This window comes from Phacochoerus africanus, chromosome 4 (genome assembly GCF_016906955.1).
Source record: "Phacochoerus africanus isolate WHEZ1 chromosome 4, ROS_Pafr_v1, whole genome shotgun sequence".
Classification (NCBI taxonomy): Eukaryota; Metazoa; Chordata; class Mammalia; order Artiodactyla; family Suidae; genus Phacochoerus; species Phacochoerus africanus.
In genome coordinates this window covers 60853399-60978188 of record NC_062547.1, presented here as the reverse complement: position 1 = coordinate 60978188, position 124790 = coordinate 60853399, and the positions used below count along the sequence as shown (strand labels likewise).

The window sequence follows — 124790 nt, the reverse complement described above, 5'->3', positions numbered from 1 at the left end:
GGATGAGCTCATTTCAAGATCCTTCCCTTAATTACATCTTGCAAAGACCATAGGTCCGTGTAAGTCCCATTCATAAGTCCCAGGCAGACATGTCTTTTGGAGGAGAAGCATTTAGCCCACTACAGGGGAGACCCTTGATCCTAAGATCACATCCTGACACACAGAACATCCATTAGCCTGAGATTGAAAAACCACATTCCTGGAGTTCCCGTTGTGGCTCAGCAGTAAAGAACCCAATGAGGATTCATGAGGACATGGATTCCATCCCTGACCTCGCTCAGTGAGTTAAGGACCCAATGTTGTTGTGAGCTGTGGTGTAAGTCACAGACATAGCTCAGATCCGACATTGCTGTGGCCATGGTGGAGGCCCGAAGCTGGAGCTGCGATTCGACCCTTAGCCTGGGAACTTCCATATGCCATGGGTACAGCCCTAAAGACAAACGAACAAACAGAAAACCACAGCCCTGATGCCGCAATTCTTGCTCCCCTCTGTGTCCCCAGAACCTGGTAAGGACCTGACGCATAGCCAACTGGAGGTGATTCTAGAGCAGTGAAGTGACTAGATCTAGGCTCCAGCCAGCTGGGGTGTAAGTTCTGGTCCTTCAGATTAGCGACTTAACCTCTCTCTGCCCCAGTTCTCTGACCTGTAAAGTAGAACTGATAATACCTGCTTGGAGAGGGCTGAATTGTGGCCCCCCAAAATATGTCTACCTGGGAACTTCTTTTCTTTTTAGGGCCACACCTGTGGCATCAGCAAGTTCCCAGGCTAGGGATTGAATCAGAGCTGCATCTGCCGCACTACACCACAGCCACAGCAACACCAGATCCAAGCCAAATTTGCAACCTATACCACGGCTCAGAGCAATGCCAGATCCTTAACCCACTGAGCAAGGACAGAGATCAAACCTGTGTCCTCCTGGATACTAGTCAGGTTCTTAACATGCTGAGCCACAACGGGAACTCCTAGGATGTCTAAATGACTGAATACCTGGTACACGGCTTTGTATGCTCTTAATATAAACTCACTTGGAGGAGAAAATGTGCTAATACTTCAAAGCATGAAGTAAGCGTTGGCTGTTGATTGAATGAGTGATGAAGCCTAAATGAGGAGGGGGGGTCAGTGCACCCCCAACCCCTGACCCCCAACCACCCCTCAGCCCACTGGCACCCCACCTCCCCAAGCCAGCAGGTCCTGTGTTCCTCTTAGCACACACACAGTCAGGCAGGCACTGGCCCAGCAAACCTCCTGGGCTGCAGCAGGCAATTGGAGCCGGACGCTATTTGTAAACTGAAACTCCAGCCTGTGGCTTTGGCCACCCACTTGTGAAACCAGCTGCTTCTGCTTCCTCCCCATAAGAAAGTGCCCCAGTGAGGCTGCTCGGGGGGAAGGGCAGGGAGCCTAGAGGGGGCCTCAGCGAGTGCCAGCACTGCTGTGCCTTGGTTTCCCCATCAGCAACTGAGCTGCACGGGAGTATGTGAGGGGAAGGGGATCACCGGCTCCAGGCTGCAGGGATTGGACTTGATGATGCTGAGTTAATGACCTTCACCTCTCTGAGCCTCCGTTTCTTCACCTGTGAACTAGTGAGAAATGCACCGCCACCAGAGTGACGGCATGCTCTCATGTCTTTCCTTTGGGAGACACAAATCAAGTCCTACCACCACCTTGAGACCCTCCCAGGGTGCCCTATTGTTTTGTTGTTGTTGTTGTTTTCTTTGCTTTGATTTGTTTTGTTTTGTTTTACCATGCCGGCAGGGCAGCATGTGGATGTTCCTGGGCCAGGGATCAAACCTGCCCACAGCAAGAGTGACAACGCCGGATTCCTAACTCGCTGAGCCACCAGGGAGCTCCTGCCCCATTTTTTTCCAATTCATGTGATTCCTTTATTTTTGTATTAAAATTTTTTTTTACATTTTTTACTATAGTTGATTTATGCCCCCATTTTAAAAAATTATTATAGTTGATTTACAATGTTCTGTCAATTTCTGCTATACAGCAAGATGACCCGGTTATACATGTGTATACATTCTTTTTCTCATATCTTCTTCCATCATGGTCTATCACAAGAGATTTTTTTTTTTTTTTTGGTCTTTTTAGGTCCACACATGTAGCATATGGAGGTTCCCAGCCTAGGGGTCTAATCAGAGCTGTAGCTGCCGGCCTACGCCACAGCCACAGCAACACCAGATCCGAGCCGCTTCTGCAACCTACTCCACAGGTCATAGCAACGCTAGATCCTTAACCCATTGAGCGAGGCCACAGATCAAACCCACATCCTCATGGATACTAGTCCGCTTCATTACCGTGAGCCACAATGCAGACTCCTGGACCCACTGTTTTGTTTTTTTTTCTTTTTGTCTTTTTTTGCTATTTCTTGGGCCGCTCCCACGGCATATGGAGGTTCCCAGGCTAGGGGTCAAATCGGAGCTGTAGCTGCCGGCCTACGCCACAGCCACAGCAACACCAGATCCGAGCCACTTCTGCAATCTACTCCACAGCTCACAGCAACGCCGGATCGTTAACCCACTGAGCAAGGGCAGGGACCGAACCCGCAACCTCATGGTTCCTAGTCGGATTCGTTAACCACTGCGTCACGACAGGAACTCATTTTTTTTTTTTTTTGGACCCACTGTTTTTTAATAACACTTTCTCTGTGGCCCTTGAGGCCCCACAAGGCCCCACTTCCCTCCCCCCATTATCTCTGTCCACTGCTCCCTGCAAACAAGCTCATTCCCAAGTCAGAGCCTTGGTCTCTGCTTGTAATCTTCTCACCCATCCCCTTCCCCTCTCTCCCTCCCCACATTCAGGCCTGGGGCCCAATGCCATCTCTTCCAGGAAGCCCTCCATGGTTACCTGATCTGGAAAGACCCTCCCTCTGCCACATCAGGTGTTGTGTTCCACTTTATCCGTACTGTCCATCTTCCATCCTGATGAGGCCCACAAGGGCAGGGATGTCTCAGATTGTCCCTAGCTGTGTCCCCAGCCACCAGCCCTGGGCCTGGCACACAGGATGCATCTGATAAATGACTCTGACTTGGAGTGTGGTTGTTTGTAAGCATACCTTGTTGACACTACCGAAAACAAAAGCTTGGCTCCTGATGGTAAGGGAGGAAGGAAGAGCACGTGGGTGGGAATGGTATTTGAGCTGAGAGTGAAGGAGGTGGGGGAACATCTGGGTGTCTCAGGGAAGACGGTGCCAGGCAGAGGCGCAGCCTGTGCCAAGTCCCTGAGGCAGGAGAGTGTCTGACTCCTCCACTTGGAGGAGGTTGATTCAGCCTGAGTGTGGTAAGAGGGGAAAGGAAGCAGGAGCAGCAATGCCGCCAGGGCTTTGACCCCAAGGGAGATGGGAGCCATAGAGGGTTCTGGAGAGAGGGAGGATGAGTCTGACTCTGGCCACCTCACAGGGATGAACCTGTGAGGGCAGAAGTGAGGAGGCCAGGACCACACAGGGGGCTGGTCCCAGGGATCAAAGATGGGGCAGGACAAGGTGGTGAGAAGGGCAGGATGTGGGAACAGAGCAGTTTCACTGATGGAAGGATGAGGGGTAAAGAGGGTCAAGGATGCCTGTTTGGGAATTCCTGTCATGGCTCAGCAGAAACGAATCTGACCGGTAATCATGAGAACGCAGGTTCGATCCCTGGCCTTTCTCAGTGGGTTAAGGATCTGGCATTACTATGAGCTGTGGTATAGGTTGCAGACAAGGCTCAGGTTTGGCATTGCTGTGGCTGTGTCATAAGCCGGCAGTTGCAGCTCCAATTCAACCCCTAGCCTGGGAACCTCCATATGCCGCAGGTGCAGCCCTAAAAAGACCAAAAAAAAAAAAAAAGATGCCTACTTGGTCCCATTTCTCAGAGGGAGAACTGAAGCTCTGGAAGCAGAGGGATCTAAGAAGCTGAAAGCATCAGTAGGATTTTAGGAGGTGGCCAGGGTCTGGGAGGGAGACTTGCTGGGGGGCCCCCACCCCTGGGATCCCCAGGGTGGTCAGTTTCCTTCTGAGGCAACTATCCTTCTTCCATGTCTCTTTCTGATGTTACCTCTATTGTTTCAATCCTAGTCAGAGGGAGGAGGCTCACCATTTACAGCTGAACTCACAGTTGAAGTCCTGACCCAGCTTCGCACAGATTTATTTATTTACTCCCTGCCACAACCCTGACACAAGAGCACCATCCTTGTGTTATAGACGGGGAGACTGAGGCTCCAAGAGGCGAAGTGGCCATCCAGGTCCATGAGTGGCAGAGGCATGATGTGAACCTAAACTTGGGGCTCCAGAGCCTGGTCCCAGGACAGCACTCTGCCTGGGTGGGGGTGGTGAGTGAACGTACATCATGGAATGTATTATTCAGTTCCCAGCTTCAGATGTGGGCTCCAGTGGGAGCCCTGGGAGTGTGCTAAGAATTCCACTTTAAGAGTTCCCATTGTGGCTCAGCAGTAACAAACCTGACTTGTATCCATAAGGACTTGGGTTTGATCCCTGGCCTCGCTGGGATCGAGTGGGTTAAGGATCCAGCGTTGTTGTGAGCTGTGGTGTAGGTCACAGATATGGCTTGGATCCGGCATTGCTGTGGCTGTGGTATAGGCTGGCAGCCATAGCTCGGATTCGACCCCTTGCCTGGGAATTTCCATATGCCACAGATGTGGCCCTAAAATAAAGGCAAAAAAAAAAAGCAAAGGAGGGACCCTCAGCCTGAGAAGCCTAGCGGCTCCCTCCCTGCCCCCGCCACCACACCATGATGAAAGCTAGGGAGGGATGGGACACTGTGGGGCTTCCTGACCCCAGAATCTCCTGGGCCTGAAACATTACCTCAGACCCCACCCACTGGTCGCCATTTCCAGCTGGCACTAGGTAGCTGCCCATGCCACTGGGACACGGCCTGGGCCACCCGCCAGACCTGCCACTGGGAAACCAGCTCTGGGAGTGGGGGTTACACCCAGCCGTCTGAGTGGAACCCTTACAATGACCATTTACAAGGTAGGCTCTTGGCAGCTGCAGACTGGAGGGCAACCTGAGGGCCACAGAGCCTGGTGGCTGGACCAGGGTAACCAGTGATAGCACCTGAGCTGGGAGATCTGGATGGGACTCTTAATTGTGGTGGGAAGGGATCCCTGTGTCTCAGAGACTGTGGGTTTTCAGCTGCTTGGCTTTTGGGGGTTAGAGAGGGGGGTTTTATGCTGTTTGGGTTTTCTAGGCAGCAAGCGAGGGCCCCAGGCTGCCTGGACTGTAACCCTGAGGCCATACCACAGTGGGGGCAGCTGGGGGGAGATTAAGGTCTGGGCTTAAGACATTGGCCAGGCCTAGGCTGATTAGCCCCTAGTCTGGAAGAATCTGCAGCAGAGTTGATGGAGAGACAAAGGCTATAAGAGCTAGAGACAGGGAGAGAGAAGAGACAGAAAAGGAAGGGAGGAGTTCCCATGATGGCACAATGGAAACGAATCTGACCGGGAATCATGAGGTTGCGGGTTCCATCCCTGGCTTCGCTCAGTGGGTTAAGGATGTGGCATTGCCGTGAGCTGTGGTGTAGGTCGAAGATGTGGCTTGCATCCTGCATTGCTGTGGCTGTGGCCTGGGCTGGCAGATATAGCTCTGATTCGATCCCCTAGCCTGGGAACCTCCATATGCTGAGGGTGGGGCCCTAAAAAGCAAGAAAGAAAAAAAAAAAGAAAAAAGAAAAAGAAAAGAAAAGGAAGGGAGAAACACAGGAGAGCTGAAGAGACAGAGGGAGGGAGGGGGCAGTCAGGGAGACACGGCCCCAGCCACACCCCATGCCCCACCCCAACCACCCACCACCCACAAACCCCAGCAAATCCTGGGAAGCTGGGGCTGCAAGAACAGCCTGAAGAACAAAAGTCTTGCACCCTGGACATATGGAAGTTCCCAGGCTAGGGATCCGAATCGGAGCTACCGCCAGCCTACACCACAGCCAGAGCCACGCGGGATCCCAGCCGCATCTGCGACCCACAACACAGCTCACGGCAACGCAGGATCTTTAACCCACTGAACGAGGCCAGGAATTGAGCCAGGAAGGCTCCCTAAGGTAGGGGCCTTAGGGAGGTTACTAAGGTTACTACCCACTCCCGTTCCACCGATGGGGAAACTGAGGCTGGACAGCCCCAGGCTCCGCAGCTTAGGCAGAGGCAGAGCCAGGGTCAGGGCAGAGCCAGGGTCAGGGCAGGTCAGGGTCTGGAAGACGTTTGTCCACTACTGTGCAACACTCCATCCCTCCAGTCCCCAAGCTCAAGGCACATCTCAGGCTGGCTGAAGAGAAACCCGTCCCTCGTCCGTCCCCTCCTCCAGTGCCCGCTCTCCTCGCCCCACCCCGACCCCATCCCAGCCCGCCCCCCTGCAGAGTGTTTTTCTTCTCTCCTCCTGGGTGTTTTTAGCTTCGGGCAGGAACCGCCTAGCCGGCAAGCGGTTCCCGCCGGGCAGGGTCGCCCCAGGGCAGGGACTGGAGCCAGGAGCCGCTCCGGGTCCAGTGGAGAGAAAGGAGGCGGGGCCTCCAGCCTCGCCTCCAACACGAAGAACCTGCAGGTTCGCTCCGCCTCCCTCCGTATCTTGGCTTCTTCACCTGGAAAGGGGGCCCTGCGCGGTCGCGGGTCCCCACGCGTGGCCCTGGGGGACGCGACGGTCGGTGTGGGCAAGGGGAGGATGCCTCCGGGCGGGGTTTCCCTCGTCTCTGCCAAAGTTCCGAGCTGCTCCGCTATTAAACATTGATGGAAGCTGCAGGAGACGCCTCCCAGTGAGGAGACCAGGGCGAACGCAAATGCTTCAACCCCCAGCTCGCGGGGGGTGGGGAGGTCAGGGCGCTGGGGCAGAGGGTGGGAGTGGCGCAGGAGGATGGGGAGAGGTGTCTGCAAGAGGGGGCATCAAAGACAGGGAGACTGCTTAGATATGACACCAGAAACACAAGCAAGCAAAGGAAAATGCATCAATTGGACACCATTAAATTCAAAATTTTTCTTTGATGAAGGAAGCTTCTGAGAGGGAAAAGCCAACACACAGAATGGGAGAAAAGATTTGCAAATCAAGTATCTTTTTTCTTTTTCTTTTCTTTCCATCTGCACCTGCAGCATATGGGAGTTTCCAGGTCGAGGGTTGAATCTGAGCTGCAAACACCATAGCCATAGCAGTACTGGATTCCGGCCGCATCTGGACCTACACTGCAGCTTGTGGCAAGGCGGGATCCTTAACCCACTTATTGAGGCCAGAGATCAAACATGCAACCTCACCAACAGTATGTCAGCTCCTTAACCCACCAGAGCCACAACAGGGACTCCTGCAAATCAAATATCTGAAAAGAGAGTGATACCCAGAATAGATGAAGAAAAAAATCAACCCAATAATAAGAAGATAAATAAGCCAATGAAAAATGGGCAAAGGATTTGAATTATTTCTCCAAAGCAGATGTACAAATGGCTGGCGTGCACGTGAAAAGATGCAGGACATCATCAGTCCTCAGGGAAATCCAAATCAAACCACCACAAGATACCACCTCACACCTACTAGGATGGCCAGACTCAAAAAAAGGGAGGGGGGAGGGATAACAGGTGTTGATGAGAATGTGGGGAAATTGGAGCCCTCACACTCTGCTGATGGGATTGTAAAATGGGCAGGGACTTTGGAAAGCAATCTGGTGGTTCCTCAATAATTTAAACACAGAATTACAGGAGTTCTCTTGTAGTGCAGCAGGTTAAGGATCTGGTGTTTTCATTGTAGCAGCCTGGGTCGCTGCTGTGGCGCAGGTTCGATTCCTGGCCTGGGAACTTCCACATGCCACAGGTACAGCCAAAAAAATAAAAAATAAAATACAATAAAAGCAGAGAATTACAATGGGACAAAACAGTTCTCCTCGGTATACACCAAGAGAATTGAAAACAGGTGTTGCCACCACACCTTGGACACAATGTTCATGGAAGCACTATTCACAATCTCCAAAAGGTGGAAACAGCCCAAATGCCCACCAATAGATAAACAGAATAGATAAACAAAATGCAGTCCATCCATACAATGGAATATTACTCAGCCATGAAAAGGAATGAAGTTCTGATATGTAGTACAATGTGGATGAATCTCAGGAACTTCATGCTGAGTTTTTTCACAAAAGGCCACAAAAGGCCACATGTTACATAATCCCATTTATATGAAATGTCCAGAACAGACAAATCATAGAGACAGTAGATCAGTGTTGTCAGAGGATGGGGGAGGGAGGAGGGGGAGTGACTGCTCATGGGGACGAGTCTCTTTTGGGGATAGTGGAGACGTTCAAACTAGAAAGTAATGATGGTTACACAACATTGTGTAGGTACTAAATGCCACTGAACTGTTCACTTTAAAAGGGTGAAGAGGGAGTTCTCGTTGTGACTCAGTGAGTTAAGAACCTAACTTTTATTCATGAGGATGAGGGCTCGATCCCCGGCCTGCCTCATTGTGTTAAAGATTGGATGTTGCCGTGAGCTGAAGCATAGGTCTCAGATGTGGTCTGGAACCTGCATTGCTATGGCCAAGGGCCTGGCGTCTGAGGCAGTGAAGTGTGAGAGGCCAGGCCAGGGCTCAGGGCTATTCCATGTCATCTCCTGCAGCCTTGGTCCCCAGAGGGCCCCGAGACCCCAGCCCCATCCTGGTTCAAAGGAAGAGGCAGAGACAACATCTCTCCATCCATAGGCTGCTGGAGAGACTGAAGAAACAGGTATCTGGGGAGGTAAACTGAGGCAACCTGTCCCCCTTTGGGAGACATGTGTCCTGACTCCTGAAGGAAACCACGGTGAAGGGGAGAGTCAGACCAAGAGAGGAAGAGACAGGAGTTCCCTGGTGGCTCAACGGGTTAAGGATCCCGCCTTGTCACTGCCGCGGCATGGGTTTGATTCCTGGCCCAGGAATTTCTACATGCCTCAGTTATGGCCAAAACTAACTAACTAAGTAACTAAATAGAAGAAAGAGAGAAAGAGACAGAGGAGAGGAGGTGAAGAGGGGGGCAAGGGCTCTGGAGAATGGGTAAAACGTACCCATTTTGCAGAATGGAACACTGAGGCCAACCAGGTTGACTCACCTGTTTTGGGCTGAACCAGAGTAGGAAGAATCTTTGAATAACTCCCAGATCAGATCTCTAATGCTCCAGCTCCAGAACCTCCACCCCTACCCCCACCAAGCTACGACTAAAACTCATGTCCCCAGGCTCCAGAGGGCTGTGACCTCTATCTCTGCCTCATGGACTCCCCACCAACCACATCTGCCACAGGCCCTTTGCTCTTGCTGTTCTGGCCTCTCTTCACCATCTTGGCCCTAGCACCACATCTTCCACAAAACTCTGCCTCACTCTTGTTCCTTATACTTTCACCCTCCCAGGTTTATTCTAACTATCTTTGTGAGGATTAGATTAGCATCTGCCTTCCCTACCCAACCAGGAGCCTCTGGTGACTAGACCAATTCTGACCTGTGCAGGCCAGGAATTGGTATACAGTAGGTGCTCAACACTGATTTCCTGAATCAGTGAAGGAATGAAGCTGTGAAAGTGGGTCTTACCAGTCTTGGTTGTTGGAGCTCCTAGGGGAAACTGAGGGATCAACCCTCAGAGGAGCCCCAGAATAATGAATATACAGTATGTGCTCAATAAACACTGGGCCAGGGCTCTGCTAAGAGCCCTATTATACAGATGGGTACAAGTAGAGACCCAGAGAGGAACTTCCTATTATACAGATGGGTACAAGTAGAGGCCTAGAGAGGAACTTCTTATGAGTCACCTTCTAGCAGCAGAAACAGAACCCAAGAGTGGTTTTAACAAAAAAAGAATTAGGGGAGTTCCTTGGTTCAGTGGGTTAAGAATCCAGCATTGTCACTGCTGTGGCTCAGGTTATGTCACAGGTTTAATCTCTGGCCCAGAATTTCTGCATGCTTCAGAAAAAGAGAAACAGGGTTAAGGGGCTTCAGGTATGGCTGGATCCAGGAACTAGGATTATCTGTGCTGCTGTCCTCTCTGAAACTTTCTCTCCCAGGCAGGCTCAGCCTCCCGGCCCCCACTCCCCACCACCTGTAGAAGCAAGGTGTCCACTTTCCCCATTCATTTCATCGTGTTTCTAGTGGTGCTCCACAAATATTGAACTACTCCTTGGACCCAGGGGATTGTGCCTGAGGGTAGGTTTGCTGACTCCCATGGCCACCCAACTGGGTCCTGTGCTACTGGTGGGCCCAAGACTGGGACAGTCAGCACGGGTTCTCTGGAGGTTCCACTGTGTATATGTTTGGTGGGGGAGGGGCGGGACGGGGTGAGGATGGATTCTGGACTTGAGGTGGGTGGCTCTAGGCCCCTGGGGGTCAGGTAATTCTGGTGTTTCTTATAAGGCTACTGATCCACCTTTCCCTCCTTCCTGTCTACTTTGGGCCCTGCCACTGTCCAAGCCTCATTCTCAGGCTGGCACCCAGCCCTAAGGAATGAGGAGGGCTGATCCTCAAGGGAGGGCTTATCTGGTGGAGGGTACGCCTTGAGCAAAAGCTGGGAGGTGACAAATCCAAGGGATGGAACACTCGCAGAACAGTGAGCAGCCACTGTAGCCGGAGCACTGGCCAAGTCTTTTGTTTCCCCATCTAGATGCATAGATGGGGAAACTGAGGGCCGCCCCCCCGCAAAGGGGAAGGGCCTTCCGGCCCTATTGCCTGCCAGACATCCCTCACTCTCACCGCCTTTCGCCACAAAATTCCGTGGTTCTGGGTTTTAATCCCCCGCCCTCATCTAAAACCGGAAAAGTCTGTTTTGCAAACTCCCTGGGAGGTGGGAGGGTGCTGGGCGGGCTGAGCCTGAGAGATACGCGCCGCTGCTGCCACCTGGTGGTCACGGGAGGAATCAGAGACAACACGTTTAAGCACGAAGGGTGGTCGGACGAGGCGGGTAGAGGAAGCCCGTGGATTCAGGGTGTGTCTGGGGGGGCACAGGTCCTGCTGCGGGGTGTTGTGTGTTAGGACATGAGAAGAACCCCACGTCCCTGCCTGAGCTTTGGGCGGAGGGGCGGGGCTTGGGGGACAACCAAGCCTCCTGCTATGAGGGGACTCAGCCCCACTCCCCCTCTGGGCCTGTCCATTCTTCCAGTCCCCTACCCTTCGACCTCGTATGCCCACCTCCCAGTCCTAACTTCGCAGAATTCTGAGTGATCATCCAGTTTTGTCTCCCTCCTATTGGGTGCTCCTGAGGGCACCCAAAGGCAGCGATTGGTAAATGTGTATGAAATGAATTAATTTTCAGGCTCCTACAGGGGTGGGGGGCAGGGAGTTGTGGGTGGGTTGAGCAGCACATTCAGGCTTCAGTCAGGGGAAAGGTTTATTTGCTTTTTTTTTTTTTTTTTAGGGTTACACCTGCAGCATGTGGAGGTTCCCTTGCTTGGGGTCGAATTGGAGCTACAACTGCTGGCCACAGCCACAGCCACAGCAATGCAGGATCCTAGCTGTGTCTGCGACCTATACCACAGCTCACAGCAACACCAGATCCTTAACCCACTGAGGAAGGCCAGGGATTGAACCCGCAACCTCATGGTTCCTGTTGGATTCGTTTCTGCTGAGCCACAACGAGAACTCCAGGGGGAAAATTTATTAAGCCTTACACCTCCCCCATCTCTGTGAGGTCAACATTATCCTCAGGCCCATTTTACAGAGAAGGAGACTGAGGCCAGGGAGGAGCTATCACCTCCCTCAGAATGCTTTGAGCCCCCCTTCTTTTCCCTAAACCTAGATCCTCCAAGGCTGGAGACCCCGCAATGTGGCTGAGGACCCTGTGCACCCAGATTCCCCATCCAGTGCTTCTGGTACAGGATGCCCAGCCCAGGACCACCATGAACCCCTTTGAGCCTCCCTCTAGTCTATCCCCATGGATGCCAGGCCCTGGCTTGGGGTAGCAGCTTCCATTTCATGGTGGTTTCTAGGGTTCCCACCACAGGATGTGTGACAACAGGACAGAGTAGGTGTGAATGGAAGCAGTGGCCAGGGTCGGAGTCACTCTGCCTAGGTTCGACTTATGCACCTGCTGTGTAGCCATAGGCAAGGCACTCACCCTCTCTGAGCCTCGGTGAGACTCAGAGAAATAGGTAAATAGGACAGCCTCATACCTCAAGGCAGTTATGGGGATTCAGGGCATAACGTGAGTGTCTGGGCGGCACAGGCTGGATATGCAGTAAGTGCTTAATAACCAGCCATCGTGATTGCAATCATCAGTCTTCCTCTCTGTAAGAGGAGGCAGATGTTCCCCTTTCTCCCTGGGAACCAAACCTGGGAGTCTGCCTTAGATCTCCCAGGAGCAGCAGGAGTCCAGCTGTCTGGGCAGGGCTGCCCTCCAGACCACCGTGCCACCCAGGCCTCAGAGTCCCGGGCTCAGGGCGTCCTTGCGCCTGTCTCCTGTCCTCCAAGGGCAGCTCCATGTCTAGGGCCGGCTCAGGGGCATCCAGAGGCAGCTCCACCTTCTCCTTGAGAGGCCCAGGTGTGTCTGGGTCAACCCCCTCGCCTTTGTCCCAGGACATGTTCACCACCAGGGCTTCTTGGGGGGACACCTCCTCTGGGAAGTCTGCTGGGCTGGTCCACTGCCAAACCTGGAGAAGAAGGGCAGGGTCAAGGCTGTGGGTGGGGCCATATTTCTTTCTTTCTTTTTTTTTCCTGTCATTTTAGGGCGGAGCCCAAAGCATGTGGAAGTTCCCAGGCTAGGGGTCAAACTGGAGCTGAAGCTGCTGGCCTATGCCGCACTGGCTAAATTCTTTAAAAACCTGAGACCAGTTTAAAAATCAAGTGGAAGGGCCACCATTTTTTTTCGGAAAATTCCCCTTCCTCTTCTCATAGTTGATGTGGTTGGGCAGGGAAGGAGCCCCGCGTCAGCTCTAGGATGGGCTTGTGATCCTGGCCCAGCCAATCAAAGCACTCCAGCTCCCTGGTTCCAGTGATAGGCTCAGGAATGGGCATGTGACCCAAGCTGTGCCAATCAGTGATGGCCCTGAGAATTTTGCCCCAGTTAATGGGAAAAACGGATATCCTGCTTCCACCGGCCGAAGGCTGAGACTGCCTGGGGGAGGAGCCTGCGGGAAGGATGGCATTGCAGAGAGATAGAATCCTAGTTCCTGGATCCAGCCATGTCTGAAGCCCAGCACCCCAGGATTTTTCTATCAGGTTCTTTTGTGGAAGTTACTTTCACTGTTTCTGCTACTAGGAAATGACACACACAAGACTCCCCTTTGGGTTTCTGTTGCCTGTATGTAAAATAGGACAGGTTTTAGGAGTCCTTACATCAATTGGGGGGGGGGGGATAAAATGAGTTAATGCATGGCCATTACTCTTCAGAGCCCTGGCCCAAATATGGACCCAATAAACAGGACCTGGAATTAGAAAAGGAGCCCTTACCTGCTTCCCCTGGCTGTCAGAGAACTCAACGGCAGTGCTGGCACAAGGTGTGGGCAGGGGCGGGCACAGATGCCTTACAACCCTGGGGGTGAGGTGGGGAGGAAAACCAGTCAGTGCTTCTGTATGTTCTTCCCTTTTCCTTTTCTTCTTCTTCTTTTTTTTTTAAGGGCCAAATCTGAGGCTTATGTAAGTTCCCAGGCTAGGGGTAGAATGGGAGCTGTAGCTGCCAGCCTACACCACAGCCACAACAACACCAGATCTGAGCCACATCTGCAACCTACACCACAGCTCACGCAATGCCAGATTCCCCCACCCACTGAGCAAGGCTAGGGATCAAACCCACGTGCTCATGGATACTAGTCAGGTTTGTTACCACTGTGCCACCACAGGAACTCCTGTTCTTATTTTTTAATTGTTCTGAGTAAGTCGTTGTTCTCACTTATTTTTTTCATCTCCGTTAGGTTATAAGGGGAGCAAGCATATGGATTAGGGGATGGGGTATGGGAGTCTGACAGACCCAGGTTCACATCACAGCTCTGTTTTCACTGCCAGTTGCCCTGGGCCTGCCTCCTTGGGCCTCAGTTTCTTCATCTCTAAAGTAGACATCAAAACCTACTTGGGGAGTTCCCGCTGTGACACAGTGGGTTAAGAACCTGACTGCAGCAGCTTGGGTTGCTGCAGAGGTACAGTGGGTTAAAGGATCCAGGTACAGCATAGGTTTCAGCTGTGGCTCAGATTCAATCCATGACCTGGGAACTTCCATGTGCTGCAGGTGTGACCATTAAAAAAACAAAACAGGGAGTTCCCATTGTGGAGCAGTGGAAACAAATCCGACTAGTATCCCTGAGGATTCAGGTTCGATCCCTGGCCTCGCTCAGTGGGCTGGGATCCAACGTTGCTGTGAGCCGTGTTGTAGGCTGGCAGCTGTAGCTCTGATTTGAGCCCTTGCATGGGAACTTCCATATGCCTCGGGTAGGGCCCTAAAAAAGTCAAAACAAAACAAAAACAAAAAACGAAACAAAACCAACGACCTGCTTGGTGTGAGTAATTATTGCTATTCTTACTATCACTAGATCATCTTGGGGGAGAGGGTGCAAGTTACCTGTTCAAGCCAAGGTACCCAAAGACTCCCAGGAGAAGGATGCTCACGAAGCTCCCCAAAGATGCCAGGAAGATGGACAAATCGCGCAACTCAGAAACGGGGACTTCTGGGGGCAGAAGAGCTTGGGTTGGGGGAGGGGCACCTCCGGCCTCTCATAGAGGAGGGAGTTGGGAGGACCGGGCCCTCCACTGACTCCTGCTGCTGACCCTGGCACATCCTGGGTCCCTTGTGCCTCAGTTTTCTCCTCTGTAAAGTGGGAGACCACGGACCTGCCTTTCTTGTGACTACGGGGTGAATCCTGGGTGCGCAACAAGTGCTCAGGACACTGGAGCTCCAAGCGCCTGCAGGTTAGGCACTTGTGGTTCCCCTGGACCCAGACCTGCTCCCTGCACACCCAGTCTGACCCAATGGTTCTCTTGGGATCATATTTCACTGGTAGGACAACAGGCAGGAACAACTATGGCAGGAACGGGGATTATTTGGTCTCCAAATCTGTTTGCCACACACCCCAAGATAACGGAGGCCGCCTCCTTATATTTGTGATGAGAGTTATTCATTCATTCATACACATTCATTCATACACATGGCTCAGTAAATAGCCATCCCTGCTCCCTCCCTTTCCCCAGGAACATCAAGGCTGGGGAAGACAGAGACTGAACAGACACCCCCACCCACTCTCAGGAGGTCAGGCCAGGTAGGCAGGACAGTCACTGCTAGGGGGAGGGGGCACCCAGAGGGAAGCCTGGAAGCCTTCCTGGAAGAGAGAGCTTTCGAGGTGAGTTTTGACGGATGAATAGGAGTTGGACAAGGAGACCAAACATTCCAGGCATAAAGGCCAAAGGAGTATGAGAGAAAGTTCATGACGGGAGGAAACTACAGTGAGGAGGATAGCGAAGGAGGCGGGAGCTGGTCAGCCTGGGACTCTCCCCTGAGGCTGATGCACATGCACAGGGAGCCAGGAAGGATGGAGGGCTGGGGTTGGGGGGGGGACTGCTGGCAGATGAGTGGGTTGGGGCAGTGCATGCTGGGTAAATACATGGCCCTGCCCCCTCACTCACCGATGCTGAAGCGCAGGGGCTGGCTCCAGGAGCCCTGCCACTTGGCTGTGTCTGCTCGAACCTGCACCGTGTAGGCTGTGCCAGCCCGCAGGCCTTGAAGGATGACCCGGGTCTCTGTTGGCTTCACTGGCAGCTCTGTGGGTGGGAGGCAGCCATGCATCCCTGGACCCCCTTTACTCTGGGCTCATAGACATTTTGCTGAAAACTCTTCCCTAAATGTACCCATTCACCTCAAGCTTTTGTCAATTTTTATTTTTTGTCTTTCTGTCTTTTTAGGGCCGCACCTGTGGCATATGGAGGTTCTCAGGTTAGGGGTCTAATCAGAGCTATAGCTGCCGACTTACACCACAGCCACAGCAATGCCAGATCCGAGTTGCATCTGTGACTGACACCACAGCTCATGGCAACGCTGGATCCTTAACCCACTGAGTGAGGCCGGGGATCAAACCCGCAACCTCATGGTTCCTAGTCAGATTCATTTCCACTGTGCCACAATGGGAACTCCCACCTCAAGCTTATTTGGAAAAATATTCATCAAACTATTCAGTGAATGATGCTGTTTTTCTCAAATTCTGACCAATTTGTCCTCCACTGGCTCCTAGCCTACTCCCTTCTGGCCACATCTGCCTTCTCACACCCTAAAAGCACCAGGTTCAATCCCAGAACCTCAGGGCCTTTGCTCTGGCTATCCCTGCCACCCTCCCCCCCACCTGGTTCAGACACACCTACATGGTTTCCTCCCTAACTTCTTTCCCATTTTTAAGGCCAAGGTCAAGGTTAACTTTGTCTAAGTTGTTCCCCCAGTGTGCCCAGCACTGAGCTCAGCACACAGTAGGACCTCAGAAAGTGTTTGTGGTATTGGATGACTTTAAAAAATAAAAGACCCCATGGAGTTCCCATCGTGGTGCAGCAGAAACAAATCCGACTAGGAACCATGAGGTTGCCAGTTTGATCCCTGACCTCGCTCAGTGGGTTAAGAATCCATCGTTGCTGTGAGCTGTGGTGTAGGTTGCAGATGCAGCTCGAATCCCGCATTGCTGTGGCTCTGGTGTAGGCCAGAGGCTATGCCTCCAATTGGACCCCTAGCCTGGGAACCTCCATATATAGTGGGTGCGGCCCTAGAAAAGACAAAAAAAATAAAATAAAATAAAAAATAAAAGACCCCATAGGGAGTTCCCATTGTAGCTCAGTGGTAATGAATTGGGCTAGCATCCATGAGGATGTGGATTCCATCCCTGGGCCCACTCAGGGGGTTAAGGATACAGCATTGCCATGAGCTGTGGCATAGGTTGCAGGTGCAGTTCTGATCCTGTGTTTCTGTGGCTGTGGTTTAGGCCAGCATCTGCAGCTCTAATTCGACACCTAGCCTGCAGGAACTTCCATATGCCACAGGTGCGGGCCTAAAAAAAAAAAAAAAAAAAAAAAGAATATAATTGAAGAGGAGGGAGGGATAAATTAGGAGTTTGGGACTAACAGATACACAACACTATACATAAAATAAACCATAGGAGTTCCCGTCGTGGCGCAGTGGTTAATGAATCTGACTAGGAACCATGAGGTTGCGGGTTCGGTCCCTGCCCTTGCTCAGTGGGTTAACGATCCGGCGTTGCCCTGAGCTGTGGTGTAGGTAGTAGATGCAACTCAGATCCCGCATTGCTGTGGCTCTGGCGTAGGCCGGTGGCTACAGCTCAGATTAGACGCCTAGCCTGGGAACCTCCATATGCCGCAGGAGTGGCACAAGAAATGGCAAAAAGACAAATAAATAAATAAATAAATAAATTGAATGAAATAAAATAAACCACAAAAACTGACTGGATAGCACAGGGAACTATATTGAATATCTCGGGGTAATTATATATTCTTTTACAGATTATTTTCAGTTACATATATAATTATGTTATATACATTTACGTTATATGTCATATGTGTGTGTGTATATGTATATATATATAAAACTGAATCACTTTGCTGTATACCAGAAATGAACATAACATTGCTAATCAACCATATTTCAATTTAAAAAATGAGACACAGTTGTTGGTTGTTCACAAGAAGAAAAACATTCTGGAACCCCAAATCCATATTCTTTGTATCTATTCAAGAAGAATACTTTTCCAAAGAAATTTCAGGGAGATTGGTACATTTGGCTGAATGCAGAATGGGCATTTGGTGTTTTCATCTACAGCAATTTGACTTTTGGCAAATTGGTTTCCAGCAAATGGGCTGCTGCCAGCTGTGCCCCCCTGAATAAGTCACTATCTCCCACACGGCCTCATTCATCCCCTCTGAACAACATAGGGTGACCAAGTGGATGGCAGGACAGATCCCAACCCCACCCCCTTGCTATCCGTACCCCTGTGCTGGGGGCATCCGGAGAGAAGGCAGGATGTAAACTCATGGTCTCATAGGCCTGGCCTATTGCTATGGGAGGTGGGTGAATGAGGCTGTGCCCACAAGGCTGTGTTAACTAGTGGGAGGTCCCCAAAGTGTGAAATGACAGGACATTCCAGCCCTGGTGAAACCTGCCCCTACATTTTCATTTCTTTCCCTCCTATGGGGGTAGGAAGGGGCACCTAACTGAGCTCAAGTGCAAGCTTGTTCAACCTTTGGGTAGGTGGCTCCCTCTCCAGGCCTCAGTTTCCCCATCTGTAGAATGGAGAGAGTCATCCATGCTGCTTAGGGGTTGGGGTCTAGAGGCACAATCAGGACCCTTGAATCCAACTCTATTGTTTTATGAGTGGAAAAATCAAGGCCCAGAGAGGGACAGCAAGGTGCCTGGGGTCACACAGCAAAGCAGAACCAAGCCCAGACACTTCCTCCCTCACCTACCGAATACTTGGTCGCTGTCCTCATCATGGCAGCGCACAATGTACTCCTTCAGGACACCGGGGCAGGCACTCAGCAGAGATGGTGTCCAGTCCACAGACACGGAATCCTGGTTGAGTTTCTTCACCGACACATGCTGTGGGCTCCCAGCTCCTGAGGCTGCATTAATACCATTGCCACAGTCAACGCCAAGGGCACTGGCTCAGCACTTTCTGTCTGCTCAGCCCAGTGCTGTCCAGAGACCCAGGAACCGGGGTTCATATCCTGGTTCCACCACTCCGGTGCCATCACTTCCTCCCTCTGAGCCTCAGTTCTCCTATCTATAAAATGGGGCAATGCCTCTTGAGGTGTTTTAGGGGTTGACTAAGCTGACTGCTATGTGTTTGACTTCTGGCCAGGGCCCGTCCACTAGTTGCCTCTAAATAGAATATTCCCCCTTCCTGACACTCAAGGACACTGCCCAGTCCCCTGAGGAGACCACCCTGCAGGTTTGGGCCACTCACCATTGCCTGCAAAGTAGTAGGTTGATGAGACTGTGGACCATGACGTGGGCTTCTCTGGACGTGCAGAGGCAAAGATGGTGATGCGATAACACACCTTCTGCCCCATTGCCCCAAGTGCTTGGCTCCAGCTGTAGGCTGCTAGAAGGATTAGCAAGGGCCAAACCAGTAAATAGATTCTGTCTGTCCACTTCCCCACCCCCTGCCCTGCACATGTGCCATCTTCCAGGAACTCCTAGAGAACTCCTACTCATGCTTCAAAGTCCTTGCCCCAATATCCCCTCCTTCAGGATTCCTTCTCTATGCACCCCGCAACCCATCCCCACCCCTTTCAGTCCAGCCCCTACTCCATGATGCTGGGGTGTCTGTATCCAGCTCTGTATCTCCTGGCTGGGAGCTCTCTGAGGGCCAAGCTGAGGCTTCCTGGGGTCCTGGCCAGGAGCAGGGCAGGAAATGGGAGACTGAGAGGCTGCCTGGGCCACTCGGTACCACCACCCTTTCCCTCCAGAGGCCTCATTAATTTGCCACCAGCATCTTGCTAGCTGCCACCTTTCTTGGCGTGGGTGAATGTTTAATAAACACCTGGGATGTGAGACTCATCACTCACTGGGGTGCAATCTGCCCAGGGCTAAGCCCTGCCACCCCAGGATCCCTGTAGGAGGCTCCAGACCTGCATGGGTGGGAGAGTCTGAGTCTTGGCCTGTCCCCACCACTTTGTGGATGGGGACATCCACTTTGTGGATAACCCCCCATGGATGATGCCTGTAGGTCTGAGTTGACCAGGAGCTCTAATGAAGGAGGCGGAGGCAGAGACAGGGAAACTAATATTACGATACCCATTCCAGCAGGGTCCTGGTCCTTGGGTGTCATCAAGGTACAGTTGACAAGGCTCTCATCCTGGCCCTGGGGCTGCCACTCAATGCAGTACGTCAGGCCCTGGGCCAGGACTGGCCAATGCATGGTGGTCCTATTGGCTCCAACACTGATATTCAGAGTCCCTGGTCCTGGAAGGAGACAAGGGAAGCACATCAGGCTCGCTGCCTCACTCTCACCACTACCCAAGGCTCCTACAGCCCCTGTCCCAGCCTCTCATTAAGCTCTAACCCTATGGGGCCCGGGAGTGTCTGTATCTGTCTCTGCCTCCCCACGCTGGGTACAATGGGGACAGGAGAGAGGCAGTTTGAATGAAACTGCCTGACCCAGCCTGACTGCCGTGGTGTCCCCACTAGGCTTCCCACCATCAGTGCTTCCTATACTGCCCACCACTACCCTGCCAGCCTGGTGGGCATCTCCTGCTCTGGCAGGTGCCTGGTCTTCTACCACTTGCCTCACTGTGGTGCAGGAGAGGCTTCTAGCCTGACTAGAGCTCAGAGGGCCAAGGACGCACCCACTCGGCCCCCTGGGCTCATCTCTCCCCTCACTATAACCAAGGCATTGGCAACAACCTTGGAGAGGTGGGTACTGCTTCCAGCTCTAGGGACATTGACTATCACTGGTTTTTTCTATTTTTATGCCACTCCTGCAGCATGTGGAATTTCCCAGGCAGGGACTGAATCTGAGCCACAACTGCGACCTATGCCATGGCTGCCACAATACTAGATCCTTAACCTACTGTGCTGCAGTGGGAACTCCAACTATCATTTATTTATTAAGTTCCCACTGTATGCTCCAAGCCAGTGCCAGGCATTTTACAAGTGCCACTTGCTATGAAGTGGGACCATGATCACCCCAATGATTAAAAAATGAGGTTCATGGGAATTCCTAGAAGTTAGGGATCCATCATTGTCACTGCTGTGGGCTCTGGTCACTGTGGAGGCACAGGTTCGATCCCTGGCCTGGGAACTTCTACATACCAAAAACAAACAAACAAACGGAGGATCAAAGAGAGCCACCAGCCCAAGGTCACACAGAAAACCAGACCAAGAGCTGACAGACTCACTGCTCTGCCACCCTGGCAAGTGGCTTCATCTGTCTGAGCCTCAATTGTCTCATCTCTAAAATGGGCATCATAGCAACAGCCCTGCTATGTGCTCAGCAGGACTGGGACTGAGGTGAAGCAAACAGGGCGCTTATATTAGGCATGAAATTTAAGGAGGCACTAAAGAACTCAATCATCAAGATAAACCCCATTTTGGGGAGTTCCTGTCATTGCTCAGTGATAATGAACCTGACTAGGATCCAGGAGGATTCAGGTTCGAAACTTGGCCTCGCTCAGTGGGTTAAGGATCTGGTGTTGCCGTGAGCTGTGGTGTAGGTGGCAGATGCGACTCAGATCCCATGTTGCTGTGGTTGTGGAGTAGGCCGGTGGGTGCAGCTCCGATTCGACCCCTAGCCTGGGAACCTCCATATGCCATAGGTGTGGCCCTAAAAAAAGACCAGAAAAAAAAAAAAAAGATAAACCCTGTTTTACAACATTTTTTAAAAGTTGAAGTGAATGTAAAGATATGTACTGAGTGAAGTTCCCACTGTGGCTCAACAGTGTCAGGAGTCCTGGGACACCAGTTGGATCCCTGGCCTGGTACGGTGGGTTAAGGATCCAGCATTGCTGCAGTGGCAGCCTAGGTGGCAACTACAGCTCAGATCTGATCCCTGGCCCAGAAACTCTATATGCTGTGGGGCGGGCAAAAAAGGAGGAAAAATGATATGTACTGAATAAAATTCATGGTCAACAGCACAAATGGGTCCATCAGTGGATAAACAGACAAAATGTGGCCCATCCACCCAATGGAATATTACTCAGTCACAACAAGGAATGAAGTACTGACACATGCCTCGACATAGATGAACCCTGAAAACATCATACTGAGAGAAGCCAGACACAAAAGCCTACATAGTGTGTGACCATTGTCTATGAAATGTCCATAACAGGCAAATCCACAGAGACAGAAAGCAGATTGGTGGTTGTCAGGACCTGGGGAAGGGGGAGTGGGGAGTGACTGCTCATGGGGATGGGTCTCCCAACGTGATGAAAATGTTCTGGAACTAGAGAAACGTGGCAAATGCACAACATTGTGAATGTACCAAATGCACCAAATTGTGCATGTTAAAATGTTTGTTTGTTTGTTTGTTTTTTTTAATGGCCGCAACCGCAGCATATGGAGTTTCTCAGGCTAAAGATGGTATCCATTCAACAGCTGCGACCTACACCACAGCTACAGCAATGCTAGATCCTTAACCTTCCTCACCAAGGTGGGAACTCCTAAATGGTTCATTTTGCTATGTGAATTTTACCCCAATAAAATATATGTGGGGAGTTCCTGTTGTGCCTCATCGGTAACGAACCCAACCAGTATCCATAAGGATGTGAGTTCGATCCCTGGACATATTTAGTGGGTTAAGGATCCGACATTGCTGTGAGCTGTGGTATAGGTCATGGACACGACTCAGATCTGGCATTGCTGTGGCTGTGGCATAGGCGGCAGCTGTAGCTCCAATTTGACCCCTACTCTGGGAACTTCCATATGCTGAAGTTGTGGCTCTAAAAAGAAAAAAAAACCAAAAACCAAAAAACAGTGTGTATATACCTACATAGAAATCTTAATTTAAAAAATTTTAGATTTATTTTTTATTGAGATAACATTGGCTTCTATTATGTTTCATGTATACAACATTACATTTTGACTCCTGAATATCCTACAATGGGCTCATCACCAAAAATGTAGTTTCCACCTATCACTGTGCAATTGACTCCCTTTACGCATTTCACCCTCTCCTCCTCCTGCCCGCTCCTCTGGTAACCACTACTCTGTCCTCTCTATCTTTGTGTTCATTTTGGTTTGTCCATTTATTAATTTTGATTGTTTTTTGTCTGTTTCTTTGATTTGTTGCTTTGGTTTTTATATTCCACATATAAGTGAAATCATAGTATTTGTCTTTTTCTGTCTGACTTATTTCACTTAGCAGAACAACCTCAAGGTCATGCATGGTGTCTCAAATGGCAAAATTCTGTTCCTTTTTATAGCTGAGTAGTATTCCATTGTATATATACACCACATCTTTTTTTATCCATTCATCCATTGATGGACATACATTTAGATTCTTTCAGTATCTTGGCTATTGTGACTAATGCTGCAATGAAGATAGGGGTGCATATATCTTTTCTAGTCTTGTTTTCCTTTTCTTTAGGTAAATACCCAGAAGTGGAATTTCTGAATGGTATGATAGTTCTATTCTTAATTTTTTGAGGAATCTCTATCCTAGTTTTCCATAGTCGCTCCACCAGTTTACAGTCCCACCAGCAGTATATGGGGGTTCCCTTTTCTCCACATCCTCACCATTGATTTTTTTCATTACATATGAATATTTGTGTGTGTATATATATATATATATATATATATATATATATACACACACATGTATAAAATGAGCAAAATATCCAGATTTTAAATGAAGAGAGGAGCAACCCTGTACTTGCACAACCCTGCCTCACTTGCCACACCCTGATCCTGGCCCTGGTCCCAATAAAACTTTATTTACAAAAACGGGTGTTCAGCCAGGACTGTAGTTTTTTCAGTGAGAATTTGTTGTAACTATTGCATTTTAACACTATGTATTTTGATTACTGACTTTTGATACACTCCTAAATTAGACATCCCCTTACATTTTTGTGCCTCACCCTAACCTAGCTGAGGCTCAGAGTACATGCCCAGCTCTGAGGGGCCCTCCCACCGCCCTCCCCAGCTGGAGGCACCTGAATGGTTATAGGCAGGAAGGTGCCATGTCTGGTTGGGGCCAAGGCCAAAGCGATTCCGGGAAATGAGAGCCAGGTCATAGGCAGCGCCTGAGAGGATGAGCTTTTTCCTTAGGCGCAGAGTCCTTGTGGCCTTGGCCTTACAAGGGCAGGACAGCATGTGCAGGTGAACATGGTAGGTCATTTCCACTCCAGAGTTGTTCCCAAGGCAGCCTTCCGGAAGCTCAAGCTGGGGCAGCTGTCATGAGTGTGAGAGATGGTTTTTGAGGTTGTGAACATGCTCATTGTCCCCATGGGAACAGATGCAGCCCGTGAACACAGACACATCCACAGACCACAGCTGATGACATATGCAAAAAATTTAAAAAATAATAAACTTCAGTGCTGGCAAGGCTGCTGAGAAGCTGACACATTCACTGCTCATTGGTTTCGGGGGAAAGGGAGAATAATTTGGCAAAACCCACAGAAAGCCAGAAAAAAGAATGTTTCTGTCTTTCAGTTACCTCAAGCCTGGAAGTTTTTCTTAAGAAAAGGAATTCAGGAGTTCTCGTCGTGGCTCAGACGAGATTAACAAATCCGACTAGGAGCCATGAGATTGCGGGTTGAATCCCTTGCCTTGCTCAGTGGGCTAAGGATCCGGCATTGCCGTGAGCTGTGCTGTAGGTTGCAGATGCGGCTCAGATCCTGCGTTGCTGTGGCTCTGGTGTAGGCTGGTGGCTACAGCTCCAATTAGACCCCTAGCCTGGGAACTTCCATATACCGTGGGAGCGGCCCTAGAAAAGGCAAAAAGACAAAAAAAAAAAAAAGAATTCAAATTGCAAGAAACTTGGGAAGAGAAAGAGCTTCAATATAGCTTTATTGCGATAGCCCATTGGGAACAGAGCTGATTCAATTATGGTGAAGCCAGTGGGGGAAATATATAGTGATTTTGCCCCCAACTCAGGCAGGATATTTTCCCTCTCTGCCTCAGTTTCCTCCTCTGTCAAATGGATTCATTAGAGTGTACTTAATGAGTTGTTTGGGGGGCTTGATAGAAATCATTTCCCACCCAAACCAACACAGTTGACCCCTTTCTAGCCTTTCAGCTTCCACCTGAGCCCCACACAGTCTTCTCCCCCTAAGGCAGCAGAGGGATCCTATGAACACCTGAGTCCAGCCATATCCTTCCTCTGCTCACACACCATCCATGGCTCCCTATTACCTTCAGAGTTCAACCCACAGTCCTCCCAGTTCCTACCACCTCCATGGCTCATCTCTCTCCTTTTATGTACTTCCACTCTAACCTCTTGTCTCCTTTTCTCTGTCCCCAGGTCACCTCACAGCCCTGCAACAGTCCCGTTACCTGCTCATCCAAGGTCACCTGCCTCCTCCCATCTGAGCGGAGCTGCTCCACTGAGAACTTCACCTTGGCCTGTGGGGGGTTTTCTGCAAAGAGACAGCAAGATGGTGATGATGGGGGTGGTACCCTTGCTGACAACATCCTGCAGATGTTGGGGACCTGGGACCTTTTCCTTCCCTCCCATGAAACAAGATTCCATAGGCTGTTCAGTAGTTTTCAAAATCTGCAAACTTGGAGCTCCATTCCACAAGAGGGTGAATATACTTAATGCAATTGGCTAAAAATAGTAAAAATGGTAAATTTTATATTATGTCCTTTTTTTTGCCACTCCCACCACATTCCTGGGCCAGGGATTGAACCTATGGCATAGCAGTGACCCAAGCCACAGCAGTGACAGCACCAGATCCTTAACCCATTGAACTACCTGGGAACTCCTGTTATGCCTTTTTTTTTTTTTTTCACTACAATTAAAAAAAATCTGAAAACAACCATTGGGGTTGTTTCCCAGCAGATATGCACTTGGGCACGGATGAGGAAACTTCAGCTCACAGGGCGGGGGACAAAAGTTGACAGTCATCCTATCTCTCTCTCCCATCCCTGGGCCACATCTCCACTCTGGAGTTGCCCAGGCTCCATCTTCCTGTGTCATGTGGCAAAATCTATCTTCATGACACAGTCACTTGCAACTCCTTGTTTAGCTTTAAAAGAACAAAACCAGGAGTTCCTGTCGTGGAACAGTGGTTAACGAATCCGATTAGGAACCATGAGGTTGAGAGTTCGATCCCTGACCTCGCTCAGTGGGTTAAGGATCCGGCATTGCCGTGAGCTGTGGTGTGGGTCATAGATGTGGCTCAGATCCCACATTGCTGTGGCTCTGGTGTAGGCCGGTGGCTATAGCTCTGATTAGACCCCTAGCCTGGGAACCTCCATATGCCACGGGAGCAGCCCTAGAAAAGACAAATAAAAATAAATAAATAAATAAATAAAAGAACAAAACCAGGAGTTCCCGTCATGGCTCAGTGGTTAAGGAACCCGACTAGTATCCACGGGGATGTGGGTTCCATCCCTGGCTTTGCTCAGTGGGTTAAGTATCTAGCTGTGGTGTAGGTTGCAGACACGGCTCACATCCCATGTTGTTGTGGCTGTGGTGTAGGCTGGCAGCTGCAGCTCTGATTCAACCCCTAGCCTGGGAACCTCTATATGCCACGGGTGTAGCCATAAAGAGAGCAAAAAAAAAGAAAAGAAAAAAACCAACCAAACTATTTGGAATGAGGGAAAGACTAAGAAATATCTTCTTTTTATTTTAATCCTTTAAAAAATTATTTATGTATTTAAGGCCATACCTGCGGCATATGGAAGTTCACAGCCTAGGGGTTGCATTGGAACTGCAGCTGCTGGCCTACACCACAGCCACTGCAATGTGGGATCCAAGCCACATCCGAGACCTACACTGGATCCTTAATCCACTGAGTGAGGCCAGGGATTGAACCTGCACCTCATAGACACTATGTCGGGTTCTTAACCCCCTGAGCCACAATGGGAATTCCAAAATGTCTTCTTTTTAGATTACATACTGGCCACATCTTACGAAATGAAACTCGATCCCTGTCCTGCCACATTTCTTTTTTTCTTTCTTTCTTTCTTTCTTTCTTTCTTTTTTTTTTTTTGGCCACACTTATGGCATGAGGAAGCTCCCAGGCTGGGGATCTGAGCCACAGCAATGACAACGCCAACTCCTTAGCCACTAGGCCACCAGGGAACTTCTTTGCCCTGCCACCTTGCACTAATTTTCCCTAATTTCTTCTCCCGCCTTATTTCTAACACCCATCACCTGATTGCTAATCCTCACCGCCTTATTTCTAATACCACCACCATCTTTCTAATGCCTATCTCCTTCCCTATGGCCCATGGTGCTCTTACCAGGGGGGATGCACACAGAGCTGCTCCAGCTGCTCCAGGGACCTCCTGGGACCCCTGGCCCCCGGCGTCGTCGCAGCTGGAATTCTTGGGCCATGTCCATCTCCAGGGGGCATAGGCATGACTCTGAGGAGAAGCAGATAAAACATCAAGATGAAGGCTGTCCCACACCTGGGAGTGCTCAGGGCTTGGCACTGGCCACTTAGCCATCATGCGCTTGTTGAGTGCCAACTGTGTGCATGCACTTATTGAGCACCAAATGCGTATGTGCACTTATTGAGAGTCAGTTGTGTGCTGGGCCCTGGGAATGTAGCCTGAATGGGTCAGGTCCTGTGCTCTTGAGGTTTCAAGGATCACCCACTTCTACTGCTCTCTGGGGTTTGAGTCTCAGCAAGGCCATCTCCTGGGAATTGACCTTGGCCAATGGCGTCTTGACCCCAAGCCTTTGTTTCCTCACCTGCAAAATGGGAATAATCCAGTACTAAACTACAGGGAGGTGCAAACAAGCCTACGAAGAATTTAGCGTTGGGCCTGGCACACAGTTGGTGCTCAATTAATGCTAGCTTGCTGCTGTTGTCATTGTTGATATGATTCTTACCGAAGCCAGCTTCATCATCCTGACGTCCACAGTCGCCCTAAAATGAGACCATGTTTATATATTGTTTTATGTTTGGGTGTCAAAAACCTTAGCTTTGTTGAAATTTCCAACAATTATTTTGCTAACTGCAATGTGGAACCCTGGTTTGAGTTGTTGTGGGGTTTTTTTTTTTTTTTTGGCTGCATGTGGAAGTTCCCAGGCTAGGGAACCAACCCAAACCACAACAGTTACCTAAGCTGCTGCAGTGACAACGCTGGATCCTTAACCCACTGAGCCACAAGATAACTCTGGAACCCTGGTTTGGATTTGAGAACAGAAAGAGGACATTCTTGAAAAAACAGGTGATAATCCAAATAAATTTTGGAGTTTAGTTTGTAGCAGGGACCAGGGACATAAACTCAGAAACATAAGCCGTTAACCTGTGGGGAAACCAGGTGAAGGCTTTACAGGAACCCTCTGTACCTCTTTGTAACTTTTCTGAAAATCTAAGATTACTCCAAAATAAAAAGTTTTTTTTAAAGAATTATTATAGGAGTTCCCATTGTGGCTCAGTGGTAACGAACCCGGCTAGTATTCATAAGGATATGCGTTCAATCCCTGGTCCTGCTCAGTGGGTTAGGGATCCGGCATGGCTCTGAAAACCTATATGGCTCGGATGTGGTGTGGTTGTGGCTGTGGCTGTGGCAGAGGCCATAAGCTACAGCTCCAATTCGACCCCTAGCCTGAGAACTTCCATATGCCCCAGGTGCAGCCCTAAAAAAATTTTTTTAAATTACTTTAGGAGGCAAAATTATTGTATTTTCTTTAAAAATTATTATTATTTTTGGCTGGGAGTTCCTGTCATGGCACAGTGGAAACAAATCTGACTGGGAACCAAGAGGTTGCGGGTTCCATCCCTGGCCTCGCTCAGCAGGTTAAGGATCCGGGGTTGCTGTGAGCTGTGGTGTAGGTTGCAGATGGGGCTCGGATGCAGCGTTGCTGTGGCTGTGGTGTAGGCCGGCAGCTGTAGCTCTGATTAGACCCCTAGCCTGGGAACCTCCATAGGCCATGGGTGTGGCCCTAAAAATACAAAAAAAAAATTTTTTTTTTTTGGTTGCACCCACTGCATGGGGAAGTTCCTGGGCCAGGGATCAAACCCAAGCCACAATAGCAGCCTGGGCTGTTGCAGTGATGATGCTGGATCCTTAAACCTCTGAGCCACAAGAGAACTCCAATGTAATTTCCAAATAAATTATTTTTTTCTTTTTTTGAGGTCCGCACCTGCGGCTTATGGAAGTTTCCGGGACTAGGAGTTGAATCAGAACTGCAGCTGTTGGCCTACACCACAGCCACAGCAATGCCAGATCCAAGCTGCATCTGGAACCTGCACGGTATCTCACAGCAATACCAGACCCTTAACCCACCGAGCGAGGCCAGGGAAGGAATCAGAATCCTCCTGGATATTAGTCCAGTTCTTAACCCACTGAGCCACAACGATAATGTCCTAAACATTATTTTAAGGGATCAAACATCTCTGTCTGTGGTGTTGGGGGTCAGGAGAGCCAAGTTTAGGACCCAGCTAGCCCCACAGACTCCGGGTGACTCTAAGTCCCTGGACATTCTGAGCCTCGGTTTCCTCATCTGCAGAGGGGGCTGAGAGCATCCACTACAGAGTATGCTTAGGGGCTGGAGATGAAACATAAAGAGATGTCTCTCCCCAGCAATGGTCCCTCATCACCTGCCTCTGGCTGATCCAAACCCATTCACCTGATGGGGAAACTGAGACTCAAGGAGGGGCACAAACAACATTTGGAGGGAAGATGGGATTGAAGCTGAGGCAAGATGCCTTCAGTCTGAAGGAGGAAAAGACACCACTGTTCAGAAGCTAGAGGTCCTTGTCTCTCCCAAACAAGGGGTTCCTTGGGGACTAGGTCAAGGCTGAGGTTTCTTGCAAGCCTAGGCTTGCTCTGCCTGTGGGGGACAGAGGGAGAAGAGAATAGCTGAAGAATGAATGAAGGGGAGTTCCCATTGTAACTCAGCAGATTAAAAACCCAACTAGTATCCATGAGGATGCAGGTTCCATCCCTTGCCTCTTCAGTGAGTTGAGGATCTGGCATTGCCGCAAGTCGTGGCATTGGTTGCAGATACGGCTTGCATGTGGCGTTTCTGTGGCTATGGCATAAGTAGCAGCTGCAGCTCTGATTGGACCCCTGGCTTGGGTATTTCCATATGCCACAGGTGTGGCCATAAAAAGAAAAAAAAAGAATGAATGACGTTTCCAAGAAGACATACGGGTGACCAACATGTACGTGAAAATGTGCTCAGCATCACTAACAACCAGGAAAATGCAAATCAAAACCACAAAGAGAGCTTACCTCACACCCGTCAGAACACCTGTCAGAATGGCTATCATCAAAAAAGATGATAACAATTGTTGGCAAGGATGTAGGAAAAAGGGAACCTGGGCACTGTTGTTGGGAATGTAAATTGCTGCAGTCACTATGGAAAAACAGGGTGGAAGTTCCTCAAAATATTAAAAGTAGAATTACTGGATGATCCGGTAATTCCACGTCTGAGTATTTATCTGAAGAAAACCAAAGCACTAAGTGGAAAAGATCCATACACATCCATTGCAGCATTTTTACAATAGCCAAGATAAAAAAGCAGCTGAGTATCCATCGATGGATAAAGCAAATGCGGTGTATGTATACAATAGACTATTATTCAGCCACAAAGAGAAGAAAATCTGGAGTTCTCTTATGGTGCAGCGGGTTAAGGATCTGGCATTGTCACTGCTGTGATGTGGGTTCGATCCTTGGCCTGGGAACTGCCACATGCTGTGGGCGTGCCCCCCTCCCCCGCAAAAAAAGGAGAAGGAAATTCTACCATTTGCAACAACATGGATGAAACTTGAGGTCATTATGTTAAGTGAAACAAGCCTGACAGAGAAAGATAAATACTGTATGATCTTTCTTACATGCAAATTTTTAACAAACAAAGTCATAGATACAGAGAAGAAATTGGTAGTTGCCAGAGGTGGGGGGTAGGGGGTGAGGTGAAATGGGTGAGGGTGGTCAAAAGGTACAAACTTCCAGTTATAAAATAGATAGATCCTGGAGTTCCCATCATGGTGCAGCGGAAATGAATCCGACTAGGAAGCATGAGGTTTTGGGTTTGATCCCTGGCCTTGTTCAGTGGGTTAAAGATCCGGCATTGCCGTGAGCTGTGGTGTAGGCTGGTAGCTACAGCTCTAATTTGACCCCTAGCTTGAGAACCTCCATGTGCCGCAGTTGCAACCCTAAAAAAAGGACTAAAATAAAATAAAATAAAATAAAAAGATGCCAAGGATGGTAATGTACTGCGTTGTGACTATAATTAACAATACTGAGGAGTTCCCATCGTGGCTCAGTGGTAATGAACTTAACTAGTATCCGTGAGGACACAGGTTTGATCCCTGGCCTTGCTCAGTGGGTTAAGGATCCTATGTTGCTGTGGCTGTGGCGTAGGCTGGCAGCTACAACTCCAATTCGACCCCTAGCCTGGGAACTTCCACATGCCATGGGTGCAGCCCTAAAAAAACAAAAAGGAAAAAAAACTGAATTGTATATTTGAAAATTGCTAAGAGGGTAGATTTAAGAGTTCGCATTACAAGAAAAAAAAATCTGGAACCATGTGTAGTGATGGATGTTAAATAGATTTATTGTGGTGATCATCTCATCATGATACAAATATCAAATCATTATGTTGTACAACTGAAACTAATACAATGGGAGTTTTGTGGTTGTTTGTTTTTTTGCTTTTTAGGGCCACACTCATGGTGTACGGAGGTTCCCAGGCTAGGGGTCCAATCAGAGCTGCAGCTGCTGGCCTATACCACAGCCACAGCCACGTGGGATCTGAGCAGTGTCTATGACCTACTCCATAGTTCATGGCAACGCCAGATCTTTAACCCACTGAGCAAGGCCAGGGATCGAATCCTCAACCTCGTGGTTCCTAGTCAGATTAATTTCCTCTGCGCCATGACGGAAACACCTATAATGGGGTTTTTTTGATAGGCAAGGAATAGATTTATTAAGACAGGATGTTTGTGAGAGATGCAAGTGGGCAGGCACGGAGGCTCTGCCTTATAAATATTATATGTCAATTACATCTGAATAAAAAAAGGAAAGGAGGGAAGGAGGAATAAGTGGAAAGATAGCTTCTTGAAAAGGCAGCCCTTGAGCTGGACGCTGAAGGTGGGCTAGATTCACATGTGTTCAGGTGGAAAGGAGATTGCACAGGTGGAGGGAACTGCACATGCAAAGGTGAAGAGGCTGGAAATCCAGGCAAAGAATAATGGCCTTTCAGAAAGGGACCAGAAGAAGCATGAGGCAAGTGAAGGGACCGAGGGCTGGCTGAGGACCAGGATGCCCTCCTGAGGGTGATGGGGAGCCATAGAGGGTGTGTGAGCAAGGGAGGTCACAGTCAGATCTTCATGTTGGAGAGACCCCAGAGGCTAAATACAGGGCAAGAGTGAAGGCCAGGTGGGAGAGGTGACAAACATAGAGATGGCCAAACTGATGGGGTGGGGTGAAGATGCCCAGTGCCTTGTGAAAACCCCTGATCTGGGAAACAAACTCACCAGCATCCACGGGCTTCCAGGTGTCCGGTGTCGGAACTGTATCTCAGCACCATCCTGGCGGGTTGGGGTCTCCCACTCCATGTGCAGCTGCCCTGCTGACCTTGATACCTTGATGTTTCCTGGGGGAGGGTCGTATTTAACTGGAAGCAGAGATGGGGGTTGGGGAGGGGAAGCCAGCATGAGTGTGAGTTGTTGGCCCCCAAAATTCTGGAAAATCTGCCCATGATCCTCCTGGCCCAGAGTAATGAGCTAAGCCCCCAAATGTGAACCAGGAACACACTTGCAGGTCCCATCTAAGCCCAGGATTCTATGGGTCAAAGAGTCAAGATTTATACATACGATCCTATTAGTAAAATCTTTTTGAACTATTAATACTCATTGCTGGCAAAGCTGTGGTGAGATAGGCACTTTTGTAAATTGCTGATGAGAGAGTAATTAACTGATTCTAATTTTCTGGAGGACAGTTAGGGAAATCTTACTAACTTTTTTTTTTGGACCACCCCCCAAGGCATATGGAGTGGGGCCCAGGGATCAGATCCAAGCTGCAGTTTTGACCTATACCACAGCTGTGGCAACCTTAACCCACTGTGCTAGATGGCAATCGAACCTGCCTCCCACCTCTCCACGATGCCACTGATCCTGTGGCACCTCAGCAGGAACTCCTCTTACTAACTTTTTAAACCCACCACAAGGAATCTGACCTAAGGAGAGACACTTATCATTCGCTCTGCATCTTGGTCATACTGCGCCTGATTCTACCTCAGGGCCTTTGCCCTTGCTGTAACCTCTGCCTGGACTATACCTCCTCACCTTTATTCCTGATGGATTCTTTTTTTTTTTTTTTTTGTCTTTTTGCCATTTCTTGGGCCGCTCCCGCGGCATATGGAGGTTCCCAGGCTAGGGGTCCAATCGGAGCTGTAGCTGCCGGCCTACACCAGAGCCACAGCAACTCGGGATCTGAGCCGCGTCTGCGACCTACACCACAGCTCACAGCAACGCCAGATCGTTAACCCACTGAGCAAGGGCAGGGACCGAACCCGCCACCTCATGGTTCCTAGTTGGATTCGTTAACCACTGCGCCACGACGGGAACTCCTGATGGATTCTTAAGCTAGAGGCCTCCCCGACCTCCCAACTGTGTCTCATCATGTGTAATGATCGTGCCTTGTCCATCATTACACTTGAATCTGGATTCCATGAGGGCAGGAACAGAGCTGGGACTAGGGTGAGAAGAGTGAGGCAAGATTGTACAAAAACAGGGTCATATTCTTTCTTCCTTCCTTTCTTTCTTTCCTCCTTTCTCCTTCCTTCCCTTTCTTTCTTTCTTTCTTTTTCTTTCTTGCCACGCCCATGGTATGTAGAAGTTCCTGGGCCAAGGATTGAACCTACACCACAGCAGTGACCCAAGCCGCTGCAGGGAGAACACCAGGTCCTTAACCCACTGCACCACAAGAGAACTCCCAGATCCTCTCTTTTTTTTTCCTCTCTCTCTATTTAAAATTCTGATACTTTGTCATGGCTATTTTTTTGGCATTAATATTGATTTTTTTAAAAAATATTGCATTGTGATACTGTTTATATTGATTTCCGAGGTTTTTTTAGCAACCCCCCCTTAAAACTTTGTGGCCAAGGAGGGCACGTCATTCACCTCACCCTAGTCCCAAGTCCTGGGCTGTAACCTCTGCTGGTCTTGCTCATGTTCCCTATGACTGAGCATGGCATACAATAGCAGTTCAGAGAGAACAAGCGAAGTGTATGTTGCTGATTCATGAAAAGAGATTTTTTTGGGGGGTTGCTGTGCCCATGGGATGTGGAAGTTCCCGGGCCAGGGATCAAACCTGAGCCATAGCAGCGACTCAAGTCACAGTAGTGACAATGCTGGATCTGTAAACCGCTGAGCCACTAGGGAACTCCATGAAAACAGATTATATATATATATTTTTTCATCTTTTTGCCATTTTTTGGGCCGCTCCCACAGCATATGGAGGTTCCCAGGCTAGGGGTCTAATCGGAGCTGTAGCCGCCGGCCTACGCCAGAGCCACAGCAACACAGGATCCGAGCTGCATCTGCAACCTACACCACAGCTCACGGCAACGCCGGATTGTCAACCCACTGAGCAAGGGCAGGGATCGAACCCACAACCTCATGGTTCCTAGTCAGATTCGTCAACCACTGCGCCACGATGGGAACTCCTTATATTTTATTTTATTTTATTTATTTTATTTATTTTTGCTTTTTAGGGCTGCACTCACGGCATATGGAAGTTTCCAGGCTAGAGGTCGAATCGGAGCTCTAATTGCTGGCCTACACCACAGCCACAGTAATGCAGGTTCCAAACTGTATCTACAACCTACACCACAGCTCAAGGCAATGCTGCATCCTTAACCCACTGAATGAGGCCAGGGATTAAACCTGCATCCTTATGGGTCCTAATCGGGTTTGTTACCGCTGAGCCACAACAGGAACTCCCAAAACAGATTTGAAAGACCCAACAGGAACTTGGCAGCATTACAGTATCAAGGAGAAACCAGAAGCTACCAAAGTGTCCAGCAGTAGGGGATCAGTAAGGGACCCATGGAAGAATCTGCCAAGTCACACAACAGTGTTGGGTGTGAAAATGGCTGGCATTATCTAACCCCTTGCCAGGGTCCCAGAATCCTTACAGATCTGTCTAGGCTTAGAGAACCAGGCATCTCTGGGTTAGGAAGGGGTAGGGAGGAAGAGAGCAGAATGCTGACCAGAGCTGTAGAGATTCAAGGTAACCATGGGGGACTTCTCCGTCTTGTTGGCAGCCCGGGATTCTACCCAGAGAGTGACAGCATTGAGCACGTCTACGCCATCCTGGTCGGAGAACTGCAGCGTGGTGGCTGAGCCTGTGGCAAAGTAGCAACAGCGCCCAGACTTGAGGCTGCGGGAAGGAGGGTGTTTGTGCTGAGTCTGGGATCCTAATGGACCCCAGAGCATCTCAGTGGCCATAGCAGATGATGTGCATCGCATCCCAGCATCATTTTCTGCCCCTTTGCCTCCCCCTCCCCACCCCAGGGGTTTCTTGGGAATCAGCCTGGGACTAAGGGGTTTGGAGGACCCCAGAATCTCCCAACATGGGCTGACACAGAGGGAAGAAAGAAATGAATAGATGGATGAATGTGTAGACAGATGGACGAATATGTGAGAGGTTGAGAATGAAGGAAGTACTAGAGGGATCTTAACTGCCACCCAAATTGGATGCCCGCACAGGCTGACTGTCCCTCACCACAACACAGCACAGATCCCCGCACAGATCCCCAATGCTTACTACTTTTTTTTTTTTTTTTTTTTTTTTTTTTTTACTTTTTAGAGCTGCACCTGAAGCACATGGAGGTTCCCAGGCTAGGTGTTGAATCGGGGCTGCATCTGCCAGCTTATGCCACAGCCACAGCCACAGCCACTGGGGATCTGAGCTGCATTTGTGACCTACACCACAGCTCATGGCAATGCCGGATCCTTAACCCACTGAGCGAAGCCAGGGATCAAACCCATATCCTCATGGATACTAGTAGTTGGGTTGGTACCCTGCTGAACTACAACAGGAACACTCCCCCCACCCTTTTTTTAATGGCTATGTTCTCAGCATGCAAAAATTCCCGGGCCAGGGATCAAACCCATACCACAGCAGAGACCTCAGTTGGCTCCTTGACCTGCTAGGCTCCCAGGGAACTCCCCCCAACCCTCCCTTCTGACATGAGAAAACTGAGGCCAAAGAAGGGACAAAGACGCTGTCAAGGCCATATATCTGAGAGCATGGGCGTGGGGTCAGGAGCAAGGGCAGGATCCTTACCAGCATCTCAGGAAGTGGCTGACCCCAGCTGTGGGGCCCTCATACTCCCAGGAACATTCATAACCAGCTCTGTTGAATATCCGGTAGCAGTTTAGGTCCCTGGGGCCAGAAGCTGAGCCTAAAGATCCCAGAGGTTTGAGACTAGATTAGAGTGAAAGGGTCCCCAAACTGACACACCCCAGGGAGGAATTTTTCTGACACTTATGTAATCCGGTGTCACTTCAGCCTAAACACGCTGTGGCTTCCAGCACCTACCTATGCCCTTCCCACCCGTCTCCTGCCATCTCCTCTGCACCTCCTGCTCCAGCCACTTCAGTCTCCTCACTGGTCCTCAAACACATCAGGCTCACTCCTACCTCAGGGTCTTTGTATGTGCTATGCCCTCTGCCTGGAATCCCCCAGATCCTGACATTCCCATTTCTCCTTCAGTGTTACCTCCTCAACCACTAGCCAGCCAGAATCAGTCCCAGCCTCTCCATCCCTCACCCTGCTCTGATTTTTCACGGTTCCTCATTGTAGGCAGTGCATGCATTTGTTTGCTTCCTGTCCAACTCCTGCATTTGGCTGTGATCCCAGGCTTGCAGCTGATTCCTTCATGGCTAAAACTGTGTCTGCAAGTATTAAGTGCTTGGTAAAAAAAAAATTTTTTTTTTTTTTGGCTGTGCCTGAAGCATGTAGAAGTTCTGGGACTAGGGAATCAAACCTTTGCCACAGCAGCGACCCAAGCCACTGCAGTGACAACAATGGATCCTTAACCTGATGTGCCACAAAGAAATTCCTTGGTAAATATTTCTTTTTTTTTCTTTTTAGGGCCACAACTGTGGCACATGGAAGTTCCCAGGCTAGGGGTTGAATTGGAGCTGCAGCTGCTAGCCTACACCACAGCCGCAGCAACACCAGATCCAAGCTGAGTCTGCAACCTACACTGCAGTTTATGGCAACACTGGATCCTTAACCCACTGAGCAAGGCCAGGGATCAAATCTGCACCCTCATAGATTCGAATCAGGTTCTTTCTTTCTTTATTTTGTTTTTAGGGCCTCATCTGCAGCATATGGAAGTTCCAGGATAGGGGTCTAATCAGAGCTGCAGTGGCTGGCCTATGCCACAGCTATAACAATGCCAGGTGTGAACTTCATATGCGACATATACCACAGCTCATGGCAGTGCTGGATCCTAACCCACTGATTAAGTTCAGGGATGGAACCTGCATCCTCATGGATACTAGTCAGGATTATTACCTCTGAGCCACAATGGAAACTCCAAAACAAACCCTTTTTTTTTTAAATTTTTTTTGGCCGAGCCCACAGCATGCACCAGGGATTGAACTCATGCCATAGCAGTGACAATGCCAAGTCCTTAACCACTAGGCCACCAAGGAACTTAATATTTCTTGAAACAAAGAATAGATGAAACATCTACCCAGTGGCAGATTAGTGAGTATGTTACAAGCATGAATGTTGCAGCCATGCTTGCCTCCTGGCAACTTCAAAATATTTGAATATGTGCTTAGCACCTCCATGCTGACTAATCAGAACAGACACAGACACCTGCCTTGTGACCCTGTTAGGGAGGAGATGAGGCTTACAGAGGTGGGTGATTGCTCCAGAACACGAGTTTGGTGAGCACAGATGGTCAGGCTGTCTAGTAGGGCGTCCCTAGATCTCAGGTGGGTCTGAGTCTTGGGATGGGTAGGAGGGAGATGAGGGAGGGGCTGCTAGGGATGGGTTAGTCAGAGCCCAGCACCTTGCCTCCCTCCCAAGATGGGAAACTGCCTCAGACCTGAGTCTGCATCCGGATATGGCGGGTCCTGGAAACAGCACCTGCTGGTACTGCAGGCTTCAGCTGCAAAGGCAATGAGGAGATAATGACAGTCTCAGCCTTTCACTACTTGGGGAGAAGGGCATGCCCAGTGACCATCCACACACTAGCCCACTTTCCCACTATGCACCCATCCACCTACCCATCATTCCACCAGTCCACCTATCCATCCTTCCACCCATCCACCTATCCATCCACCCATCCACCTATCCACCCATCCACTCATCCATCCATTGACCCATCCATCCACTCATGCATCCACCTATCCATCCATCCACCCATCCACCTATCCAACCAGACATCCAGCCAGTCGGCCAGCCAGCCATCCACCCTCCTACTCATGCATGTATGTATGCATCCATCCAATCCATCCACCCATCCATCCATCCACCCATCCACTCATCTATCCATCCATCCATCCACGCATCCACCTACCCATTCTTATCTCTAGCTGGCTCCTCTAAATCAACCCAGGGCTTCCAATCCCACTCCCTTTTGCTGGTCTCCAGCCCTGCCTGACCTTTGGAAGCCCTGAAACATTGCTGATCCAGTTTACAGAAAAGGAAACTGAGGCATGGAGGGCAAAGAAGTTGCCCAAGGTCATGCATCAACTGAGCTGGAATTAGAGTCCAAAGCCAGTCATCCTCAGGTGGCTGGGCCCCTTTCCATTCAATTCCATAAGATAGAGAGAGTATGTAGATAGATAGAGAGATGGATAGATGGATGGATATATATATATATATATATATAGAGAGAGAGAGAGAGAGAGAGAGAGATAAGATAGACATAGGACTATATTATGTATATCTATCATATATCTATTTGTTCTTTATCCCTTCCTTAGCTATTTCTCACTGAACTCTGGGAGACAGGAAACATTCAAAGCTTCAGCCGACTCCACGGAAGATAAATCAAGATTGGAGGGGAGATACCCAAGTCTGACCCCAAAAGCCATGCTTACTGACCTCATATTTGACAAGAGGGAAAGACTAAGGCACAGAGACACAGAACCAACCCTGGAACCTGGGTCCCCAGCCCTCCACATACACACACATAGCCTGCCTCCCTGCCAAGGAGAGCCACAGCGCCAGGGTAACAGACTCACCACCCTGCCTCGGGAACAGGAGGAGGAAGAGGGGGACCAGCCTGGTCACTCGTTGCCACATCCGGTCCTTGCAGAGATCAGCAGCTCCAGACAAGCTTCTGTGCTACCAGCAAGTCCCCCAGCCAACCAGTCCTCACCCAGGAACACGTTGAAGCTGTGCAAGAAAGACCGAAAAGATTAAAAAAAAAAAAAAAAAAAAGGTAGGTGTCATGGCTCCTCCCAGGGCACGTCAAAGTGAAAGAGAAACCCAGGAAGTCAGCACGGTGATGGTGACCTCACACAGGCCTCAAACCCACCCAAGGGGCAAGTTGGACCCTGAGTTCCAGATCTGGGGATAGAGGGTCCTGCTCTGCTGGCTCCAGACTGCACCTGGACACTGGGTGTGAGTCCCTTGGGTGGCCTGGGGCTCTTCGCCCTTGGCCAGGTCTCTAGCCCTCTCTGGCCCACTTCTGAGACTCAGGAGCCCAATGGGAGGCCAGGGTCTTTGGATGTCAGAGTTCACTCTCCCAACAAATTGTCATGAAGCCCTCGCTGTATGCTGAGCTCCTCAAAAATGTCCACCTCCCCGCTTCCCAAACTCCAGCCTGAAGGCAACTTGTGTCTCAGGTCTGGAAGAGTCTCCTTGCTTTCTTTAGATTCAGCTTAGTCTTTTCTCTGTGTCTGTTTCTCGGCCAGAAATGGGGAGGGGGTCGGAGGGAGGAGTGTTCTTCAGTTTCTGTCTGATTTGTGGGAGTTCTGTTGTGGTGCAGAGGTAATGAACCAGACTAGTATCCATGAGGATGAGGGTTCAATCCCTGGCTTCGCTCAGTGGGTTGACGATCCGGTGTTGCCATGAGCTGCGGTGTAAGTCACAGACACGGCTTGGATCCTGTGTTGCTGTGGCTCTGGCATAGGCCGGCAGCTATAGCTCTGATTAGACCCCTAGCCTGGGAACCTCCATATGCCACGAGTGTGGCCCTAAAAAGCAACAACAACAACAACAACAACAAAGAAGAAGAAGAATTGATTCACGCTGTAAAGAGACTGGACCCCGAAACATCATGCTGAGCAAAAGAAGTTGGACCCAGCAGCCCACATGTTCTGTGATGATTCTATGTATATGAAACACAAATCCATAGGAACAGAAGGAAGATTAGTGGTTGCCAGGGGCTGGGGGAGGGAGCTGGGGAGCGACTGTTCATGGGGATGGGGTTGCCTTCTGGGGTGATGGAAATGTTCTAGAACTAGATAGAGGTGGTGGTTGTACAATATAGTGACTATTCTAAATGCCGCTGAATTGCCTACATTAAAATGGTTAATTTTATGTTATGTGATTTTCACCTAAAAAAAAAATTCTTGGCAGTTCTCGCTGTGGTGCAGTGGGTAAGGGGGCCAGCGCTGTCTCTGTGGCAGCGTAGGTTTATCTCTGGCTAGGCACAGTGAGTTAAGGATCCAGCAGGGGCGTAGGTGGCAGCTGTGGCTGGGGTTCAATTTGATCCCTGGCTGGGAAATTCCATATGCGAAAAAAAAAATTTTTCTCAGATCGCAGGAGGGCAAAGGACAGGGGAACAGGGTAAGGGTCTCTCCAGGGGGAAACTTCTGGGGCCACTGAGGCCCCAGGGGCAGGGCGGGGGGGTGGGTTTGGTGGCGGAAGGAAGCCCCTTCTCTGAGAGCCAGCTGGTCCTGAAGGGCAGCTGGGCTGGCCAGGGTCAGGCGCCCAGCAGGCCATGAAGTCAGAGTCATGGGAACAAAGAGGCAGTGTTCCAGGCCTGGCACAGTGGGGACGGGGACCCTGTGACCCTGCACAGAGCAGCCTTCATGGGCAGCAGGGCCCCAGCCAGGCCAGGAGTGGGGTGGGGTGGGTGGGAGTGGGTTTGAGGCCTGGGGGAGGGGCAGAGATAGAAAGACAGAGAAACAAATGGAGAGAAATAAAAAGATGAAAGATATCATCAGAGATAGGTGCAAACCCATGGCCCCCCTCTCAATGGCGGAGTCTCCTGGTCTCCTTACCCCAGGTGCCCCATTTCACCGATGGAGAAACTGAGCCCAGAGACACCCAGACACCTCAGGGCCCTGGCTGGAGGTGAAGATATGGATGCAAACCCTGAGACAGAGCCCACCTCAGTGGGACTGAGCTTTGCACCTTCTGGAGCAAGGCCCATGCCCTAGGCTTCCCCCTACCTCCTGCGCTCACTAAAGTCAGCCCTCCCGGGGCCTCATTTTCCCCATCTGCAAAATGGGCTGTAGTGGGGATGAAAGAGGGTAGCTACCCACCAGAGAGTCGGTATGATTAGCCATTGTTTGGGGGGCCCCCAGTGGCCTCTGCTCTTTTGTGTTCGTGTGCGTATGTGTGTGTGTATGTCTTTTTAAGGCCACACCCGTGGCATATGGAAGTTCCCAGGTTAGGGGCCAAGTTGGAGCTACAGCTGCCGGCCTACGCCACAGCTGCAGAAATGCAGGATCCAAGCCACGTCTGCAACCTACACCACAGCTCATGGTAACACCAGATCCTTAAGCCACTGAGCAAGGCCAGGGGTCGAACTCGCATCTTCTTGGATGCTAGTGGGGTTTGTTACCCCTGAGCAACAATGGGAACTCCTGGCCTCTGCTCTCATCATGCCATTCCCCTAAAGTGAGGGCAGCCACTGGAAAACCATCAAGGGAGGTGAGGGCAGAGCTAGACACAGATGCCCCCAGTTCTCTGGGGTCAGGGACTGGACGCAGGGAGGGGAAGAAGTTGGGAGGGTTCTTAGGGGAAGCAGGGAAGCCTGCCCAGAAAAGGGAGGTCTGGGACTGGGTTTATAGAATTAAAGGGCATTCCTGGCAGAGGTCACAGCAGAGGCAAAAGGTGGGGGGACACCAAGATGAACATGGCAAGTCTGGGGCTCCATGGGAGAGAAGACAGTGGGGTGGGCCACGGCCTTGAGTGCTGGGCTGAAGGGCTGGGCTTTTCCCCAAGGGCACTGGGGAGCCACAGCAGGTGTGTGAGCAGGATTCTAGCCACACGTGAGATGGTGTTTCTACCCTTATTGAGGTCACAGTCTGAGACTCAACCTGAGGTTCACCACAGCCCACTTTCCCCATGTCAAATCTTCATATACCCAACTCTCTTCGCCTGCCTGCCACCTACTCCAGGAAGCCCTCCCAGCTGCCCCAGAAGCACAGCTGCAATATGTCCTCAGAGCTGTCCCACTTTCAGATACGCCACAACCTGGAGGGAGGGGGAGGCAGGAAGAGTTATAGGCCCCCCTCCCCAGGAAATGGTAACCACAGAACTTCCCCACCACTTCAGCTTCCGCCTTCTGTGGGGCGGGGGGGAGAGTGACCTTCAGCTCCGAAAGGGCTGAGCTTTCACCCATGTGGTCTGACCTGATGCCTCTGAGGGGCACCTAAGAAGGATGTTGAAGGGCGAGTAGGAGTTGGCAAGGAGAAAATCCATTAGTTCATTTAATATGCGCATTTATAGGCATCATTCACCATAAGAACATTGTTCATTCATTCAACCAGGACTTTCTGGTGCTTCGAGAGGATCACTGAGGATGTTTTAAAGAATATATAGTGGTGGAGTTCCCCTCTTGGCTCAGCGGAAACAAATATGACTAGCATCCATGAGGATGGAGGTTTGATCCCTGGCTTTGCTCAGTGGGTTAAGGATCCAGTGTTGCCGTGACCTGTGGTGTAGCTCGAAGATGCGGCTCAGATCTGGCATTGCTGTGGCTGTGACATGGGCCAGCAGCTACAGCTCTGATTCGGCCCCTAACCTGGGAAACTCCATATGCCACGGGTGTGGCCCTAAAAAGAAAAAAAAAAAGAATACATATTGGTGATCGTTTTGTAAGGTATAGAAACATCTATCAAATCAATACATTGTGCACTTGGAAAAAACATAAAGTCCTAGGTCAGTTATAATTCAATTTAGAAAAAAAAAGAATACATAGGTTGCCAAGAAAAGAACTCATTCATTCACTCCCTGATGCCCCTCGTGGAGATATTTGAAGATGGTTTTTTTGCTGTTGTTTTTATTTGCTTTTTAGGGCCGCACCTTCGGCATATGGAAGTTCCCAGACTAGGGGTCAAATCGGAGCTGTAGCTGCTGGCCTACGTCACAGCCACAGCATCTCAGGATCCGAGCCGCATCTGTGACCTACACCACAGCTCATGGCAACGCCAGATCCTTAACCCACTAAGCAAGGCCAGGGATCGAACCTGCAACCTCATGGTTCCTTGTTGTATTCGTTTCCACTGCACCATGACGGGAACTCCTTGAAGAGATTTTTGATGGATGTATAGGAGTACACAAGGAAAAAAATCTATTCACTCAGAAAATGTTCTCTGAAGCTTCTCAAAGAATCTGAAATGGATTTTGAAGGATAGGTGTTCATCATAGAAAAATTACATTCAGAAAATTCCCTTGTGGCGCAGTGGGTTGAGGATCTGGCGTGGTCACTGCAGCAGCCTGGATTGCTGCTATGGGATGAATTTGATCTCTGGCCTAGGAACTTCCACATGCCATGGGCAGAGCCAAAAAAAAGGAAAAATTGCATTCAGTCAATCCATCCATTGGTCAGTCAATGAATGCTCCCTGTTGCCTGCTGAAGAGGTCATTTGGGAAGGAGTTCTGTGAAAGAGTTCTCTGGATGGATTGCAGTCATGTAAGACCACTCTAGTGGCTCCACTTCCAGTAGCTCACCATCTGCCCGGCCCAACCACCTCTGGTACAAGGAACCTCTCTTTCCCCAGGATTCTAGCCAAAGCCCCAGGGAAGACTCTGATTGGCTAGACCTGAGTCACATCTCCATTTTGAACCAATCACAGTGGCTGAGGTGGATGAAAGACTCTAGGTCACAAGTCCACCTCAGCCTCCAAGCTGAATAGAACTTTTAGGCAGAACTAGCCAGAGACAGAAAGTTGGCCATTGTAGGGCACGAGCTTACCATCATCTGGGGTATGCAAGCTCCAACTGAAGTCTTTTTAGTATTGGGTTGTCAGATAAAATACTTGACACCAAGTTAAATCTGAATTTCAGATAAACGGCACATAGCTTTTTAGCGTATCTATGTTCCAATTATTACACGGGATATATACTGAAAAAGTATTCATCCTTTAGCTGAAATTAAATTCAAGCAGGTGTCTGTATTACTTTGGTAGGCCTGCCATAACAAAGTATCATAGATGGTGGTTTCAACAACAGAAATTAATTTCCTTATAGTTCTGGAGGCTAGAAGTTGAAGATCAAGGTGTCAGCAGGTTTAATTTCCTCTGGGGTCTCTCAATGGCTTGAAGATAGTATCCCTTCCTGCGTCTTCACATGTCTTCCTTTACAGTGTTTGTGTGCTAATCTCTTCTTCTTACAAAGACACCAGTCATATCAGCTTAGGATCCACCCATATGACCTCATTTTACTTTAGTTACTTTTTTTTTTTTTTTGTCTTTTCAGGGCCACACCCTTGGCATATGGAGGTTCCCAGCCTAGGGGTCAAGTTGGAGCTACAGCAGCTGGCCTACATCACAGCCACAGCCACAGCAGCACAGGATCTGAGCCGAATCTGTGACCCACATCACAGCTCACGGCAATGCCGGATCCTTAACCCACTGAGCAAGGCCAGGGATTGAGCCCTCGTTCTCATGGATCCTAGTCAGGTTCGTTAACCACTGAGCCTTGATGAGAACTCTTACTTTACTTACTTATTTAAAGGCCTTGTGGGAATTCCCATCGTGGCTCGGCATTTAACGAATCTGAGTAGGATCCATGAGGATGAGGGTTCGATCCCTGGCCTCCTCAGTGGGTTAAGGATCCGCAGTTGCTGTGATCTGCGGTGGAGGTCACAGACATGACTCAGATCTGACGTTGCTGTGGCTGTGGTGTAGGCCAGCAGCTGTAGCTCCAATTCGACCCCCTGGTCTGGGAATTTCCATATGCAAAGGGTATAGCCCTAAAAAGCAAAACATAAATAAGTAAATAAATAAATAAAGGCCTTGTCTCCAAAATTCAATTACTTTCTGAGGTACTGAGGATGGAGGATTTCACCTTATCAATTTTGGGAGAACACAATTCAACCCATAACAGTGGCTGCTTTGGAAAATAGTCTGGTAGTTTCTGAAAATATTAAAAACTCAGGAATTCCAGGAGTTCCCTTTGTGGCTCAGTAGTTAACAAGCTGACTAGGAACCATGAGGTTGTGGGTTCGATCCCTGGACTCACTCAGTGGGTTAAGGATCTGGCATTGCCATGAGCTGTGGTGTAGATCGCAGACACAGCTTGGATCTGGCTTTGCTGTGGCTGTTGGTATAGACCGTCAGCTACCGCTCCGATTAAACCCCTAGCCTGGGAACTCTATATGCTGCTGGTGCAGCCCTAGAAAAGGCAAAAAGACAAACAAAACAAAACAAAACAAAAAAACTCAGAAATTCCACTGCTAGGTATATACCCAAGAGAACTGGAAGTCTATATCCACACAAAAACTTGCACATGAATGTTCACAGAAGCACTATTCGCAACAGCCAAAAAGTGGAAAACTCAAATGTCTGTTAATGGATGACAAAACAGACAAAAGACAAAACATGTCTATCCAGGCAATGAAGTACTATTTAGCCATAAAAAGAAATGAAGTAGCGGCATTTGCTGCAATGTAAACAAATCTTGAAAACATCATGCTGAGTGAAAAAAGCCAGACACAAAAGGCCATAGGTTTGCATGAGTCCATTTATGTGAAATGTCCAGCACTGGCGAATTCATAGAGAGAGAAATCAGATTGCTGGTTACCAGGGACTAGGGGAGGGACAGAATGGAGGAGTGGCTGCTCATCAGTATAGCGTTCTTTGTTTGTTTTGTCTTGCTTTGTTTTTGTTTTTTTCGGGCCACACCTGTAGCATATGGACATTCCCTGTCTAAGGGTCGAACTGGAGCTGCAGCTGCTGGCCTACACCATAGCCACAGCAATGCCAGATCTTTAACCCACTGAGCAAGGCTAGGGATCGAACCCACATTCTCATAGATACTAATAGGGTTAGTTAACTGCTCAGCCACGACAGCAAGTCACAGTATCGGTTTTCTTTAGGGGCTGATGAAAGTGTTCTAAATTTAGATGATTGCACAAGAGGGCTGTGAACATTAAAAACCACAGAACTGTGTACTTTAAAAAGGTGATTTTTTTTTTTTTTTGTCTTTTAGGGCCATAACCATGGCATAAGGAGGTTCCCAAGGAGGTTCCCAGGCTAGGGGTCTAACCAGAGCTGTAGCTGCCAGCCTACACCACAGCCAGAGCAACACCAGATCCTTAACCCACTGACCAAGGCCAGGGATCGAACCTACAACCTCATGGTTCCTAGTCGGTTTTGTTTCCACTGCGCCACCCGAAACTCCCTAAAATGGTGAGTTTTATGGTAGATGAATTACAAGTCAATTTCATGGATGAGATAAACAAGTTTTGTCTTGAAGTCTTGATTTTGATGTCGTCAATCTGGCCGCTATAACTTGGTGGGATCCTACAGTACCTCACAGGTCATTAGCTGGAGACCCTACCTAGGGTTCCCTCCAATGTAAGAACATTCTCTAATGTCTGGTCAGAACAGGGCGGTAAAGGAGGAAAATTGCCGCTGCAGAGACAGTGGGGCCCTAGTCAAAGAGAGAATGTGAGTGCCATCCTGGGACTTTGGACTTTTCCCAGCCTCCCTTTCCCTTCTGCCAAGTCAGACTGAACAATGATGGTCAAATACCTGTGAGAGGTCTTCATGAGGCACTTGGCTGGGTGCTCAGCTGGCGCTCAGCAAAAGCAGTTATCCTCAAAAAAAAAAAACTAACAACTACAGTGGCAATCTATTCTTGTTAATAAAGATTTATTGGAACAAGGACCAGGATAGGGATGAGACAAGGGAGGCAAAGACATGCAAGGGCAGAGTCTGATCCTCTCATTTAATTAACTTGTTTATTTGGCCGTCAGGGCTTATGGACTTCCCCAGGACAGGGATCAGATCCCAGCTGCAATAGCGACCTACCCAGATTAGGCAAGGATCCTATAACCCACTGTGCAGGGCGGGGATTGAACACGTGTCCTGGCATTGCAGAGACATTCCTGATCTGGTTGCACCACAGCTAATCCGGTCGCGCCACAGCGGAACTCTTGATCCTGTCTTTACTTAAAATGTTGATGTTTAGCTCATTATGCATTTTTGCATTAGTTTTGATTCTTTAAAATGTTGTATTAAAATACTATATGTCTTTTTTTTTTTTTTTGGCCGCCCCTGGGGCATGTGGAAGTTCCCAGGGCCAAGGATAGAACTGTTGCCAAAGTTTGAGCGACCCATGCTGCTGCAGTGACAACGCCAGATCCTTAACCCGCTCCGCCACAAGAGAACTCCAAAATATTATATATCTTGATTACCGATTTATTTGCGGGCCGTTAAATATTGCATGGAGGTGAGTGCCCCACACTCTTCACCCTTGTTGCGGGCCCAGGGCACATGGATTAACTTCTCTGAACCTCAGTTTCCTCATTGGCAAAAGAGGTTTTTTTTTTTTTTAATCAGGTGTTTACCTGGTAAAAAGATTTCTAAAATCTGGGAAGATTCATCGAAAAATGTTTACTTCTGGGCTGGAGGGGTAGGGAGGGGCCTGGGAGGGCGGGGCAGGCTCGCCCAAAGTGGGCGGACCTTTCGAGAAAAGCTCTCAAGGAGGGGCGGGGTCAGAGCTCGTCAGCTGACCGGCTTGACCAATGGCGCGGGGTGGCGGGGCCTGGCAGGCTGAGGCGGGGCCGGGCGCCGGCCAGCAGTGCGGACTATCGGGCCATGGACGAGCCAAGTCTCCTGCGACGCCGTGGGCTCCAGGTGAGGCACCAGCGCGGGCGGGAGGAGGGCGCTGGCGGAGTGAACCCAGCCTGCGTGTCGGGGTGGGGGCTTTGGCAGGCCAGGGGCAACTGAGGCAGAGGGCGGGACGCGCTCTGGAGGCTCCCGCTTGCATCTCAAAGTGCTTTTCGTATGGTGGGAAGAGGGTATGCCTATTTGACATACGGAGAAAGTGAGGCTCCGTTGGAGAAAGGGGCTGAGGGTTTCGCCCTCTCCACCAGCAGCCTTTGAGCGCTCACCATATATTCATTGTTGTATTAATCATTTTACTAGTGATATATTAATACTAATTAATGTGTATTAAAACTTGCCTCCTGCCTTCGCAGCGCCACCGCACCCTGCCTCAGCTCAACCCTTAACACAAGCTGGGGAGATTGGGGCTATCCAGACACCCAGGTGGCCCAGCAGGGATTCAGTCCAGCGCCCTTAATCAGCTCTCTGGCGCACAAACCATTGCCAAGTGGCTGTGTGGCTTGGGAAGGGAGCGGCGTTGGCGGGAGGCTCTCTTGCTTCCATGAACCTCAGTTTCCCCATTCACTATAAGGGCCTTTTCTGACCTGTAGCCTCGGGTTTATGTTTGGGAGGCAGTGCCACCAGGAGATAAGAACATAGGCGTTAGGGCTAGCAGAGGCTGATATTCGAACCCACGTGACCGCGGGCGGCAACTTCTTTGACTTCACTGGGCCTTAGTTTTCCCATCTGTGCAATGGGAAGTTAGACATTCTAGCCATTTCCCTCTGAGGTTTAGACGACACTTAAGAAGCCACCATTTGCAAGCAGGGGGCATCCGGGATTCAACATTTACCCGACAAACATTTATTAAGTGCCTGCTGTATGCCCCCTCCCCTCACTCTGGAGAGGCAGGGCAGGGGAGGAGGGGTTCACCCTCTGGAACTCCCCTCCTGGATCCCCCAGCCTGTTGGAGGAGATGGTCCCCTGAGCAGCAGTGGCACTGTAGAGGATCTGCTGTGATGGGCACACTCAGGCACCCCTGGAGAAGGCACATGAACCAAGGGTTGCTGGGTAGCATTGGGACAGAGGAGGCAGCCAGTGGTGGCAGGGCAGGGGATAGGTGTTTGGGGAAATGAAAGAGGCTGAAAAAAGCTAGAACCTAGTAAGGACAGGGGTGAAGCTGATGCGGGAGGGGAAAGGTGGCTTTTGAACCCGGGTTGTAGGACTGCAAACTTCTCCAGAGGTAAAGGGCAGCTGCATGTGTTTGGGTTCAAGGTCAGGGAGAATGAAGGTAGAGCTCCAAGGAAGAGACACACACACACCCCACCAACCAGGATATTCGGGGCAGAAAGGGAGGGCCAGGTGTCAGAGACAGCAGTGGGGGCCTGAGCCTAGAGGAGGAGGTGCAGCAGGACTGGTGAGCAGTCGGGTGTTGTGGGGAAACAGGCCCCGCCTGGAGCCCCAGATAGACTTGAGCCCCGCCTGCAGCCTCTTAAAATAGAGAAACTGCCTTCGGGTAGGCGAATGGGGGTGCAGCTGACGTCAGAAAGTGGGGGCCGTTCCATGGCGAAGAGGCACCCATTCCCTAATGATGAGTCCCATGTTACAAAGGGGAAACTGAGGCTCAGAATCGTAGCCACTGACTACACAGGTGTCACAGAGTATAGGTGACAGTCAGGATCTGGCTTTCCCTCCAGACCAACTCCACACTGGCAGACCTCCATCCAGATGAATGAGGGCATTCTGGGCAGAGGGAACAGCACGTGCAAGTGCCCAGAGGTATGCAACCATATGTGTTTATGGGGAAGCCATTTCTTAGCAGCAGTAGAACTGGGAGTGTGAGATGGGACCACATGCTTTCAGGGCTTCCAGCGCTGATTTTGAAGGGGTCAGACTTTGTCCCAGGGTGATTGGGAGCTATGGAAGGTGCTGGAGCAGGGGAGGACATGTCAGATCTGAGGGCTTTGGAAGACTCCTCTGGAGCAGGTGGGGCTGAGAAGGGGGCCAGAAGCCAGGGAGGCACCTAGAGTAAAGGAGCACATAAGAGACACAGTGAAAATATTTTAAAAATAACAGTAGAAGTACAAATAACTGCTCACATTAAGGAGCATCTACAAATACTAAGCACTGTATATACATCTAATTCTCCAATAGCCCATACGATTATTAGCCTCATTTTTCAAAGGGGGAAACTGAGGCTCAGAGACAGTAAGTGACAGCCAGAAAGTCGAAGTGTTGGAATTCTAACTGGCCTGGTGCTTGAGGGTGCAAAGATATTGAAGGCCTCTCTTTGGGGCATTAGCCACACCCTTCTTTAACTGGAGCCCCCAGGCGCCACCAGCCAATCAGGTGGCAGCCTGCTGGTCAGAGCCAATAAAATATCCTGGAAGCTGATCTTGTGGAAGATCAAAGGGTCAATTCTTGAAAGCTTGAGGAAACTAGGGAACTGGAGCCAGGTGCTGATTGGCTGGTCCAGACAATAGCTGGGGGTATCCTGGCCAATCTGATTGTGGCAATGAAAAGTATACAGTTGGCCGAATACTAGGAGGACATAAACCAGACTTGGCTTGGCCGGCGGGCCACCAGTTCGCATTGGTAAGGGGAAGAGGTAGCAACTGGCTCTTCCTGGTTTGGGTTAAGCTCAGTCTACCGTGCAGCATTTGTAGATGCCAGTTAATGAAAGCTGTCATTACTACAACTACTGCCACTATTATTTTATCATTATTTTTATCATCTCCCACTTGGACCCTTGCTTCACAAATGACAGAATTTTAAAACTCCAGATCCCCAAACAGCATCCAAAGACAGAGAAGGTGGCCAGTCTGTGTCTGGACTTTGTCTCCACTGCTGCTAGGGAGGCTCCCTGGAAAAGTCCATCTGGCATCCTTATGGCCCAGTTCCAACTATTCTCCTCCTCCAGGAAGCCCTCTGGCTAGTGCCATGTGGTTCCTGCTGACTTCTCTCTTCGCTCCAACTGCCAACATCCCACGAGGCTTGGTGCCCACCAGGCCAAGTCCTACCCCCACCCTACTGTTTCCCGCTAGCCTGCTGGCCCACCTGAAGCCCCCCCTCCAGGAAGTCTTTTGGTTCCCACCTCCCTCCAGCTCCTTCTCTCCCTCTGGGTTCCTGCTAATGCCTCTAGTACGGGGGTGTCCATGCCCTACCCTGTCTCCTCCAGACTGGATTCCTCAGAGCTGAGGCTTCTGGTGAAGAGGCAACATCACCCAGCCCTGTTAAACCTAAAAGAGGATGCTGTAAATATTATCTTTAAAGGGCAGTTACAGGGGGTCTGACCCACCCCCACCCCCGCCCCCTTGCTAGGCAGGAGCCACTCCCTGTGGAACAGCTGGCAAAGAGGGGGCTGAAGGCGGATAAACAGATGGTGCAGGGAGCGGAGGGTCCGGGGGTGGTGCCGGGAGATTTCCATGTTGGCCCAGCTTTTCACCGAGCCTTTGCAGGGGACTGCTGACCTTCCCTCACCTCTCTGTGCCACTTTATATCTCTTTGTGTTTTGGAAGTAAATTAAAATTCGTGGTTAAATTGGTGGTTATTACCCTCACAGAATCATTCTCTTGGCTCCCATTCATCAAAGCATCCCCCAGCACCAGACCCTGCGCCTGCTACTTGATTCCCTCCAGAGCCCTATGTAACCGAACCATTTTCCAAAAGAGGAAACTGAAGCCCAGAGGGTGAAGTTGTTTGGCGAGGGTCACATAGCCCAGATAGGGGGAGCTGGACTCTGAGATTGTCAGGGCTTTAGAAGGAAATGGCTGAGATGGTATGTGTGTGTATATGTGGTACCCCTGAGTTCAGATCCCAGCTCCTCACTGTTTCTCAGGTCCATAGGGGAGGAGGAAGCTGGCATAAGATCTCATAACAATTGGAGGGGGCCAAAAAAGACCACAGTAATGATGGTGGTGGCTTCTGAGTCTATGACTGCTTGCCCTGAATGATAGTGAGCTCTCCTCAAGCAAACCAGGAGACCTCACGGTGGAAGGTCAGCCTCCTCCCATCTCGAAGGGCTCTGACTCGATTTTCTGAGCTCAAGGTAGCTGGGGTCCAGCCTCAGGGCGACACCCCACCCCCGCAGATCTTCCTCTTCCCCTGCCTGGAGACCCTGTCAATCCTTCCCAGCCCTGTCATCCCGCACCCGCAGCTTCCGGCCCCCTCCAATTGGTTGCGGGGGCTGATGACGTCATTGGTTGCCATGACGAACGCCCAGCTCTGGATGTGGGCAGTCCTGAGCCCACCAAGGTAAAAATAGTCGTGTGTCCTCGACGCAACTGCCCCGGCCTGTGTGTGCGTGTGTGTGTGTGTGTGTGTGTGTGTGTGTGTGTGTGTGTGTGTGTGTGTGTGTCGTCCAGAGTCCTGGATTCCCGGGCTATCTCTGTCAAGAGATGCAGGCAGCTGCTGCCCTCTGGGCCTCAGTTTCCCCTGTGAAAAGACCTCTGCATAGTAGCAACTCAGTAAATGTGAGTAAAATTTAGCAAATACTGCAGTAATCTGCGTAGGCCCGTGCTGAGTTCAACAATAACACAAAAACACACAACAACAATAATGATTTCTGACCATTACGTTTTTTTCCAAGTTATAGATGGGGAAACCAAAGCACAGGCGTACCATGAGTCACTTGCTCAAGGCCCCAGGGCCATGAAGAAACAGATAATAGATCTGAATCCAGATCTGAGTGTCCTCAGATTCTAAACTTGTGCTGCATAGCTTTTGTTGTTGTTGCTTTTTCACGGCCACACCTTGGGCATATGGAGTTCCCAGACTAGGGTTTGGAGCTGCAGTTGCCAGGCTGTACTACAGCCACAGCAACGCCAGATCTGAGCCGCACCTGCGATCTACCACAGCTCATGGCAAGGCCAGATCCTTAACCCACTGAGCGAGGCCAGGGATCAAACCCACATCCTCATGGATGTTCATTGGGTTCTTTACCGCTGAGCCACAATGGGAACTCCATGCTACACAGCCTTTTGAGAATTTAAGAATCCTCAGGGCAAGCCACATTTGAGGATGGACTCTGGGGTCACAGTGGACCCCAAGCACAAGGTTTTCTGCTTTATATGTGGTGAGGACATCCAGGGTTGGTGCAGAGCAGCTTGCTGAGCTCTAAAAGAGTCTTCAGTAGGGAGTCACTGGCGAGTGCCCCCATCCTCCACCAGTACCCAGGACCCAAACCTACATGGATTCTGCGGAGAGTGAGTAGGGAGTGGCTTTCAGGTCTGGGAGGAGACAGGGGGAGGATGATTCAGGAATCTCTCTTTCCTCAACAGATTATTAGTATTTCCCCACTATTGACATACTTCTTTTTAACATAACTAATTTATTTTAAATAATGAAATTAAAAAAAATCTTTTTAGGGCTGCACCTGAGGCATATGGAAATTGAAGGGGTCAAATTGATGCTGCAGCTGCCAGCCTATGCCACAGCCACAGCAACAGCAGAACTGAGCCATGTCTGTGACATACACCAGATCCTTAACCCACTGAGTGAGGCCAGGGATCGAACCTGCATCCTCATGGATATTGGTTGAGTTCTGAACCCACTGAGCCACAATGGGTACTCCTGAAATTATATTATTATTATTTTTTGTGTGTGTTTTTTGCCATTTCTTGGGCCGCTCCTGCGGCATATGGAGGTTCCCAGGCTAGGGGTCCAATTGAAGCTGTAGTTGCTGGCCTACGCCAGAGCCACGGCAACATGGGATCTGAACCATGTGTGCGACCTACACCCCAGCTCACGGCAACGCCGGATCATTAACCCACTGAGCAAGGCCAGGGCTTGAACCCACAACCTCATGGTTCCTAGTCAGATTCATTAACCACTGAGCCACGACGGAAACTCCACTCCTGAAGTTATTTTTAATGTAAGCAGAAGAGCTGAGTGGGGTGGTGATTGGGAGTCTGAGAGGACTTCCTGGAGGAAGATTTGCTTGAGCTGAGAACTGAGGGATGGGAGGGAGGGAAAGTGGTCCTGGCAGAGGAGAGCTGGTGCAAAGGCCCTGAGGCAGGGCTGAATCCAGTGTGTGGCATGGAAAAGAAGCAATGTTCAAAACACGGTAAGCGGGGGCCAGCTGGGAGATGAGGTGGATGGAAGGCCAGGGATGATAAGGGCTTGTCTCTTTGGGAATGACCCCTGTTTTCTTCTCATTTCAGAAGGAGCTGAGCCTACCACGCCGGGGACGCGGGTGAGTTCACCTGTGGCCAGTGGGCTGGGTGGGGCCCTGAGGTCCTGAGCACAGATATTTCAGCAGCAGCCCCCAAATTGTGAATTTTTTAAATAATTACTACAAGAGTTCCCACTGTGGCACAATGGGATCAGCAACATCTCCGTAGCATCGCAATGCAGATTCGATCCCTAGCCCCACACAGTGGGTTTAGAATCCAGCATTGCCACAGCTGCAGCCACCCAGATCTGATACCTGTCCTGGGAACTCCATATGCTGCAGGGTGGCCAAAAGAGGAAAAAAAATTACTACAAAGCTGCTCACCTTTATCGTGCCCCTGGTGTTTGCAAAGGACTTCATAGGCACCTTACTTGGCCTTGACCCACAGGCTGGGAGATGAGGTACAAACCATGCCAGTTTGGGGAGTTCCTATTGTGGCTCAGCAGAAATGAATCTGACTAGCATCTGTGAGGACGCAGGTTCCCATCCCTGGCCTTGCTCCGTGGGTTAAGGATCCTGTGTTGCTATGAGCTGTGGTGTAGGTTGAAGACCAGCTTGGATCCTGTGTTGCTGTGGCTGTGGTGTAGGCCAGTGGCTACAGCTCCAATTAGACCCCTAGCCTGGGAACCTCCATATGCCATGGATGGGGCCCTAAAAAAAAAAAAAGTACCAGTTTGCAAATGAGGAAACTGAGATACATCACTGGCTCAAAGGCACTCAAGTTGGAAGGGTGGTATCCAGAATCCAGACTATAAAATTCCAACCAAGTATCCTAGAACTAGCTTGCATGCCTCCCATGACAGGAAGTTCACCCTCTTTCAGGGAACGCCAGTAGAAAATTGTGCCCTTCAGGGTCACATTAGTGTTCCTGGAAGTTGGCAGTTTGGGACCTCAACAGTTCAAAGAATATCTGTTCAGTGCTTTTACCAGTTTACAGATGGGGAATCCAAAGCCCAGGAAGGGATGGGGTTTGTCTTATGCTGATGGTCTGGGGGAGTGTTGAGTGCCACCCTCTTTGGGATTGCCTTTGCCTGAGTTAGGGGTGGGAATTCTCTTGCACCTCAGTGAAATCACTCACTCAGCAGACTTTATTTGAGGGCTTGCTGTGTGCTGGGCCCTGTCCCAGGCACAAGGGACAAGGTGACAAGTCAATGCTGGACCCTGCCCACAAAGCTCGTACTCTCTTGGGGAGAGTGATGAAGAGATGTCATACAGGGAGAAATTTAAACAATAGAGACAGGAGTTCCCATTGTGGCTCAGTGTTAATGAATCCCACTAGTATCCATGAGGATGTGGGTTCAATTCTTGGCCTCAGTGGGGTAAGGATCTGGCATTGCGGTGGCTGTGGTGTAGGTCACAGATGTGGCTTGGATCCCACGTTGCTGTAGCTGTGGTGTAGGCCAGTAGCTGCAGCTCCAATTCCACTCCTAGCCTGGGAACTTCCATATGCCATGGGTGAGGCCCTAAAAGACAGTAAACAAACAAACAGAGAGACAGAGGAGGCTGGAGGGTGGCTTTAGCCCTGAGGATGTGGGGTCTCTTAGAGGAGGTGACATTTGAGACTAGATCTGGAAGAGGAGGAAGAGGCCAAGGAGAGTCTGGAGGGAACAGCCTTCCAGGCAGAGGAACATGGGCAAAGATCCCAATGTACAAACTAGCCTGGCATTGGGAGAACAGCATGGAGACAAGGGTAGCTGGGGTAAAGTGAGCATCGGAGAGCTGGAGGGAGAGGAGAAGGGGGAGGGCCTGAGGGTTGGATGAGAGTTTGAAATCTTACGGTGGGGCTGGGATCGCAGTAGCCCCCAAGCCCAGATAACCTCCTTGTTGAACTAGGGATAGTATAGCTGGTGGGGTGGGGCCTGAGAGCCCCAGTAGGGGCGGGGCTTTGTCATTGCCTGGAAGGCGGCCACTGTCCCTAGCCTTTGCCCAGGCTGGGGGTGGGGTGGTGGACGGTGGAACAGAACAAACCATTGAGGGCAAAGTCCCGGGCCACAGAGTAGGACCAGGACACAGACACCCTGAAGCGAGTCTGCTCTTTGCTGCATCTGACTGCGTTCAAGCAGGGTTTCATGAGGCGATGGCCAAACACAGACAATCCCAGACCTTCGGGGTTTGAGCTGGGCAGGAGGGAGGGCGAGGCCCAGGGTGCCAGGGCTCGACATGTAGGCTTCGGCTTCGTGGAGGAGGGCTGGCGAAGCTGGAGTCGGATATGAATGAGGGGGACGACGTTCCTGGCAGAGGGAACCCAGGGAAGCAAAGGCCTGGGGGCGTGGTCGGGGCTTCTGGTTTGCTCCGGGATGCTGACACCCGGGATGCTGACACCCGCAGCTGAGTGGCTGCGGTTCGAGAAAAGGGGCGGTCCGAGAGACCCCGGGGGCGGAGATGGGTCACAGATCCCAAGCCGAGGCCTGGAGGGGGCGGGGCCCGTTGATGGAGCAATAAAATGGGCCCAGAAGGCGGTGACCACCTTTTGGGCAGTACAAGTTAGGGGCTCGAGCCCCGGCACCCCGCCGCTCCCTCCTCGAGCAAACCGACCTTTCCTGCCCAGCTGGGCCTGCGCGCAGGTGCGGGGCTCAGAGCCCCGCCCCGAGGCGGAGAGAGCCCGCCCCCCTGCGCCCCCGGCGGCCCAGCCCCCACTCCGCGTCTGCCGCGCCTGCCGGGCGTGCTGTCCCAGAGTCCACGTCTGTCTGTGCGTCCGATTGCACCAAGATCAGGGCTTGGGGGCCTCGAAGGGGGCGTCAGTACCCGGCTGCGTAGACGTGGCCCCGGCCTCGGCATGAAGTCCCGCAGGGACAAGCTGCACATCCCGGCGCTGACCCTCGAGTGAGTGCTTCTTGGCCCCAGAAGGGGAGAGTTGGGGAGGGAGAGGGGCAAGCTGACAACCACCTTTCTTCTGTGTCACTCTTCAAGTCGCCCCGCCGCCTCCTCGGGGAGCCCTCTTAGGTCATCAGTCTGGCCCCGCCCTCGCGGCCTGCCCGAGACCCAGTATCCCCAGACCCGGCCCCTTCTCCCAAAGGAAACTTCAGCCCTGGTTCCATCTCCGGATATGGCCACGCGTAGAGGCCACTGCCAGGTTCACCGTCCCCGGCCTCTTTCTTTGCAGTCTGTCTCCAAGCAGCCAGAGCCCGTCCTTGCTGAGCCCCAGCAGCCCCTGCAGCCCCTGCAGCCCCTCGCTGGGCCTGCACCCCTGGAGGTAAGTGACAGTGCGAGGGGGCGGGGCACGGACATCGCCCTGGCACCCCAGAGACTTGGAAGCTTCCCAGACTCAGCTCCCTCCCCAAGGTACTGCGGGCTGGTGAAATCGCCTTTCTGAGTCTCAGTCTCTCCATAAAATGTCACTGTGATCCACACTAGAGCCTTGATGGGAAAACTCCATATTCAGTCATAGGCTGTAGGTCCCCCTTCTGACAAATGGCTAGGGCGAGACCAGAACTTGAGCTGTTGCCCAAGGACTTCCTTGAGACAGGTGCTGGGTTCCCAACCTGCTCAGGGCCCTGCTGAATTGGCCTGGCCTCCTGGGCTGTGACCCAGCTCGGCTGGTGGGAAAGCTCCTCTCTCTGAATGTACACACACGAACACACAAACACAAGGCTGAGAGTCCACCATTAGGGCTCCATGTGCTGAGCTTGACCAGGCAAAGTGGTATATAGAGAAAAGAACCAGCTTGACAGAGTATCAGCTCTCTATGAAGTGCCTTCTATTCCCCCCCCCCCCGACAATCCTGGAGGAGGAACACCCTTCCTGACCCCATTTCCCAGTGGAGGAAACTGAGGCTCAGAGAGGAGATACCAGTTCTCCTGGATTAGTACATCTGGGACCCAAGTGTCAGAGCCAGCTTTACTGTCAGAGTCTATTGAGCGTTTAAGCCACCCTTGGTGACTGGGGAGTCTCAGGGTCTTGTCCCTTTATGGGAACATCAGAGTTTTAGTAGGGTCTTCATATAACTTGGGCAAAAGTTCAGGGAAGACAGATGTACAGGTCAGTGATGTTGAGAATTTGATGGCCCATCAACCATTTACACCTTAGTATGAATGAGCTGCTCAGACTTCCCACTGGCCTTTAATGGGAAGAAGAAAGAACAACTTGGAGCCCACGCCAGGTGCTGGGCAGCAGGCAATACTTTCATTAAGTAGGCATCTACTGGGTCCTAGGTGCTAAGGGCATAGATGTGAACAAAATGAACATCGTTTCTCTCTCAGGCAGTTCTCAGAAAGTAAGCAATGAACAAGCGAATAGACAAACTAGATACATTCAGACAGGGACCTGTGGTGTTTGATCCAAGGCCTGGGCAGAGCAAGGAGAAAGGAGGTACCAAGCAGAGGGAACTGTATGTGGAAAGGTCCTGAGGCAGGACCAAGATTTTTAAAGCCTCTGTGGCTCCTGTTGGGGAAGAAAGGGCTGCTGGGGACAGGGGACAGGAATGGAAGTGGCAATGGCAGGGAGGTGGCTAGGGCAACATCCAGGGAGGAGATGGTGAGGACTGGACCAGGCTAGAGTGTCCAATGGGAGTCAGAGACTGCTGTCACCCCCCACTTTGAGTAGAGGAGGAAACTAGGTCATAGGACCTCAGAGTGTATTGTCCAGGGGCACTGTGGGAGGGAGTGTCAGGCCAGATCTGACTCTGAGACCTTGGCCTCAACCCCAAATGAGGACAGGATGAGGGGAGGGACCTGTTGAGAGCAAATAAGTGGTTTTACTGGGAGGAAATGGAGGCAGAGTTTAGGGCTTTTGAGTCCTCTGACCCCCTTACATGCCACCAGGGGGCAGCAGAGCCACATTGCCTTGGGCCAGGTGAGGAAATGGGTCCCTGCCTCCCCTGCTCCAAGCACCTTAGGAATTAGTCCACATTTGTCCCCTCAGCTTCCAAGGCCCTGTGGGTCTAGCCTCTGGAACACCAGTCCCCCCACACCTCCTCCCATCCAGCTCTCCAGTGTTCACCCTACTCTAGCCATGCACCTTCCTAGACTGCCAGAATACAAACTGGTCCCACCTGAGGCATTTGCACTTGCTGTCCCCTCTGCCCAGAGCTCTATTTTCCCCATTTGCTCCTTTATTTATTTTGTTATTTTTATTTTTGGCCACCTGTGGCATATAAAGTTCCCAGGCTAGGAATCGAATCCGAGCAGAGCTGCAACCTAGGCCACAGGTGTGGCAACACTGGATCCTTAACCCATTGCACCATTGATCCCGTTGCCCCACAGCAGGAACCCCTGCTCCTTTATTCATTTGTCAAGGCTCCATCAAGCCCTCAAATAGGAAGCCTTTCCTGACCAACGCACCCGCCCCTACCCACCTCCGGGCTCCCAAGCCCCAGTATATCCACTATGTTCATCCGTTTCCCTTATTGTGACCCATCATGGGTGTGACTTCCATATTTTCTTGTGTGATTTTTGGGCTGTTTTTCTTACCAGAGGTTTGGGAGCCCCTTGAGGGCCTGACTCGGATCTGTCCTGGTCATCTTATATCTTCAGGCAGGGCCTGGTATACAGCAGGTGCTCAGTTAATGCTTGTGGCACAGACAAATGGGAAACAGCTGGGAGGGCTCTACCGGTGGTGATGATGGGGAAGGGCTTGAAGAGAAGGGCATGAGTTGGGTCCATATGGAAAGGGGACAACAAAGAGGCTGTTCTAAGTGGGAACAGCATTGTCAGCGTGTTCCCTCTGGGGCTTTGGACAGAGAAGGGTAGAAAGAATTTCAATTTTCTGCTGAGGACACTGGGAGCCACACCAGTATGGGCCTTGGAGGGGCGTGGACAGCTGATGGGCGGATAGAAAGGGCTGGGGTGGTCAGGCCAGTGCAGGGTCAGCAGTGGGAGTGTGTATGTCCACGTGGGGCTTTGCTTTTCACACAGACTCTGGTATGGGCAGAGCGAGGCAAAGTCCGAGGCCCTGACAGAGTTAGCATCTGAGCTCCAGGAAAGGGATTCACACAGGAATGTGCTTTTGCTGTAAAACCAGGAGCAGTGGAGAGTGTGTGAGCGGGGGAGGGGTGTGACCTGGTGGGCAGTGGGCTGGCGCCAGAGGTTAGTAGCTCAGCCAGACTTTCACAAGACGTCTTTGCTATGGCCACAGGCCCTCTGGATTGTCAGCTGTAGCCCTGTTCTGCAGAGGAGAAAACTGAGGCCAGATGGGCGTAGGAGCAGCAGCTGCTGGGGATGCCAGCACACAGTGGGCGTGATGGGAGGCATGTAGGCAGTGCAGGCTGGGAATGAGGGGCAGCTCCTTTACTGGGTGCTGAAGTGTCCCTGGCACACATGGTGGGAGGAGCCCATGGGCACAGCATGTCAGCATATGGTGACATGAGACCATGGCTTCATCCCTACTTGGGTCCCCAGACCTGCGGGACTTCAAATTCCTCCCAGGCAGGAGGCTCTGTTCCCTGAATATGGTTTATAGGTGATTCTCAGGACCTGATGATCACAAGGACCACTATCTCTCTCTTTCTCTCTCTTTCTTTTTAACTCTTTTTTTTTTTTTTCTTGGCTGCCCCACAGTGTATGGAAGTTCCTGGACCAGGGATCAGACCTGAACCACAGTTGTGACCTATGCCGCAGCTGTGGTAACGTCAGATTCTTAACCCACTCTGCCAGGCTGGGGATCGAACCTGTGTCCCAGCCCTCCAGAGACGCTGCTAATCCCATTGTGCCACAGCAGGAACTCCTCGTGAGGACCACTCTTATCCTCATCTCCACATCTGCCCCTGCAGCCAGACCTCAGAATAACTCTGGCCCCACTCTGGTCCAGGCCCCAGTGTTCCCCTCCCAGACCTAGTTATAACCCCTCACTAGCCTCCTGCCACCTCTACTCCTGCCCCCAACAGCTGCTGTTCCTCATGGCAGACCTGGGGAAGTGTTTTACAAGCATCGGCCAGATCACACCCTTCCCCTGCTCACACATCCTCCATGGCACTCTATTGCTCCTACAGTAAAACTGCTGTTATCCCTGCAGCCCACAAGGCCCGCGTGGTGAGTCTTGCCAGCATCTTCCCCTCAGTCATACCTCAGGGCCTTTGCATGAGCTGTACTTTCTGCCTGGGATGCTCTTTCTCCATGGCTGGCTTCTCTTCCTTCTCACTATCTGGCTGAAATGTCACCTGCTAGAGGCCTCCTGGCTAAAGTTGTCCTTTGCCAGTATTACTCCTGTTCTTTTCCTTCCCCGACTTCAGTGTTTGAAGTTAACTTGTTTATTTGGTTGTTTCTTGTTGACTTTCTGCCTCCCCCACCGGACTGGGGACCCCTGAGGGTAGGGATTATTTGTAGCTCATGTTCCTGGAGTTCAGTACAAGGGCAGGCACACAGTAGATGCTTAGTTTGTGGAGTGAATGAATAGCCAGATATGGGTGTTTGAGCCCCATTCTGGGGGACCTGGAGAGCAGACCTGGGGAGACACTCAGTAGATAAATGGGCTGCAGGGTGTAGGCCACCTGAAGGTGATACTGGGCTTGGAGAGGTCAAGGTGGGGAGTCTGAGAGAGACTTGAGAAGCAGAATCAGTGGCAAGGTAGATGGGCAGGGTTAGGGCCTACACATCCAGCAACAGCACCCCCTACATTTCCCAGTTTTCTCTTAGATGTGAGGGCTGGGCTCCAGGTCAGGCCTGGGCAAGTTCCCATAGTGTCATGTGGCCTATGAAGGGTCTATCCTCAGGGTGACAGTGTCCCCAACTTCCTAGGGCTGTCATGAGAGGAGGAAGCATTAATTCACAGTCTACTGTGTGAGGCATTCCTCCTTCCACAGTGGAGATGAACTGTGCCCTCTGCCCTGACCAGGCACTTTCTGTTCCTCCAATTTTATTCCACTTTCACAAGGGGACATGTATAGGTGGGCAAACAGAGGCTGGGAAGTTATTAAGACTAACATTTATCAAACATTTACCAGGCACTGTTGGAGGCACAGTGTAATTTTCACGTTGGCCCCATTTGTCCTTCCATTCTACAGTTGAGAATTATGAGGCTTGAGAAGTTAAAGCAGGCATTTGATTCCTGATAGTAGACAGGCTGATGGCCTTTCCCATCACACAAACAGGAAGAGCATATCTGATGCCCTGACTCAGTTTGCTAAACACTCTGTGCCGGTCCAGTGCTGGAAGATGCTAGGAAGATGCCAAGTCTGGGGAAAGTAGAGCTGGACAGACATAAGAGAAGGCTTCCTGGAGGAGGGAATGGTGGATTTTGCCAGGCAGGAAAGGCATTCCTAGGAGTGGACCCAGCGTAGGCGCGATAGCTTGAGCCGGGCCAGGCCGCTGGATGGGACTTGAGTGCCGCTCTCAAAAGAGGTTACCGCCGAGTGAGGGGGGCAAAGGGGGCGTGATCTGATTTACATTTTGAGGGATGTGAGTCTAGTTCCCTTCCAGGTGCCGCCAACGCCCCGCCCCCGCCGCCCGCAACCCTGGCAACGCCCCGCCCCTCCGCCCGCGGCCCTGGAAACGTCCCGCCCTCCGCCCGCGGCCCTGGAAACGCCCCGCCCACTCGCCCGCACGCGGGTCCACCAGCCTCGCTTCCGCGTCGCTCGCCCCACCCCTCCAGGCCAGGCCCCGCCCCCGCTCTGGCCTGGGCGGGGTTCCCGGCCTCGCTCCCTTGCGCGCGCTTCCTCCTCGCCCCCTACCCCTAGCCCCGCGAGGCTCCCACCTGCCCCTAGCTGCAGGGCTGCAGGGGCCGATCCCGCCGAGAAGGTTCGCGCCCCGCCGCCGCTGGTTGCCCCCCCGCGCCTCTCGGGCCTCTGGCGGCGGCGGCGGCACAAAGGGAAGCAGCATGTCCGACCCCAGCTACTGGACGGCGGTGGCGGCGCCCGGCCACCGGAGCCGCCTGGCCAAGGGCGCACTACTGCAGCGCTCCAAGAGGTAGGGGGCTCCGCGTGGGCAAAGGTGCAGTGGCCGACCTGAGCAGACACGACTTAACAGAAGTGTGTCTCGGCAGCGTGGCAAGGGCCACTGCGTGTGGCTGTAGGGGGAAGTGGGAGGATGCTTTGGCATCCAGGTATCCCCAGGGGTCCCAGGAACCCTCCTTTCACCGCTTCTCACCTGGACTTGGGGTCTGTCCGCCGGTGTTGCAGCTCCAGTGATGACAGGCAGCAGGGAGTTGGGACTGAAATCAGGATGCGAACCTGGGCCTGTCCATAGGACCTTCTTGGAAAAACTGAAGCTGTTCAGTCCCTGGGGCCCAGTCAGTGGAAATGTTGGTTCAGAAGCAAATATTTGCTGCTGGGGGCTGGTGTGCCTGTCGGGTATCAGAGGGGGAAATCACAGTGTTCCATCCAGAGTAAAGTAGAGTTTCATTTTACCTTTCTGAAAGACAGAGAAGCTTAGGGCTGTGGGCTCCACTGGACCTGTGTACAAATTCCATCTCAGCCATTTCCAGGCTGTGTGATCTCAGGCAGTTCCTTAACCTCTCTGAGCCTGGGTATCTCGTTAGTGCTTGGTTGAAGCATGCCCAGAGGGGAGCACAGGCAAACACTGGGCAGTGGGCAAAGACTGCTGGAGGACCTGGAATGCCTCATCCAAGGTTTCGGCTCTTCTGACAGAACCAGGGGAGCCCCAGAAGGCTTATGGGCACCTCAGGGATCAGCTGCAGTAAAGTGGGCTCAGGCCCCCCTTTTTTGACATAATTCTCACTCTCTGTTGTACCACAGGGGTGGTTATTGAAACACTAGGCGGCTTCTCACTGTCTTGGGCCTTCTCCAGGAAGGGCTGAGCAAATAGTTGGTGCTTAGTAAAGGCTCTGGAAGTGAGCAGATAATGCCCTGTTGTTCCTCTTTGAGATCTCAGATGTGGAAATCAGGCAGGACCTGAGAGCAGGGGTGGGGGGGGAAGGGATGGGGGGAGGGAGTACTTTTCCCAAATGCTGTTAGAAGTGAAAAATGATGTGTATGCAGGCTCAGCTGGGGAGTGAGGAGCCAGGTGAGGGGCTAGAAGAGGATGTGGGCTCTCAAATGTGTGTGTATGTTGGGGGGGAGGACAGGAAGTTTTGCAGGAACCTGTGGGTTTCACTTTTGCTTTTGCACCTCAGGCTGGAGGACAGTCTTTGTGGCTGTTGACATCTGTGGCCTCAGTTTCCCTGGCTGGGAAATGGGTACAGCTGGTCTCTCCCTCCTCCAGGCTCGTTGGTATTGGCAAATGTTGGTGATTTAACTCACTGGAGAGGTGTTGCCTGCTCTCCCACCAGGCACCAAGCCCTGTCAACAATGGTGGGAGAAAGATGACAATATCCAAAGCCACCACCGTTTACTTGGTGCCAGGCCTGAAGCACTGTGTATGCACTTGCAAGGTCTACAGATGGGGAAACTGAGGCTCAGAGGAGCAGCTGTACATAGAACCATGGATAGGCTGAACCCCTCCTCCCTGCACACCTTGTCTCCTGCTGCTGACCATGCCCTCCTTGGCCTGCACTGTGCCATCTGCCTAGGACACCATTCCTGGTCTTGTGAGGCCCCGAAGTTTCATCTCTCCCTCCCTGTGCAGTGCTCCCCGCCGAGGCTGGGCTGCGTCGGCGGCGGGCGGCTCGGGCTGTGTGGGCTGATGCTCTTGTCGAGCAAGCAGAGCCGTTGCCGGGCGACTGCTCTAGGGTTGGGGGGGGGGGTGTTGTTGCTCCCAACTTCCCTCTGCCAGGGCGGGGGCTGGGGCCAGGGCACAGATGGGAGAGACTGGGCAAGGGCGGCGAGCCTGGGCCAGGAGTCTGGCAGCCTGCAGGGAGCTGAGTTGGAGGGAGGGAAACATGTGGGAAAAAGTTCAGCAGAATGACAGGACCCAACTGTGCAAGATGCTGGCTTTAGGGTTTCTAAGGGTTAGATTGGTGTTCTGGGGGGATCCTGGGGTGGGGGCTTGCTAAGAGATTGGAGCAGTGACCCTGGGCAAAGGTACAACCCACCTGTGGACTCACAGGGGCCTCTCCACCCTCTGCCCTATTTGCCAGTGTGGTGACCACAACATGGGCAGCATTTGGGGGTGGGGGGAGTTCCCACTGTGGCACAACGGGATCAGCAGCATCTTGGGAGTGCTAGGATGCAGAATTGATCCCCAGCTCATCACAGTGGGTTAAGGATCTGGCCGTTGCTACAGCTATGGCTTAGGTTGCGAATGGGGTTCGGATCTGATCCCTGGCCTGGGAACTCCATATGCTGCAGGGTGACGAAAAAAGAACAAAAAAAAAGATTGTGGGGTGGGGTTATGAACGCAGAAGCCAACAAAACTGGGCCAGGGGCTCCTGGGCCGAGCTAAGGGCCGTGGGGGAGTCTGCCTGGGGAGCAGAGAGGGAGAAGGCATGCCCCCAGGCTGACACCCATTTGTCCCCAGATGGTTACATGGTCCTCTGCGCCAGGAAACCTGGACTTGACCTTGTCCCCACCTTCCTCTACAGTTGCCGCAGTGGGAACCGCAAGAGCCTAGTGGTAGGAACACCTTCACCGACCCTTTCCAGGCCCCTCTCACCACTGTCGGTCCCAACAGGTGAGTGGGGGGGCAGTCCGGTGGGGTTGAGGCATCCTTGTGTCACCCCCGCCACCCCCGCCGACTCCGTTTCTCCCACCTCCTCCCCAGCAGGCAGCAGCCCTCTAGACAGTCCTCGGAACTTCTCAGCTGCATCCGCTGTCAACTTCCCTTTTGCCAGGAGGTGAGCGGTCCCCGGCTTTGGGGGATGATGTTGGCATGATGGGCAAGGGGACAGGCAGGGGCATGCGCTTGGTGGCTGGACCTGCCTCCTCATTGGCCTTTTCCCCTCCCCGCCGGCCTCTGCCCTGTGGCCCTGTCTCTCCCTCTGGCTCCCACCCCTGGCAAATGCATGGCCTCCTGCAGTCACATCCCACGCACAGACAGGTAATTTCTCTGAGCCCTGAGGGAGGGGGAGGAGGCGGGGGTGGCATGGCCCTGTCCAAGAATGGTTCATTCGCTAAAAGTTATTAATTCACTTAACAAGAGCTGATGGAGGATCTGTTGTGTGCCAAGCACGTAAATATGGCTTTTTCATTCAACGTTGTTTATTGAGTGCCTGCTGGGTGCTGTGCCCTATGCTGGAGGCTAAGGAAAGGGAGGCTGGACTTTGGCCCTCAAGGGGATCTTCATTCTCGTGGGAGTGGCCAGCGTGTACCCCAGCAGCTGCAACTCCAAGAGTGGCTTTGACGGGGGACCAAACTGGCAGCTGGCATCAGGGAGGACATCCCGGAGGAGGCATCTGAAGAACAAGGAGAAAATACGCAGTGGACTTACTCAAACTGTATCCCCATTCTCGGCCTTTTCAGAAGGCCCTTCCTCCCATGGGGCCAGAATCTGCCAGCCACAGTGCCTGCCCTTGGTCCCCACAAACCGCAGGGGCCGTGCCTTCCTTCCAACTTGTCATTCTCCTCTCCAGGGCTGACGGCAGAAGATGGTCCCTTGCATCCCTCCCGTCTTCTGGCTATGGAACCAACACGCCCAGCTCCACTGTCTCGGTATCCACAGTCCCACCTTGGCAGGCAGGCAGGGGAGTGCCGGGTTGGGGTGGGAGAGACCTGTCTTTGGATTTTTTTTTTTTTTTGTCCTTTTGCCATTTCTTGGGCCGCTCCTGTGGCACATGGAGGTACCCAGCCTAGGGGTCTAATCCTAGCTGTAGCCGCCAGCCTACACCACAGCCACAGCAATGCGGGATCCAAGCTGCGTCTACAACCTATACCACAGCTCACGGCAACGCCGGATCCTTAACCCACTGAGCAAGGCCAGGGATCGAACTTGCAACCTAATAGTTCCTAGTTGGATTCGTTAACCACAGCCACAATGGGAACTCCTGGATTTTTTTTTTAAGGTGTTAGATAATTGTCTAGTCAGCAAACATTCTGGCTGCCCCCTCTGTGCCCATTTTGGGCAATGAAGGCATCCCTGAGGACCCAGCCTTGGCCCCAAGGAGCTCCCTGTCTGGGGTACACAGACCCTCATCTTTGTGTGGTTGAAGAGGGCCTAGCCAAAGAGAGTCTTGAGGCTACCAAGGGAGCAGGTAGGGAGGGCTTCCTGGAGGAGGGGGCATCAAAGCTAGAGTTTTATTTTTATTTATTTATTTATTTATTTATTTATTTATTTATTTATTTATTTATTTTTGTCTTTTTGCCATTTCTTGGGCTGCTCCCACGGCATATGGAGGTTCCCAGGCTAGGGGTCGAATCAGAGCTGTAGCCGCTGGCCTACACCAGAGCCATAGCAACACAGAATCCAAACCGCGTCTGCAACCTACACCACAGCTCACAGCGACTCCAGATCCTTAACCCACTGAGCAAGGCTAGGGATCGAACCCCCAACTTCATGGTTCCTAGTCAGATTCATTAACCACTGAATCACGTCGGGAACTCCAAAGCTGGAGTTTTAAATGATGTATAGGAGTCAGATAGGAGAGCTACCATCCAATGACCAGCAGACAGCCTGGGCCTTAAGGGTAATGCTAGGGTCCTGGCTGTAGCACTGACCGTGAACCCATGGCCCTAATACCCTTTCCTGCCAGTCGAGCTCATCCTCCCGGGAGCGGCTCCACCAGCTTCCTTTCCAACCGACGCCAGACGAACTGTGCTTCCTGTCCAAGCATTTCCGCAGCTCAGAGAGTGTGGCTGATGAGGAGGGCGGCCACCGCTCACCTCGCCTTCGCCCCCGCTCCCGCAGCCTCAGGTGGGCCTCGACCTCTAACCCCAGCCGCAGCCCCTCCCTGGGCTGCCACTGGGAACCACATCACAGCTCCCCCTCCCACCTTGGGTCCTGACCCTGCCCAAGCCCGGCCTCTGGCCCTGGGCCCTCAGTCCTGGCTCAGCCACCCTTCCCTGGGCTGTGTTTTGGGTCCCATGTCACAAGCCAGTTGTCCCCTCCTTCAGCCCTGGACGCACAACAGGGACCTTCGACAATGAGATCGTCATGATGAATCATGTGTACCGGGAAAGATTCCCCAAGGTGGGCAGCGCCTGGTGGCCGGACCAGCCCCAGCTCCCCTCCGTGTTGCCATCCCTCCATGGTCCTCTCTGTCTTCCTGGATGTGTCCTCTTATCTGTCCATTTCTGTTTTTCCCTCTCTATCTCTGTCTTGATGCCCTCCGCCACCCACCTCTATACTCATTGCTTCTTCCCCTTCAGTCCTTGGACCCCCTCTGTCTGCAAGACAGTCTCACCCTCCCCCATCTGTGCATGTTGCTCCCGAGCCGCATCCAGTGACCAGGTCACCCTGTCTCCCCCATCTCCCCCTGCCCAGGCCACGGCACAGATGGAGGGCCGTCTGCAGGAGTTCCTGGCCACCTTCTCGCCTGGCGCCCGGCTGGCACTGGCTGATGGCGTGCTGGGTTTCATCCACCACCAAATCATTGAGCTGGCCCGCGACTGCCTAGCCAAGTCTGGAGAGGCGCTTGTCACCTCCCGCTACTTCCTGGAGATGCAGGAGAAGCTGGAGAGGCTGCTGCAGGATGTGCGTGGTTGGCTGGGGAGCGGGGTAGACTTGGGGTTTGGGGGGCCCCAGGCAGGGCAAGGTGGGACCAAGGGCCTGTGTGTGATGCTACCACCCATCTGCCCCCAGGCCCACGAGCGCTCAGACAGTGAGGAAGTTGGCTTCATTGTCCAGCTTGTCCGAAAGCTGTTGATCATCATCTCAAGGCCAGCGAGGCTCCTTGAATGCCTGGTGAGTGTCTTGGCACACGGCGGGGTGCACAGTCCTTGGCAGGGCTGAGACCAGGCCTCCAAAAATCCTGCCGAGATACAAGAGACAGTCCCCATGGCATAGGACTTTGAGAGGGACACGGGGCTGCCAGGCTGGGATGGGCTTCCCAGAGAGGGAGCCAGGAGCTGAGATCGGGGGGACAAGTTGGAGCCACTGGTGAGGATGCTCCAGACGGGGAGCGGCAGGAGCAAAGGCCTCGGCTAACCAACCCCTCTATACCCCCAGGAGTTTGACCCTGAGGAGTTTTACCACCTGCTGGAGGCTGCCGAGGGCCAGGCCCGCGAGGGCCAGGGCATCAAGACGGACCTGCCGCAGTACATCATTGGGCAGCTGGGCCTAGCTAAGGACCCCCTCCAGGGTGAGCTGGGGTGGGGGTGGGGCAGAAAGAGGAAACTGGGGTGAGACTAGGGTGGGGCGGAGATTCCAACCCACGCTCATCTGACTGTGGGGCCGCCACACAGTCCTTCCTCTCTCTTTGGCGGCCCTGTTCTCTGCCACCTGCAGGGTACATTATGGGGAAAGTGCCTGGGATTCTGGGGGAAAGTGGCCACAGACAGGTTGGACCCCCTGACCTCCCAGCTGCCTTGGAGCCTCAGTGTCCTCAAAGGCTAAATTGAGGGGTTCCCGCTGTGGCGTAGCAAAATCAAATCCCACTAGGAACCATGAGGTTGCGGGTTCGATCCCTGGCCTCACTCAGTGGGTTAAGAATCCAGCATTGGAGTTCCCTTTGTGGCGCAGCGGAAATGAATCCGACTAGGAACCATGAGGTTGTGGGTTCGATCCCTGGCCTCGCTCAGTGGGTTAAGGATCTGGCGTTGCCTTGAGCTATGGTGTAGGTCACAGATGTGGCTCAAATCTGACGTTGCGGCTGTGACATAGGCCAGTGACTACAACTCTGATTTGACCCCTCGCCTGGGACCCTCCATGTGCTGCAGTTATGGCCCTGAAAAGGAAAAAAAAAAAAAAAACTAAATTAAGTTGAGTTGAGCCAGGGGACTAGGGGACCACGAGCACTTAACCAGTTTCATCTGACTGGGACCCAGAGTTAGACAAGGCAAGCCATGGGCACTACCTAGGTGGTCAAGACAGCTGGGACATGGTGCTAGGGAGAGCATTGAACTTGAAGCTGGCCTGGTTCAGGGCTGGTCAAGGAAGCTCTGGGAAGAGAAGATGTTCAGGCTGTGGCCAGAAAGTGGAGAGGTGACCAGGTGCAGATCTGGGGGAGAGAGAAGGTGAGCCAGGCAGGGATAATGGCAAAGGCAGAGGTCCTGAGGTGGTTCTGTGCCTGGTGTGTTGGAAGAGCAGCAAGGAAGGTGTGTGGCTGAGGAAGGAGGGCAGCCGGGGGAGGCAATGGGGTCAGTATCATAGGCTATGCTAACCCTGGGACTGGGCTGTCATTGTCCTCATTCAAAGCTGGAGAGGCTGGAGTTCCCAGTGTGGTTCAGTGGGTTAAGAACCCAACTAGTATCCATGAGGATGTGGGTTTGAATGCTAGCCTCTTGATCAGTGGGTTAAGGATCCAGCATTGCAAGGATCCTACCAAGCTTCCGCATAGGTCACAGATGCAGCTCAGATCTGGCATTGCCATGACTGTGGCATAGGCTGGCATTTGCAGCTCCGATTCGACCCCTACCCTGGGAACTTCCATATGCTGCAGGTGCAGCCATTAAAATAAAAAGTCTGGAGGAGTTCCCATCGTGGCGCAGCAGAAACAAGTCAGACTAAGAACCATGAGGTTGCGAGTTTGATCCTGGCCTCGCTCAGTGGGTTAAGGATCCGGCATTGCCATGAGCTGTGGTGTAGGTCACAGACGCGGCTGGGATCTGATGTGGCTGTGGCATAGGCCAGCAGCTGTAGCTCCAGTTTTACCCCTAGCCTGGGAATGTTCATATGCCGTGGGTGTGGCCCTAAAAAGCCAAAAAAAAAAAAAAGAAAAGAAAAAAAAACCAACCTGGAGAGACTGAGGCTCCAGGTAGATGAGGTTGAGCTGAGGTTCAAGCCCAGATGTGCCTGAGACCACATTGCCCATGGACTGGCTGTGTGGCCACAGCCATCCTCCTGCCTGTCTGACGAAGATGGCGCAATTGGTACTGTGGGTGGGCCCGGGTGTCAGCGGAAGCAGGAAGTGGCCAGGCAGGCAGGTGGCAGCAGATCATCTCCCCAGCACTGTGTGGGGGTGGGGGCCACCAAGAACAGGGGCTGCATCTGAACCTGGCCCTCCCTCACCCTGAGGCTCACTGCCCCATCCCAGCCTCACTCTGTCACCACAGGACACTGTCTTCATTGCCACCGTCACTGCTGACATTCGCCAACTGCTCACTCTCACTCTTAGCCACCCCCTCTGCCAAGCCCTGGGGCTGGAAACCAAAGGGGCTGCCCCTGGCCGTGCCCTGAACTGAGGAGGATGTTAGGAGCTGTCACCCTTAGGGCCCATGTCACAGCTGGTGTTCATGGGCCCAAGGCTTGTAGCCAGGGTTGGATGAAGACTGAGCAGTCCTATCCTAGGCTTCCCACTGGCCCTTCTAGAAGATTCCTCAGTCGTTACTCAGTCCAGCCTCCTGGTTTAGACCAAGACCTGGACACAGGAGGGGCTCAGGGACAGTATCATGGGAGCTGATCAAGCCCCAGCCCAGGATGAGTCTTGAAGGCCTCAGGAAGTCTCTGGGTGATGGTGAGGCAGGGCTCATAAACCCCATTTGAGGCTCCTCCCTCATCTTACAGAGATGGTGCCTCTGAGTCACCTTGATGACAGTGGAGGGCAGCCCCCAGCACCCGAGTCCCCAGAGGTAAGTTGAAGAGCTTTAGCGCCCCCACATGTCTAGATCTTTAGATGGTAAACAAGGGGCTGCCTTTGCTCTTTGTTGAAGTTTTGCATGTAGTAGGTGCTTAATAAATGCCTATGACTTTGGGGGGAAGTGGGGGCAAGTGAGAGTGCTCTGCCCTCTTGGAGATTGGACAGGGGAGAGTTGGAGGGGGGCACTGGAGGGGGGTTTTGCAGGATGTATAGGAGTTTTCTGGAAGGAGAGCACACACTGCTTGACCAAAACTTCAGAAACTTGGAAGCTGAGTTTAATAAGTTTATACAGGAGAGGAAGGAGCGTCAGGTGCCAGGGCCAGTGCCAGGACCAGTGGAACTTGGGGACAGGAGAAACCCAGCCTGCCCTGCCCTGAAGTGGGGCAGCACCCTGACTCACCCTCTCACCCCCCCAGAGTCGTGCCCTGGTTGGCCCTTCACGGAGGAAACCATGTGAGAGTGACTTTGAGACTATCAAACTGATTAGCAATGGAGCTTATGGGTGAGTCCTCGGGTCCCCTGTGGACCCATTTCTCAGATGCACACAGGGCTGAAGCCCATGCGGGCCCTGAGGGTGCAGACAAGGAAAGTGAGGCCTGCAGAAAGAAGTGGAGACACCCGGCAGCAGACACCCAGGGCATGGCCTTGGAAGGGTTTGTCCATGATCTCGACCCTTACTTGCCCCAGAGGTAGGAGGTTCTAGAAATTTGGGGACTGATCAAGGAAAAAGGTGGCCACTGGATGGCAATAGCAGGCAGTGAACATTGTTTAAGTGCCACTTTGACAGATTTGCATTGGGGGGAGGGGGGAGGAGAGGGGAATCCCTACAGCATAAGACCACGAGGGTGGAGAGGAGTTCCCTTCGTGGCATAGTGGAAACGAATCCAACTAGGAACCATGAAGTTGCGGGTTTGCTCCCTGGCCTCACTCAGTGGGTTAAGGATCTGGTATTGCCATGATCTGTGGTGTAGGTCACAGATGCAACTCAGATCTGATGTTGCTGTGGCTGCAGCATAGGCTGGCAGCTGTAGCTCCAATTTGACCTCTAGCCTGGGACCTCCATATGCCCGGGTGTGGCCCTAAAAAGCAAAAAAAAAAAAAAAAAGACAGAGACCATGGGGTGTGAGGGGATTGTGGAGGAGGCTTTTGTGTCAGCTGTACAGTGGGGATTCTTTGGGGCTGAGAGTTTGAGCAGCTTGGGGTCTTTATAGCCCCAGCGTTTATCTTATCTGCAGAGTATGCAAACCCTCAGGCTCTAAATGGCTAAAACTCTGCTTGTTTGAGCTATATTTAAAGCAATTTGAGTTCGAGCCAGAGGAGCTTTTGAGCTAATGGGTCTCAGCCAGCTGTGAAGAAATAACCTAGGGGCCATCTTTGGCTCTTTATATGATACCAGGGAGGGTGGCTTAAGGCTTAAATCCAGGGGCTGGCTGCTTTGGGAGAAGGGCTAGGTAAGGAAAACAGGTGCCCTGGGTGGATGGTGCAGCACAGGCAGAGGCACAGGAGCTTGGGTTCTGGGTCCAGATCATATCCTGGTGCTTGCCGGGCCCTGGATCTCCGGCTTCAAGGAGCCTGGCCCCCTCCAGGGCTGTCTACCTGGTGCGGCACCGGGACACCAGGCAGCGCTTCGCCATCAAGAAGATCAACAAGCAGAACCTGATCCTGCGCAACCAGATCCAGCAGGTCTTCGTGGAGCGCGACATCCTCACCTTCGCCGAGAATCCCTTTGTGGTCAGCATGTTCTGCTCCTTTGAGACCCGGCGCCACTTATGCATGGTCATGGAGTATGTGGAAGGTGCGGTCACTGGGGGCTTACATGCCTCCAGCAATGGAGAGCTCATCCCTTATCCAGGAAAAAGTCCCTCCTTTGACCAAGCTAGGGGCTGCTGGGGTCCTCCATGGGGTCCCAGCCTGCCTGGGGGGGGGGCCTCAGTCTGTGGTGGCGGAGCTAGCCTGGGGGGACTGGAGCTGGGGGAGCCCAAAGAGTGCTCTAGGGGGCAGGATGGACAGCCCAGGCAGAGGGGACTGGTAGGTAGAGGCTTGGAGGCTAGTATAAAAGCAGGCTAGTATAAAAGCAGGGAGGGAGGTACCGGTGGGAAGGGCCAGGTTGGGCTGGGGGCCAGGGTGAGGAGTTGTGGGATCGCATTTGTAGTTCAGGAAAGAGAAGAGCCTTCAGGTAAGTGCCGGGATGTTCATTTACCCAGGTGCTGCCAGGTAAGGAGAGGGAGGAGGCACTTAGGAGGCACCAGCTGTGTGCAGCGGGAGGGACTGTTTGCTTACAAAAGCTGCTGCCCTGCCAGGAGGAAATCAGAAGGCAGGGTGTGCCACCCTCCCGCTCCTCGTTCCTGATTCAGGACAGATTGGGGCTGCTTTGCAGGAGGTCGGGAGGTCATGCAGGCACAAGTCTTGGGCACGCACAGCCAAGGGTCTCTCTAAGCACATCCGCCTCTCTGCAGGTGGGGACTGTGCCACCCTCCTAAAGAACATGGGCCCGCTGCCCGTGGACATGGCCCGCATGTACTTTGCGGAGACGGTGCTGGCGCTGGAGTACCTGCATAACTACGGGATTGTGCACCGGGACCTCAAGCCTGACAAGTGAGCCTCGCGGGCGGGGCCTTGGGGGCGGGGCTCAGAGCGGCCTGGGGGCGGGGCCTCTGCTTGGGCCAGGAGCTGCTCAGGAGCACCCCCATCTGGATTCTGCTGGCATCTTGGGGCCCTTGCTGACTGAAGGCAAGGATCTTGGCAATGTTGAGCACCTGTTGTGTACAGAGGAAAGTAGGTACTTAGAGGCGCCTGCTAAGTGCAGGGAAAGGACAGTGCACGTATGGAGGCGCTGCCAGGCAAAGAGGATGCACAGACTGGACGAGGGAGGGGACCAGGTACTCAGAGAGCTGCTGCCACACAAGGGAAGTGAACATGCACTTATGAGACACCAGCTTTGGAAAAATTGATATGTGAAGAAAGGGACTATGCATGCCCTGAGCACCTACTATGTATTAGTGCAGGGAAAAAGGAGGGTGTTGGGGTGTTTATTTCATCCTAGCCTCTAGTAAGCACCTACTGGGTGCATGTCCTCTGTGGGTGGGTGGAAAACACAAGTGTGAGTTGAATAACCCCTCATGCTTTGTAACCCCTACATAATTTTCAAAGTACTCACCCCCTGCATTAATTGAGCACCTACTGTGTACAGAGAATAGGCCCGCTGTTATATCAAGTCCTTCTGGATACCAGGCAAGAAGTGCAAGTTTCTCAGGTACTTGCCATGTGGAGGTATGGACATAAGCATTGAGTCTGCATGTTTTTGGGCATCTTGTAGTTTACAAGCGGCTGAGAAATCAAAGCATATGCATTTGGCATCTACTGTATACCTGAGCCTGTGCTCACCTTTTTTTTTTTTTTTTTTGGTTTTTTTTCTGGGGCCACACCCACGGCATGTGGAAGTTCCCAGGCTAGGGATCTAATTGGCGCTGTAGCCACCAGCCTACGCCAGAGCCACAGCAACACGGCATCCAAGCCACGTCTGCAACTTACACCACAGCTCTCGGCAATGCCGGATCCCCAACCGACTGAGCAAGGTCAGGGATTGAACCCTCAACCTCATGGTTCCTAGTCAGATTCATTAGCCACTGAGCCACGGCAGGAACTCCTGTGCTCACCATTTTAAGGAACCTAGACAGTGGTAAAACTAACTCCTCACACACTGATGACCCTTTTGAGATTAAAAGTACATTTTTTTGCCACACCCTTGGCATATGGAAGTTCTCAGGCCAGGGATCAAATCTGAGCCGCAACTTTGAGCCACACCACAGCTGTAGCAATGCCAAATCCTTGACCCACTTCTCTGGGCTGGGGATGGAATCTCTGCCTCAGCAGTGACCCAAACTGCTGCAGAGACAACACCAGATCCTTAACCCACTGCCCAACAGCAGAAACTCCTATAAAGCACTTTTTTTTTTTTTTTTTTTAAGGGCTGCACCCTTAGCATATGGAGGTTCCCAGGCTAGGGATCCAGTTGGAGCCATAGCTGCCAGCCTATGCCACAGCCACAGCAACGCAGGATCCAAGCTGCATCTGCAACCTACACCACAGCTCACAGCAACGCCAGATCTTTAACCCACTCAGTGAGGCCAGGAATCCCCTCAACCGCATGGTTCCTAGTCAGATTCGTTTCCACTCTGCCACGATAGGAACTCCAAGCACATTTTGTAACTGTTATGTATCATTGGGTACCAGCTATATAAAGGTGATCAGATCAACAGTTATTAGGCAATGACTGTGTATCAGGCCCCAAATATTTCAACTGTCTTTATTTAGAAAGTTTTTATTTTGAGATCAGCATGCATTGAGCACACTGTGTGCCAGGGACAGGTGTCCATTTCTCTGATGGAGGTGTTTGCCATGTGGAGGTATGAACATAAACCTTAAGAGCCCAGCATGGGAGTTCCCATTGTGGCTGAGTGGAATTGAATCTGACTAGTATCCATGAGGATGCAGGTTCGATCCTTGGCCACTCTTAGTGGGTTAAGGATCCGGTGTTGCTGTGAGCTGTGGTATAGGTTGCGGACGTGGCTCGGATCTGGTGTCGCTATGGCTGTGGAATCACAGCTTCAGCTCTGATTCAACCCCTAGCCTGGGAACCTCCATACGTCACGGGTGTGGCCCTAAAAGACCAAAAAAAAGAGCCCGGCATGCTTTCAGGGTATCTTGTAGTTTGCAAGTAGCTGAGAAAACAAAGCAGATGTATAGTTGTCACCCACTGTATCAAAGTACCACAGACCAGGGGGCTTAAACAGAAACTTATCCTCACAGTTCTGGAGGCCAGAAGTTCAAGATCAAGGTGTTGGTAGGGCCTCTGTGCTCGATGCTCTAAGGCTGCTTTGTGCCCATCAGGCCTTTGGGGGTTCATCCTGGAGTAGGGTCTTCCAAGTGTCCCCAAGGCAGGACCTGCCCCTCCCAAGCTTACCACCCTTGTCAAAACAACGTGGGAAGGTGCCCAGACCCAGAGCGTTCAGGGAGGGATAGGTCCACACAATAGGTGCCTGAGAAAGATATTTTTTACTTTTCACTTTGGAAAATTTCAAATACAACCCGGTCAGAAGAAGGTGCCTTAGTTTGCTAGGGCTGCCATAACAAAGTACCACAGACTAGGGGGCTTAAACAGAAATTTATTCTCACAGTTCTGGAGCCCAGAAGTTCAAGATCAAGGTGTGGGTAGGGCTGTGCACCCTCTGAAGGTGGCCAGGGGAGGATCTGTTCCAGGCCTCTCTCCCTCCTGTAGTTCCTAGGCTGTGGCAGCATAAGCCTTATCTTCACATGAAGTATCGCCTGTGTCCAAATTACCCTCCTTTTTTTTTTTGCTTTTTAGGGCTGCACTGGCGGCACATGGAGGTTCCCAAGCTACAGGTCGAATCGGAGCTGCAGCTGCCGGCCTACACCACAGCCATAACAATGCCAGATCCGAGCTGCGTCTGTGACCTACACCATAGCTCATGGCAACGTCAGATCCTTAACCCACTGAGTGAGGCCAAGAATTGAACCTGCATCCTCATGGATGCTAGTCAGATTCATTTCCACTGAGCCACAACAGGAACTCCCAAATTTCCCCCTTTTTTTTAATGACACCAGTCATATTGGAATTAGGGGCCACCATACTCCAGTATGACCTCAGCTAATCACCTCTGCAATGACCCTACCTCTTTATTTTATTTTATTTATTTATTTTATTTATTTATTTATTTTTATTTATTTATTTTGCTTTTTAGGGCTGCACCCACAGCATATGGAGGTTCCCAGGCTAGGGGTCAAATTGGAGCTATTGCTGCCCACCTGCACCACAGCCACAGCAACAGCAACTTGGGATCCGAGCCACACCTGTAACCTATACCACAGCTCACGGCAACGCCGGATCCTTAACCCACTGAGCAAGGCCAGGGATCGAACCTGAAACCTCAAGGTTCCTAGTCAGATGGTTTCTGCTGTGCCCCAATAGGAAGTCCAATACATTTTATTTTTTAATTTATTTTTTATTTTTATTTTTTGTCTTTTTAGGGCCACACCCACAGCATGTGGAGGTTCTCAAGCTAGGGGCTGAATCGGAGCTGTAGCCGCTGGCCTACACCACAGCCACAGCAACGCGGGATCCGAGCCATGTCTGCAACCTACACCACAGCTCACAGCAACGCCGGATCCTTAACCCACTGAGCAAGGGCAGGGATCGAACCCACAACCTCATGGTTCCTAGTAGGATTCGTTAACCACTGCGCCACGACGGGAACTCCCATTTTTTTTCTTTATTTCAGGGCCGCACCTGCAGCATATGGAAGTTCTCAGGCCTACGCCACAGCCACAGTGACGCCATACCTGAGCTGCATCTGCAGCCTGTGCCACAGCTTGTGGCAACACTGGATCCTTAACCCACTAAATGAGGCCGGGGATTAAACCTGCATCCTCATGGATACTAGTCAGGTTTTTAATCCACTGAGCCACAACAGGAATTCCCTATATTCCCACTTCTTTTTTTTTCAATGTTTTCTTTTTTGGTTTCGGCTGCACACTCTCAGCATCTGAAAGTTCCCAGGCCAGGGATCAAATCTGTGGTACTGCTGTACCCAGATGTGGCAACACCAGATCCTTAACCCACTGCACTACCGCAAGAACTCCAAGGAAACAAATTTTAAAATATCAAATGGAGTTGGAGGTCCCGTCGTGGCTCAGTGGTTAACGAATCTGACTAGGAACCACGAGGTTACAGGTTCGATCCCTGGCCTTGCTCAGTGGGTTGGGAATCCGACGTTGCCGTGAGCTGTGGTGTAGGTTGCAGACGTGGCTCGGATCCCAAGTTGCTGTGGCTCTGGCATAGGCTGGTGGCTACAGCTCCAATTAGACCCCTAACCTGGGAACCTCCATATGCCGCAGGACCTGCCCAAGGAAATGGCAAAAAGACAAAAAAAAAAAAAATCAAATGGAGTCAGTGTATGCAAGAAATGATCCTTTTTGGAGTCCCTGGTGGCTCCATGAGTTAAGGATCCAGCATTGTCACTGCTGTGGTTTGGGTCACTGCTGTGGCACAGGTTCAATCCTAGGCCTAGGAACTTCCACATGCTGCAGAAGTTGTTGGCTTACCTGGTAGCTACGCCAAAGTGTTTTTTCCACAGCTGTTGTAGACAGTAGTTCAGGAAATGTCCCTGTTTTTGAAAAACACCAGAGGCACAGAATGGGTGCACCAAATTGTTTCTTTCTAGAGTCAGGTACACAGTAGATACAAAATAAATGGCTCTTCAACTGACACAACATTGTAAGTCAACTATATTCCAATAAAATTTATGAAAAATAAAATAGGGGAGTTCCCATCATGGTGCAGCAGAAATGAATCCGACTAGGAACCATAGGTTGTAGGTTCGATCCCTGGTCTCACTCAGTGGGTTGAGGATCCGGCATTGCCATGAGCTGTGGTATAGGTCGCAGACACGGCTCGGATCTGGTGTTGCTGTGGCTGAGGTGTAGGCTGTCCTGTCAAACACCTTGGGTACACACCATGAATTCTCCAGAAATTTATTTTTAAACGATAGATGTACCTAGGAGGGATATGAAAATGTGACTTTATAAAGATGGTGCATATTATTTTGTCACTTAAAATGTTTATATGTTTAAGCTTGCAAGAAAATGTGGACAGCAGCATACATGGTAAGCATGCAAGGTTTTCTTTTTGGTTGCACCCTCAGCATGTGGAAGTTCCTGGGCCAGGGATTGAACCTGAGCTGCAACTGTGGCAATACTGGATCCTTAACCCACTGCACCACAAGAGAACTTCCAAGTTCCTGTCATGGCTCAGTGGAAATGAATCCAACCAGGAACCTTGAGGTTGTGGGTTTGATCCCTGGCCTCACTCGGTGGGTTAAGGATCTGGCGTTGCTATGAGCTGTGGTGGCTGTAGCTCCAATTTGACCCCTAGCTTGGGAACCTCCATATGCAGCCCTAAAAAGCAAAAAAAAAAAAAAAAAATACTGCTGCACTCATAAGAGGCATAAGGGGCACAAATGTTTCTGTACATAGTAGCAGGTGCTAAAGACATGTTCATTTTTCTTTTTTTCTTTTTTTTTTTTTTGACATGTTCATTTTTCAATGGGACATAAATAGTAGGTGCTTGCAAAAGTATTTAGTTTGTTAAACTAATGGACACATGTACAAAATTATGCTGTAAATCCCCCCGGGAGGGGTTCAAGAGAGATGTCTTAATGCCCGAGGTAGAGATGCTGTGATTCTCAGGAACTAGTTTTGCACAGTGGAGTACACAGTAGGTGCTCAACAGCGACACCAGGTGCACCCAGTTGGTGCACGGAGACATTTGCCAGATTTGCAATACTTCGAGACCCATTGGTTCTTTTGATAGTGTGGCCATGCACAGGAAGTGCTTTCTTCTCTTTTTCTTTCTTTTCTTTCTTTTTTTTTTTTTGCTGCTCCCACAGTGTGCAGAAGTTCCCAGGCCAGTGGTGGAACCCACGCCACATCAGTGACCCAAGCCATAGTAGTGACAATGCCAGATCCTTAACCCACTGAGCCACCAGGGAACTCCAGGAAGTGCTTTCTGCTGCATGGAGGGGTCGGGCTGCTGGGGGTGGAACTGAGTTATGGGGTGGCGGGAGGGGAGTGGGCAGTAGCAGCCAAGCACTTTGGGCCCCCCAGCCTTGAGTGCAACACCCGCCTTCCCACAGCCTGCTCATCACCTCTCTTGGCCACATCAAGCTCACTGACTTCGGCCTGTCTAAGATCGGGCTCATGAGCATGGCCACCAACCTCTACGAGGGCCACATCGAGAAGGACACTCGGGAGTTCGTGGACAAGCAGGTGTGTGGACAGGCTGCCACCCTCTGCCTGGAGCTCAGCCTTGGGACGTGGGGAGACCTAGAAGAAAATAAATTGCCCCCATAATTCTCTCCACCCTTTCCTCCATGGCTGGGAGCCATCCTCAGTTTCCTGTCTCACCTGGCCCAGGTGTGTGGGACGCCTGAGTACATTGCCCCCGAGGTGATCTTCCGCCAGGGCTACGGGAAGCCAGTGGACTGGTGGGCCATGGGCGTCGTCCTCTACGAATTCCTGGTGGGCTGTGTGCCATTCTTTGGAGATACCCCCGAGGAGCTCTTTGGCCAGGTGGTCAGTGGTGCGTTTCCCCCGCCCCCCCAAATCACGGCCCCAGGTTTAAGTCTTGGTCCCACCAGGGCTCTGGGGCAGCCATTCCCCTACCTGTGCCAGGGAGGGGAGCAGCCTCACGTATGGATTGGGCATCTATGGTGTGCCCAGCCCCAGCTGGACACTGGGGACACAGCCAAGGGCAAGATGATAACAGAGAGAAATCAGCAAGTTATGGAGCAATCGGGCAAAAAGGTGACAAAGAAGAAAAGAATCAAGAAGGAGACAGGGTGGCAGGTGTGAGGGGTGGAGGGAGCCACCCTGATGGCAGAGGGGAAGGTGCTCCTGGCAGAGGGCGAAAGCAAAGGCTGCGCGTATGCAAAAGGAACAGGGGAGGCTGATGACTTGGAGCTGCAGTGAGGGAGGAGAGGTGATGGGAGGTGCTAGGAAGGTCTGTCCCCACCCCCTCACTCCCTCCTGTCATTTTAGATGAGATCATGTGGCCAGAGGGGGACGAGGCCCTTCCAGCTGATGCCCAGGACCTTATCACCAGACTGCTTCGGCAGAGCCCGCTGGACCGTCTGGGCACTGGTATGTAGGTGGGGGTAGGGCCCAGGTGGATGGGATGAGGATTGGGGTAAACAAGAGTTCTATTTGAGAGGCTGCATGGAGGCAGAGGATTTTATTTATTTATTTATTTATTTTTTAAATTTTTTTTTTTTTTGTCTTTTTGCTATTTCTTTGGGCCACTCCCGCGGCATATGGAGATTCCCAGGCTAGGGGTTGAATCGGAGCTGTAGCCACTGGCCTATGCCAGAGCCACAGCAACGTGAGATCCGAGCCGTGTCTGCAACCTACACCACAGCTCACGGCAACACCGGATCGTTAACCCACTGAGCAAGGGCAGGGACTGAACCCGCAACCTCATGGTTCCTAGTCGGATTCGTTAACCACTGCGCCACAACGGGAACTCCTATTTATTTATTTTATTTATTTTTTATTTTTATTTTTTTGTCTTTTCTAGGGCCGCACCCGCAGCATATGGAAGTTTCCAGGCTAGGGGTCTAATCGGAGCTGTAGCCATCGGCCTATGCCAGAGCCACAGCAACACCAGATCCGAGCCACGTCTGCAACCTACACCACAGCTCTTGGCAATGCCAGATCTTTAACCCACTGACCAAGGCCAGGGATCGAACCCACAACCTCATAGTTCCTAGTCAGATTTGTTACCCACTGAGCCACGATGGGAACTCCTGGAGGATTTAGAGATGGGGTTTTGAAGGATGCATAGGAGCTTGCCAGGAGACTTTGGTCTGGGGCAGACAAGGGTCACTGAGGCTATGTATGTGACCCTTCCGAGTCACCATGGCTGTATCCTAAGATCCCCAAAGACCCAGCCTAGCGGGTCTCACTTTCCAAGTTTCCCTAGCCACCTAGTTAGAAATTAAGGGATTAATTGATACTCATGCAGCCACCCATTACATGGCTGCTATGGATCATGTTCAGGAATGAAGCCTGGTAACTGGAGAGGACCATGGGGGCTGAGGTTGAAGAACAGGATTTCTTCAGCTGGTCAGTTCTGCTCCATGGGATAGAAATGTGTGAAAAGGCCCAGGAAGGAGGCCCTCCTAAGGGTTCTCCAGATGGTTGGATCTCAGGATCCTGCAGTGGGAAGAGCAGGGCCTGCGTTCTATCCCCAACTTGTCCCCTCCCTGAGCTCTTAAATGATGGCTGCTTTCTCCTCCCATCTTTGTGGCTCTATGTTGGCCAAGTTTGGGTTCATAATTGACCTCAGGGGAGTTGGGGGTGGGGACCCACAGGGCTCAGCGGGGCATGTCTGCAGGTGGCACCCACGAAGTAAAGCAGCACCCCTTCTTCTGGACCCTGGACTGGGCGGGGCTTCTGCGACACAAAGCCGAGTTCGTGCCACAGCTTGAGGCCGAGGATGACACGAGCTATTTCGACAGTAAGTGGGGGTCCAGGAGGCCGGCTCTGCTGTCCTACAATCCCCCGGGGCAGGGAGGACGTGTCTGCCAAAGTCTCCGCCCCAGCTTGGCATCTTGCCCTGGGCCTGGAGCTTCTGACTTGCTGAGCTTTCCAAGAAGCTGGGGCACGTCTGCTGGCTGCCCAGACGGGGATTTCCTGTGCATCTGAGCTCAGGAGTTTACAGCACCGCCTTGGGTTACAGGAGAGGAAACCAAGGCACTGAGTGTGGCAGACTCTTGCATGGGATGCCCAGCAGGTTAGCCTCCTGAATGTCCACCCCGGCATGGACTGCGGCCCGTCATAAAGGAAGGTGGCATGCCTTGCTCAGCTTTGGCAGAGGGGGTCCACTTGAGCATTTTGGGGGACCTAAACAAATCTCCCTCTCCCCAGTTGGGGCTCTGGCCAAACAGACTAAATGCCCTTGGCTTCCAGGGCCTACTCTGGAACTCAATGTGTGATGTGGAGCATGTCAGAGGTCCTCTCTGAGCATCTGTTTCCTTTTCTGTAAAATGAGAAACATCCTTTATGTTTGAGAGGCACAATTTTACCCAATTTGGGGCAGCCCATCTCAAAAAGGAAGAAACTGAGGCTCAGACACAAGAATTCCCATCCCTGGTCCCATAGCTTTTAGGGATGCAACTGGGATTTTTTTTTTTTTTTTTTTGTCTTTTTACGGCCACCTTTGCAGCAAATGGATGTTCCCAGGCTAGGGATCAAGTCAAAGCTGAGGTTGGGGCCTACACCACAGCCACAGTACCAGCAGATCCTCAACCCACTGAACGAGACCACGGATTGAACCCACATCCTCATGGACACTATGGTTGGGTTCTTAATCCACTGAGCCATAGTGGGAACTCCCACAACTGGAATTTATTCCTGGATACTAACTCTGCTTCCTCTGGTCCTTAAACATATCAGGCATGGTCCCACCTCAATGTCTTTGCCCTGACAGTGTCTCCCCGCCTGGGACCCCCCTCCCCACAGCCCTTGTACCCACCTTCTATGCCTTTCCCTCCCACAGCGCGCTCAGAGCGTTACCGCCACCTGGGCTCTGAGGACGATGAGACCAACGACGAGGAGTCATCCACGGAGATCCCCCAGTTCTCTTCCTGTTCCCACCGCTTTAGCAAGGTGAGCCTGGGGCTCTAGATGCAGCTAGGGCTCAGGAAATAGGGCAAGGTGCTTGTTTTGAGGGTTTTTTTTTTTTTTAACATTTGTTTTATTGTAGTAAAATACATATAGCATAAAATACGCTATTTTAAGGAGTTCCCATCATGGCACAGTGGTTAACGAATCCAACTAGGAACCATGAGGTTGCGGGTTCGGTCCCTGGCCTTGCTTAGTGAATTAAGGATCCGGCATTGACATGAACTGTGGTGTAGGTGGCAGATGCGGCTCGGATCCCGCGTTGCTGTGGCTCTGGCGTAGGCTGGTGGCTACAGCTCCGATTAGACCCTAGCCTTGGAACCTCCATATGCTACAGGAGCAGCTCAAGAAAAAGGCAAAAAGACAAAAAAAAAAAAATAGAATATGCTATTTTAGTCTTTTGAAAAAATTCTTTAAAGTACAGTTCATTAACAGTGTTAGCAATTTCTGCTATATAGCAAAGTGACCCAGTCTTACATATATATACATTATTTTTTTCATGTTATCTTCTATTATGTTCTATCCCAAGAGACCAGATATAGTTCCCTGTGCTGTGCAGTAGGACCTCACTGCTTATCCATTCTAAGTGTAATAGTTTGCATCTACTAACCCCAAACTCCCTGGCCATCCCCCACCCTCCCCCTTGGCAACCACAAGTCTGTTCTCTAAGTCTGTGAGTCTGTTTCTATTCTTTTCCTTTTTTTTTTTTTTTTTTGTCTTTTTGTCTTTTCTAGGGCCATACCCACGGCATATGGAGGTTCCCAGGCTAGGGGTCAAATTGGAACTGTAGCCACTGGCCTATGCCACAGCCACAATGCCACATCCAAGCTGCATCTGTGACCTACACCACAGCTCATGGGAACGCTGGATCTTTAACCCCCTGAGCGAGGCCAGGGATCAGAACTTGCATCCTCATGGATGCTAGTCAGATTCGTTTCCACTGAGCCACGACGGGAACTCACTCCTCAGTCTGTTTCTATTCTGTAGATAGTTTCTTTTTTCTTTTTCTTTTTTTTTTTTTTTTGGCCTTTTAGGGCCGCACCCATGGCATATGGAGGTTCCAGGCTAGGAGCTGAATCAGACCTGTAGTTACCGGCCTACACCAGAGCCACAGCAATGCAGGATCTGAGTCTCGTCTGCAACCTACACCACAACCCACCACAATGCCAGATCCTTAACCCACTGAGCAAGGCCAGGGATCAAACCTGCAACCTCATGGTTCCTAGTCAGATTTGTTTCTGCTGCACCATGACGGGAACTCCTGTAGATAGGTTCTTTTTTTTTTTTTTTCCCCTTTTTATTAGCATTTTTTTAAATTTTTTTTCCCACTGTACAGCAAGGGGATCAAGTAATATACATTACATTTTTCCCCCCACCCTTTGTTCTGTTGCAACATGAGAATCTAGACATAGTTCTAATGCTACTCAGCAGGATCTCCTTGTAAATCTATTCTAAGTTGTGTCTGATAACCCCAAGCTCCCGATCCCTCCCACTCCCTCCCTCTCCCATCAGGCAGCCACAAGTCTTTTCTCCAAGTCCATGATTTTCTTTTCTGTGGAGATGGTCATTTGTGCTGGATATTAGATTCTAGTTATAAGTGATATCATATGGTATTTGTCTTTGTCTTTCTGGCTCATTTCACTCAGGATGAGATTCTCTAGTTCCATCCATGTTGCTGAAAATGGCATTATGTCATTCTTTTTTTATGGCTGAGTAGTATTCCATTGTGTATATATACCACATCTTCCGAATCCAATCATCTGTTGATGGACATTTTGGTTGTTTCCATGTCCTGGCTATTGTGAATAGTGCTGCAATGAACATGCGGGTGCATGTGTCTCTTTTAAGTAGAGTTTTATCCGGATACATGCCCAAGAGTGGGATTGTGGGGTCATATGGAAGTTCTGTAGATAGGTTCTTTTGTGCCACATTTTACATTCCACAAATAAGTGATATCACATGGTATTTGTCTTTCTCTTTCTGACTTATTTCACTTAGTGTGAGATATTTTAGCCATTTTAAACTGTACAGTGACAGTTCAGTGTTGTGCAACCATCACCTCTATCTAGTTCACTTCTGTCACCCCAAAGGGAAATCTTGTATCCATCTGTAGTCACACTTCATTTCCCCCTCCCCCACCCCTGGCAACCATTAATCTGCTTTCTTTCTCTATGTATTTCCCTGTTCCGGACATTTCACATACGTAGAATCATACAGGAGTTCCTCAGTGGTAACAACCCTGACTAGTATCCATGAGGATGCAGGTTCAATCCCTGACCTCACTCAGTGGGTTAAGGATCCAGTGTTGCCATGAGCTGTGGTGTAGGTCACAGACACAGCTCAGATACCATATTGCTGTGGCTGCGGCGTAGGCTGGCAGCTGCATCTCTGATTCGACCTCTGGCCTGGGAACTTTCATATGCCACAGGTGCAGCCCTAAGAAAGAAAGGCAAAAAAAAAAAAAAAGAATCATGCACTATGTGGGCTTTTGTGTCTGGCTCCTTAAGGTTGGCACACATGGTAGCATGTGTCAGTGCTTCATTCTTTGTTATGGCTGAGTGATATTCCATTGTATAATTGGACCACATTTTGTTTATCCATTCCTCAGTTGATGAACATTTGGATTGATTCCACTTTGGGGCAATTGTAAATAGACCTGCTATGCTGGGTGTTATTTTCTAGCCTCACTAGCTGAAGTTCCTTCCTTTGATCAAAAAACTTGCACTGCTTGTGGGCCTGGGCAGGAAACCCCAGCTGTGGCTCACTTGGTAACCAGGCCCCTTGGAGCCTCAGTGTCTTCACCTATACAGTGGACTAAAGACTCTATATCTTTTTTTTTTTTTTTGTCTTGTTGCCTTTTTCTAGGGCCGCTCCTGCAGCATATGGAGGTTCCCAGGCTAGGGGTTTAATCAGAGCTGTAGCCACCGGCCTACGCCAGAGCCACAGCAACGCGGGATCCGAGCCGCATCTGCAACCTACACCACAGCTCACAGCAATGCCGGATCCCCAACCCACTGAGCAAGGGCAGGGATCAAACCCACAACCTCATGGTTCCTAGCCGGACTCGTTAACCACTGTGCCACGACGGGAACTCCAAGACTCTATGTCTTTAGAGTGGTGGTGAGTAAGGATTTGAGGAAGTGACTCAGGAAAGCATAGGGCATGTGGGAAGCACTCAACTAAGCTGTCCCCACAGATACAGTCGTTGTTACTGTTATCTCTAATTGCTTCCCAGGTCTACAGCAGCTCTGAGTTCTTGGCTGCCCAGCCCACCCCAACCTTTGCGGAACGAAGCTTCAGTGAGGATCAGGAAGAAGGGTGGGATCGGAGCAGCGAGGGGGACTATGGGCGCCAGCTGAGCACCGAGGTCCGGTAGGTGGGCTGGCCAGGGGTGGGGATATAAGTAGATCCAGCTTCCAAACCTGCTGGGAGTTGGAGCCACAAACTCTAACATTGGGAAGAGCTTCCCAGGGGCCCAGGAGAAAAGGGTCAAACATATTAACCACCCTGTCAGTCCCCTGCCAGCCTGGCCCTTATCATCACTCCCTTTGGTTTTGCATTCCTAACCACTCCAAATGTAAAGCAGTTGTAAACCATACACTGCTAGGCTTCTGCTTGTATTGTTTCCTTTTTGCTAATTAAATCCTGTTCATCTTTCAAAGTCTAGACTCAACAGAAAAAAATCAGGGTCTGCTAGAGGGTGGGCATTGGAAGCTGGGTTTTAAAAGATGAATGGGAGTTCTCTGGGCAGTCACAGAGGATGGAGTAGGCAGAGGGAACTCATCTTTGACCCTAGGCCAGGAGTTAAGATCGCCTCTGGGGAGATTGGGTGTCCTTGGGTGGAAAAGTATGACTCTGGCTCTGCCCTGCTACAGGCTGAGGTCCTGCACGTCCTCCGGTTCCTCCTGCCACTCATCCTCCTCCCAGCCTGAGCGGGGCCCTAGCCCATCTCTCCTGAGCACCATCAGCCTGGATACAATGCCCAAGTTTGCCTTCTCATCAGAGGATGAGGGAGCCGGCCCAGCCCCTGTGGCCAAAAGGCCCATCTTCATTCTAGGGGAGCCTGACCCACCCCCAGCAGCCACCCCCGTGATGCCTAAGCCCTCTTCCAGCCTTTCTGGTAGGTGAAGTCCAGGATGGCAGGGGCAATATCATGTCAGGTTTCCCATAGGAGGAACTGTTTGGGATGGGTTTTGAAGGATGAGTAGGAGTTCTCCAGCAAGCACATTCACTTGTCTAACAAAGGCCTCAGTTAGTCTACGGGTGCTACCCCAGCTTCACTGGATCAGGACAGGAAAGAGGAATTGAACCGGGACACTCCAGGAGTGGGAGTTAGGGGTCCAACCGGGGTGAAGGGAAGGTTTCTTGAAAGAGAAGGCTTTAAGAGTGGAGCTACCCAGGGAGAGCAGTGAAAGAAGAGGGAATTGCCTGAACAAAGGCCAGGAGGGTAGCCTGTGTACACACCAACCAGGGAGGAAGGGAGTTTGCCTCCTGAGAGCAGAGGGGCCAAGTGGTGAGATGGGAGGGCCGGGCTGACCCCCTGACTTTGCCGACCCCTCCTAGCTGACACAGCAGCCCTCAGCCACGCGCGCCTACGAAGCAACAGCACTGGCGCACGACACTCCACGCCACGGGCCCTGGACGCCGGTCGGGGCCGCCGCCTTGGGGGCCCAAGAGACTCAGCCCCTGAGAAATCCAGGACCTCCCCCAGTGGGGGCCGCGTGCCCAAATCAGCCTCCGTGTCCGCCCTGTCGCTCATTATCACGGCAGGTAACACCCACGGCCCAGCCTTGTCTTTGCTTGTCTGTCCCCATCTATTTTCACCACAGGGTGGGGGCTGCTTTGGCCAGTGGGAACTGGAGGGGATCCCTCTCCGTGATGTTGGGGCTGCTGTTAGTGACTGAGCCTCAGGAGAGGGGAAGCAGCCAGGGCACTGGACTGGCATTCCTGCCAGTGGTCATTGGGTGTGCAAAGGCCTGGAGGGAAAGGGAGGGTATTTGGGGCATTGGAGCAGCAGCAAAGCAACCAGAATGGAAGGAGTTGGAAAAGTGCCTGGTGAGGGACCCCCCCAGAGAGTGACCCCCTCTCTGAATCTCATCCCTACAGATGACGGCAGTGGCGGCCCCCTCATGAGTCCCCTGTCCCCACGCTCGCTGTCCTCGAACCCGTCGTCCCGTGACTCCTCTCCCAGCCGAGACCCTTCCCCCGTGTGTGGCAGCCTGCGGCCCCCTATTGTCATCCACAGCTCGGGCAAGAAGTATGGCTTCAGCCTGCGGGCAATCCGAGTCTACATGGGCGACAGTGATGTCTACACTGTGCACCACGTGGTGTGGGTGAGTTGGTCTCGGGCTGGGCAGGAACAGCTGGACCTGGTTTTTGAGTCCAGCTCTGCCCTGGCGAGGCACTTCCCTTTCAGAGCTGCATTTTTTAGTCTTAGAAAGCAAGCAAGTATGCATCGCCTGTGAGGTTTTGGAGCCCAGGACAAGGAACTGATGCCACCTAGGTCTTTATGGTCCTTGTCAGTTATGCGGAGGGGACTGGGCAAGAGGATAGAGGAGTTCCCGTCATGGCTCAGCAATAGCGAACCCAGCTAGGATCCATGAGGATGTGGGTTTGATCCCTGGCCTTGCTCAGTGGGTTGAGGATCTGGTGTTGGAGTGAGCTGTGGTGTAGGTCGCAGACTCAGCTGGGGATCCTGTGTTGCTATGGCTGGGGTGTAGGTAGGCAGCTCTGGTTTGACCCCTATCCTAGGAACTTCCATATGCTGCAGATGTGGCCCCGAAAAAGCAAAAAAAATAAATAAAAAAGAGGGATGGAGACCCCAAGTGGGCACGAAGCTCCTGCACAATGGGTGCACTGTCTTCCCTCCCTTAGCCCAGGGCCTGACCCCTCCCCACTGTTCACTGTCTGATCAGCCCTCGAGGTCTGGGGAACCAGGCAGTATGAAAGGCAGCAGCTTGCTGGGGGGCCCACAGCTGACTCAGCTGGGTGGGAGTCTCCTGCTGTGGAACCCGGGCTGCTGACCACGCCGTCCACCCCCACTCCCATCCCCAGAGCGTGGAGGAGGGAAGCCCCGCCCAGGAGGCGGGCCTGCGAGCCGGAGACCTCATCACCCACATCAATGGGGAGTCGGTCCTGGGGCTGGTACACATGGACGTCGTGGAGCTGCTGCTGAAGGTGCAGCCCCTTCCCCACCCCGCTTGCCGTCAGGGCCCCCAGGTCCCCCTCCCCACCCAGCCTTTAGGCTGCTCCTGTGACCTCCATCCCCACCCCTTGACCTCAGCCTCTGATTCTGGGTGGTTCTCCCGTTCTGACCACACTGCTCCACATTCACCCTTGCATCCCCTCACCTCTGCTTCTTCCTTCTTTAGCCCCCTAATACCATCCCTCAGAGCCACTCCTCCAGGAAGCCCTTCCTGCCCCCTGGATGCCCCAGCTCCTGGCCCTCCACTCTGGCCCACCCTGACCCTGTGGGGCTGGGGGTATCTGTGCCATCTTTGCCTCCCTCAGTCCAAGGGTCTTCAGGGCGCAGGGAGGTGGGCACAAGTGAGGAGGCAGGTCCCCGGTTGAACAGCTCCTGGGACCAATAGGTGGGTGGATGGCTCACTGGCTGGCTGGACAGATGGTGACACACAGCTTTAGCCCAATGAGTGGTGGGATCATTTGTTAAGAAATGAGAGGATAGGATCTGCAGCTCTGAGGGATGGGTTGGGGAGGGGGTGGGTGTGGCTCATTGGATGGGAGGCACACAGGCCACCCCTCCTCATCCTGCCTACAGAGTGGCAACAAGATTGCCCTTCGGACCACGGCCCTGGAGAACACCTCCATCAAGGTGGGCCCTGCACGGAAGAATGTGACCAAGGGCCGCATGGCGCGCAGGAGCAAGCGGAGCCGAAGGCGGGAGACACAGGACCGGTGAGGAGGGAGGGCTGGCCGCCAGGGAGGGCTAGTGCAGGACCTGTGGCATGCTTGGGTGGCCCAGCTGGCCGGGGGCAGGGCTTCTGAAGAATATGGGTTTCTAACCCCCACAGACGGAAGTCACTCTTCAAGAAGATCTCAAAACAGTCATCCGTGCTGCACACCAGCCGCAGCTTCTCCTCCGGCCTCCACCATTCCCTGTCATCCAGCGAGAGCCTCCCAGGCTCACCCACCCACAGCCTCTCCCCCAGCCCCACCACGCCCTGCCGCAGCCCAGCTCCTGATGCCCCAGCAGGTGGGTGTACTCCCAGGGCCACCCTGGGAAGAAGGGTGGCTCAGGGCTGCGGAAGTCAGCCCAGGGCAGGAGCGAGCAGAGTAGGGATGGGATGGATGGGATGACATGATGTATGACAGTCTGAGAGGCAGCCTGGTGGTCAGAGACAGGTGTGAGGTCAGGGAAGGGTATGTCCCAGCAAAGGGAACATCATGAGCAAAGGATGAGAAGAGATGTGAAAGCTGGTGGAGAGCAGGTAGGGAGGGGGTGGACCAAGCCAAAGAGCTGGGCTTAAATTGGGGGGCAGCAATAGGGAGCCATGGAGGATGTGTGAGACAGAGAGGGCATGGAAGCTCATTCTGGAGCAGGAAAGGATGGTGGCTTGGCCCAACCCTGAGGATCCCTAGTCTGTCAGCGGCAGCCAGAGACAGACACCCCTAGCCCCACTGGGTTAGCATCAGGCTAGAGAGAGGATGGCTGGGGCAATCCAGAAGAGAGGCGGCAAAGGCCTCCTGGAGGAGAGCCAAGATCTACTCTTCCAGGAAGCCCTCCCTGCCTTCTGTGGACCCCAAATGCTGTCTGTCCCTCTGGCCAACAGGCTGGGTATATCTGCTATCTTTGCCTTCCTCAGACCAGGCATCCTCTGGGGCTGAGGCCTAGGGGTAGGGAATGGACACGAGTAAAGAGGCAGGGCCCTTGTTGGATAACTTCTAGAACTAGTAGGTAGATGGCTTATTGCGTGGATGGATGGACAGAGGATGCATACCTTTGGCTCAATGATTTGATGGGTCATCAGGTGAGAAGTAAATGATTAGGAGCTAGGATTTTGATGGATGAGTAGGAGTTCACCAGATCTAAGCCACTGTGCAAAGAGAAAATCAGACATGATGGGTGGCCACAAGGAACAATATGGGCTTTGGCAGTCAGTCACAGGGCCCTACCTGGAGGCTGGGACATTGAGGCTGGTGGCCCTGACCCTCCCCTGTTACCCACAGACACAGCCTCTCCACCCAGTGCATCCCCAAGCTCCAGCAGCCCTGCATCTCCAGCTGCCGCTGGCCATACCCGCCCCAGCTCCTTGCATGGCCTGGCCGCCAAACTTGGACCACCTCGCCCCAAAGCTGGCCGCCGCAAGTCCACCAGCAGCATCCCGCCCTCCCCACTGGCCTGCCCGCCTGTGCCTCCGCCCCCACCCCGCTCACCTTCGCCCCTGCCAGGCCACCTGCCTGCACCCGCACGGTCCCCAAGGTTGCGCCGAGGCCAGTCAGCTGACAAGCTGGGTACAGGTGAGCGGCTGGACGGGGAGCTGGGGCGCCGCAGCCGCGGGCCGGACTCTGAGCTGGTGGTCATGCGGCGGCTGCATCTGTCTGAGCGCCGAGACTCCTTCAAGAAGCAGGAGGCTGTGCAGGAGGTGAGCTTTGATGAACCACCTGAGGAGGCTGCAGGGCCACCCCCCTTAGTGCCGCAGATCGCCGTGGAGGGGGCTGAGGCCATTCCAGGAGCCCTTGGACCTGCTGGGAAAGACTAATCCGTCCTACCTGGCCTCTCCCTGGCCTGGAAGCTGTGCATTTTTTGTGGAATGTTTTTTTCCATAAATTGACATCTGGATGGAGACTGAGCCTGTGACACCTGGAAGATGATGAGAAGCCATCACAGTTATTGCTGGAAGGTGTAGAAAGTGCCTCCTCCCTTGTGTTCTGGAGCCGATCAATCAGGGGGTCATAGGGGCAGGAATGGGAGACCAGGGTGGCATTGTAAATAGCAGCAAATCCCTGCAACTAATTTATTACTTTTTATAAGCGATAGCCAGACTGAGCCGCCACTGTTAAGGCGGCTGCCCAGGTCCTGCTCCATGCACCTGGGACCCATTTGTAGACCCTGCCCCCTGGGCTGAGAAGGAAGCACTTTGGACAAGTCACGTGTGTTCATGTTTTCTTGTTTTTCTGTACTTTTAAAGTTGTTTTGTGTTACTTGATCCCATCCCTGACTCAAGACCCACAGGTTTGAAGGATTACAGCCAAGCTTACCTGTCCAGGCCCAATTTGGGTGACTTGGAGAGTCCACAAACAGAGTTCCCCCTCCACGGCAAAGCAAAGTAGTCCTGATGATGGACTGGATTCTGAAGGCTACTACCCATCATCATTGTCTCCATCCCTCGGCCAACTGTGCCTGAGTCTGCGTCCAATCCGATGGGCTTAAGGGGATGTGGGCTGGGGATTTGATGTATGTGTAGAAGTTCACCAGATTTAGGCAGAGGGGTCGCCCACTTCACAGCCAGACACTGGTGCCCTGGCAGGCAGAGACCTCAAAGGGTACTTCAGGGTAGCATAAGGATGTCCACCCTGGACAAGATTTTTTTGTGTTTGATGCCCACCGGGGTGAACCCTTGACCATGATGTGTCTGAAACCCCTCCCCCCCCCAGGGGGGTGCCCTCCATGTGTCAGAGCCTCCCCGGGATGAAATTTGAGTGAGAAAGTCCAACCAGGGGTCAGTGAGGCCAAAGTTTGAATCTTGGCTTCACATTTGGCTCTGGGAAAATGGCTTCCCAGCTCTGTGCCTCGGTATCCTTGTGTTTACAAAGCTAATCCCAATGACTATTTATTAAGCACCTACTGTATGCCAAGCGCTTTTACTCGTGGCTTCTCCCTCAGCCAGTCTTAAGAAGGCTAGAAGTGGTGTTCTCATCCTTATTTTACAGACAAATAACTAAGGTCTGGGGAGAGGCAGAGGTTTGTCCCATGATTGCCTGGTGAGAGTCATGCAGCCAGGCTCTGTCTCTCTGGAGCTTGGATCTAATGTCAGAGCAGATTCCAGCTCTCTCTGGGCACCTCAGAGCCTCCCTTTCTCCCATTTGTGGGTTGTTAGCAAGATCTCTGTGTCCTACGTGGTGAGGGCACTTTCCAGGCACTGCAGCCCAGTCTGCATTCCTTCTGGAGACACCCATGCAGCACCACCTAGTGTTGGAGCTAGACCAAGGCTGTGCATGACTTGCTCCCGCCTTCCACCCCGGAGCTGACAGTGAATAAAAGCCCACATTTACAAAAAGGAGGTCCAATGTCTGGATTTATGAGGGGCCAAGAAAAGGGTAAGGGAAGAGTGGGGTGGAGGCGGGATGAAAACAGACCCGTGGCTCAAAGTCACTTGAAGTGGGTTTTGAAGGCTGCTGGGAGTTCATCATTGAGCTGCCCTCTCCGTGTACCCATCAGAGTACCCACCAGAGGCTCTGTCCTTCAGGGCTTCGTCTGGGGCCCCGAAGCTGTGTCAATAAATAAACCATCTGTGTCCTTTTTATATTAGTCTTTGTTTGGGCTGTCCCCTACAATTCTCCTCACCCCCTTCGGAACCCAGACCAGCCCGAGTGCCTTCGGTTACTTCCGAAGTACCCCGTAGGGTCGGAAACCCTTGGCCACGCCTCCCGATTCCGACTGTCTTGGCTATTTCCGGAAACAGCGTGCGCATCTGGGCAGGCACTGGGTTAGTTATCCCTACCGGCGAGTTGATTCAGCTGTTCCCGGATCCTCTGGGCTACCGTGAGGACCCCAGATTTCAACCCCGGCTTCTTCTGGGCCATCAGCTTGTTTCCTGAAAAGCTCAGGTTTCTGTGGCGAGCCCCTTCCCCCATCTCCGCCACCTGCAGTTTCTTGAATTTGGGGCCACCTCACCCGCCCTTTGGAGATGTCCATGCTTCGACAGTTTCAGGAAGGTGCCTTTGGATCTAAGTTCCTAGGGCCTCATTTGGGACCGAACACACTTGGTTCTTGACAAACTTTCCGAAGTCTCCAGGCCCACCCCCTGCTCGGGCCATTTCCGGAATCGCTCGGTCTTCTCTGAGAGCAGCCGAGCCTAGCCAACCCGAGCTCGGGTCGCTCACCTGACCCGATTGTGCTCGGTTATTTCCGGAAGTGATCGGTTATCCCAGGGCAAACCCCCCCCCCGCGTACCCTCCAGTCCCGCGGGAGTACGTTCGGCTCTCTCCGGAAGCACTCGGGTGTCCCCAGGCTCCGCCTCCGCCTCGTTTCACCCGCCTGACCCGAATACACTCGGCTGTTTCCGCCGGGGGCGGGCCCGACCGATCGGAACCGCGGCGGCGGCGGCGGCGGCGGAGGCGGGGATCCCGCGGCTGCGGCGACGGCGGCCGCGGTGTAGCCACGGATCGGGCTCGGCTCGGCGTGACGGCTGCCGCGGCGGCGGCGGAGGCGACCGCGACCAGGTAAGTCCATGCTGGTCCGCGTGGCAGGCCGGGCTAAGGGTGCGCTTAAATGCAGGGCGCCCAAGCAGAGCGTGAGGCCACGGTTGAAGCCAGAACGCAAGCCGGGCTGCATCGGGCCCCGCGGGAACAGGGGGCCGCAGGGAGCGGGAGGCCTCAGGCTCGATCTGGCTGCGGTGCATCATCCGAGACAAGACGATGGAGGCAGTACGGGAGACCCTAGGCAGAGATAAAGGGTTGGAGCCGCGGCCCTGAATTGAGAGAGGCCCTGCCAGGAGTAGGGCGTCGAGTAGTAATGAGGGGCGCCCAGGCATTGTGTGGGGCATAGTAGGGTGCAAGACAGTAGAGGGTCGACTCCACTTCCGGCCCCTGGGCTGGTCTGCGGGGTCCACGCAGGCTCAAATGTGCGTCTTCACACGCATGAGCACGCAGGCACTGTGTCCAGCCTCCAAGCCCCCAGCCAGGACTGTCCCCTCCACCCCGCCTCTTGGATTCGAGGTTCGAGGAGCGCTGGTTCCCAGGCGTGCTCACCGGGGCATGTGCAAACGTGTGCACGCCAGGGCGCGGAGGCGGGCAAACAAACGGATTCAGGAGGTTTCTTGGACGTCCCTCTCGCTGGGCCTCAGTTTCCCCACCTGTACAGTGGGGGCACAGGGGCCAGGGAACAGGTAAGTTGGAATGTAGAGCTTTTGCTCCGTGCTCAGATACCTCTTGCCGCTCCACGTGATGGAAGAATAAAGCCTGATTCTCTGTCTGGCACTCAAGGCCTTGCGTGGTTCTGAGGCTTCCTTAAGGCACCCTGAACTCTTGGCAAGCATTTCTTGCAGTCAAGCCTTTGCATGTACTGTTCCCTCTGGCCAATGCCCCCTCCTGTCCTCTGTGAGGACCCGCCCTCCAGAAAACACCACCCCTCCCCACCACCATCCCCAACCTCTCAGGAGAACTCAACCTGCAGGGCTGAGATTGGGTGTCTGTGCTGGGCTGTGTCTGCCTGAGACTGAGGGCTCTTGGGAGGTGATCAATGCCCTTCCAGCAGCCTCCCCCTTGGCAGCAGCCATGCCCCACCCCCACGTACCCCTTGCTGGCTCCATGGGGACAAGGTCCTCTGGGCCTCCTACCCATCCTCTCATGTGTTGAGTACCTCCTGTGGCCCCCAAACTGACCCATGTCAGGACTCCCCTGTCCCCTTCTCCCCTGCAGATCCATTTGTTTGGACTCACCTCTAGGCCTTTGCCTGTGCGGGGCCTCTGCCCTGGACCTCTCCTACCCTCTTTCGCCCCTGCTGCCTCTTTCTGTGTCCAGCTGACCCAACCTCTTAGAGCTCCCACAGCGCCCTGAGCATCCTCCCCCTCACACCCTCCCCGCTCTGGGTATAACTGTTTGGCCACGTGGGTCTTGTGAGGTTGGGCGGATCTGAGTTGAGTCCTGGCTTCCTGGTCCATTGGCTGGTCCAACCAAGGCCTCCCTGCTCTGAGCCTCAGTTTCCCCATCTCTAACAAGGGCAAGGAAGAGTTTTTTTACTGAGCATACAGTGTGCCAGGGCAGCTTCTTGGGAGCTCTGCTCCCAACCCCAAGGGAGGGCTATTATTGCAACCATTTTACAGCTGGGTAAACTGAGGCCCAGAGAGGGGCAGGGACTGGCCCAAGGTTAGCCGGTAAGTCAGAGAACTCTAAATTGGGATTTGGGCCCATCTCTGAGTTGAGGGCAGCAGGGCTGCAAACTGGCTGACACTGCCCTGCCCCTCTATCCCTAGGTCGGCATCCCAAGCCCAGCATGGTGACAGCCTGTGCCCTCGGCCCCCTCGCCTGGCGCAGCTGGAAGAGCCGCCAGCCTCGGGAGCCAATGGCCCCCTACGTGAGGGAGTGAGCGGCCTGGCGCAGCCCTACGGATTGAGGGGGGACGCAGCGGCTGAGTGACCTGAGATCACGCTGCCGACCCCCTCCCACCAGTTGACGAATGGTGGACGGAGCAACGAGTGACCCTTGTCAGGGTCGTAGAATAATGGTGGGAAGCAAGGCGTGAGCATCCCTGGTGGTCACCTGTAACTTCTTGGTGGGAGTAGAGGTCTGAGTCCCCAAGCACATCCAGTGGACCCTCCCAGCGCCCGCCCTCCCCACTGGCTGATGGGGCCACTGGGGCCCCGAGCAGCCACCTGACCATCCAGACCCCACCCTGCCCAGCCATGGCTGGTGCCGAGGGCTTCCAGTACCGCGCGCTGTACCCATTTCACCGGGAGCGGCCGGAGGACCTGGAGCTGCTGCCGGGTGATGTGCTGGTGGTGAGCAGGGCAGCCCTGCAGGCGCTAGGTGTGGCTGAGGGCAGCGAGCGCTGCCCACAGAGCGTGGGCTGGATGCCTGGCCTCAACGAGCGTACACGCCAGCGCGGTGACTTCCCTGGCACCTACGTGGAGTTCCTGGGGCCCGTGGCCCTGGCCCGGCCTGGCCCTCGCCCACGCGGCCCCCGCCCACTGCCTGCCAGGCCCCGAGATGGGCCCCCTGAGCCAGGTGAGTGACTGATAGGGGCCCTGGCAGGGGTGGGGCCAGGAGGGAGACCCTCAGACCCTCAGTTTCCTCTTCTTTCCAGTGAGGCAGTGATGCTTTTTCCGGGAGAGGAGGAATAAGAACATTGGTCAGTCGACAAGCATTGATTACACTGCTGTCAAGGGCCAGGTGCAGCTGGTGGAACAAGAATGTGATTAGGTGATGACAGATGCTGCGAGGCGGGAGCCTCTCCAGAGAGCTGAGGGCCAAGAGCTCTGGACAGCAGGCAGTGAGGGCAAAGGCCCTGAGGTGGGAAGGTAATGGCAGGTTCAGGGAATAAGCCCGCAGGTAAAGCAGGTGAGGAGGGGGAAGGGTCTTCACCTCAGGGACTTGGTGAGATTAATTTTGAAGACAATAGGCAGTGTCCAGTAGAATTCAGAGGCTCAGTTTAGGTTCATCTTGTGGTTCGCAGACAGAATCCCTTGAGGAACCCCCTTGGTAACCCTATTTGCAAGTTTCCAAAAAGAAGGGAGACAAAAAGCCCAAAGAAGGGCGGGATACTCAGCAGTTCCCATTGTGGCTCAGCAAGTTAAGAATCCAACTAGTGATCCATAAAGATGAGGGTTCTATCCCCAGCCTTGCTCAGTGGGTTAAGGATCCAGCGTCACTGTGAGCTGTGGTGTGGGTTGCAGACACGGCTCAGATCTGACGGGGCTGTGGCTGTGGTATAGGCTGGCAGCTGTGGCTCCGATTTGACCCCCTAGTCTGGGAACCTCCATATGCCTCAGGTATGGGCTTCTCCCCGCCACAAAAAAAAGATGGTGGGGGGATACTCAGTCAAGGCCACGCAGCACAGTGGTGTATGAGGACCCTCCACCCTTCCCCAGAGAGACCCTCGGCCATCGCTCCTTCAGAGAATGTGCTGGGAGTGGAGACACGAGGGCATTGAACCTACACTGACATCACTGCATGCTGGGCTGTATGCTAGGCAGGGTTACGTTGGTTCCAACCAGGGAAACTGAGGCTCAGGTTTGGGGGAGGAGGCTGATGAGTGACGAGCCCCCGGTGTGGCCTGTTGCCACCCTCCCAGCAGCCCAGTGAGGCCCTGTGTGTAGATGGGGAGACCCAAGTGCAAGGGGGTTGTCCCATTCACTCAGGGGCAGTCACCCAGCTAAGGCCAAAGCCCTGGGAGGCACCGTGGCCCCACCCGGTGGCCTGCTTGGTTTTGTGCCAGAGGGGACACTGATGCCCAAAGAGGGTCAGGCCAGAGTCCCCCAGCATGGGGGTGAAACAGTGGGGTGCTGAGGCAGTGGGGTGCTGGCTTAGGCTTTGCAGCATCTGGCATCTCCAGGGCCCAGGCCTGCGTCCCGCCTCAGCCTGAAGGAGCAGGAGGCAGCCCCATCCGGGCTCCCAGCCAGAATCTGCCTCTCCCCCTGGTAACAGCCGCCTCCCTCCTCTCCTGGCCTGGGTCCAGCCACCACACACATCCCCATTCTGGGCGGCCACCCGGCCCCGCCCTCTAAATCTTCCAGGGCTCTATGACATTGGGGAGGGCCAACCCTCTCCAGGCCTCAGTTTCCTCATCTAGAAATGGGGATTGGTCCTTTTTTTCATGCCCTGCCCACTCCAGGATCCTGGGACCACTGGGCCATGTGCTGCCTCCCTTCCCTCCATTCAGCTCTATTCAGGGAGCTGCGTGCTGAACCCCATTGTCGCCTGGGCTCCCGCCTGGCCGTGCACCCAGGGAGAGGTTGCTTCCTCCCCAAGCCTCAGCTGCTCATCCGTAAAATGGATGCTCTAATGGGGCCTCCCTCCCTGTTTTGCAAACTGGTCACAGGCAAATTTCAGAGGTGAATTTCAAGATCATGTCCAAACCATGTCTCTTCTTCCCGCCCCAGCCAGAATGTCACCCACCTCCTCTTCTTCGCTTTTTTTTTCTTTTCTTTTTTTCTTTTTTCCTTTTTTTTTTTTTTTTTGCATTTTTCAACACAGCTGGGCCTTTCTTCAGCTCAAGGCACCACCTGGCCCATCACTCAGGGAGGCCCCGCAGGCCCCGGCTTGCCCCTGCTGTGTGCCAGGGCGTCCCCGCCAAGGGCCAAAGCTGCATCAAATGGTCGCGGTGCAGGCAGCGCCGCGCCTGAGCACAAAAGGCTGGGTGGAGCGGAAACATGGGGCCAGGCGGGGCTGGGACGCAGGAGGGGCTCAGCATTTTTAAAAGGGGGAAGATAATTTATTTTAAAGCAAAATGACTTAGAAAATGGACAAAGGTCCTTGGTATGAGGTTTTATGACCCAGACAGGGTATTTTCCTTTTATTCTTTTTTTTTTTTTTTTTTGGTCTTTTTGTCTTTTTAGGGCCACACCAGCGGCATATGGAGGTTCCCAGGCTAGGGGTCCAATTGGAGCTACAGCTGCTGGCCTACGCCACAGCCACAGCAATGCCAGATCTGAGCCGTGTCTGTGACCCACACCACAGCTCATGGCAATGCCAGATCCTTAACCCACTGAGCGGGGCCAGGGATCGAACCCGCATCCTCATGCATGCTAGTCGGGTTCACTAACCCCTGAGCCACAATGGGAACTCCATTTTTCTTTTATTCTTTTCAACCACTCTGTTGTTCCCACTAAGAAGGGAGAGATGATACCTCAGAGGAAACTGAGATACAGAGAGGGCAAGTCTTGTGCCTGGGGTTGCACAGCAAAACAACGGCAGACCCCTGAACCTGTTGTGTGAGTGTCCTGTGGCTGCTGTAACTAACTACCACAAATGGGTAGCTTCAAACCATAGTTTATTCTCTCACGGTTCTGGAGGCCAGAAGTCCAAAATCAAGGTGTGGACAGAGCTGCCCTCCCTCTGGAGGCTTTCGGGGAAGATCTTTTCTTTCTTCTTCCAGCTTCTGGGGGCTCCAGGCATACCTTGGCTTGTGGCCACATCACCCCCGTCTCTGCTTTTGTCTTCATATGGCCTTCTCTTAAGAAGACACCAGTCGTTGGATTTAGGGCCCTAAATCCCAGATGATCTCATCTCGAAATCCTTACCTTAATTTAATTACATCTGCAAAAACCCTATTTCCAACTTAGGTCACAGTCACAGGTACCAGGGATTAGGAAGTAGACATAGCATTTGGGGGGAGGGGAGAGACACTAATCAACTGACTACATCTGGTCTCTGAACTTGTGTGAACTGATATTTTAACCCAGAAATTTTCTTCCCACCAACTCAGCCCTCCCGGGCCCACCAGCAGGACCTTCTGTCTTCCCGAGGACAGTGGTTCAGATGCCAGGCACTTGCCTGAGCTGGATCTTGCCTGAAGCCGCCCAAGCTGAAGTGCAGCAAGCAATGAAAGGGGCTGGGGTCCTGCTAGGGCCCCTGCCAACATTCTTTCCCCTCCTGCCAGGCCTTACACTCCCTGACCTACCCGAGCAGTTCTCCCCACCTGATGTGGCTCCCCCTATCCTGGTGAAGCTCGTGGAGGCCATTGAGCGGACAGGTGAGCCTCAGTCTGGCCACAATCCCTGGATTCTGTTTGCTTACCTCTGGTGATGGGCACCTCATCCCCTTCACAGGGCTGCTGGGCCCTGTATGGAAGATGCTGAGTCGGGATGCTCTGGGGCTCCATGTTAAATTGTAGAAGGAGTAACTTCCAGGGGAATGTGGACACTGGACCCATCACTGCATGCGCTGTGTCCTCTGCCACCATCTTCCTCCCCTCCTGCTTTTATCTCTGGGAGGTTGAGGAGCCACCCCAGACCCCACATGGGGTTGGGGCAGCATTTGAGAGCTGGTCTTGCCACATGGGGTGAAGCTGACCTACCCACCCCATCCCCTTTCCTCCCAGGGCTAGACAGCTACAGGCCTGAGCCACCCGCCGCCCGCACAGGTGAGGGGAAGCTTCAGTGGGTAAGAGAGGGAGAGGAACCTACCCTAGACGATGTGCCTTGGACCCATGTATCCCCCTTGCACCCGCAGACTGGTCCCTGAGCGATGTGGAGCAGTGGGATGCTGCAGCCCTGTCAGATGGCGTGAAGGGCTTCCTGCTGGCGCTACCCGCTCCCCTCGTGACACCCGAGGCCGCGGCCGAAGCACACCGGGCCCTCCGGGGTGAGCCTGGCAGGAAGCCCAGACTGGGGAGGGCACTGGAGCGGGCACTGGCCTCGGCTCACCCTGCCCTGGCCATCTTCCGCAGAGGCCGCAGGGCCCGTGGGGCCGGCGCTGGAGCCCCCGACACTGCCGCTGCACCGTGCGCTCACGCTGCGCTTCCTGCTCCAGCACCTGGGCCGGGTGGCCCGACGCGCCCCCGCCCCGGGCCCCGCGGTGCGAGCTCTGAGTGCCACCTTCGGGCCGCTGCTGCTGCGCGCGCCGCCACCGCCCTCACCGCCACCAGGGGGCGCGCCCGACGGGTGAGAGGCCAGTGCTGGGGACTGGGGCTTTAGACGGAGGAAGGGCTGGAGACTTAGCCAGGGAGGGGTCTGGACGGTGAAAAGGGGAGTGTGGACAGGACCCCAGGGAAAAGATCAGAGTTGTGATGGGGAAGCTAAGAAAAATAACAAAGGGTAGGACCTGAGTTCCAGGAAGTCTCCAGCAGGACGGGGACAGGTGATGGTGCCTAGACCAGAAGGCAGGCATGTGGGTGGTGTCTGCATTCACTTCTGCTCCCCCTTGATTGCTGAACTCCTGTTGTTTGTTGTATGAGCATTTATTGAGCGCTTCCTATATATTCATAGACAGCAGCTAGTCCCCCACACCTGCCCGCATCTACTCTTCCCTTCACAGGCTCTCTCAGTATGTCCCCTGCAAGGAGATCCCCTTGTGGCTTAGCAGTAAAAAAGCCGACTAGTATCCATGAGGACATGGATTCAATCTCTGGCCTCGCTCAGTGGGTTAAGGATCTGGCATTGCCATGAGTTGCGGCATAGGTCGCAGACGTGACTCAGATCTGGTGTGGCTGTGGCATAGGCCAGTGGCTGCACCTCCGATTCAATCCCTAGCCTGGGAACTTCCATGTGCCATGGGTGTGGCCCTAAAAAGACCATATATGTATATATAGGTGTATATGTACACATATATGTATATATACATACACACACACAAACACACCCAACCAAGCATGCAGGGCCACATGCACACCAGGCCCTATCCAGCACTCACCACACTCCCCTTTCCCCCTAGGACTGAGCCCATACCTGACTTCCCTGTACTGCTGATGGAGAAGTTACTTCAGGAACATCTGGAGGAGCAAGAGGTTGCACCCCCAGGTGACCCCACCCCCTCATATTATTTCTTATTGTTGGGGACCAAAAATGCCAACTCTGGGCCCTGCCAGTATCAACAGACTTGGTTGCAGTGGGAGCTGGCCGCAGTATACAGTCAGTGCTCAGTGTGCCTTTGTTTTCCTGTCTCCCAGCACTGCCACCTAAACCCCCTAAGGCAAAGCCAGCGCCAACAGCCAATGGGGGGAGCCCACCCTCCCTGCAGGATGCTGAGTGGTACTGGGGTGACATCTCCAGGTAGGGCTGTGGGGCGGAGCCGCTTGGTGGGCAGGGCCTGAAGGGCAGGGTCTCAGGCTGGGCAGCCCCAATTCCTGGCTGTCTCTGCAGAGAGGAGGTAAACGAGAAGCTACGGGACACACCTGATGGAACCTTTCTGGTCCGAGATGCATCTAGCAAGATCCAGGGGGAGTACACGCTGACCCTCAGGTGGGGACCTGTCCCTTCAGGGAGACTAGGGGTGAGAAGACTCAGGGTGCCACTGGGCGCTGACACCTCCCTCTCACCCACACTTAGGAAAGGCGGGAACAACAAGCTGATCAAGGTCTTCCACCGAGATGGGCACTACGGCTTCTCGGAGCCTCTCACCTTCTGCTCTGTCGTGGACCTCATCACCCACTACCGCCATGAGTCCCTGGCCCAGTACAACGCCAAACTGGACACTCGGCTCCTCTACCCAGTGTCCAAGTACCAGCAGGTCCGGGGCTGGGGTGGGAGCTGGGGGCAGAGGTGGGTGCTGCCCGGCTGACCCTGGGCCTGTTTACCGGGTAGCTTCCCTGATGGCACTGGGTATCTCTAGGACCAGATCGTCAAAGAGGACAGTGTGGAAGCAGTGGGCGCCCAGCTCAAAGTCTACCACCAGCAGTACCAGGACAAGAGCCGCGAGTATGACCAGCTCTATGAGGAGTACACACGCACCTCCCAGGTACTGCCGGCCAGTGCACACTGGGGGACCGGGCCTGGAGGGGCAATGACAAGGCCAAAGGGACAGATGTCCACTTCTAGGTCCCAGAGCAGGCTCTTGGCAGCAGGGACTGCCCTAAAACATAGAAATCAGAGTGTCCTGGTGGCTTAGTGAGTTAAAGATCCAACATTGTCACTGCTATGGCTCTGTTTACTGCCGTGGTGCAGGTTCTATCCCTGGCCTGGAAACTTCTGCATGCCTCAGGCACAGCCAAAAAAAAAAAAACGAGGAGTTCCCATTGTGGCTCAGCAAACCCAAGAAAGAAAAGTAGTTCCCTGGTGGCCTAGTGGTTAAGGATCCAGTGTTGTCAGTCCCTGGATTGGGAACTTCTGCGTGCCTCAAGTGTGGCCAAAAATAAATTAATGGAAATGTCATTACAGGAGTTGCCATCATGGTGCCATGAAAATGAATCCAACTAGGAACCATGAGGTTGTGGGTTCCCTGGCCTCGCTCGGTGGGCTGAGGATCCGGCATTGCCATGGCTGTGGTGTAGGCTGGCAGTTGTAGCTCCAATTTGACCCCTAGCCTGGGAACTTCCATATGCCATGGGTGCAGCACTAAAAAGACCAAAAAAAAAAAAAAAAGAAGGACGATCCCTTGTGGCTCACTGGGTTAAAAGGATCTGACGTTGCCTCAGCTGTGGCACAGGCTGCAACCGCAGGGCAAGTTTGACCCCCAGCCTGAGAACGCCCACATGCTGCAGGTGTGACGTCCCGCCCCCAACCAAGAAAAAAGAACATAGAAATCAGTGTACATGGTTTTTAAAAGAAATCACGTGAGGAGTTCCCGTTGTGGCACAGTGAAAACAAATCCGACTAGGAACCATGAGGTTGTAGATTTGATCCCTGGCCTTGCTCAGTGGGTTAAGGATCCGGCGTTGCCATGAGCTGTGGTGTAGGTCGTAGACGCAGCTCGGATCTGGCGTGGCTGTGGCTGTGGTGTAGGCTGGCGGCTACAGCTCCAGTTAGATCCCTAGCTTGGGAACCTCCACATGCCACAGGTGCAGCCCTAAAAAGACGAAAGAAAAAAATCAGGTGAGAAGGCAGCTGCCAGCTTCCCAGAAGCAGCCAAGCCATGGGAGATGTCTTGGTTGAACCTTTGAGCCTCAGTTTCTCCATCTGGAAACTGGAACCATGAGTCGTAATTACTTTTCCATCCCCTTCAGCCTTAGTGTTGTTCAAAATGCTGATAACAACCTGACCAAGAGTTGCCTAAGAGAAAGGATCAGGATATTATGGAAAAGAGCAGTATCTTTTTTTTTTTTTTTTGCTTTTTAGGGCCACATCCGTGGCACATAAAGGTTCCCAGGCTAGGGGTCGAATTGGAGCTGCAGCTTCTGGCCCACACCACAGCCACAGCAACGCAGGATCCAAGCCGCGTCTGCAACCTACACCAAGGCTCACGGCAACGCCAGATCCTTAACCCACTAAGCGAGGCCAGGGATGGAACCCACGACCTCATGGTTTCTAGTCAGATTTGTTTCCACTGTGCCACAATGGACACTCCAAGCAGCACCTTTTAAAACAGGGAATCAGGGGGAGTTCCCGTTGTGGCTCAGTGGTTAACGAATCCGACTAGGAACCATGAGGTTGCAGGTTCGATCCCTGGCCTTGCTCAGTGGGTTAACAATCCGGCGTTGCCGTGAGCTGTGGTGTAGGTCGCAGATGTGTCTTGGATCCTGGGTTGATGTGGCTTGGATCCTGTGTTGCTGTGGCTGTGGAGTGGGCCAGCAGCTACAGCTCCAATTCGACCCCTAGCCTGGAAACCTCCATATGCCATGGGAGTGGCCCTAGAAATGGCAAAAAGACAAAAAAAAATTTTTTTAATAAAAAAATAAAACAGGGAAGTGGGTGGTTATCATTCAAGGACTGTGTTAATGAACTTCTTTTGTCCATTGAGATGCAGCTTATTTAGACTGAACATTTCATCTCGAGCAGGGAATTTCTGTCTCCCCTGTAGTCCCTAAGTAATTTTTCTTGTCCCCTTTCTAGTGATGGGTCACCTGAGGTTTAGAGTGGACAAGACACCTGTCTAGGATCAGTTAGGGACATCGTGACCTTGGAAATGGCTTAGCCCCTCCCCCCAAGCCTCAGTTTCCCCATTAATAGTTCTGACTTTGGGAGTTCCCATTGTAGCTCAGCGGGTTAAGAACCTGACATAGTGTCCATGAGGATGCGAGTTGGATCCCTGGCCTCACTCACTGGGTTAAGGATCTGATGTCTGGTGTTACCACAAGCTGTGACGTAGGTTGCAGATGCAGTTCGGATTTGGCATTGCCGTTGTTGTGGCATAGGCCTGCAGCTGCCATTCCAATTCAGCCTCCTAGCCTGGGAACTTCATATGCTGAAGCTGTGACCCGAAATAAAAAAAAATAGTTATGAATTATAGGAGGCTGTTGGCAGGTTCTAGGAGAACAGGTGTGGCACCTACTCTGAGAAGGAGCCCCACAAATTGTAGCACCCAGGATTATCATGAATTCTCAGCCATGCTAACAGACCGAGGTGTTTGCAAGTGGCCCAAAGAAGGATCTAAAGGAAGAGTGGGTTTGAGGAGTATAGGGTTTGAAGGCCGAATAGGAGTATGTTTGGTGCAGCAGGAGCTGGAGGAATGATGCTCCTGGTAGAGGGAACAGCTTGGGTAGAGTCTCCATCTCAGAGTTGGGGTCTGACTTTACCCCTCGTGAAGGACTTGCGAGGAGTCCCAGGAAGTGCTAAGATTTACCCCCTTCCAAAAGACAAAAAAAAAAAAAGGAGTTCCCGTCGTGGCACAGTGGTTGACGAATCCGACTAGGAACCATGAGGTTGCGGGTTCGGTTCCTGCCCTTGCTCAGTGGGTTAACGATCCGGCGTTCCCGTGAGCTGTGGTGTAGGTTGCAGATGCGGCTCGGATCCCGCGTTGCTGTGGCTCTGGCGTAGGCCGGTGGCTACAGCTCCGATTCAACCCCTAGCCTGGGAACCTCCATATGCCGCGGGAGCGGCCCAGGAAATAGCAACAACAACAACAAAAGACAAAAAAAAAAAAAAAAGATTTACCCCCTCCTCCAGGAACTCCAAATGAAGCGCACAGCCATTGAGGCCTTCAATGAGACCATCAAGATCTTTGAAGAGCAGGGCCAGACTCAAGAGAAGTGCAGCAAAGAATATCTGGAGCGCTTCCGGCGTGAGGGCAATGAGAAAGAGATGCAGAGGTGAGTCTGGCTCCTCTCCCTTGCCCTCCCACATCCTAATCTGACACATTACAAGTAGGAAAAGAAAGGAAACTGAGGGAGCGACCTGGGTTCGGGGGGTGGGGGGAGACAGGGTCAGTTAAAATGGGTTTTGAAGGATGAATAGGAGTTTGCCAGAAAGAGAACTCAGGGAAACAGCATGTGCAAAGATTTGGAGCCATCTGAAGCCTCTGAGCCATTCCTCCCACAGGATCCTGCTTAACTCAGAGAGGCTCAAGTCTCGCATTGCCGAGATCCATGAGAGCCGCACAAAGCTGGAGCAGGAGCTGCGGGCACAGGCCTCTGACAACCGAGAGATTGACAAGCGCATGAATAGCCTCAAGCCAGACCTCATGCAGCTGCGCAAGATCCGAGACCAGTATCTTGTGTAAGTACCCGGCAAGGTGACCTCTGCAGGCATCTCACTCTTGTCTCCTCCACCAAGTAGCCCCACCTAGCCCCCTCATCTGTCTGCAGGCCCCCTCCCTCTTGATCAGGCCTCTCCTGGCTACCTGAGAAGGGCTCCCTATGCTGCGGCCTCAGCCTCAGTTGGGGAGTGGGAGCACTGGTCCCACAAGGCCAGCTCACTGGGAGCCTCCGACAGGACCCAGTCCACGAATGCTGACTACATGAACCAGCAGGTGGTGCCCAGCCTGAGCCCCAAATCCCACTTCTGCCTGCTGATCCACTGAGGACTTTATCCAGGGACCCACCCACCTCCCAACCTGGACCTTCGATGCTTACATGCACCTGCTGTGTGCCAGGTGCTGTGTGCTGAGCACCATGCACACACTAGCTCACTTTGCGCTCTCGAAGTCCTTTGTAAAGTTTCCCCTTTACAGGCGGGAAACTGAGGTGCAGAACAAACAGCTGCCCTGTGTGGCACACCACCATGCAGCCCCCAGGACCGAGCCTCTGGTAGTGATAAGACCTTGCCATGATGGCACAATCCCAGGGGCTCAAAAGTGTTATCAGAAACATAATAAGGGAGTTCCCGTCGTGGTGCAGTGGTTAACGAATCCGACTAGGAACCATGAGGTTGCGGGTTCAGTCCCTGCCCTTGCTCAGTGGGTCAACGATCCGGCGTTGCCGTGAGCTGTGGTGTAGGTTGCAGATGCGGCTCGGATCCCGCGTTGCTGTGGCTCTGGCGTAGGCCGGTGGCTACAGCTCCGATTCAACCCCTAGCCTGGGAACCTCCATATGCCGCGGGAGCGGCCCAAGAAATAGCAACAACAACAAGACAAAAGACAAAAAAAAAATACAGCGGAAAAAAAAGAAACATAAGTAGGAGCTGAGCCCACCTGGGTTCAAGCTGTCCTTGGCCCCGCCAAGGCTGACCCCTTGTGGCATCCAGGGGTATCGCACCCAGAACCTGTGTTTGTCAACCCTTGCCTCCAGCTAGGCTGGCCTGGCCCACTGTGGGCTCGCCCTGCCTGTGCCACAGCCTCCCTTCCCCTACCAGCAGAGCAGCACGAGCCCACCTTTCCTCTTCCCACCAGGTGGCTCACTCAGAAAGGTGCCCGGCAGAAGAAAATCAACGAGTGGTTGGGGATAAAAAACGAGACCGAGGAGTGAGTGACCACTTGCAAGGGGTGTATCCCAGGGGAGGGGTCATTTTTGGTGGGTTTTGCCAAATGAGTAGGAGTTCACCAGGGAGGAAGAGCTGTCCAGGTGGCAGGGGGGACCTTGGAGGCTAGCAGATAAGTGACCAGGGCTCCTCCCTGCCCTCCTCCACAGCCAGTACTCGCTGATGGAGGATGAGGATGACCTTCCCCACCATGAGGAACGCACATGGTATGTAGGCAAGATCAACCGCACACAAGCTGAAGAAATGCTGAGTGGCAAGCGGGATGGCACCTTCCTCATCCGTGAGAGCAGCCAGCGGGGCTGCTATGCCTGCTCTGTGGTGTGAGTGCCTGGCAGGGGAGCCCAAGAGTAGAGTGGGGAGGGGAGGAGAGGGGAGGGAGTGGGGAGGGAACCCACCCATTCCTTCTGGGACCTCTCATTGAGCGCCAACTGTATGTTAGACCTTGCGAAGGCCAGGAAGAAGCCCCCAGATTCTTGGGAACCAGGGAGGAAACAAGGACAGTATCAGAGCAGGGGATGGTGGGGTCTGGACCCTGTTGGCATCCTGGAAATTGAGAATTATGAGTCCCAGGCGGGGTCACTTGACAGGGGCCAAGGGGCAGACCTGGGAGAGCACGGTAGGGGCCCCGCTGACCCAGCCCTTCACCCGCACCCGCAGGGTGGACGGCGACACCAAGCACTGCGTCATCTACCGCACGGCCACAGGCTTCGGCTTCGCGGAGCCCTACAACTTGTACGGGTCCCTGAAGGAGCTGGTGCTGCACTATCAGCACGCCTCGCTGGTGCAGCACAACGATGCGCTCACCGTCACCCTCGCCCACCCAGTGCGCGCCCCGGGCCCTGGGCCCCCACCTGCTGCCCGCTGAGCGCTGAGCAGGAGAACCGGCTCCGGATCAGAGCCACCCCCAGCGCCAGAGGCTAGGGTGGCAGCTGCATCCGGGATCTCTATCTTTCTGAATCTGTCTCTTCTTTCTTAGGTTTTCTCTGTCTGTCTCTTTGTGAATCTCTCCCAGTGAATCTCCATTTGCAGGTTCTATCAGTCTTTCCTCCAAGTCTGCCTGTCTCTCTGTCTCCCTCTGTCACTCTTCTGTCTCTTTCTAGTTCCATCTGTCCTCTCTTTATCTCTTGGTCTCTGTTCCTCTGTGTATCTGTGTTGGGGGTCCCGCCTCCCCCCATGCCCTATCACCCTTCCCCACGGGCACCACTCTCCCTACGGCTCTGGCCACCCATGACGACCCTGTGTCCTGCCCCACCCCTGCAGGCCCCCGGGGTCCCCACAAGCCCCACCTGGCTGCACCTGCCATGTTTACAGAGGCCCCCTGGGCTGCGCAGCCCCAGCCTGGGTGCCCCGATTTTTTAAGCCATAGACCTGGGGTCGGGGCAGGAAGGAACTTCGCTCGGCCACTTCCAAGAACCTCAGCCGTGACATTTGGGGCCAGGCGGGACCTGCCCCACAGACCCCAACTTCCCCTTCCAACCCTGAAGTGAAACCTAGCACTGGGTTATCCCCACGATGGGGCTGCTGCCAAGAAGTAACCCCCCTGAAAAAATAATTAAAAATAAACTCCTGAGCCGACCCCAGGCCTCCAAGGAATCAAGGCAGCCAGCACCTCTGGGGCGGCTGACACGCAAGGCTGCCTGCAGCACCTCCACTCGATGCAGACTCGAGGCTTCTCGATCATGTTGGGTTCTGATTTTATTTTTCCTCAACTATATGTAAAACCCTCTCTTCTCTCCTCTTTTGGGATGAGAGCCCTGGTTTTCTATACCACCCATGGACCCCCACCCCCCTTTCTGCCTGCCTGGCCAGGCTGGCAGGTGGGTTTTGTATGGTACGTTGATACTGATATGGATATAAAACATTGAACTCGATGGATGCTTCTGTTTGGGGTGACAGGCTTCTTTAGCTCCGGGCTGCCAGCCGCCGCCTCCTCCCCACCTCCCTCCCCCACACCAGTTTAGGTGCTCGTGTCCAGAAGGACAGAGAGGAGTTGCCATCGTTTCTCGGCAGTCAGCAAAGCTGACTAGCATCCATGAAGATGCAGCTTGGTCTCCCTCAGTGGGTTAAGGACCCGGCGTCGCCGTGAGCTGTGGTGTAGGTGGCAGACCGTGGCTCGGATCCTGCGTTGCTGTGGCTCTGGTGTAGGCCAGTGGCTACAGCTCCAATTGGACCCCTAGCCTGCGAACCTCCATGTGCCGCAGGTGCGGTTCTAAAAAGACCAAAAAAAAAAGTGCAGAAGCACAGAGAGACCTGGCCAAGGTCACACAGCAGAGAGGCCTGGGCTCCAGGCTCTGCCCCATGCTCTGGCCTACTTGGAGGACCCCAGACCCTGGCCCAGCTCCTCACTCTGACCCCCCACCACATTTGAGTTTGAGTTCTGACACTCAGCCACGAGCCCTGCCCTCCAGAAAGTCACCTCCCCACTAATGGGCAATGTCCTCCTTGCCAGCAGGATCAAGAATCACAACCCCTCCTGTGCCACCCAGAGGAGTCTCCCGTGTCCTTGATGCCCTCAGTGCCAGCTCCTCCCTGCTGGCCTTCCACTGACCCCTCTCCACACCAGCCCAGATGCTCAGGCTGCCATGTCTCAGAAGACACTAAGCTGGGTCCTCAGGGTGCCTTTGACCTGGACTCATGTTCACCACCATTCCCCCTTCCCCAATGTCCCTGTCCCTCAGCCTTCTCCCACACCCAGGGCTGGGAGCCTTCTGTCCTCCCCCCCCCACCCCCCGCCTCCACCCGACATGCCTGAGGCAGCCCTGGGGGGATGGAGGGACGAGGCTGCCTCTGCCTCATCTCTTGCGATGCACTCTCACAAGGACAGGAGCTGCTTCCCTTGGCCTCAGAGCTCTGAACTCTCCCAAGCACTGACCCCACTGAGTGGCCAGTCAGGAGGCACCATAAATAACTCCAACCTGGACTCTGCCCACCCCGCCCCTTCACCCACCATGTGGGTGAACATGCAGTACAAAGCTCACCTTCTTAGTCCTGTAGCCCAGCCTGGGGACCAAAGAGAACAGTCAGCCCACACAGCCTTAAGCTAGTACCCGCACTCAACCGTGTTTCCTCCCTTCTCTGCTCCTCAGTTTCCTCTTAACCAGAGTTCCTGTTATGGCTCAGTGGGTTAAGAATACAACCTAGTGGATTTCCTGTTGCGGCGCAGCAGAAGTGAATCCAACTAGTATCCATGAGAATGCAGGCTCGATCCCTGATCTCGCTCAGTGGGTTAACGATCTGGCATTGCCAGGAGCTGTGGTGTAGGTTGCAGATGTGGCTCAGAACCCACATGGCTCTGGCTGTGGCGTAGGCTGGCAGCTGTAGCTCTGATTCAACCCCTTAGCATGGGAACTTCCATATGCTGAGGGTGCAGCCCTTAAAAAGCAAAAAAAAAAAGGTCCACGACATAGTGTTCTTGAGGATGCAGGTTTGATCCCTGTCCTTGCTCAGTGGGTTAAGGATCTGGCATTGCCGCAGTTGCAGCATAGGTCTCAGATCCAGTATTGCCGTGGCTGTGGTGCAGGCCAGCAGCTGCACCTCCGATTTGATCCCTAGCCTGGAAACTTCCGTATGCCACAGGGGCGGCTGTAAAAAATAAATAAATAAATAAATAAATAACAATATTTAAAAAAAATTTTTTCCTCTTACCAAGTTGGATCAATAGTTGCTTACCCCCGCCTCCAATGGCTATCTCTGAGGGTTCCATGATCAAATGTGTGAGGTTTATGAATTCCTGCTATAGGGCTGGGGCTTAATAACCACTGGGAAAATCGTAGCAATTCTGTTTATTGTTATTTTTTCTGTCCTGCCCAGTACAGCATGGAGCGCCCACTAGTTGCCCCAAGCGGGGTTACTTAGTCTTGCAGAAGCTTCTACAAAGGAAATGGGTTTTGTGAATGGCTCCAAAAGGTCAGATGGGGGATCGTCCAGCTATTGGGGACTTCAGGGGAACCCCAGCTTCCATGAATGTGGCCATGCAGGCTGGGGTTTCCCCAGAACTGGAAAGGACCAGGCTAGGGAGGCTGGGGGACTGGGCTGTTTTCTGGGCCAGGGATGGGTGTTTCCTCCCGTGCAATCCAGACCCTTGTCCCATCAAGGCCCTACAAAGTCTGAATGTCTCAGTTACTTCCCTGACACTCCCAGCCTTCTCGCCTTTATCTGGGCTGTTCTTTTTTTTTTTTTTTTATCTTTTTGTCTTTTTGCCTTTTCTGGGGCTGCACCCACGGCATATGAAAGTTCCCAGGCTAGGGGTCTAATCGGAGCTGTAGCTGCCGGCCTATGCCAGAGCCACAGCAACATCAGATCCAAGCCAGGTCTGCGACCTACACCACAGCTCACGGCAACGCTGGATCCTTAACCCACTGAGCAAGGCCAGGGATCGAACCCGCAACCTCATCATTCCTAGTTGGATTCGTTAACCACTGAGCCACGATGTAAACTCCTATCTGGGCCATTCTTTCCTCCCTCCCACACTGCTGTCCTGTCCACACCTTCCCAGGCTTACAAACCCAGATGTGCCACCTCTACCCGCAGCCTGGGGCAACTCTCCCTCTGGTAGCTTTATTTCCCAAACCTCACTTCTCCCATTTTACAGAAGGGGAAGTTGAGGCTCCACCACTTGAGGTGCCCAGCACAGTCCCAGGGCAAACCTGGCTCTGGCTGATTCCTGCCATCCTGGGTCTTCCACGGGCTGATCCCTCACCCCCACCCCATGTACACACTACAGGCTTCCAGTTATGACTGCTCCGACTCGGCTTCTCCTCCAGCAAGGGAGCTGGCTGAAAGGAGGGATGGCCTGCTCTCCCCAAGCCCTGGAGGATAGAAAGAAGAAATGCCAGATTTTTTTCTCTCCCACCCCCAAGCCAGGAGTGGGGGACCAAGAGAAGGGAGGTGCCCCTCCCTGCTCTGGCTTCTGCTTTCTGGCCCAGCTGTGGCCAAGCCTGAGTCAGCCTCACGGGACCACGCTGTAGGGTCTGGAGCTTCGGGGCTGGGGAGCCTGAGAGGGGGAGGGGGAGAAAGTTGGGAAGAAGGGTTCTGGGCCAGGCTAGAGGGAGGGAAAGGGGATGCGGCAGCCCCTGCCCACTCTCAGGCAGAGGATCAGCCACCCCCACCCACATCAGAGCACAGGGTGGGGAGGCGGGGTCTCTGGGCTAGGGAGGCGGGGCGGGGCTAGGTCAACCTGGCCGCCCCCAAGAGGGATCCCTGGGCCCAGAGTGGCCCTCCTAACTCTCGGTCTTGCTGTGTCTCTGTCTCTAAGTCCCCACCTCACCTCTGCTCAAGATGCTCAAGCCCAGAGCCTCACACGGCTGGTCGGGGCTGATTGCGGGAAAGGGACGGGGGAGATCGAAGGACAGCTCATGGTCCATGCGACTGGGGGCCCAGCACCTGGTGGGGGTGGGGATAGAATGGAGCTCAGGTGGAAAAGGTACACCCAGAGAGGGAGAGAGAGGAGAGAAGAAAGAGAGAAAGAGAAAGAAGGAAAGAAAGAGAGAAGTCGAGATGCTTAGAGACGCCGCCCGGGCCCCCGAGGGGCGTGGGCACCAGGGGGCGGGTTCGGCAGGGGGGCTGGGCCACCACCGGCTTAAAGGCGGCTCTTCCCCGGGGCAGCTGCTTCTGCCGTCGCACGTTGGCCCCTCTGTCGTGATGGCCTCGTCGCCTCTCCTGCCGTTCCTGCCTCTGCTGCTGCTGCTGCTGCTGGAAGTCCCCGCGGCAGCGCCGGCGTCCCCGCTGCAGTCACTCCTCCAGGGGGCGGCCCCCTGCAAGGTAGGGACGGCTACTCGGCGGGAGAGACAGCGGGGACTGGCGCCCCAGTAAGGGGCCGGCGGCTCCTCCCCTCTCCCCAGACTTCGGCGGAGTCGACCGGGCTCCGGAAGGTGCTTCTCGGATCGGTACTGACCCCCCAAAAAACACCCCGCCTCGCTGGCCACACTTTCCTTTCTCTTTCGCTTCCTTCTGGAATCTGAGTCGCTCAGCTATCCCCCACCCACCCCCCGCAGTTCCCCCACCCACCCCCCGCAATTCCCCCACCCCACCCCAGGGTGCATTGAGCACCTACTGTGTACCTCTGGAGCGGGAATCAGAATCTCCTCTTTCAGCCCAGGGGAAGCCCGGATTACCTAAGCGCCCACCCGCATTCGTCAGGGGCTCCCGGGAGGAGCTCGCGTGTTTCTGGTGCGGAGGAAGCAGATGCCCTGGAGTCTGAGCGACTTGCTCACAGACGCGGGCGACCGCCACCCCTCAGCTGTAGCCGGAAGTCAGCACCTATTAGGCGCCGCCTCTGCAGTAGCCTAGGGAGGGGTTCAGTGAGCCCGCTGAGAGGAAGAATTTAAAAAGGAGTCAGCGCAGGTATAGACCCTCGCTCAGCTCCCGGCCAGGGCTCTGGGGATGAAGTGACAAATGAGCATGCTTTCGCGGTACGCACCGCTCAGAAGGCAGGATTGACGGCAGGGATCAGAAGTGAGCATGCCTTGAATTCTTACTGCTTGCAGTCCCCCCGCGTGGGGAGTTTCACCTCACCTGGAGGAAAGCAAGACTTGTGCATACATGAACTGCCTACTGTTTTCGAATCTTCTGCACATCCATTTTGCAGACAGACTGAGATTTAGGAAGATTTAGGGATGCTGTGAAGCCTTTAAGTCAGGATTCCATCTGGCAAGGTCTGGAAGGAGTGTATCACTTCCTGTTTGCAGCTCTCTTTCTGCAAGAGAACCAAGCAGGACTTCGTTTGATTTCACACCCCTTTCTCCCACGCAGGCCGGTGAGCCATGCCTGCAGAGGCCCGTGGGGAAGTCTGACCCTCCACCTGTCAATGTGAACCTCTACTATGAGTCCCTGTGCAACGGCTGCCGGTACTTCCTAGTCCGAGAGCTCTTCCCCACGTGGCTGATGGTCTGGGAAATCCTCAATGTCACATTGGTGCCCTATGGAAACGCCCAGGTGTGTGGGCACCAGGGAAACTGGGGGCACTCGGCCAGGGGAAGGGGATGGGGCTGGTGGGGGGCAGCCAGCATTTACCCCATTGCCTTTCAGGAACAAAATGTCAGCGGCAGGTGGGAATTTACGTGCCAGCACGGCGAGCAGGAGTGCAAGATGAACAAGGTGGAGGTGAGCAGCCCCAGAGTTCCCGAGTGGGGGGCACAGAGGCTGAGGAGTCTACTGGTGATAAGGAAGGTGAAATCAAGACTCAGAAGGGATTGCCTTATGTCCTAAGGATACCCTCTTTGATATCACTAAAAAGATAACCTCAATCAATATTGCCTATGCCTGTTCCTGCCCACTAATCTTGCCACCTTCCTTAATTCCACTAATAAAAATCTCATCACCTTCCTTAATAAAAGTCATGTGGGCTAAAGCCTAGGTGCCTTTGTTCTACGGAACAGAGTACCTCCTGGTCCCCCACTTTCTAAAGGTAAAAAAAAAAAAAAAAAAAAAAGGGATTGCCACAAGCGCCATTCTTTTTCCTGTGTGCTTCCATTTAATCACTTCTTCATTCTCTATGTTGGTTTTGTCTGTTCATTTGTTTGTTGGTTGGTCTTTTTAGGGCCGCACTCTTAGTAGCATATGGAAGTTCCCAGGCTAGGGGTCGAATCGGAGCTACAGCTGCCATCCTACACCACAGCCACAGCAACGCCAGATCTGAGCCTCATCTGTGGGCTACACTGAAGCTCATGGCAATGCCTGATCCTTAGCCTACTGAGCGAGGCCAGGGATCCGACCATGTCCTCATGGACACTAGTCGGGCTTGTTAGCGCTGAGCCACAAGGGGAATTTCCCTGTCTCTGTTTTATTTATGGACACCCATGATTAATCCCAGAGTGGTCTTGGGGTACTCAGGTCCCCCCCTCATGTCCTCCCCCTCCCATCGCCACCCCCAGGCCTGCCTTTTGGACAAGCTGGAGAAGAACATGGCCTTTCTGACCATTGTCTGCATAGAGGAACTGGATGACATGGAGAAAAATCTGGAACCAGTGAGCAATGCCCCTCCTTCCACCTGAGTTGGGGGACCCTGGCCTCCCTACATCCAGACAAACCCAGGTTCAAGTCCTGGCCCCCAACTGCCACTCTCTGAGTAGCCCCAGGAAAACTGCCTCCCCTCTCAAAGTTTCAATCTCTGAATCAAAAGAACAAAGATCTTCCGGGGACGTGGGTTGGTCAGAGAGGGCTTCCTGGACCAGGTGCCTCTGAGCTTGAATGAATAGGAATGTGGAGGGACCCAGATGATGATCCTTCTCTAGGGTATGGGGCCCCCCTACCTCCCTGGAGGATTATGAAAAAGAACTCCCAAAGGAGTGACTCATCTGCCCCAATTGCTTATTCATTCATCAAACATCTGGGCTGCCCAAGAGACCTGAGCCACCCTGAGACACCTCCAGCTCTACAGAGTCATAGTGTGGCTGGAGGAGTGCAAAGGAGGAAGGAACACTCAGGAGACTCAGGGGAAGGAGGAGGAAAAGTGTTCCTGACAGAGGGAACAACATGTACGGATGCTCTGAGGAAACCGAAATACTCTAGGGGTCAGGTCTGGTCTTATTGGAAACAGGAGCAGCCTGAGCCCCTGCTCTCAGGCATGTATTAAGCACCTGATGTTTATGGGCTTTGCTGTACCCCTGTGAGTCCAACTGTCCCCTGTGAGGAAACAGAAATGGCTTGGAGGGGCAGGCAGTGCTGGTTGGGAGTTCCTGTTGGGGAGATAACAGGGAGGAACCTGAGGCAACGCCCCAACTGACCAGCTCCCCCTCTGCCCTCAGTGCCTACAGATCTATGCTCCAAAAGTATCCCCAGACTCTATCATGGAGTGTGCAATGGGGGACCGTGGCATGCAGCTCTTACACATTAATGCCCAACTCACAGATGCTCTGAAGCCACCCCATGAATATGTGCCCTGGGTCGTCGTCAATGGGGTAAGAACTATTGCAGCCCTCAGGTCATCCTCCAGGCAGGGTCCTGGGTGATGGATGTGCCCAATGGTCTGGGAGCAGCAGTCTGGGGCCACACTTGGGACCATTTGCAGCCCCTTCTGGGCTGAGCATGGGTTGATTGGGGTGGGTGGGACTTGTGACCTCCCGTCATGCTTGTGCAGAAACCTATGACAGAGAAGGACCAGCTCTTACGCCTCGTCTGCCAGTTGTACGAGGTAAGCTGGACAGGGAACAGAGGGATCCAGCTGGTGGGGATAAGGTCTCCTTTCAGGACCCCAACTCATGGCTATCTCCTCCAGGGTGAGAAGCCGGATGTCTGCCAAATCTTGGCCAGTTCCCACAAGGAAGTCTGCTTCAAGTGACAGCTGGTGCCCTGAGAGAGAGCTAATACAGGAAGAGCAAGATCCCACCTGCCCTCATTTTCTGATCCCTGACTCTCAGCAACCACTACTCATCATCCAGATGATGTCTACACGTTCCACAAAGCCCAGACTCAAAATTCTGCCCCAAGGTCAAGAATCTTGCCCACTGAGAATGGTGCTACATTGAAACTTGTTTAATAAACACTTTGAGATGTTGTGATTCATTTGATAAGACGGAAAACCCCCTTCTTCCAGATCTGTGCAATCCTGGGGCCCCTGTGAAGCCACCTGTCCAGGGGTTGCAGAGCCAGCCAGATATCCCTAGCCCCATTGCGGCGGGGGGGGGGGGAAATGGGCCAGAGGGGGAGGCACCAGAGCTAGAGGAGCCCAGAAGAGAGAAGGTTCTTCATAGGGATGGGGGACATTGGGGCTGGGGTTTTGAAGAGTGACTAGAAGTTCATCCAGCAGAAAATGTATTTATCAATTCAACAAACATCCCTATCTCCCTCCTTTTTGCTGACCCCACACTGGGTACTATGGGTTGAGCCAGAGGATGTTAACTAGGGCCAGGCAAGGCCAGAGGATGGGGCACGGACCTTGTCTGGGGAGTTTGAAAGAATGGTGTTCCAGGAAAGGGGAAAAGTATGCAAAGGCCCAGACAGCAGCAAAATCGGGAGCTAGAATGCCAGGCTGAGGCACCTGAGAACAACTGGGTGTGTGATAGGATAATTGTGAAAAAAAGGAAAAACCATGATTCTCACACTGATGACAAATGAATACACAACAAATATTTTATTTAATCATGTTTAATGAGGGAACCTGGGCAGATGTTCAAAAGACAGAGATTTAGAGATTAGAAATATTGAAATAATTGTGCAAAACTGACTTGTTCACAGGGGCAGGGGACAGGCACATTCTTCTTTCCACCTAGCTTTATTGCGTTTTTCTAATTTTAATACAATTGACCCTTGAACAACATGGGTATGAACTACATAGATCTACTTCCATGTGGTTTTTTTTTTCTGCTAAATACATACTACAGTCTTACATGATCCCAGGTGGCTCAGCAGTTAACGAATCCAATGAGGAACAATGAGGTTCCAGGTTCGATCCCTGGCCTTGCTCAGTGGGTTAAGGATCCTGCGTTGCCATGAGCTGTGTTGTAGGTTACAGATGTGGCTCAGATCCTATGTTGCTATGGCTGTGGTGCAGGCCGGCGGCTATAGCTCCAATTCGACCCCTAGCCTGGGAACCTCCATATGCAGTGGGTGCGGCCCTAGTGAAGACAAAAAAAAAAGTCTATTTTCTTGGCAAATTCCAATTATACCAAAAAGTACTGAGTTTGTTGGTGTGTTTGTTTTTGTTTGTTTCGTTTTTGCTTTTAGGGCCGCGTCTGTGGCATATGGAAGTTCCCAGGTTAGGGGTTGAATCGGAGCTACAGCTGCCTGTCTACTCCAGAGCCACAGCAACGTAGGATCTGAGCCATGTCTGCAACATACGCTGCAGCTCACAGCAGCACCAGATCCTTAACCCACCAAGCATGGCCAAGGATCAAACCCTCATCCTCATGGATACTAGTCGGGTTCTTAACCCACTGAGTCACAATGGGAACTCCTACCAGACAGTACTGTTAACATTAGTCACCATGCTGTACATTAGATCCTCAGGACTTATCTTACAGTGAAAGTCTGTGCCCTTTGACCAACATGTCCCCATCTCCCCCACTCTTCAGCCCCTAACAACAAAGTTCTTTTGTTTCTATGAGTTTGGCTATTTTATTTATTTTATTTCTTTTGATGGCTGCACCCACAGTATATGAAAGTTCCTGGGCTAGGGGTCAAATTGGAGCTGCAGCTGCAGTCTACACCACAGCCACAGCCACACCTGATCTGAGCTGCATCTGCGAACTATGCTGCAGCTTAAGGCAACACTGGATCCTTAACCCACTGAGCGAGACCAGGGATTGAACCAGCATCCTCACAGAGACAATGTCAGGTCCTTAACCCACTGAGCCACATGGGATTCTGAGCCGACTATTGCATTTTTGTTTTTTGCTTTTTAGGGCCACACACTTGGCATATGGAAATTCCCAGGCTAGGGGTCAAATAGGAGCTACAGCTGCCAACCTATACCACAGCCACAGCCACGCCAGATCTGAGCCTCGACTTCGGCCTACACTGCAGCTTACAGCAATGCTGGATTCTTAACCCACTGAGCAAGGCCAGGGATCAAACCTGTGTTCTTATTGATACTAGTCGGGTTCATTACCACTGAGCCACAACAGGAAATCCCCGAGTTTGGCTATTTTAGAATCCACATATAAGAGAAACCATACTATATTTGCTAATTTCACTTTGTATAACACCCTCCAGGTTCATCTCTGTTGCCACAAATAGCAGGATTTTCTTCTCTTTTTTTCATGGCTGAATAGTAGTTGGGTTGTCCCTTTTGTTAAAATTAATCTCTAAGCAAGACCTTCACTGGCAGGTCTCATTAGACTTGCCCTGATTATTTACGCAGGTGCAGCAGGCGCCTATTTGCTTTACGGGAAGCTTCCATAAGGAATCTCAGGGTGGACTTCTCAAAGTCTCTATCATTTACTAACTGGAGACGAGAACTCAAGTTTCACCTGCAGTACCTATGACCTTTTTTTTTTTTTTTTTTTGACCGTGCCCTCGGCATGCAGAAGTTCCCAGGCCAGGGATCAAACCCGAGCCACAGCAGTGACAACACCACTTCCTTCACCTGCTGAGCTCCAAGGCAACTCCCCAATTTCTCTCTTATCTGAAGTTCCCCTGCTATGGCAAGGATCTGGATTGACCTCTAAGGCAAGCCAGATTTCCCATAAGCCTTTTGTAAACACTAGCTCCCAATAGTCTGACTTGGTTTCTTTTTTCTTTTTCTTTCTTTCTTTCTTATTTTTATTTTTTATTTTATTTTTTGTTTTTTAGGGCGGCACCTACAGCATATGAAAGTTCCCAAGCTAAAGGTTGAATCGGAGCTGTAGCTGCCGGCCTACACCAGAGTCACAGTAATGCCAGATCCAAGCTGCATCTGCAACCTACACCACAGCTCATGGCAACACCAGGTCCTTAACCCACTGAGCAGGGCCAGGGATCGAACCCGCATCCTCATGGATCTTAGCTGGGTTCATTAACCGCTGAGCCTCGAAGGGAACTCCTGTGACTTACTTTCTTGAAACTGGCTAGTGAGGAGTTCCCGCTGTGGTGCACTGGGATTGGCAGTGTCTTGGGACCTCTGGATGCAGGTTCAATCCTTGGCCCGGTATAGTGAGTTAAGGACCCGGCATTGCCACAGCTGCAGCTTAGGCCACAACTGTGGCTCAGAACTGATCTCTGGCCCAGGAACTCCATATGCCATGGGGTTGCCAAAAATGGGGGAATAAAAATGGAAATTTGGAGTTTCCATCGTGGCTCAGCAGTAACGATCCCAACTAGTATCCATGAGGATGAGGGTTCAATCCCTGGTCCTGCTCAGTGTGTTAAGGATCTCGTGTTGCTATGAGCTCTGGGGTAGGTTGCACATGAGGCCCAGATCTGGCATTGCTGTGGCTGTGGTGTAGGCCGGCAGCTGCAGCTGATTCGACCCCTAGCCTGGAAACTACTATAGGCCACCTGTGCAGCCCTAAAAAAACAAGCAACAAAAAAACAAACGAAAGGTAGAGAAAGTGAAAAATGGTAATTTGCCAATAAAGAAGAGACACCTGGAAGACATCCCCTTAACACTGTGATCTGAGTTCGTGTCACCAGGGTAAGTCATGTGGTATCACACACCCAAGTGACACAAGGAGGACATCACCTTTGTGGGATTCTCCCCAAGATCCAGAACCCCAGTCTAATCACGAGAAAACAGCACCAGAGCCCAGAGAGAGGGACATCCTACAATATGCACAACTGATGCTCTTAATAGCGTCAAGGTCATGAAAAATAAGAAAAAACTAGAAGGCTTCACAGACCAGAGGAGCCTAAGGAGAGGGGCTGACTAGTGTGCTGGGAGCCTGGCCAAGTTCACATTTGAATGAGGAACTGGAATGATGACTAATAAGGCTGTACTGTCGTTGCCTAATATTGTACCTTCAGGAATCTGACAAATGGAAATGTATCACAGAGCTAACAAGAAAGTACAAGCTACTAGTGAGAATAACAAAAAAGAAGCAGACTCACAGATGTAGAGAATAAACTAGTGGTTACTAGTGGGGAGACAGGAGGGAGGAGGGATGACATAGGAGTAGGGGATTAAGAGGTACAAACTATTAGCCGAGTTCCCATCGTGGTGCAGCAGAAACGAATCAGACTAGGAACCATGAGGTTGCGGGTTCAATCCCTGGCCTTGCTCAGTGGGTTAACGATCCAGCATTGCCTCGAGCTGTGGTGTAGGTCAAAGACGCAGCTCAGATCCCAAGTTACTGTGGCTGTAGTGTAGGCCAGAGGCTACAGCTCCTATTAGACCCCTGGCCTGGGAACCTCCATATGCCACAAGTGCGGCCCTAAAAAAAACGACAAAAAAAAAAAAGTGGTGCAAACTATTAGGGATAAAATAAGCTACAAGGATTCACTGTACTACATGCGGAATATAACCAATATTTTATACTAACTATAAATGGAGCCTTTAAAAGTGTGAATTACTGTATTATACACCCGTAACATATAATAGTATACATTGATTATATTTCTTTTGTGTTTTTAGGGCCACACCAGGGGCATATGGAGGTAGGTTCCCAGGCTGGGGATCTAATTGAAACTGTAGCCACCAGCCCACGCCACAGCCACAGCAATGGCAGATCCTTAACCCACTGAGCGAGGCCAGGGATCGAACCTGCAACCTCATGTTTCCTAGTCGGATTTGTTTCTGCTGAGCCACAATGGGAACTCCCCTGAACAATTTTTTGATGTGGCAAAGGACATGTTTGTAAACCCAAACATCATGAGTCCCTCTTTAAAAATTAAGAAGCCAAAATGGAGAGTCTGCCAGGGTTGGCAGCAGCACCTCCTCATCGGGCCGGGCAGCAGTCATGGTGCATTGGGCCCCAAGGAGCCAGGAGGGAGCTCTCCTACTTCGAGGTGAAGGTGGCTATGAGTGAGCCTGGTTTCTTCGTGACCAATATGACCAGCCCTAGGGTGTTTGATGGAAACCTCTAGGCAGCATGGAAACAGGCCAGCCCAGAGGTCAAGGATCTCTATGGAGTCACATTGGTGACTAACTTCATGAAGACGCCTGATCTGCTAAAGCCCTGATGGTCTGAGAATCTATCTTTGGTGACCAACTGCATGGGGCACGCCCCAACTGCCTGCCACCCCTGCACCTGATACTCACCTGGCTGGGATGCCAGACTCTTCTACCTCCCCATGAGCTATCTGCTCACCTTCCTGGTGGATCTCATGATGGTCCGTGGTGCCCCAAGACCTTCTAAGGCCCTGTAACCCAAGAATGAGGTGCATGGTAGGGGGAGCTGGTACCATGTAAGGCGGGGATGCATCAGTAGGAGGGAAACAGAGTGGAAAGAGTGTTTCTCCCATCACTGGGGACACCCATGCACCTCTTCCCCAGGCTTCTCTGGGATATTCCTCAGGACTCTGGGGATATTAGGGAGAAAGGAACATGTTTTTTGGCTGAGAAACAGGGACAAGTAGCACAACCTGTGTCCTGTTCTTTGAGTGGCCTCTTAGTGCCTTCTGGCCCATGTGACACTGTGAAAAATCCACACTTTCAGGGAAGGTGTGGCTCCTAGGAGTTTTCAGCCCCTTCTGCTCTGTCCCTCTCCACCACTTCAGATGTGTCTTTCCAGTGTCCAGTCTCCTTCTCCCAAAGGACAGAAATGTGTGGAGAAGTGGTGTAAAAACCCCTCTTCCATGAAGGTGCATGTTGAGCTAGAGGGTGACAACCAGCCTGCCCCATTCACGGAGGTGCCAACTCAGTAGACCTTGGCCTGAGTTCGGTGTCCTCAATAGGGGCCCTGACAGAGGATCTGGAAACCAGTTTTTGATTTATCTTGGAACCAAAATTTCATTGATTATTTTTTCCTTAAAATAGCAGTTGAAAAGATCACCCACTCAGATGCATGCTAGAACTTCATAGTTAATCTGAAGACTCCTTTTTCTTTCCTTTTTCTTTTCTTTTCTTTTCTTTTTTTTTTTTTTGTCTTTTCTAGGGCCACACCTGCAGCACATGGAGGTTTCCAGGCTAGGGGTCTAATCGGAGCTGTAGCCACTGGCCTACGCTAGAGCCACAGCAGTGTGGGATCCAAGCTGTGTCTGCGAACTACACCACAGCTTATGGCAACGCCAGATCCTTAACCCACTGAGCAAGGCCAGGGATCGAACCTTCAACCCCATGGTTCCCAGTCGGGTTCATTAACCACTGTGCCACGATGGAAACTCCTAAAGACTCCATATTTTTAAATTATTATTTCACACACACACACATACATACAGCAAGCCCCAGACATAGTATACAAACTGAAATCAAATAAAGCATCATTGATTCACTTTAAAAAATAAAAGTAAAAATTAAGAGGCCAAGGGAATAAACTTATATTTACTGATTAATATGTTTTAGTATTTTACCTTATTTGAAAATGATCTAGATATTCAATGACTATCCATCATTTCACTTAGTATAACTTTAAGGATTCAAGCTTCCAAAATGATTCTGGAAACTTTTTTTTTTTTTGGCTGCACCTGTGGCATGCTTATGTTCCTGGGCCAGGGCTCAAACCCATACCACAGTGGTGACCCACTGCAGTGACAATGCAGGAAACTTAACCTGCTTTGTCACAAGAAAACTCCCACTGGAAACTACTTTTAAGCAGACATATTACGAAATATAATTGTGTTGAAAAGTTCACTTATAAACTTTCACACAATTACTTTTTTTTTTTTTTGGTCTTTTTGCTTTTTCTTGGGCCGCTCCCGCTGCATGTGGAGGTTCCCAGGCTAGGGGTCCAATCGGAGCTGTAGCCACCATCCTATGCTAGAGCCACAGCAACGAGGGATCCGAGCCACGTCTGCGACCTACACCACAGCTCACAGCAATGCCGGATCCTTAACCCACTGAGCAAGGGCAGGGACCAAACCTGCAACCTCATGGTTCCTAGTCAGATTTGTTAACCACTGAGCCACGACGGGAACTCCTATCCGATTTACTTTTATTACTTAACTTGTTTTTAACAATGATGCTTAGAATAGTCATGAAAATTTCATGAGTCATTAAATAGCTAGCCATAA

General features: G+C 52.3%; 4 protein-coding genes and 1 long non-coding RNA gene across 29 annotated transcripts; 3 read left to right on the top strand and 2 right to left on the bottom strand.

The window, feature by feature from the left end:
• Nucleotides 1–11504: 11504 nt before the first annotated feature.
• On the bottom strand, nt 11505–38896 carry IL12RB1 (interleukin 12 receptor subunit beta 1). Of its 6 annotated transcripts, none has more exons than XM_047776566.1 (16): nt 38727–38896; nt 37583–37645; nt 35803–35920; nt 34724–34893; nt 31986–32125; nt 27386–27422; nt 26791–26913; nt 24874–24956; nt 23532–23769; nt 19678–19845; nt 18845–18982; nt 18345–18500; nt 15516–15650; nt 14458–14563; nt 13356–13437; nt 11505–12556 (listed from the first exon to the last, which is right to left on the bottom strand). In XM_047776566.1, the coding sequence occupies exons 1-16, from the start codon at nt 38785–38787 to the stop codon at nt 12182–12184; spliced, it is 2193 nt and encodes a 730-aa protein (XP_047632522.1). In that variant the 5' UTR covers nt 38788–38896; the 3' UTR covers nt 11505–12181. The 6 variants fall into 6 exon arrangements, 5 of the variants coding, with proteins under 5 accessions (XP_047632522.1, XP_047632523.1, XP_047632524.1 ...); XM_047776567.1 differs by having other exon boundaries at nt 18845–18979; XR_007134426.1 differs by lacking the exon at nt 14458–14563 and having other exon boundaries at nt 12538–12556.
• An 8558-nt stretch (nt 38897–47454) lies between these two features.
• On the top strand, nt 47455–93848 carry MAST3 (microtubule associated serine/threonine kinase 3). Of its 19 annotated transcripts, none has more exons than XM_047776487.1 (30): nt 47480–47528; nt 49196–49277; nt 53660–53691; nt 56774–56863; nt 65020–65108; nt 65202–65271; nt 65454–65474; nt 66007–66085; nt 67123–67283; nt 67484–67559; nt 67854–68063; nt 68172–68273; nt 68538–68670; nt 71034–71098; nt 71523–71608; nt 72693–72901; nt 73563–73701; nt 79818–79950; nt 80098–80263; nt 80722–80823; nt 82076–82198; nt 83240–83349; nt 86600–86736; nt 87240–87484; nt 87928–88134; nt 88471–88697; nt 89419–89541; nt 90143–90279; nt 90396–90577; nt 91552–93848. In XM_047776487.1, the coding sequence occupies exons 2-30, from the start codon at nt 49227–49229 to the stop codon at nt 92082–92084; spliced, it is 4038 nt and encodes a 1345-aa protein (XP_047632443.1). In that variant the 5' UTR covers nt 47480–47528; nt 49196–49226; the 3' UTR covers nt 92085–93848. The 19 variants fall into 19 exon arrangements, with proteins under 19 accessions (XP_047632444.1, XP_047632456.1, XP_047632455.1 ...); XM_047776486.1 differs by having other exon boundaries at nt 65199–65271; XM_047776488.1 differs by lacking the exon at nt 49196–49277 and having other exon boundaries at nt 47455–47528; nt 65199–65271.
• An 810-nt stretch (nt 93849–94658) lies between these two features.
• PIK3R2 (phosphoinositide-3-kinase regulatory subunit 2) lies at nt 94659–110140 on the top strand. Of its 2 annotated transcripts, XM_047776510.1 has the most exons (16): nt 94659–94767; nt 96519–97269; nt 100643–100735; nt 101084–101125; nt 101215–101346; nt 101432–101645; nt 102415–102500; nt 102650–102752; nt 102843–102941; nt 103029–103209; nt 103312–103437; nt 106521–106663; nt 106893–107069; nt 108181–108252; nt 108419–108589; nt 108927–110140. In XM_047776510.1, the coding sequence occupies exons 2-16, from the start codon at nt 96948–96950 to the stop codon at nt 109132–109134; spliced, it is 2169 nt and encodes a 722-aa protein (XP_047632466.1). In that variant the 5' UTR covers nt 94659–94767; nt 96519–96947; the 3' UTR covers nt 109135–110140. The 2 variants fall into 2 exon arrangements, with proteins under 2 accessions (XP_047632466.1, XP_047632467.1); XM_047776511.1 differs by lacking the exon at nt 101084–101125.
• On the bottom strand, nt 100017–111387 carry LOC125125486 (uncharacterized). Its single transcript, XR_007134425.1, has 2 exons — nt 111248–111387; nt 100017–101919 (listed from the first exon to the last, which is right to left on the bottom strand). It is a non-coding gene; the product is annotated as an uncharacterized LOC125125486 (long non-coding RNA).
• Nucleotides 111388–113895: 2508 nt separating this feature from the next.
• Nucleotides 113896–117778, top strand: IFI30 (IFI30 lysosomal thiol reductase). The gene is made up of 7 exons (XM_047776541.1): nt 113896–114029; nt 115020–115202; nt 115296–115370; nt 116141–116233; nt 117014–117166; nt 117346–117399; nt 117484–117778. The coding sequence occupies exons 1-7, from the start codon at nt 113910–113912 to the stop codon at nt 117544–117546; spliced, it is 741 nt and encodes a 246-aa protein (XP_047632497.1). The 5' UTR covers nt 113896–113909; the 3' UTR covers nt 117547–117778.
• The last annotated feature ends 7012 nt before the right edge of the window (nt 117779–124790 follow it).

Excerpts from the sequence above, each read along its gene's own strand:
- PIK3R2 (XM_047776510.1), top strand. The coding sequence starts at position 96,948 with ATGGCTGGTGCCGAGGGCTTCCAGTACCGCGCGCTGTACCCATTTCAC. Across the intron at positions 101,347-101,431 it reads AGCACACCGGGCCCTCCGGG|AGGCCGCAGGGCCCGTGGGG; the intron begins GTGAGCCTGGCA and ends CATCTTCCGCAG. Across the intron at positions 106,664-106,892 it reads AATGAGAAAGAGATGCAGAG|GATCCTGCTTAACTCAGAGA; the intron begins GTGAGTCTGGCT and ends TTCCTCCCACAG.
- IFI30 (XM_047776541.1), top strand. The coding sequence starts at position 113,910 with ATGGCCTCGTCGCCTCTCCTGCCGTTCCTGCCTCTGCTGCTGCTGCTG. Across the intron at positions 115,203-115,295 it reads TGCCCTATGGAAACGCCCAG|GAACAAAATGTCAGCGGCAG; the intron begins GTGTGTGGGCAC and ends ATTGCCTTTCAG. Across the intron at positions 115,371-116,140 it reads GCAAGATGAACAAGGTGGAG|GCCTGCCTTTTGGACAAGCT; the intron begins GTGAGCAGCCCC and ends CGCCACCCCCAG.
- MAST3 (XM_047776486.1), top strand. The coding sequence starts at position 49,227 with ATGAATGAGGGCATTCTGGGCAGAGGGAACAGCACGTGCAAGTGCCCA. Across the intron at positions 56,864-65,019 it reads CTGGGCCTGCACCCCTGGAG|TTGCCGCAGTGGGAACCGCA; the intron begins GTAAGTGACAGT and ends CTTCCTCTACAG. Across the intron at positions 66,086-67,122 it reads CGCCCAGCTCCACTGTCTCG|TCGAGCTCATCCTCCCGGGA; the intron begins GTATCCACAGTC and ends CTTTCCTGCCAG.
- IL12RB1 (XM_047776566.1), bottom strand. The coding sequence starts at position 38,787 with ATGTGGCAACGAGTGACCAGGCTGGTCCCCCTCTTCCTCCTCCTGTTC. Across the intron at positions 23,770-24,873 it reads AGGTGACCTTGGATGAGCAG|CTGCCCCAGCTTGAGCTTCC; the intron begins GTAACGGGACTG and ends CACTCATGACAG. Across the intron at positions 15,651-18,344 it reads GGACAGCGACCAAGTATTCG|AGCTGCCAGTGAAGCCAACA; the intron begins GTAGGTGAGGGA and ends TCCCACCCACAG.